Genomic DNA, 144,179 nt, shown 5'->3' with positions numbered 1-144,179 from the left:
GGCCTTCCTTTTGGCTTTCGATGATCCTAACCCTGAAGCCCCTGCTGAAGCTTCACTTCCCTGTATCCCGGAGCAGCCCCGACGGGTAATGTGCATAGGTAGCGCACAAGTTCTCCTGCCCGAAAAGACTGTTGCTTGCCCTGAATCCACTCAGGATGACTACACTCTCCGGAATACTGCTCCCAACCTCAAGAGGCAGTCCAGACGTGCTAGACGCAGAGGCAAGCCGTCACGCCAGGGTCTGTCCTCCCTGAGACCTCCTGACCCCAACCTTGAAGTCCCTACTGAAGCTTCATCTTCCTGTATCCCGGAGAAGCCCCAGCGGGTGATGTGCGTGGGTGGTGCACCAGTTCTCCAGCCAGAAGAGACTGCTACCCATCCAGAGTCCACACAGGAGAGCTTCCTGCACCTGGCATCAGATTCTACACCCACTTTAACCAGTGTGCATGTCCAAGGATGCTCCGAAGCTGTGTTTACCTCCGAGTCTGTACACCTCTACTACCTGGCGGAGGACCCCTTGTTGCCTCCTGAATCCTCCGGGATACCACTCGATGACAATTGGAGAGAGACTTCCCTACACCCGGTACCCGATACTTCGTCCGCTCAGTCCTGTGGGCCTGACAATGGGTGCCTCAAAGTGGTAGTTACTCCCGAGTCTCTACACCCCTCTGACCAGGCAGAGGACCTCCAGTTGTCTCCAGAACCCTTCGGGGTGCTACCTGGTAGCGAAAGGACAGAGACTCTCCTATTCTCTGTACCTGATACCTCGCCCGCTTCTTCCAGTGAGTCCGACCTAGTGTACTCCGAAGCAGAGGTTACCCCCGAGTCTCTACACCCCTCCGACCAGGCGGAGGACCTCCAGTCGTCTCCTGAACCCTTCGGGGTGCTACCTGATAGCGAATGGACTGAGACTCTCCTTTACTCGGTACCTGATACCTCGCCCGCTTCTTCCAGTGAGTCCGACCTAGTGTACTCCGAAGCAGAGGTTACCCCCGAGTTTCTACATCCCTCCGACCAGGCGGAGGACCTCCAGTCGTCTCCTGAACCCTCTGGGATGCTACCTGATAGCGAATGGACAGAGACTCTCCTTTACTCGGTACCTGATACCTCGCCCGCTTCTTCCAGTGAGTCTGACCTTGTGTACTCCGAAGCAGAGGTTACCCTCGAGTCTCGGTATCCCTCCAACCTGGCGGAGGACCCCCAGTTGTTTCCTGAATCCTCCGGGGTACCACCACATAACAAAGAGGCTGTGTCTTCTCTACACCTTGTACCTGATACTTTGCCCATTTCATCCTGTGAGCTTGACACGATGTACCCCGAAGCAGAGGCTACCCCCGAGTCTCTGCACCCCTCCAACCCGGCAGAGGACCTCTTTGTGTGCTGTTTCTGGTACTTCACCCGTTTCATCTGTTGCTGAAGATGGCTGGATGGGAAGTCGCATCCTAGCCATCCAGATTATAAGACCAGTTTTGTCTCCTCCTGTGGACAATAGAAGTATTCTCCTTGAAGAGAGGGATTGGCCCCCAAATTCCCTGCGGAAGATCCTTGCAGGCCTGAAGAAGAGGGGGCGTAAGGGGGGGGGGGTACTGTAGCATACCTGGCGGCGTTCTTGCATGGTGTTCCATCTCTCATCATGCAAGATCGCAAACTTCATCTCCCGCCCAGCTTCCTGGTCTGGCTTCTTTCCTTGTGCTCTGCTCTGCTCCAATGTCACGCTGTCTCAGTATACTGGAGGTAGGGGGCCTAACCTGACCCTAAGCTGGGGCCCTGACTAATCCCTCAACCTGGAGGTACTGTTAAAGGTACAGAGGTCCAGGCCGCCAGCGTAACCCCTACCTCCTGAAGATCCCTGCACCTCAGTAATCTAGTCCTGAGAAGGACCCCGATCACAACCAAAGGGAACAAGAAATAATATGCCCAAACACAGTATTTAGACGAACGAGACAGTACAAGGGAAAAACCAAAACCACCTTGCATACAAACAACTTCTCAACTACAACAGAGGGAAAACCAACGGGAAAGGAGATAAATGATAAAGCGAGGAAAGGGAAAAAACACTTCCAAATACACTTATCTCAGCAACTCCAAACACCACGATCCGCTCTGTCAGTCTGAATGAAATGCTTTCACCGACACCTCCCAAACAGACCAGCAGGTATATGAAGGAGTCTCACTACAGAAGTATTGATTGCAGCTGGGCGAGGCTGGACCTCATCTAGCCCAGAGAGAGAGAGAGAGAATTAACTCCCTCACTGCCGAGAAACACAAAGCACCAACAAGTCAGCTGCGAGAAGTCAGGCTGTGTACTCGTGACAATCTTCGTGGCAACACACCCGTGACAGTACCCCCCCTTCTACGAGGGGCCTCCGGACCCTCAGGGCCAGGTTTATCCGGGTGAGTCGTGTGGAAGGCCCGAACTAATCGGTCTGCGTTAATATCCGACGCAGGAACCCACATCCTCTCCTCAGGACCATACCCCTTCCAATGAACCAGGTACTGAAGGGACCGGCGATTAAAGCGTGAATCAATGACCCTCGATACCTGGAACTCCAAGTTACCATTGACAACCACTGGAGGGGGAGGTAAAAGTGACGGTACCACCGGTGCCACATACCTCTTAAGCAATGATCTGTGAAACACGTTGTGAATTTTAAACGTAGGGGGGAGGTCAAGACGGAATGCCACCGGATTAATAATAGAACTGATTCTGTGCGGCCCGATGAACCTGGGACCCAGTTTCCAGGAGGGAACCTTAAGTTTTATATTCCTGGTAGACAACCATACCCGATCGTTCACACTTAGGTCCGGACCAGACACTCTCCTCCTATCAGCCATACGTTTGTATCGGTTCCCCATAGTATTCAGATTCTTCAGCACCCCTCTCCATACTGAAGCGAGTGATGAGGAAAATCGTTCCTCCTCAGGAACCCCCGAAGAGCCCCCCCCACTGAAAGTACAAAACTGGGGGTGAAAACCATATGCCCCAAAAAACGGGGACTTACCAGTGGACTCGCTCCGCCTATTATTAAGAGCAAACTCTGCCAGAGGTAAGAAAGAAGCCCAGTCCTCCTGGTTCTCTGACACAAAACACCGGAGATATGTCTCCAAGCTCTGGTTCATACGTTCCGTCTGACCATTGGTCTGAGGATGAAAAGCCGATGAGAATGACAACTGCATCCCCCGCCGTGCACAAAACGCCTTCCAGAACTTAGACACAAACTGAGACCCCCGATCAGACACCACCTCGGAGGGTACCCCGTGAAGCCTCACAATCTCCCCAATGAACACCTGCGCAAGAGTTTTAGCATTAGGGAGAGCCGGAAGAGCGATAAAATGTGCCATCTTGCTGAACCTGTCCACTACAACGAGTATGACCGTTTTACCCGAAGACGGAGGGAGGTCCGTAATAAAGTCCATAGACAGATGAGTCCAAGGACGCTCCGGGATCTTCAAAGGTAAGAGGGCCCCAGACGGACGGGTATGTGAGGTCTTAGAGCGCGCACAAACCCCACAGGACGCGACAAAAGTTACCACCTCCTTATGTAAATTAGGCCACCAAAACCGACGCGAGAGGAGATCCACAGTAGCTTTACTCCCCGGGTGTCCTGCAAAAACTGAGTTATGGTGTGCCTCGATCACCTTTTGTCGCAACTGATCTGGAACAAACAATCTCCCTGGAGGTCCAACAGGGGCGTCCCCCTGAGCCTCCAATACCTCCTCCTCCAGCTCAGAGCATACTGCCGAAACCACCACCCCCTCCTGAAGGATAGGAATCGGGTCGTCCGTATTCCCGGCCCCCGGGAAACTACGAGATAAGGCATCCGCCTTTACATTTTTTGACCCAGGACGATATGTAACGACAAAATTAAACCTGGTAAAAAACAATGACCACCTAGCTTGTCTGGGATTCAGACGTTTCGCGGACTCCAGATATAGCAGGTTCTTGTGATCGGTGATGACGGTGACCGGATGAACAGCCCCCTCCAGAAAATGGCGCCACTCCTCAAAAGCTAACTTAATGGCCAAGAGTTCCCTATTGCCGACATCGTAATTCCTCTCAGCGGACGACAATTTTTTAGAGAAAAAGGCGCACGGATGCCACTTACCAGGGGACGAACCCTGTGACAATACTGCTCCCACCCCTACCTCGGAAGCGTCTACCTCTACAATGAATGGCTGAGACGCATCAGGTTGAATGAGTATGGGCGCCGAGGCAAAACATTTTTTCAAAGAGGAGAATGCTTGACAAGCCTTGTCAGACCACCTAGAAAAATCCGTCCCCTTTTTAGTCATGTCAGTGAGAGGCTTAACCATGGACGAGAAATTACGAATGAACTTCCGGTAATAATTAGCAAACCCCAGGAAACGTTGTAGTGCCTTAAGATTCTCTGGCCGATCCCACTCAAGAACTGCCCGCACTTTCCCAGGGTCCATACGAAAACCGGACGCTGAAACCAGGAAGCCTAAAAACTGGAGTTCCTGTACGGCGAACACACACTTTTCCCACTTGGCATACAGTTTATTATCCCGCAAGATCTGTAACACCTGCCTAACGTGCTCCTGATGAGACACCAGATCCGGCGAGTAAATTAGGATATCATCCAGATATACGACAACAAACTGTCCCACCAAGCGGCGAAAAATGTCATTAACAAAGTGTTGGAACACCGCCGGGGCATTAGTCAGACCGAATGGCATGACAAGGTTCTCATAATGCCCCTCCGGAGTGTTAAACGCCATCTTCCACTCATCCCCCTCCTTCATCCTAATCAGATTGTACGCCCCCCTGAGATCCAACTTAGAAAACCATTTGGCGCCCACGATCTGATTAAAGAGATCGGGAATAAGTGGGAGCGGATACGGATCTCGGACCGTAATCCGATTAAGTTCACGGAAATCCAGGCAAGGGCGTAGGCCTCCATCTTTCTTCTTAACAAAGAAGAACCCCGCAGCCACCGGTGAAGATGAAGGTCTAATATGCCCCTTAGCCAGACTTTCTGAGATATAATCCTTCATGGCCTGCCTCTCAGGACCAGAAAGGTTATACAACCTAGCTTTAGGTAACTTGGCCTCAGGGAGCAGTTTTACAGAACAGTCATACACGCGATGAGGAGGTAGTTCCTGACACCCTTTCTCCGAGAATACATCCTCAAAGTCCACCAGAAATGGAGGTAAGACCCAAGGAGTAACCGCACCAATGACCGTGTTCATGCAGTTTTTATTACAGAATTTACTCCATTGGCTTATCTCCCTGGTTTGCCAATTAATAACCGGGTTATGCTTAGCTAACCAAGGAAGGCCCAACACAATAGGAGTGGGAAGACCCTCCAACACGTAGCAAGACAACAGTTCTTTATGTATTGCCCCCACTTGAAGTTTTACGTCATGCACAACTTGCAAAAAACTTCCCTGCCCGAGAGGCCTGGCATCGATCGAGAATATGGGGATGGGTTTAGCCAACTCACTCAACCGCATACCTTGAACCCGGGCAAACCGAGCATCAACCAGATTAGCCCCGGCCCCACTATCCAGAAGAACAGATATCCTCTCAGTTCTCGTACCCACCACCACCTCCGCCGGTACGAGAAACTGAGACGAACCTAGGGACGAAATACCTACTCCCAGATTGCCGTCCACCACACAACCTGGGATCAACAGTTTTCCGACGACTCTTCACTCTGCAAGGGACGGGATGGACACCCCCCAATAAAATGTCCCTTTCTCCCGCAGAAGAAACACCTTCCTGCCATATGGCGCACCACCGGTCCCCTCCCCCGAAATGATGTCCCTCCTAATTGCATAGGCTCCTCTGGACTGACCAGGGGAACCACCATATGAGGGGACCTTGTAGGAGGTGGAGTCATCACAGGGGGTAGAGTTATCCCGCACCTCTCCCGAAGCCGTCTGTCCACGCGAATAGCGAGGGCCATAGCGGCTTCCAGAGACACGGGAGAGTCATACTGTGCCAACACATCCTGTAATTTGTCAGATAAACCATGACAAAACTGGCTCCTAAGAGCCGGGTCATTCCACTGGGTGTCCGTGGCCCACCTACGGAACTCCGAACAGAATTCCTCCGCCGGACGATCTCCCTGCTGGATCCTACGTAACTTAGACTCAGCAAGGGAGATCCGATCTGGGTCATCATATACGAGTCCCAGGGCAGCGAAAAACCTATCCACTGACTGGAGAGCCGGGGAACCCGGGGGAAGAGAGAACGCCCAAGATTGTGGGTCCCCTTGTAGGAGCGAGATGACAATTCCCACCCTTTGTTCTTCACTCCCCGATGACCGAGGCCGCAGCCGAAAGTACAATTTACATGCCTCCCGGAAAACAAAAAACTTGTCCCGCCCCCCAGTGAACCTATCAGGGAGAGCTACTTTAGGTTCTGGTCCGGCTTGCTCCTGAGGATGCCAAACCTTGGACCTAACGTCCGCCAGCTCCATGGACAAACTCTGCAATTGCCGAGCTAGACCGGCTACTGGATCCATAGTAGCTGGAGAAAAACTAAGTGGGTCGGTGAAAATGTCACGCTGTCTCAGTATACTGGAGGTAGGGGGCCTAAGCTGACCCTAAGCTGGGGCCCTGACTAATCCCTCAACCTGGAGGTACTGTTAAAGGTACAGAGGTCCAGGCCGCCAGCGTAACCCCTACCTCCTGAAGATCCCTGCACCTCAGTAATCTAGTCCTGAGAAGGACCCCGATCACAACCAAAGGGAACAAGAAATAATATGCCCAAACACAGTATTTAGACGAACGAGACAGTACAAGGGAAAAACCAAAACCACCTTGCATACAAACAACTTCTCAACTACAACAGAGGGAAAACCAACGGGAAAGGAGATAAATGATAAAGCGAGGAAAGGGAAAAAACACTTCCAAATACACTTATCTCAGCAACTCCAAACACCACGATCCGCTCTGTCAGTCTGAATGAAATGCTTTCACCGACACCTCCCAAACAGACCAGCAGGTATATGAAGGAGTCTCACTACAGAAGTATTGATTGCAGCTGGGCGAGGCTGGACCTCATCTAGCCCAGAGAGAGAGAGAGAGAATTAACTCCCTCACTGCCGAGAAACACAAAGCACCAACAAGTCAGCTGCGAGAAGTCAGGCTGTGTACTCGTGACGATCTTCGTGGCAACACACCCGTGACATCCACTTTGGCTGCATAGGGCGACGCCCGCTGAACTTCCTGTTTCTTGTACCTGCTGCGGACACGCCCCTGTTGCACCTTCAGCCTATTGCTGTCCATCTTTGGGTATTTATACCACCTTCTTCCTCAAGATGGCGCCTGAGCATTGTTTCTTGTCAGTTGGCTTTTTGTCTCTGACATGCCAGGTCCTATCCTGTTTTCCTGCCTGTTTTCCAGTTCTGTGTCTGAACTGTGGTCTGTTCTTGTGAACACGCCTCTTGCCTGTTCTTTCGCCTTCTAGGGGCCGTATTCCTAGATCTGCCTGTCTGTGCCTTGCGGTATCTGTTCCCGTCTGAACAGAGTCCTGTTTGTGTCTCTGCTTTGCGGTATCTGTTCCCGTCTGAACAGAGTGCTGTTTGTGTCCCTGCCTTGCGGTATCTGTTCCCGTCTGAACAGAGTCCTGTTTGTGTTCCTGCCTTGCGGTATCTGTTCCCGTCTGAACAGAGTCCTGTTTGTGTTCCTGCCTTGCTGTCTCTGTTCCCGTTCCTCTGTTCCCTGTTGTCTGTGCCTCGTTTCTACTTTAACCTTGTCTCCCTTTTCCCTCTATGTCTGTTTTCTGCGTCTTTCTGCAGAGTCTGAACCCGCTCCTAAATTCCTTCTCGTCGTCTCTGTACCTCTGTTGTGAATTTAGTGTACGCTCGCTACTTCTATGTAAGTACTGTGCGTGCTTCTGGTTCTGCCTTTCCTTCCCCGTCTGTTCTTTGTGAACAGAGTCCTATCCCCTTGCCTTGTTTACCGCTCTGCGGTGTCCGCTCTGCTCCTGCTTAGCTTGCCGCTCTTGCGGTTTCTGCTCTGCTCCTGCCTTGTTTACCGCTCTGCGGTGTCCGCTCTGCTCCTGCTTAGCTTGCCGCTCTTGCGGTTTCTGCTCTGCTCCTGCCTTGTTTACCGCTCTGCGGTGTCCGCTCTGCTCCTGCTTAGCTTGCCGCTCTTGCGGTTTCTGCTCTGCTCCTGCCTTGTTTACCGCTCTGCGGTGTCCGCTCTGCTCCTGCTTAGCTTGCCGCTCTTGCGGTTTCTGCTCTGCTCCTGCCTTGTTTACCGCTCTGCGGTGTCCACTCTGCTCCTGCTTAGCTTGCCGCTCTTGCGGTTTCTGCTCTGCTCCTGCCTTGTTTACCGCTCTGCGGTGTCCGCTCTGCTCCTGCTTAGCTTGCCGCTCTTGCGGTTTCTACTCTGCTCCTGCCTTGTTTACCGCTCTGCGGTGTCCGCTCTGCTCCTGCTTAGCTTGCCGCTCTTGCGGTTTCTGCTCTGCTCCTGCCTTGTTTACCGCTCTGCGGTGTCCGCTCTGCTCCTGCTTAGCTTGCCGCTCTTGCGGTTTTCACTCTGCTCTTGCCTTGCTTGCCGCTCCTGCGGTTTCTGCTCTGCTCTTATCTTGCTTACTGCTTCTGCGGTTTCCGCCCTGCCCTGCTTCTGCCCGCTGCTCCGGCAGTCCTGTCCTGCCCTGCTTGTGCTCGCTGCTCCTGCAGCCCCGTCCTGCTCTGTTCTTGCCCACCGCTTCGGGCGTTCCCTCTCTGCTGTGGTTGTCTACCGCATCTGCGGTTCTGTGACCCAGTCTGTACTGGGTCTTAACCTCTCTGTGCTCCAGCCCGTCCTTTTGGCCAGTACCTCCCTGCCTGCATACTCGCCTGTATCCACCCATCTGCATACCTGCCGTGTTTGCTTACATCCACCAGTCTGTGCCAGCCTAACCTGCCTGTTCCAGTAATCCTAGTGTGGGTCAACCCCCGTGTCCGGAGTTTGACCTGGAGTAGCACCTGGTCCCTCTGCCCGGTTTCTCCCTGGTGCACTGGCGTCGTATGCCGTCGTGCCACCTTGGTCGGATCGGCCAGATACTTAGTCACGCCCATCCAGGCACTCTCCGGTCCATGGTCCAGTGGAACCACAACACCCGCACACGCCAGTCAGTCCGGGCGTGTGCATAACAATTCCATAGAGTCTCCTGGCACGCCATATATTATTCTCTTAAAAAGCTTGGGGTAGGGGTCTAGGGGACCCTTTTATAGCCAAAATCACGGCCCTGTATCGCAATACGTCACCTAGGCTGAAGATAAATGGAACTGTAGCACCCTGAGGGCTCGTTTGCTACAGAGGTATTGCACCTCACCCAGAGGTGTGATATCTCACTCTCAGGTAAGGATGGAGTGTGGATCAGGACCCGACACCTGCATGCATTACACCACATTGCCGTGGGGCAGGGCGACCAATATGCCCCTGAGATGGGCACGACAGTCCCTGTCCCTGGCTGGAGTGGGGGGAGGGAACACTGAGGAAGGGGAACCCTGTAGTGCAGGAGCAGGGAGGAAGCAGTTCCTGGGTGCATTGAGAAGGGAGTATAAAAGGTGGGCACCATCTTAGTTCAGTGCAGAGAAGTCTGAGCAGAAGTGACAGGGAGCAGGGGCTCTGCATGAGCTCTGCTCCAGAGGCGGGCCTAGTAACAGAGGCCCAGGCCTGGAAGAGGGAGAAGGAAGGAAGAGGAGCGGAGAAGGCTCCAGGAACGAGGAACGAAGGGATCCCAGGGGTGCGGATGGGCGAATCGCCACCGCACGCCCGAATCCACCTGCGTGGAGGGGTCAGGCCAAAGGGGGAGACCGGTCCCCGAAACTAGTGGAGGCGGGAAACGACCCTCAGCTAGAAACCGGAGGCTGTGACATTTTATGTGGCGCAGCCCCTCGCTACACCCGCAAGGAAGGCACCACATAGGGTCAGGGAAACTGGCGCCAAGTTTACCAAGAGGAGGCCCGAAGCAGCCGGACAGAAGGGTTGGTAAGAAAGGCCAGACAAAGGACACACAAAGGGGGTCCTGTGAAGCGCTCCAAAGTTATGTGGGAGTTGTCTGAGCCCCTCACCTGGTGAGCACAGTACGACGTGGGCAGCCGTTACCTGCAGAAGTGGTCTGGATAATAAGAACTGTGAGTAAAGGCCCTGGACTGCATCACTGACTCCGTGTCGTTACTGTTGCTGCCCTGCACCATCATTCCCATCATCCGCATACACTGCCCTGAGGCTATACTCCTCCCGTGGGGAGTTATGCTACGCTCTGCTGCACCCACAACACCAGCCTCAGCGGTCTGCCCTGCAGCGGCGGTTCACTCTGACCGCAATCCACGGGTGGCGTAGTCGGACATTTAAACATCAAAACCACATAAATAGTTCCGCCACTGGTTTGACCGCCCTGAGCCACGGAACCGGGTTGCCGCCACGGAGACTACAACCACCAGCATCCACCAAAAAGGGTCCGGCTCCGGGTGTCCCAAGGCCCAGGGGGCACGTCAGAACATTTCCATCACCTCTCATAATCACCAATGGGAAAAGGCAGGGATGTCCTCTGTCCCCTCTCTTATACATCCTAGTGACGGAGCACCTGCTCTCATCAATTCGCCATAACCCCAATATTAGGTGGATTGAGGTGGGAGGCACCGAGTACAAGTGCTCTCTATTTGCTGATGATGTCCTAGTATATATCACTCAATCACATATATCCATCCCTGCTGTTATGGCTGAAATAGATCACTTTGTTACATGGTCAAATTTTAAAATCAATGCAGCGAAGTCTGAGGCCCTCGATGTCTCCATCCCCAAATCCATACAGGATTCCATCCAGTCCAACTTTCCCTTTGCCTGGCCCTCACAGGGTATCAAATACTTAGGAATTCCTATTCATAGAGACCTCTCCCGTCTATGCTATCTTAATTTTGGGCCCTTTATTGAACAACTCCATACAGACCACGGTTGGCAAGTTAGAACTGTAAGATTCACTACGTGAACCACTGGTGTTTTGTGGAAAAGCACATGTACACTGTGTTCCAAATTATTATGCAAAAAGTGTTTAGGAGTGATAAGGGAAGAATTTGTTTGTTTGTCAGTTAAACTCATTGATGGTGATGTGTGTCAGGGCTCTTTATATCACTGTAAGCAATTGCAGACACCTGTGCTAATTAGTTTGGCAGGTGTGTCCAATGAAAGGCAAGACTACTTAAGAAGGCTGTCCCACATTATTAAGCAGCCTACATTTTCTGCCAAAATGGGAAAGAAAAAGGATGTGTCGGCTGCTGAGAAGCAACAAATTGTGGAGTGTTTAGGTCAAGGCAGGACTACAATCAACATTGTGCGATAATCAGGATGAAGTGTCTTGGCAATCAAGAAGTATGTAGCTGATTCACAGTACACACGTGTGCGTGCTGATAAGGGCAAATTGAGGACTCTTTCCTACAGGAAATTACGTCAGGTTAAAAGAGCAGCGGCAAAAAAACCTTATCATAGCAGCAGACAAGTTTTTGAAGCTGCTGGTGCCTCCAACGTCCCCCGAACAACAAGATGCAGGGTCCTTCAGAGGTTAGCAGCTGTGCGTACGCCATCCTGTCGACCTCCTCTATCCACTGTACACAAGCAGAAACGGCTCCAGTGGGCCAAACATTACATGAAGACTGATTTCAAAACTGTTTTGTTCACGGATGAGTGCCGTGCAACGCTCGATGGACCAGATGGATGGAGTGGAGGATGGCTGGTTGATGGACACCCCACGCAAACACGGCTACAGCGCCAACAAGGAGGAGGTGGAGTAATGTTTTGGGCTGGAATCATGGGGAGAGAGATTGTTGGCCCCTTTAGGATCCCTGAAGGGGTAAAGATGAACTCCATAATGTATGTGTAGTTTCTCAAACAGCACTTCCTGCCATGGTTCAAGAAGAAGAACCGTGTATTCCACAGCAAGATCATTTTTATGCATGATAATGCACCGTCTCATGCTGCACATAACACATCTGCATCTCTGGCTGCTATGGGCATAAAAGGGGACAAATTTATGGTGTGACCCCCATGCTCCCCTGACCTCTACCCCATTCAGAACATCTGGAGCATCATCAAAAGGAGTGTCTATGATGGCGGGAGGCAGTTCACATCTAAGCAACAGCTCTGGGAGGGTATTCTGTCCTCATGCAAAACAATTGAAGCAGAAACCATCCAAAACCTGACAAATTCAATGGACGAGAGAGTTCAGAAGCTCCTTTCGGACAAGGGGTCCTATGTGCAAATGTGACATCACCTAGAATCAAGCTTTGTGTTGAAAACTGTTTGATTTCAGTTTCTAATAACCTGCTAATGCTTATAATTTCAAAAATGACCATTTTTTTGGTCTTTATTAAAATGAAAAGGTTGATCGAAGAGTGTGGGGGATCTAAGAGTGTGGCAACCCAGTAGTCAGGATTACTTAGAATTCTGACAATCTGAGGGTCATGTTGCAGGTAGTGCAGCAAGAAGGCACTTATGTGTCTTGCTCATCTCAGAGCCCCAAAATTATTTTCCGGGCTAGATGCAGCTAAAAATAATTATTCATTTTAAATCTGGTGGAGCTTAGTATAGATGGCCTAATAGAACCAGTACTGCACACTGCTACAAAGCCCAAATTATTTTCCAGCCAAGATACAGATAAACATGATTAGTAATTTTAAATCTGGTGGAGCTTAGTATAGATGGCCTAATAGAATCAGTACTGCACACTGCTACAAAGCCCAAATTATTTTCCAGCCAAGATACAGATAAACATGATTAGTAATTTTAAATCTGGTGGAGCTTAGTATAGATGGCCTAATAGAATCAGTACTGCACACTGCTACAAAGCCCAAATTATTTTCCAGCCAAGATACAGATAAACATGATTAGTAATTTTAAATCTGGTGGAGCTTAGTATAGATGGCCTATTAGAATCAGTGCTGCACACTGCTACAAAGCCCAAATTATTTTCCAGCCAACATACAGATTAACATGATTAGTAATTTGAAAGCTTAAAACGGTTGGTGAGGTGATTTTAACCAATCATCAAGCTTTTACTCTCCCCAGGATGACACAGGGGTAGAAAAGTCATTTCGGATCCATGATTTGTTCATCTTTATGAACGTGAGTCTGTCTACATTATCAGTGGAGAGCCACGTGCGCTTATCTGTCAGCACACCACCAGCAGCGCTGAACACACGTTCAGAGAGAACGCTGGCTGCGGGGCATGACAAGATCTCCATGGCGTAAGTGGCTAGCTCCAGCCATTTATCCAGATTGAAAGCCTAAAAAGAGCAAGGGTCCAGTGACACAGTCATGGCTTCAATGTGTACTTGGAGATACTCCTGTACCATCGTCTCTAGGCGTTGACTATGTGTCAGACTTCTTGTCTCCTGTGGCCTTGCAAAGGATGAGCTAAAAAAGTGGTGAAATGATTCCGCAAAATTGATGTTACCAGCAGATACTGTGTTTCTGTTACGGTTTGAGTGCTGAACACTCGACGGTCCCACGGTTGGCAAGTTGGAACTGTGAGATTCACTACGTGCACCACTGGTGTTTTGTGGAAAAGCACATGTAAGATTCTGCAACAGTCTCTGCTGATACTCCTGCATGCGTGCATCCCTTTCTATGGCAGGAATAATTTCTGCAAATTTACTTTTGTACCGGGGATCTAACAGTGTGGCAACCCAGTAGTCAGGATTATTTCTAATTCTCACAATTCGAGGGTCATGTTGCAGGTAGTGCAGCAAGAAGGCACTCATGTGTCTTGCGCATCCAGGAGCACCAAGTCCCTGTTGTGTTGGTGGCGAGGTAACAATCATGCTTCCTTCCTCTGTCCTCTCCCCCCAACCTCGCACAACAGAAATGTGATCAAGGTCTCCCTCATCTGATGTGTCTTCCATCAGTTCGTCCTCCACTTCTTCCTGGGCTCATGCACCTTCTTCGCTAGTTTGGCTGCTACCATGCGCCCTGGTAAAACCATCTCCCCCACCCTCACATGCCTGCCGCCTTGGTGCTGCCGACCGTCAGGACCTTGCAGATGTTAGCCCTTCCACATACAACTCCTCCTCCTCTACTTCCTCCACCTCCTCTTGTGCCACCACCTGACTCCGAATTCTGTTTAACATGTGCTCCAGCATGTAAATCACCGGAATAGTCATGCTGATAATGGCATCGTCAGCACTAAACATCTTTGTCGCCATTTCAAAACTGTGCAGAAGGGTGCATAGGTCCCTGATCTAAGACCACTCCTCCAGCGTGATTTGCCCCACCTCTGGATCTCGTTGGCCCAGGCTATACGTCAGAACGTATTGCACCAGGGCTTGTCGGTGCTGCCACAGTCGCTGCAACATGTGCAGAGTTGAATTCCACCGGGTAGGCACATCGCATTTTAGCCGGTGAAGTGGCAGGCCCAACGACTTCTGTAGAGATGTAAGTCGCTGAGCTGCAGGATGCGAATGGCGGAAGTGAGCACACAGCTACCGTGCCCTCTACAGAAGGCCATCTAGTCCGGGATAGTGGGCTAAAAATTGCTGGACAACCAGGTTCAACACATGAGCCATACAAGGCACGTGTGTGACATTGCCCCAGCGAAGGGCCGCACCCAGGTTTGCAGCATTGTCGCACACGGTCTTCCCTGGTTTCAGGTCCAGTGGAGACAACCATTCATGAAATTGGTTCTCCAGAGCTGACCACAACTCCTCAGCTGTGTGACTCACATTTCCCAGACATTTCAAAGTAAAAACCGCCTGATGACGTTGAGCCCTACTGCCAGCATAGTAAGTAGGTGTGCAGGATCCCTTCTGCGCAGTTAGAAAGCTTGTGGCATGACCAGACAGGCTTTGGGTGCAGGTGGAGGACCGAGAGGAGGTTGAGGAGGCAGAAGCAGTGGAGGAACTTTGAGATAAAGAGGATTGACGCACAACTCGTGGGGACGGCAAGACTTGGACAGCAGCCCCTTGTCCTGCTGTCACCATAGTTACCCAGTGCCCAGTCAGCGACATGTAACGCCCCTGTCCATGCCTACTCGTCCAAGTGTCTGTGGTGAAAAGCACCCTGTCACACAGAGTCTCTCAAAGAAGCGGTGATGTTGTGTGCGACATGCTGGTGGAGCGCAGGCACACCTTTCTTTGAGAAGTAGTGCCGACTGGGCATCTGGTACTGGGGCACTGCGATGGACATAAGGTCTCGAAAATCCTCTGTGTCCACCAGGCAGAAAGGCAGCATTTCTGTAGCCAAGAGCTTGCAGATGGTGAAATTCAACCTCTTAGCTTTCTCATGGCTAGGAGGAAATGGTCTTTTACTTGTCCACATCTGAGGGACCGAGGGCTGGCTATTGTGCTTAGACCGGGTTGATAAGGGTGTCCCCGGCAAACTGTCGGTCTGTGAGGAAGATGCAGGCGGACATGCTAGGTTGCCTTGATCCAAAGGTGGTGCTATCGATGTCGGACAGTGCTCAACACCAGCTGGTGTTACCACCTCCAAAGAAAATGATGACCTGCCAATCACGCTGGATGTTGCGGGTAAAGAGGTGGCAGGTCTGCGCCCCAAAACAGGTGTGACTGCTGTCCCCCCAGTCACAGAGGATGAAGAGGCCGCGGATGCACAAGATATGGCAGACGGTGGTTGGCCCGGCCGGCTAGGCCGCATTGTAGCACAGTGATCTTCCCACTGCAACTTATGCTTCATGTCCATGTGCCGGTTCATGCATGAAGTACTCAAACTATGTATTTTTTGGCCTCTACTTAGCTTTTGCTGACAAATGTTACAGATAACACGAGTTGGGTCATCTTTATCGATCTGAAAAAATGCCCAGGCTATGCAAGGCTTAGCACCCATGCGACCTGAAGAGCCACCACTACTTGTGGTGAGAGGCAGAGTTGTGTTTGAGGATGCAGTTGTTGACGTGCTTCCAGTACTACGTCTCTGTCCAGGAAGGCGCAACCTGACCTCGTCGTCACTAGCATTCTCCTCCACCTCCTCTGCTGATCTCATCTCTTGGCTGACTGTGGGTTGACAGTAAGTGGGATCTCCAACCTCATCATCATCACCCTGTGCATTATCACACCCGTCGTCCTCAGAGCCAACCTGTTCCAGCCCTGACAAAAAACTAAAGTTGTCGCTCCAATCAGGTATTTGAGTCTCATCATCGTCTTCCTCATTGTCTCCACCAACAGGAGTTACAGTTTGGGAATGAGGGTCTACATTATGGTCAGAACCTTCAGCGTCTGGTCCTGGATCCGACTCATAAAGATTCTGGGCATCAGTGCAGATCATTTCCTCGTCTGGATTCACAGAAGCGCTGGAGCCGACCTCTGATTCCCAGGCTATAGTATGAGTAAACAGCTCTGCAGACTCAACCATCTGTTCTACCTCATACTCAGACGGGCAGCTGGAGATTTGGGAGCTGTGAGGGAGCAAGTGCGATTGGGGTGACAACTTTGAGGACTGGAATATTTGTGATGTTGAAGTTGATGTGGAGGAGAGCCCACTTAAAGGAGCACTTGATATCCGTTGAAGCACCTGCTGTTTTTGTGCCTCATCTGGAATTTGTAGCGATTGGCGTGGCTGGAAGAAAGGGATCTTATCACATTGTCCGCTAAAAGAAGTAGACATTTTAGTTTGGCGGGAAGATGGTCTTTCTTCTGCAGATGTTACTGTTGCTTTAACAGCTACCCCACGGACACAACCTTTTTTCCCCTTCCCAACACGCCTATTCCCCTTTCCACCAGCAGCAGGCCTTTTTCCACTCATTTTGGTGGTTAACTAATTCACAACTCTGGAGTTGTGCGCACAAAAAAACAATGGATGGGAACCGAGCAGAGCTGAGTGGCCAAACTGTGGTATTAGGCCAAAACTATTGGCTGGGTTAGATGCAGAAAAAATTATATTCAATTTTCAACCTGATGGAGGTCAGTATAGATGGACTAATAGACCAAGTCCCACACACTGCTAGAAGCCCAAATATTTTTTCAGAGCTAGAGGCAGAAAAAAAATATTTTTAATTTGCAACCTGATGGAGGTCAGTATAGATGGACTAATAGACTAAGTCCCACACACTGCTAGAAGCCCAAATATTTTTTCAGAGCTAGATGCAGAAAAAAATTATATTCAATTTGCAACCTGATGGAGGTCAGTATAGATGGACTAATAGAACAAGTCCCACACACTGCTAGAAGCCCAAATATTTTTTCAGAGCTAGATGCAGAAAAAAATTATATTCAATTTGCAACCTGATGGCGGTCAGTATAGATGGACTAATAGACCAAGTCCCACACACTGCTAGAAGCCCAAATATTTTTTCAGAGCTAGATGCAGAAAAAAATTATATTCAATTTGCAACCTGATGGAGGTCAGTATAGATGGACTAATAGAACAAGTCCCACACACTGCTAGAAGCCCAAATATTTTTTCAGAGCTAGATGCAGAAAAAAATTATTTTTAATTTGCAACCTGATGGAGGTCAGTATAGATGGACTAATAGACCAAGTCCCATACACTGCTAGAAGCCAAAATATTTTTTCAGAGCTAGATGCAGAAAAAAATTATATTCAATTTGCAACCTGATGGAGGTCAGTATAGATGGACTAATAGAATGATGCTATGCCCAAAAGGTTTTACTTCACTAGGTGCAGTAAAAAAATTGGTATTCTATACACAGGTGGTATAGCTTGCAACACAGATAGGCTACTCCACTTACTAACACACTCTGCAATAGGCCAAAAAGGATTAACTTTGCTAGATTTAGCCAAATGCTGTGAAAAAAACTTGCACAGCACTGGCACAGACCTGCCTGGCAAAAACTGATAGGAACTGATGTAACTTAGTCCTGAAAAGGACTGCAATTACAATTAGTCTTTACTCCCAACCTATCTATTTAAGAGCACAGACCTGCCTGATAAAAGTCGTAGGAAATGCTGTAACCTAGTCCCTAAAAGGACTGCAATCACAACTATTCCCTACTCCCAAGCTATCTGTAGATTTGTGCGAAATTTGGCTTGAAATTAACAAGGTATAGCGCACACAGCAACAGCGGTGCCGTCTAACACGCAGCTGCAGCAGTGAGAAAATGGTGGCGACGGGGAAAATGGCTGGGTCTTATAGGGCAAGGACATGTGACATACACTGCCAATGACACATGCCCTTGCTTGTGTGAAAAAAAGCACTTCGCTCCGTGTGTGCGCTGCTGATAGGCTGACAGATTGCACCTTCCCACTGTAAATGCGGGAAAGAGAAAAAAAAATGGAGATCTTCATTATTCCTGCAGAGATCCATCCCCTGCCCCTCCCCCCGCCCCGCTGTACACTCAAACTGCGTATTAACATTAATTTTCAGCATTACTGTGAAAAAATCCAGTTATGATTTTGGTGCACGAACAGTTATCGAACATAACCTCGAACAGCCGAATTTTTTTCAAATCGTTCGTGTTCGCCGAACGGCTCGAACACTGCCCAAAACAGCTCGAATTTGAGATTGGCGAACAGTTCGAGTCGAACAACACTCATCTCTAATACTACCCAGCCCAGCCAATATTTTGAGACAACATTGGGTGATGAGAAGGAAGATGAGGAGGATGAGGAGGGAGAGGACTTGCTTTTCTGTTCTACCGAGGGGACTCGTAATGCTACAGAGGAGACACCCAATCCAAGCTTCATGTCTGTCCAGCCTGGATGGGCTGGAGAGGAGGAGGTGGAGGAGGAGGAGGCAAGTCAGCGTGAGGAGAGGATGGGTACGGTTTCTACTGTTGGGGACACAGAACATTTACCTTTTTGCAGCTTGGCCCACATGCCACAGTTCATGTGTAAGTGTCTGTGGCAAGACCCTCGCATGATACACATTTTATCCAAGAATAATAATAATTTTAATTTATGGCGCCAACATATTCCGCAGAACTTTACAATTAAGTGGGGACATGTACATACAATGCAATACAAGGTAAGACAGTTTAAACAGTTACATTAGGAGTGAGGTACCTGCTCACAAGCTTACAATCTACAAGGAAATGGGTGGACACAATAGGTGAAAAGTGCTTGTTATTTCAGGTCTGGCAATTATAATAAGTAGGGATTTTCATATAAAGCTGCATGATCCGGTCATCAGCCAGTATGCTTAAGTGCAATAATCAAGTATTGAATGCAGTTATCGCGTGAATGAAGGGTGTGGAGACAGATGAATAGCAGGGTGCAGATTCTGAATAATCTTTAGAAGGAGGGAACAGGGGAAAGTTAGTTTACTGAGTAGTTGAGGTGGTAGGCTTGTTTAAAAAGATGTTTTTTTAAAGCGTGCTTGAAGACGTGGTGGCTAGGCATCAGCCGGATCGTCTGGAGTAGAGCATTCCAGAGAACTGGTGCAGCACGAGAGAAGTCTGGAGATGGAGGTGCGAGGTTCGGATTATGGGGGATGTTAGTCTTGAGTCATTTGTAGAATGGAGGGCACGTGTAGGGCGATAGACAAAGATGAGAGAGGAGATATAAGGCGGTGCAGAACTGTGGAGAGCCTTGTGGGTGAGAGTGATGAGTTTATATTGGACCCTGTAGCGAATGGGCAACCAGTGTAATTACTGGCACAAGATGGAGGCATCAGTGAAGCGGCTGGAGAGAAATATGACCCTGGCTGCGGCATTCAGGACTGATTGGAGAGGAGAAAGTTTGGTAAGAGGGAGACCAATCAGAAGAGAGTTGCAGTAGTCCAGACAACAGTGAATAAGAGAGACAGTAAGAGTTTTAGCAGTTTCAAAGGTGAGAAAAGGTTGGATTCTGGAGATGTTTTTAAGGTGCAGGTGACAAGAGCGACTTATACTGGTTGGCCACCTTTCTTGATCGACAGTACCAGGAGAAATTTCCTTCTCTCCTTTTGGAGTCACCAAAGAGTTTTACAATGGAATCGTTCAAGAGGGCCGTTGTAGATCAGTTGCTGAAAACATCACCCTCAGTCAATGCTGGTGGCAGAGGTACCGGCTCTTTTCAAAACCAAGGGATAATGGGGAGAGACACGAACACCAGCTCCAACAGAGGTAGGGGGAAAATGTCCACAAATTGGGCAATTTTCAATAAACCAGCACAACAGCAAGGACTGTCTGTGCCTGTAGCAGTGCCAAGGAGGGATAAGTTGCAGAACATGGTCAAGGCGTACTTAAGTGACTATACGTGTGTACTTTCTGACGCTTCAGTTCCCTTTAATTATTGGGAGTCTAAGCTGAACACTTGGCCTGACCTCTCCTTATATGCCTTGGAGGTGCTGGCCTGCCAGGCTGCTAGTGTGGTGTCAGAGCGTGTTTTCAATTCCACTGGGGCAATCATCACTGATAGGCGCACACGCCTCTCCACGGAAAATGCAGACAGACTTACTCTGATTAAATTCAACAAGGACTGGATATCTCCACAGTTTGTAATTCCTCCAGATGACAGCAAGCCAACCTAAATTCACCAAAAATGAAGATTCATGCTACTGCTGTTAATGTCACCCACTTCCCATAAAAACCTGTTTCCGTCCTTCGTCAACCATGACTCAGCCCATAGGGCTAATTTTTACAAACCCTATGCACATTGTGCAGTGGACAAACCAGGACAGTATTCCTACTCCAGCCTAACTACTATTTGTGATTGGAGGCGCTTGGGATGGTGGCTTCCTGCGTCAACCATGACTCAGCCCATAGAGCTAATTTTTACAAACCCTATTCACATTGTGCAGTGGACAAACCAGGACAGTATTCCTACTCCAGCCTAACTACTATTTGTGATTCGTGGCCTTTGGGATGGTGGCTTCTAAAATAGTGGGTAAAATGGCCTGGTGCGTGCTTGGTAGTAGGCAGTAGGAAATGTTTGAACTATTGCTTTGCATAGGGCACTAAACACCTTTTTAAGTGGACTAATGTGGACAGCAGAAGGCAGGCTGTAACCCTAAAAACAGCGGGAAAAATGGGCTGGTGCATGCTTGGTAGCAGGCAGTAGGAAATGTTTGGACTACTGCTTTGCATAGGGCACTAAACGCCTTTTTAAGTGGACTAATGTGGACAGCAGAAGGCAGGCTGTCACCCCAAAAACAGCGGGGAAAATGGGCTGGTGTGTGCTTTGTAGCAGGCAGTAGGAAATGTTTGGACTACTGCTTTGCTTAGCACACTAAACGATTTCTTAAGTGGACTAATGTGGACAGAAGGCAGGCTGTCACCTCAAATACTGGGGGGAAAATGGCCTAGTGTGTTCTTGGTAGCAGGCAGTAGGAAATGTTTGGACTACTGCTTTGTGTAGGACACTAAACGCTTTTTACATGGACTAATGTGGACAGAAGGCAGGCTGTCAACCCAAAAACAGCGGGGGAAATTGCCTGGTACGTGCTTGGCAGCAGGCAGTAGGAAATGTTTTGACTACTGCTTTGTGTAGGACACTAAACGCTTTTTAAGTTGACTAATGTGGACAGAAGTCGGGCTGTCAACCCAAAAACAGTGGGGGAAATTGCCTGGTAAATGCTTGGCAGCAGGCAGTAGGAAATGTTTGGACTACTGCTTTGTGTTGGGCACTACCCGCCTTTTTAAGTGGACTAATGTGGACAGCAGAAGGCAGGCTCTGACCCCAACAACAGCAGGGAAAATAGACCGATGCTTTTAAAAAAAAAAGGCAGCACAAAATGCTACTACTCTGTGTGCTGGAAAAATATTGCTTTACCTCTGACAAGAGCAGTTTTAAGATGGACACTGGAAGAACACTTTAACCTCTCCCTACCTAATACACAATCTCTCCCTCCCTGTACTCTGACTTTGTTGTGAGTCTTCAGCTCTAAAAAGTGCTATTTTTTGGTGGTATTATAGAGCTAGTGAGCGGCTCCTTTAAACAGTCCCTGCTCGAGTATCTCTCCCTCCCTACTCTACACTGAACTAGTATACACTGCAGGTAGCCCTGAAAAAGGGCTTTTGTTTCATCAAGAGGCCTAAACACTCTCCCTAGCAGCTCAGCGATTTCTCCCTATGCTTGTAGGGTTTGGCTCCGGACGCAAAGTGCACAAAATGGCAGCGGCAGGGCTCAAATAGACCCTATGACGCTGGGTGGCCAGCCAATCACAGTAATTCCACAACCAAGATGCCTGCGGCATTACTGTGATTGGTTAAGAAGCCCAACATGTTTAGTGGCTGCAAAGAAGGCGGCAAAACTGCAGGGTGGGTCATCCGAATATAGCGAGGCGAGTACACAAATACTCGCAAAACAACGAGTAACCCGAATACCGTACTATGCATGCGAATAGCGAATAGTAACGAATACACTTGCTCATCACTATGTGGATTACATGCATTTTTTTGCTGCGGATTTTCCACATCTGAGGAAAATCTGCACAGAAAAATCAGTTATTATACGCAAGAAAAATTAACATGCATTTGGATTTGAAAAATGTACCACAGATGAGTATACGCAGCGTTAAAAAGAAGCACAATGACGATAAGATTTCTATAAATCTCATCCACTTTGCTGGAACTGTCAGACTTTGCATTTTATTTTTGAAGCAGCAAAAACACACAGCGTCAAAAAACACCAAAAGCTCATCATGGTAACGTAGCCTAAAGCTGTCTAAACTTATTCACAAACATGGCAGTTGTTTCACAAATACAGTACAGACCAAAAGTTTGGACACACCTTCTCATTTAAAGATTTTTCTGTATTTTCATGACTTTGAAAATTGTACATTCACACTAAAGGCATCAAAACTATGAATTAACACATGTAGAATTATATACTTAACAAAAAAGTGTGAAACAACTGAAAATATGTCTTATATTCTAGGTTCTTCAAAGTAGCCACCTTTTGCTTTGATGACTGCTTTGCATACTCTTGGCATTCTCTTGATGAGCTTCAAGAGGTAGTCACCGGAAATGGTTTTCACTTCACAGGTGTGCCCTGTCAGGTTTAATAAGTGGGATTTCTTGCCTTATAAATTGGGTTGGGACCATCAGTTGTGTTGTGCAGAAGTCTGGTGGATACACAGCTGATAGTCCTACTGAATAGACTGTTAGAATTTGTATTATGGCAAGAAAAAAGCAGCTAAGTAAAGAAAAACGAGTGGCCATCATTACTTTAAGAAATGAAAGGTCAGTCAGTGCGAAAAATTGGGCAGACTTTGAAAGTGTCCCCAAGTGCAGTTGCAAAAACCATCAAGCGCTACAAAGAAACTGGCTCACATGAGGACCACCTCAGGAAAGGAAGACCAAGAGTCACCTCTGCTTCTGAGGATAAGTTTATCCTAGTCACCAGCCTCAGAAATCGCAGGTTAACAGCAGCTCAGATTAGAGACTTTGTGCAGCAGGCCTTCATGGTAAAATAGCTGTTAGGAAACCACTGCTAAGGACAGGCAACAAGCAGAAGAGACTTGTTTGGGCTAAAGAACACAAGGAATAGACATTAGACCAGTGGAAATCTGTGCTTTGGTCTGATGAGTCCAAATTTGAGATCTTTGGTTCCAACCACCGTGTCTTTGTGCGACGCAGAAAAGGTGAACGGATGGACTCTACATGCCTGGTTCCCACCATGAAGCAAGGAGGAGGAGGTGTGATGGTGTGGGGGTGCTTTGCTGGTGACACTGTTGGAGATTTATTCAAAATTGAAGGCATACCTAACCAGCATGGCTACCACAGTATCTTGCAGCGGCATGCTATTCCACCCGGTTTGCGTTTAGTTGGACCATCATTTATTTTTCAACAGGACAATGACCCCAAACACACCTCCAGGCTGTGTAAGGGCTATTTGACCAAGAGGGAGAGTGATGGGGTGCTACGCCAGATGACCTGGCCTCTACAGTCACCAGACCTGAACCCAATCGAGATGGTTTGGGGGCGAGCTGGACCGCAGAGTGAAGGCTAAAGGGCCAACAAGTGCTAAGCATCTCTGAGAACTCCTTCAAGATTGTTGGAAGACCATTTCCGGTGACTACCTCTTGAAGCTCATCAAGAGAATGCCAAGAGTCTGTAACGCAGTCATCAAAGCAAAAGGTGGCTACTTTGAAGAACCTAGAATATAAGACATATTTTCAGTTGTTTCACAGTTTTTTGTTAAGTATATAATTCCACATGTGTTAATTCATAGTTTTGATGCTTTCAGTGTGAATGTACAATTTTCAAAGTCATGAAAATACAGAAAAATCTTTAAATGAGAAGGTGTGTCCAAACTTTTGGTCTGTACTGTAGATCCCAGCAAGCAAATTACCAGTGAAACAGAAATCCGGCAAAATTTTTCCTCTCTTTCAACCACAAGAGAGACTTTTACTTATTAATGACTATTGTTATATATCAGAGATATAATATGATGCCCCTGTGTATTATGCCAACAAGTTAAATTAAGAGGACATAGCTACTTCTAATTGGTTAATCTGCAAGAAGAGAACATAGCTGTTGCTAAATGGTTACCCTTAGTGGTTAAATGTTTGGGTGTCTTTTTGGAGTTCCAAAGTCCCCTAAATGAAGAGCCAGAAGTCTGAGGGAGGAAGGTTCTATAAGGATTTACGTGGATGACAATAATAACCTTTAGGCGGGTGGTGCAATTAATTCTCTACTGAAGAAATCATATGATTCAGCAAACAGTGTTGCAAAGCAACTAGTTCAACCTGTTCTCCTTTCACATGGGGCAGGTATTCAGGCAGTGATCCAGTTCTGTGTCCTGACTGTAGTTTGCAGTGACTCCCTATAATATCCTCTGTACTGCACTAACTTTCTAAACTAAATAGAACACCTTTTTTGAAGCATTCCACTGCTCTGTCTATGTGTCCAGGGCCCACATATGGCTCTTTAACTCACATGGTAAATGTCGTATGGAAAGAAAAATTAAAAAATCGAAATCTCAAAATTGCCGTTTTTTGTCACAGCGCCTCCCACAATTATTGAATCAAAATGTAGTATTTACTCCAATGATATAATTAAAAATGTCAGCTTCCCCTGCAAAGCACAAACCCATGCACAGCTCCACCGATGAAAAAATAAAAAAGTTCTTGGAAAATGCAGACACAAAATATTTTTTTTTTCTACAAAGTTTGGAATATTTTTTCAAGCAACTAAAATAGTTAAAAAACTATACATGTTTAATATCATCAGAATCATAATGTTGTAAAAAAAAATTTAAAAACTATGGCAAAATTCTGGGATTTTCTCACAATTTCACCGAACTTGGATTATTATTTCCCATTTTCTTAGCTACAATAAGGGAAAATGAATGGTGTCTTTCAAAAACATAACCTATCCCATAAAAAGACAAGCCCTCATAAAGCCATGTAAATGAAAAAAATATAAATGTAATCGCTCTTTGAAAAAGGGGAGGAAAAACAATGAGAAGGCAAAAATTGTCTGCATCCATAAGGAGAACGCAGCCAATTTAAAATTATATTACAGTCCAAAACCTAACAGTGGGGCTCATGTAAAGTTGTGAATTTTTGTATTAAAAGAAGAAAAAATTGTACTGTACCACTACCACCTTGTTGTCAATTTATTCATAATTTTCTAAACCCACTTTTTTGGCAAGGGAAGGCAGAAAATGTCAGAAGATCCACACAGAGAAGGTCTTTTTGCACTTGAATATTTGGCAACTTCAATGTAAATATCATTATTATTATTATGATTCAGTTGTAAAGCTCCTGTGGGCGGCACTTCTCCTGTAAGAACTTGTAAAACTCTGCTACCCTGTAATTACTACATGGCCATTAGTATTAAAGGAGACCAAGAAGTGAAAGAAAGCCAGAAAGGACAGAAGCCGCAAGAATGCTCGGAGTAATCGTCATTTCTCTTGTCTTGTGCCTTCTGATATTTTTGGGGGTCACCTGGTATGAATCCTCGAAAGCGGAGTACCCACCAGGGATTGCAAATCCTAAATTTCTTCAGACAAGTCATACATTTTTTGTAGGCTCATTCATCCTGGTGAGTGCATAGCCTAAATCTGAAGAATTTTTCCTTTCCTTTGTTTTCCTACTTGTTCTCTCTCCAGTCTCAGAATTCTAGTTATGGGCACTTTTTATTTTTAATTCTTGCTGCAGTTTTACAATGATTTATCCTATAAGCTTTGGCAGATAGAACCTAATTGAAAATGTAAAATCTATAGATATACAATAATATATATATATGTACAGTGCCTTGTGAAAGTATTTGGCCCCCTTGAACTTTTCTACCTTTTGCCACATTTCTTTCTTCAAATATAATATGCTCAATGTGGTACACACAAGGACACAGGACAGAAGGTTGAGTCAACTTTAATCCATGTTAACTGGCTGCAAGTGTGATTTAGTTTGCCAACACCTGTTAGCCACAGGTAAGTTACAGGTGCTGTTAATTACACGAATTAGAGAAACATCACATGATTTTTCAAACAGTGCCAATACTTTTGTCCACCCCCTTTTTTAGGTTTGGTGTGGAATTATATCCAATTTGGCTTTAGGACAATTCTTTTTGTGTTTTTTAATTGAAGGCAAATTAAATGAAGATAATAAGACCAAAGAATTTGTGATTGCAATCATTTTCAGGAAGAAACTGAGTATTATCTGACAGAATTGCAGGGGTGCCAATACTTTTGGCCACCACTGTATATATATGTATATATATATATATATATATATATATATATATATATATATATATATATATACTAGATGGTGGCCCGATTCTAATGCATCGGGTATTCTAGAATATGTATGCGGCCGACTGGGCGCGACTAAGCAGCGAAGCAGTGTTTAAATGGGTTGTGCACTACTTTAAATTAACCTCACAATGTATCCCCCCAGGGCCCCTAATGAATTTTGTCATTACGTCATGTTGTCAATACTGTGTAACGGGTCTGGGAGGCGGAACCTCTGAGCAACTTATACAAGGGGGCAGTCCTTGTAAGGAAGCAGGTGGCGACCAGGGAAGACAGGCAGGCAGTCACAGCAGGTGACCGGGATAGTCTCTGGGTAAACGGGCAGGAGGTCACGGCAAGTGACCGGGACAGTCTCTGGGTAAACGGGCAGGAGGTCACAGCAAGTGACCGGGACAGTCTCTGGGTAAACGGGCAGGAGGTCACAGCAAGTGACCGGGACAGTCTCTGGGTAAACGGGCAGGAGGTCACAGCAAGTGACCGGGACAGTCTCTGGGTAAACGGGCAGGAGGTCACAGCAAGTGACCGGGGCAGTCTCTGGGTAAACGGACAGGTACGACCTGTGACGGCTGAGCCTCCAGGTAGTCTAGCAGGCAGATGGCAGATGAGTGCTCCCAGGTGAGCAGGCAATGGTCTCTGGACTGGCAGGTGGTCACAGCACGTGACGGCGGAGCCTCCAGGTAGGCTAACAGGCAGCATATATAAGAAAGAAGCTGGCCAAATATATACTATGATACAAAACATGGTGCTATGACATATTGTCCGGCACCAGGTTCAAATTGCCTACTCACATCCAATATTAAAAAACCGGAGAAAACAAGAGTAGTATAGCAAAAGGATAGAATCTTTATTTATAATTCATCATCACAGAGGTAAAAGGTAATACAGAAAGTAATAGTAACGAGGCAAGGGGATCAGGAAAAGCAGTGCCAGAAACAAGGCAACTCCTGGCAATAAGACTGCTGGGCAATCCAAGAAGAGAGGGTATAATCCAATATACAAACAAAGGGACACTCTATAAATGTATAACCACAAATGGTAGCAGTACATTAATATAAAGATTCACCCATTATAAGACACCAGTCATTTAAATAGACATAATAGACAATATCATGTGCAAAAATCGCAAAATGTTAAATAGTAACAAAAAGGGGGAAATGCAGAGCCGGAATAAGAGGTACTAACTACCCTGTGCCCATGATATTAAATGAATAAATGTATAAAGAGTACCCAAGAAGTGGATAAAAGCACTCACCCAGTTGCAAAAGACCGGGGTGACAGGAAGCCCGCAGGATGCCAGGGGTGCCACAGAAGGTGCTACAAGTAAAAGCGCGCCTCTTGAAAAAGAAGAGCGAAACGCGCGTCGGGGCGCGCTTTTACTTGTAGCACCTTCTGTGGCTCCCCCTTTTTGTTACTATTTAACATTTTGCGATTTTTGCACATGATATTGTCTATTATGTCTATTTAAATGACTGGTGTCTTATAATGGGTGAATCTTTATATTAATGTACTGCTACCATTTGTGGTTATACATTTATAGAGTGTCCCTTTGTTTGTATATTGGATTATACCCTCTCTTCTTGGATTGCCCAGCAGTCTTATTGCCAGGAGTTGCCTTGTTTCTGGCACTGCTTTTCCTGATCCCCTTGCCTCATTACTATTACTTTCTGTATTACCTTTTACCTCTGTGATGATGAATTATAAATAAAGATTCTATCCTTTTGCTATACTACTCTTGTTTTCTCCGGTTTTTTAAGGCTAACAGGCAGGTAGCAGATGAGCGCTCCCAGGTAAGCAGGCAAGAGTCTCTGGACTGGCAGGTGGTCACAGCACGTGACGGCGGAGCCTCTAGGTAGGCTAACAGGCAGGTAGCAGATGAGCGCTCCCAGGTGAGCGGGCAAGCTGGTCCATAGACAGACTGACAGGCGTCGGAAGGCAGACCGTCGGACCTCAGGCTAGCAAGCAGGAAAGCGGATGACAGGCAGCAAACTGGCAGGAAACTGGCAGGCAACTGGCAGGTAACAGGCAGGTAACAGGCAGGTAACAGGCAGATAACTGGCAACGGGACCTGAGGGCTGAAGCAGAGTAGTGAACAGTGCAACAACATTGCTCGGGCACCTCCATTTTGGAGGAGGTGGCTTATATATTGAGGGATCCTCCGGCCATTGGCCGGGGACTCCTTAGGGCGACGCGCGCGGCCCCTTTAAGAGAGGGTGAGCGCGCGCCCTAAGCACAGTGACCGGGGGAGAGCAGGCGCTGCAGGCAGAGTGGGAGGAAGCCGCCGGGCACGGAGCAGAGAGGTGAGGGGAACAGCGTCCCTGCCTAGCAGGAGGCAGGGACGCCGACGCTACAGTACCCCCCCCTTTAGGCCCCCCCTTTTTTAGGCCAGACAGAAATTTAGCAAGGATGAGAGGGGCATGGATGTTCTCCCGGGGCTCCCATGTTCTCTCCTCAGGACCAAACCCCTTCCAATCCACTAGAAAAAAGGTCTTTCCTCTTACCCTTTTGGTGGCCAGAATGTTCTCTACCTCAAACTCGTCTTCAGCAGAAACCGGAGCAGGAGGCGTACCTGTAGACTTGGAAAAGGAGTTAAGTACCACGGGTTTGAGAAGAGATACATGGAAGGAGTTAGGGATCCGTAAGTTGGCCGGGAGTTTCAATTTATAGGCCACCGGGTTGATCTGTTTGATAACCTCCAGTGGGCCGATGAACCGAGGCCCTAACTTATAGGAAGGAATCTTGAGCCGGACATATTTGGATGAGAGCCAGACTTTATCTCCGGGACGAAATTGTGGGGAATCCAGGCGTTTTTTGTCGGCGTGTCTCTTCATCCGCTCGGATGACTGAAGGAGTGCGGATCGGGTGCTCTCCCAAATGGAGGAAAATTTGCTAACGAGAGATTCCGCGGCCGGGTTGTCCACAGAGGTGGAGACAGGAAAAGGGATCCGAGGATGCTGACCGAAGACTACAAAAAACGGGGATTTAGAAGAAGATTCGCTCTCGTGATTGTTGTAAGAGAACTCGGCCCATGGTAGGAGATCCACCCAGTCTGAATGGTGGGCATTAACGAAGTGCCGGAGGTAACTGGTCAAATTCTGATTGATCCGCTCCACTTGACCATTGGACTGTGGGTGGTAAGCGGAGGAGAAGTCCAGGGTGACTTCGAGCAGTTTACATGTGGCTCTCCAGAAGCGTGAGGTGAAATGAACCCCACGATCCGACACGATGTGGAGAGGCAGACCATGGAGACGGAAGATGTGGCGGATAAAGTCCTTAGCTAGCTCGGGAGCAGACGGGAGGCCTGGCAGGGGAATAAAATGAGCCATTTTGGAAAAGCGGTCAGCGACCACCCAAATGACCGTACAACCGGCAGAGATGGGGAGATCTGTTATGAAGTCCATAGCTATATGTTGCCACGGGGCAGCAGGCACAGGCAGAGGAAGAAGGCGGCCGGCAGGCAGGTGTCTCGGAACTTTGTTGCGGGCGCAGGACACACAGGCAGAAACAAAGTCAATTACATCCTTGTGCAGGGTAGGCCACCAGTAGTGCCGGGTAATAAGCTGGAGGGCGTGCCCAGCTAGCTTAGACGAGTGACCCCAGTGTAGAATCTTCTCCCGATCGGACTCCGTTATGAACGTCTTACCGGGAGGGAGACGATTTAGGCCCACGGGGGCTACCTGCATTACTCTGGCGGGATCGATGATGTGTTTAGGCTCCTCCTCAAGATCAGACACCAGAAAGGATCGGGACAGGGCGTCAGCTTTGATGTTTTTGTCAGCCGGACGAAAATGAAGAATGAAATCAAAGCGGGCAAAAAACAAAGACCACCGGGCTTGGCGCGGGTTAAGTCTCTGGGCGCTCTGGAGATATGCCAAGTTCTTGTGGTCAGTGTAAATTATTACCGGGTGGAGAGCCCCCTCGAGCAGGTAACGCCACTCCTCCAGTGCCATCTTAATGGCCAACAATTCTCGGTCTCCTATAGAATAATTGCGCTCAGAAGAGGAGAAAAGTTTGGAGAAAAAGCCGCAGGTTACCTTTCTTCCGGAAGAAGATTTTTGGGTAAGTACCGCCCCAGCTCCGGAGGAGGATGCGTCAACTTCTAGGAAGAATTGTTTGTTGCCGTCCAGACGATGCAGCACCGAGGCGGAGAGGAAGGCCTGTTTTAAGGAAAGAAATGCCTCCTCTGCTTCGGGCGGCCATTCTCTGGGGTTCGTACCTTTACGGGTGAGAGCAGAGATAGGGGCGGTCCGGGAAGAGAAGTGCGGTATGAACAGGCGGTAATAGTTGGCGAAGCCCAGGAACCGCTGAATAGCCTTCAACCCCTCTGGTCGGGGCCACTTCTGGATGGCAGACAGTTTCTCAGGATCCATTTGTAGACCAGTCTGAGAGATTATGTAGCCCAGAAATGGAAGAGAGGTCTGCTCAAAGATGCACTTCTCATATTTAGCGTAGAGGTGGTTCTGCCTGAGCCTGAGCAGGACCTGACGAACGTCCCTCCGGTGAGTAGGAAGATCCGGAGAGAAGACCAAGATATCGTCCAGGTACACCACCACGCAGGAGTAGAGAAGATCACGGAAGATGTCATTGACCAACTCTTGAAAGACGGCAGGAGCGTTACAGAGACCGAAGGGCATCACAAGGTACTCATAGTGGCCGTCCCGGGTATTGAATGCCGTCTTCCACTCACCTCCCTGACGGATACGGACCAGGTTATATGCCCCATGGAGATCCAGTTTGGTGAAGATTCTAGCCCCCCTCAGACGGTCAAATAATTCAGGAATAAGCGGAAGGGGGTATTTATTCTTCACAGTAATCTGGTTTAGGCCTCTATAGTCTATACATGGACGGAGTGAGCCGTCCTTCTTTTTGACAAAGAAGAAGCCTGCTCCCGCCGGGGAGGTAGATTTCCGGATAAATCCCCGGGCCAGGTTCTCCTCAATATATTCAGACATGGACCGGGTTTCAGCAGCGGACAAAGGGTCGATTCGCCCACGGGGAGGAGTAGAGCCGGGCATCAGGTCGATTGGGCAGTCGTATGGTCTATGAGGAGGTAAAGTCTCTGCCTCTTTTTTATTGAAGACATCCGCATAAGACCAATAGGGAACCGGAAGACCGGGCAGATTGGCTGGGGTAGGAGAAGGACGGACAGGATGAACGGGAACTAGACAAGTCTTATGGCAGTCCTGTCCCCAGCGAAGGACCTCTCCGGTCTGCCAGTCAAGCACGGGTGCATGTTTCTGGAGCCAAGGCAGGCCAAGCAATAGTGCGTGAGAGAGTCCAGGCAGAACATGAAAGGAGATGCTCTCGGAATGCAGCATTCCCACCTGTAGAGTCAGAGATTCGGTGATGAGTTGGATGGGATGTGGTAAGAGGCCCCCATCCACGGCGGCAACAGATATAGGTACGGCCAGAGGTTTGGTGGGAATGTGGTATTTTTCTACCAGGGATTGAGAGATGAGATTTCCCGCAGCTCCAGAGTCAAGTTGAGCCAGTTCAAAATAGCGGTTCTCTCCGCAGAGGATAGAAACAGACAGCATCAGGGATGGAGAGGGTTTACTTTTGTCTAGGGCGACCTCTCTGAGCGATCCTAGACACAGGCGTTTCCGACCTCTCAGGGCAGGAACGGATCCGGTGCTCCTTACTGCCACAGTAGAAACAGCGCCCCTCGGCACGACGTAAGTCTTGACGGGTCTTGACCATCTTGGTCTGGTCGACTTTCATAGGCTCAGGTGAGTGTGCCTGGGGAGTAACAGGGGGAGTGACGGGTCTCTGGAAGGTAGGGACTAGACGTGGAATCCTCCTCTCACGGGTGACCTCCCTAGCGCGCTCCTGGAACCGGATGTCAATCCGGGTGGCAAGTGTAATCAAGTCGTCGAGAGTGGTAGGAATGTCCCGACCGGCGAGTTCATCTTTAATACGGCCGGACAGACCCTCCCAGAAGATGGACACCAGGGCGTCGTTATCCCAGGCCAGTTCCGAAGCAAGGGTACGGAACCGTATGGCATATTGGCCCACGGTGAGACTCCCTTGACGGAGGCGTAGCAGAGATGAGGCGGATGAGGTCTTCCGTCCGGGTTCGTCGAAGACCTTCCGGAAAGCCGTGAGAAAGGCTGGCAGGTCGGACACCAGAGGGTCTCCTCTCTCCCATAGAGGATTTAGCCAAGCCAGTGAGATGGGACATGATGAAGGCTACTTTGGCCCGGTCGGAATTAAACTGGTGGGACTGGTGTTCAAAGTGCAGGGTGCACTGGTTAATGAAGCCCCGAGCTTGAGCGGAGTCGCCTCCGAAGCGAGGAGGTGCAGAAAGCCGGATTCCAGAGCAGGATACTATGGTATTGGTGGGCAGCGGAGCAGCCGGGCTGCGAGTCATGACACTAGCGGTGGTTGCTGGTGGGGCAGTCAAAGTGTCCAGGCGAGTATTGACATTCCGCAGGTGACCCAGGATGGAATCCTGTTGGGACCTCTGTCGGGACAGTTCATGACAAAGGTCCGAGAGCGAAGGAGCTTGGGTGCCACCGGGTTCCATGGCCCGAGCAAACTGTAACGGGTCTGGAAGGCGGAACCTCTGAGCAACTTATACAAGGGGGCGGTCCTTGTAAGGAAGCGGGTGGCGACCAGGGAAGACAGGCAGGCAGTCACAGCAGGTGACCGGGATAGTCTCTGGGTAAACGGGCAGGAGGTCACGGCAAGTGACCGGGACAGTCTCTGGGTAAACGGGCAGGAGGTCACAGCAAGTGACCGGGACAGTCTCTGGGTAAACGGGCAGGAGGTCACAGCAAGTGACCGGGGCAGTCTCTGGGTAAACGGACAGGTACGACCTGTGACGGCTGAGCCTCCAGGTAGGCTAGCAGGCAGATGGCAGATGAGTGCTCCCAGGTGAGCAGGCAAGGGTCTCTGGACTGGCAGGTGGTCACAGCACGTGATGGCGGAGCCTCCAGGTAGGCTAACAGGCAGGTAGCAGATGAGCGCTCCCAGGTAAGCAGGCAAGAGTCTCTGGACTGGCAGGTGGTCACAGCACGTGACGGCGGAGCCTCTAGGTAGGCTAACAGGCAGGTAGCAGATGAGCGCTCCCAGGTGAGCGGGCAAGCTGGTCCATAGACAGACTGACAGGCGTCGGAAGGCAGACCGTCGGACCTCAGGCTAGCAAGCAGGAAAGCGGATGACAGGCAGCAAACTGGCAGGAAACTGGCAGGCAACTGGCAGGTAACAGGAAGGTAACAGGCAGGTAACAGGCAGGTAACAGGCAGATAACTGGCAACGGGACCTGAGAACGCGGAACAGGAGACTCCTTGGCTGCAGCTGCAAATAGTCGTGACATAAGCGGAAGCAAGAGCCAGCTGCAGGCGGGGGTACATGTTGCCTGTGCGCGTTGACCCGAGTATAAGCCGAGACCCATAATTTTTGAACAAAAAAAAGGGACAATTTATTGACTTGAGTATAAGCCTAGGGTGGGAAATGCAGCACATACTGTTAAATTTCCATATGCTGGTATGTATGGCTCCCTCATTCTGTAATTGTGGTTTGTATGGCTCCGTCATTCCCCTAATCCTGGATTGTATGGCCCCCTCATCCTGGTTTTGTATGACCTACTCATTCCCCCATGCCCCCAGCACAGTTAAAAAACTAAACACTAATACCTTGTTTCCTTCTGTCTGCTCTAGCGCTGTCTGTTCTGTTTTCAGCAGCTCCTCGCAGGATGTGAGGCACAGCACTCGCTCTCAGTAGATTCGCTCCTTTCCACGCCGGGACTAAGTGCGTGGAAAGGCACAAATCTGCATTCACTTTAGTAGCACATGCTGCAGATGCCGCTATGAAGATTTAAGAATAATACAATGAATACACAGAATTTTCTGGGTAAAATAATACTTTATTATTAAATATTATTGCTTATAGAACTTAATACAGCTGAACAAAATTATTAAACAGATGATCCAAATATATAAACTATTCCATGAATATCTAACTATATTTTTAAATAAATCATCGGACAAAAGATGTACGACCCTAGAATATATTTCTTAACAATATCAACCCAAAATATTTTTGTACACTACATTTTTGGTGAATACTTTTGGACTATCTCTAAGCAACTTTCCTTGTAAATGGGTGTCCAAAACTTGCACCTTGACATTGGATCTCATTTTAACTCTTGAAAATGCAACATAGAGTTGTCCATAACCAAAAACGGGCTCCGGTAAATATATGCCAACACAGTGTAGAGTTTGACCTTGTGACTTGTTTATTGTCATGGCAAATGCTGGTTTTACTGGAAACTGTCGACGCCGAAGCCTAAATGGAAGACTGGTGTCTGAAGGACATAAATCAATGCGTGGAATGAACACTTCGTCTCCTTTTGCAGATCCAGTGATCACTCTTGATTGAATTATGTGGGAATGGAGTCCAGTAACAATAAGGCAAGTTCCATTACATAGACCATTTCTTGTATTTAGATTCCGCAGCAACATTACGATTGCTCCAACTTTAAGTTGTAGTCTGTGGGATGGCATTCCTGATGGCGTAACACTATTTAAAAATTCAACTGGATAATGCTCTCGTTCATCTTCATTGTCTACATCCACCGAATCATCACTTTTGTACAATTTACACTCTCCAGGCATTCTATCCATCACACAGGAATTTAGCAGAGCTACGTCATTGTTCTTGGGACAGAGAATTGCATAGGAAGAGGCCCTCTCAACATCGTTCTTGGGACAGAGAATTGCATAGGAAGAGGCCTTCTCAACACTGCTTTGGTCGTTCACATCAATTTCAACACGTTGCCCAAAAACATCACTTACGATGCAGTCAGTGCACAACATGTCTTCTGGTATTTCAATAATGTCTTCTCCAAGGTTATATTCATTGCTAAGTTCACCATTACCAAGTTTAAGAAGCCAGTTGCTGTACTCTGGGTCAGAAGATCGTATGTTGTTAATTAGTTGGAGCTTATTAAACTCTTCCAAAGGTCAGACATTTTTAAGGTGGACTCGATAATATTTGTTCTTGTTCCATTTGGTAAAACTGGAAGGCATTGCCTAAAATCTCCGCCAATGACAAAAACTTTACCTCCAAAAGGAATTTCATTTTTTTCAGCAACATTTGTAGTCATAACTTCACGCAGAAGTCTGTCAATTAAGCTCAAAGCATATTTGGGTGCCATGGTGCACTCATCAAGTATCAAAAGATTTGCACTGTTTAACTGTTTTCCTGCAAATGTGTCTTGTTTGATTCTGGAAACAGAGATTTCATTGACTGGAACTGGTATCCCAAAGAGTGAATGCATAGTGCGACCTCCTCGTAAAAGGTTTGCTGCAATACCTGTTGTAGCCGATGGCAATACGACTTTTCCCAACCCTCTAACGTGATGCATTAAAACTTCATAGAGGTATGTTTTACCGCTGCCTCCAGGACCGTCAATAAATAAACATTTTGGCGTTGGATCGGCTTGGTTTTCTACAGCGCTCACAATAGTGTCATATGCAATCCGTTGTTGTTCATTTAAGGAGTTTTTCTTCTCTGTTGCCAACAATAATTCATAAGCTTCGTCATACTCTTGAATTTGTGGAACTTGACTTGCAGGCTGTGGCAAATTAAAGTCTGAAAACGTTTTTCTATGCAGTATTAGGACATTTTGGACATCTTGCATGGCATAAGATTCGCAATTTTGACAATTTCCACTTCTGTTGTGAAGACGTAAGTAGTAATCTTCAATTATATGTTCTTTGAAATTTGTCCAAAGTTGAGCCGGATTTGTAGGCGGTCCAAAGACCCAAATGTAGGCAAACAATTCGCGAAGTTTCATAGGCGTCTTCTAAAGTAAGTGTCCACACAGTATCATCCAATAGAAGTCCTAAAGCCAAAGCTGCAGCTTTAAATGTATCGTGCAATACTCCGTTAACTGTTTTCAAATCGTCGTAACTTCTAGTTCCTTTGACATGCAGTAGTAACAGCCGAAGGCAATATTTTTCTTGATCCTTGACACTAACAGTATACATGCGTCCAATTATTCTGCTAAGTCCTCGTTGTCTGGATTCCAAGTTTTATTCCAAACGTAATGCTCTGGAATCTCTCGATACAAATACTGCCTTGCGTTTTCGTCACGTTGGTTCAGCAAAAACCATTCCATTAATGTTGACGTTGTGCTTAAAGTTTTTGAGACATCTTCAACTTGAGCATTTTCAAAGAAATAAAGCTGCTGTTGATTTGGTAAATGAATAGCTAAACGTAAAATGGCATTGGACTGTGAATGCATTGAAAACGCAAATATCCTCCAAGCAGCTTCTGGAGCACTCACATATCTTGAGTCAACAAAACTTGATGATTCATCGTGATTGACTGTTTTCTGTTGTATTTCAACGTTAGCTTTGTCATGCCCCTTGTAGATGCACTTGAAAAGATATTTTACACTTTTTATTGAAGCGCAGATTTCAACGTTGATGTGACAGTTGTAGCGTTTTAATAAGTACGGGTTGTATGGAACTATCCATGAGTTATTTATAATCTTTTTGTTGTGCACAATGTTATCAATCAGTTGTCGCCGGTAGGATGGGTAGCCATCCAAATCTTTAACAGTGTGCTGTTTCAACTGCTTTGGAAACCCTTTTGTACACTTTCCATTTTGCATGCATGGACTTTTTGGATTTGCTACACCGCATGGGCCATGAACCATATTACAGATTACAATATTATACAATTCAGGATACTGTTCTTGGTTAGGAATTTCAGCCCACACTATGTTGTCAATTTCGTCCTCCGTGCTAAACTTGCAATCCGCGTCTAAGATAATTAGTATATGCGCATGTGGGAGACCTCGTTTCTGAAACTCTATGACTTGTACCATTGCTACGACTGTTCCAAAAAGCCCATTTTTGATGTCTTTAAAAAGGCTGCTGAGTTTTAGTCGAAATACGCATGCAACTAAGTCCGGCCTGTGTTCAACTTGCTGCCAGGGTTGTAGATTTTCGGTAATCTCCGGCCATTTAGGATTACAGGTCATTGTTAAAAAAATGTCAGGTCTTCCATACTTTCTTACTATTGTCATTGCATCTTGATAACGCTGTTGCATGTTACGGGGGCTACGTTCAAACGATGACGGGAGAATTACTGTTTTTCCAATTGGAATTCCTTTTTTAATGGATTGTTTTTGCAAATGTTCTTGAAGAACGCAGTAGTCTTCAACTTTAAGTTGTTTTTGGTTCATTCGTATGAAATTGAGACAATTAGCTTCAATTTTAATGTATGCGTCAACTAAGTACTGTTGTGTCAGTTTCCCACCTTTTAAAATAGGATTGAAGTAATTTCGGACAGACAGAAGAAAACTGTAGTACTGTAGTTGTGTAATTCTTCTTAAAGTTCCTTGCTGGTGTAGGTTTTCATGCCACCCTTGATCACCGCTTGGAAAGAATAGCGGATACAGAAGAGCATCAAGGTTGCTGTGCAAAATGCTAATTCATTGTGTTTTAGGAACGAAAGGGTTGTTTTGCTCTGGCTTAAGATGGACTAATATATCCCTTTGAAAAGGAGGCTCTCCATCATAATTTTGAAAAACAACTGCGATCTCACTTACACGTAGTTTGTTGTAACATCGGGGATCTTGTTTACGTTTTTTTTTAATGGCCATGATAATAGAAGGCATTTCGGTCCCATTTTGTATAGCTCTCTGTTCCTCCTCAGCTTCAACGTCTTTTAACATGCGATATGTGGCAGCAAATGGGCTGATTGTTTGTAAATGTACGGCAATTAGGTTCATCAGTTCTGCATTACACTTTTCATTTTCTTTCAGGTTCATCCTTTGTTCTGTAGCCTCATTTGGATCAAAGATGTATAATTGTGCAAATTTTGGTGGTTGTCCTAGTTCTGGGTGAAGTGTTCCAGTGCGGTGGTAGATGTGGCCATGAATTTTAAAACAATACGGTCCGAATCCAGGGGGCGGTGCAATGTTGGCACCAAATGAAGCAAACAAATGAGAACTGTTGATACTATTGATATTTTCCATAAAATTTCTACTGTGTTCATGCGTTCCTTTCATCAACTGCTCAAACAGATCTGAGTAGTGACGTCTTGGTAGCATAACTTTTCCTTTTTGGCAGCATTGAGTAAACTGATTTTCAGATGGTTTTTCCTCGATGAAATTCAGAGAGTTGCATTTAGAACAAACTACATTCATATTCTCACAGTAGTGTTGAATAATTATAGTTTCATTGTCTGTTACGTAAAGTGCAAGTTGTTGAATGTTTCTGCTGGGTTTGCCTTAGTTAGTAGAGCATTCGTTTTTGATAAATTTGGTGATCGTGTTGTTCTCTGTTTGTCCTGGATTCTGGAGATTCATTCAGCCGACATTGTCTATGGGATTCCGCATCGCGTTCCTGTCTAGCCGCAGTGTGTTGTGATGTTTTCCGTTCCCGACGTTGTCTGTGAGATTCCGCATCCTGGGCTTGTCTGGGGGCAGTGTGTTGTGGTGTCTCCTGTTTCCGACCTTGTCTGTGAGATTCCGCATCCTGGACTTGTCTGGCGGCAGTGTGTTGTGGTGTCTCTTGTTCCCGAAGTTGTCTGTGAGATTCTGCATCCTGGGCTTATCTGGCGGCCGTGTGGTGTGGTGTCTCCTGTTCCCGACGTTTTCTGTGAGATTCCGCATCCTGGGCTTGACTGCCGGCAGTGTGTTGTGGTGTGTCCTGTTTCCGAAGTTTTCTGTGAGCTTCCGCATCCTGGGCTTGTCTGCCGGCAGTGTGTTGTGGTGTCTCCTGTTCCCGAAGTTTTCTGTGAGCTTCCGCATCCTGGGCTTGTCTGGAGGCAGTGTGTCGTGGTGTCTCCTGTTCCCGAAGGTTTCTGTGAGCTTCCGCTTCCTGGGCTTGTCTGCCGGCAGTGTGTTGTGGTGTCTCCTGTTCCCGAAGTTTTCTGTGAGCTTCCGCATCCTGGGCTTGTCTGGCGGCAGTGTGTTGTGGTGTCTCCTGTTCCCAAAGTTTTTTGTGAGCTTCCGCATCCTGGGCTTGTCTGGTGGCAGTGTGTTGTGGTGTCTCCTGTTTCCGAAGTTTTCTGTGAGCTTCCGCATCCTGGGCTTGTCTGGCGTCAGTGTGTTGTGGTATCTCTTGTTGCCGACGTTTTCTGTGAGCTTCCGCATCCTGGGCTTGTCTGCCGGCAGTGTGTTGTGGTGTCTCCTGTTCCCGGCGTTTTTGGTGAGATTCCGCATTCTGGACTTGTCTGGCGGCAGTGTGTTGCGGTGTCTCCCGTTTCCAACGTTGTCTGTGAGCTTCCGCATCCTTGGCTTGTCTGGCGGTAGTGTGTTGTGGTGTCTGTTGCTCTCGACGTTGTTGTTTTCTTGCTGCTTCTGCTGCTTTTCTGTCATCCTCAGTGGCGTATTTTCGCTTACGACCCATTATAAACCAGGAAGCGTAAAGAAGTATCTGTTCAGCGCGCTGTCACTGGCAGAACGAGTTCAGTAAACGTGACAGAAGTCCCTCACACAGTGTGACTGACAAAACATGCTCAGTACGTTATGGGCAGTTGGTGAGTCACATGACCACATGGGCGGAGTCAGCCCTGCTATCTCCCGAAGGTGGCGTACTTATTTGAAATCCTACGCCAATTGGCCGGAGAGCGTGTTTAAATTTGGCTCCAAAATCGCTGATTGCTCGTGGGCGGCGGCCGCGACCAATCAACAGAGCGGTGTTTAAATTTGGCGCCGATATCGCTGATTGGTCGCGGCCGGCGGCTGCGACCAATCAGTGAACCATGTTAGTGAGGACGGGGAGTGGCGTTGCTTGTGCGGGTACTTCTGGTGTGATCAGCCGGGAGATGAACGGCTAGCTCTGGTCATCTCCCGGCTGCATCGGCGCTGACGTCCATGCGGCTACCGCCGCTGATCTCCCGACGGCAAGTGTGAAGAGAGGACCGGGGAGCGAAGCCGCTAGTTGGGGTACTTCTGCTGTGAGCAGCCGGGAGATGAGCGGCTAGCACCGCTCATCGCCCGGCTGCATCGCTGCTGATCTCCCGACGGTGGCCTGAGTGTTTAAAATCCGGCGCCAATTGGCGGGCGTGCTGCGGCAGTCACTGATTGATCGTGGCGATCAATCAGCGAGCCGTGTTAGTGAGGACCGGACAGCGTGTTTAAATTTGTCGCCAAAATCGCTGATTGGTCGTGGGCAGCGGCCGCGACCAATCAGCACAGCGGTGTTTAAATTTGGCACCAAGATTGCTGATTGGTGGCGGCCGCTGTTTAAATTTGGCGCCAATATCGCTGACTGGTCGCGGACGGCGGCTGCGACCAATCAGCGAGCCGTGTTAGTGAGGACCAGACAGCGTGTTTAAATTTGTTGCCAAAATCGCTGATTGGTCGCGGGCAGCGGTCGCGACCAATCAGCACAGCGGTGTTTCAATTTGGCACCAAGATGGCTGATTGGTCGCGGCCGCTGTTTAAATTTGGCGCCAATATCGCTGATTGGTCGCGGACGGCGCTGCCTGTGCGGGTACTTCAGCTGTGAGCAGCCGGGATATGAACGGCTAGCGCCGGTCATTTCCCGGCTGCATCGACGCTGACCTCCATGCGGCTAGCACCGCTCATCTCCCGGCTGCATCGCTGATGATCTCCCGACGGTGGCCTGCGTGTTTAAAATCCGGTGCCAATTCGCGGCCGTGCTGCGGCTGTCGCTGATTGGTCTCGGTCGGCTGGGCGCGACCAATCAGAGAAGCGGGGTTTTAAATTTCGTGGCAATTTCGCTGATTAGTCGCGGCCGCGACCAATCAGCAGAGTGATGTTTAAATTTGGCGCTACTATCGCTGATTTGTCGCGGCCACGACCAATCAGCAGAGCAGTGTTTAAAATTTTACGCCAATATCGCTGATTGGTCTGGCAGTGGCTGCGACCAATCAGCACAGCGGTGTTTAAATTTGGCGCCAAGATCACTGAATGGTCACGGCCGCCGGCCGCGACCAATCAGCGAATCGTATTAGTGAGCAGCGGGGAGCGGAGCTGCCTGTACAGCAACTTCCGCTGCGAGAAGCTGGGAGATGAGCGGCTGCTCGCAACAGAAGTATCCCGACCGGCAGCGCCGCTCCCCAATCCTCCCTTCACACTTGCCGTCGGGAGATCAGCGGCCCTAGCCGCTGATCTCCCGACGGTAGCCGCATGGAGGTCAGCGGCGCCGCTGGTCGGGGTCCTTTTGCTTCAAGCAGCCGGGAGATGAGCGTCTCGCGCCGCACATCTCCCGGCTGCATCGCCGCTGACCTCCGTCCTCCAGATGAGCCGCTAACGGCCGCCATCTTTTTCTGAAATCCCGCGTCGCTGATTGGCCGCGGCCGGACCAATCAGCGACGCGAGATTTCCTGGACAGTCGGACAGACAGACAGACAGACGGGATAAGACAATTATATACACTGTGTTCCAAATTATTATGCAAGTAATATTTTCTCAGATTTTCCCAAATTACCTATATGAATTGCAGTCATTGTAATTTTCCAGTCAAATAACTATTAGAGTACAATTGAAAGATTTTTGTACAAACTGCCTATGATAACAGTATATTTTAAAAAAAATAAAATACTCAAACTGCACTCAAAATGCATGTTCCAAATTATTATGCACAGCAGAGTTTTCAACCTTTTCATTTTAATAAAGAACAAAAAAATGGTAATTTTTGCAATTATAAGCATTAGCAGGTTATTACAAACTGAAATCAAACAGTTTTCACCTCAAAACTTGATTTTAGATGATGTTACATTTGCACATAGGACCCCTTGTTCGAAAGGAGCTTCTGAACTCTCTCGTCCATTGAATTTGTCAGGTTTTGGATGGTTTCTGCTTCAATTGTTTTGCATGAGGACAGAATACCCTCCCAGAGCTGTTGCTTAGATGTGAACTGCCTCCCGCCATCATAGACACTCCTTTTGATGATGCTCCAGAGGTTCTCAATGGGGTTAGGGTCAGGGGAGCATGGGGGCCACACCATAAGTTTGTCCCCTTTTATGCCCATAGCAGGCAGAGATGCAGATGTGTTATGTGCAGCATGAGACGGGGCATTATCATGCATGAAAATGATCTTGCTGCGGAATGCATGGTTCTTCTTCTTGAACCATGGCAGGAAGTGCTGTTTGAGAAATTTAACATACATTATGGAGTTCATCTTTACCCCTTCAGGGATCCTAAAGGGGCCGACAATCTCTCTCCCCATGATTCCAGCCCAAAACATTACTCCACCTCCTCCTTGTTGGCGCCGTAGCCGTGTTTGCATGGGGTGTCCATCAACCAGCCATCCTCCACTCCATCCATCTGGACCATCGAGCGTTGCACGGCACTCATCGGTGAACAAAACAGTTTGATGGTCCAGATGGATGGAGTGGGCATAAAAGGGGACAAACTTATGGAGTGGCCCCCATGCCCCCCTGACCTCAACCCCATTGAGAACCTCTGGAGCATCATCAAAAGGAGTGTCTATGATGGCGGGAGGTAGTTCATATCTAAGCAACAGCTCTGGGAGGGTATTTTGTCCTCATGCAAAACAATTGAAGCAGAAACCATCCAAAACCTGACAAATTCAATGGATGAGAGAGTTCAGAAGCTCCTTTCGAACAAGGGGTCCTATGGGCAAATGTAACATCACCTAGAATCAAGTTTTGAGGTGAAAACTGTTTGATTTCAGTTTCTAATAACCTGCTAATGCTTATAATTAGTGTTGAGCCACCCCCGTAGTGTTCGAGTTCGGTTCAGTTCGTCGAACACCCGTATGTTCGCCGAACTGTTCGTCGAACTGTTCGTCGAACACCGTCGAACACCGTTAAAATCAATGGCAGGCAAGCAAAAACACATAGAAACACATAGAAAACACCTTCAAAGGTGTCCAAAAGCTGACAAACTGCTCAGAAGACACAACTAACACATGGAAAAGTGACAAGTACATATAGTCATGCGAAAAGAAAGGAGGGGGAGACACAGATATAGGCATGTCATGTCCTTCTAAAACCAAAAAAGTGCGAAGCCGACACGGCCAGTCCGTTCCTGCCCGTGCGACCGCCGTGTCGACGGGTTTGTGCCAGAGCCACGGTGGACCCTGACGGCCAGCCCCCCTCTCCCAATACTGGTGCCTGTCTGCTGGTGGGTCGAGCGAGCCCCCCTGCGGTGGAGGCAGGTCTAATCTTTTTAATTTAAATTGTCTCTCTAATTTGAATGAGTACACTTTAAATCCTCTTACAAGGGTCTATTGAAGGGCAAGTCTCATGCCAGCAGCCGCGGTAATTCCAGCTCCAGTAGAGTCCACTAAAGCTGCTGCAGTTAAAAAGCTTTTATAAGGATCGAGCTTGGCGGTCCACCGCAAGGCGTCCTACCGCCAGTCCCAGCCCCTGTGCCTTGGGGTACCTCCCCGATGCTCTTCACTGAGTGTCCCGGGGGCCCGAACGATTTCCTTTGAAAAAATTAAGTGTCCAAACTACAGGTGGTGTAGCTTGCTTAACAGCTGGGATAATCCACTGACTAGCAGACACTGCTACTAGGCACAAAGTATTTCCTGGGCTAGATGCAGTTAAAAATTTGTAATTGGATACTCTCGTTGGATGCTGAGAAAGCATTCCATAGAGTCTCCTGGCACGCCATATATTATTCTCTTAAAAAGCTAGGGGTAGGGGTCTAGGGGACCCTTTTATAGGCAAAATCACGGCCCTGTATCGCAATACGTCACGTAGGCTGAAGATAAATGGAACATTTTCATCATCTTTCATAATCACCAATGGGACAAGGCAGGGATGTCCTCTGTCCCCTCTCTTATACATCCTAGTGACAGAGCACCTGCTCTCATCAATTCGCCTTAACCCCAATATTAGGTGGATTGAGGGGGGAGGCACCGAGTACAAGTGCTATGCATTTGCTGATGATGTCCTAGTATATATCACTCAATCACATATATCCATCCCTGCTGTTATGGCTGAAATAGATCACTTTGTTACATGGTCAAATTTTAAAATCAATGCAGCGAAGTCTGAGGCCCTCGATGTCTCCCTCCCCAAATCCATACAGGATTCCATCCAGTCCAACTTTCCCTTTGCCTGGCCCTCACAGGGTATCAAATACTTAGGAATTCGTATTCATAGAGACCTCTCCCGTCTATGTTATCTTAATTTTGGGCCCTTTATTGAACAACTCCATACAGACCACGGTTGGCATGTAAGAACTGTAAGATTCACTACGTGAACCACTGGTGTTTTGTGGAAAAGCACATGTACACTGTGTTCCAAATTATTATGCAAAAAGTGTTTAGGAGTGATAAGGTAAGATTTTTTTTGTTTGTATGTTAAACTCATTGATGGTGATGTGTGTCAGGGCTCTTTATATCACTGTAAGCAATTGCAGACACCTGTGCTAATAAGTTTGGCAGGTGTGTCCAATGAAAGGCAAGACTACTTAAGAAGGCTGTCCCACATTATTAAGCAGCCTACATTTTCTGCCAAAATGGGAAAGAAAAAGGATGTGTCGGCTGCTGAGAAGCAACAAATTGTGGAGTGTTTAGGTCAAGGCATGACTACAATCAACATTGCCAACACACTTCATCCTGATCATCGCACAATCAAGAAGTATGTAGCTGATTCACAGTACACACGTGTGCGTGCTGATAAGGGAAAATTGAGGACTCTTTCCTACAGGCAATTACATCAGATTAAAAGAGCAGCGGCAAAAAAGCCTTGTCATAGCAGCAGACAAGTTTTTGAAGCTGCTGGTGCCTCCAACGTCCCCCGAACAACAAATGCAGGGTCCTTCATAGGTTTGCAGCTGTGCGCAAGCCATCCTGTCGACCTCCTCTATCCACTGTACACAAGCAGAAACGGCTCCAGTGGGCCAAACAATACATGAAGACTGACTTCAAAACTGTTTTGTTCACCGATGAGTGCCGTGCAACGCTCGATGGTCCAGATGGATGGAGTGGAGGATGGCTGGTTGATGGACACCCCATGCAAACACGGCTACGGCGCCAACAAGGGGGAGGCGGAGTAATGTTTTGGGCTGGAATCATGGGGAGAGAGATTGTCGGCCCCTTTAGGATCCCTAAAGGGGTAAAGATGAACTCCATAATGTATGTGGAGTTTCTCAAACAGCACTTCCTGCCATGGTTCCAGAAGAAGAACCGTGTATTCCGCAGCAAGATCATTTTCATGCATGATAATGCACCGTCTCATGCTGCACATAACACTGCATCTCTGGCTGATATGGGCATAAAAGGGGACAAACTTATGGTGTGACCCCCATGCTCCCCTGACCTCAACCCCATTGAGAACCTCTGGAGCATCATCAAAAGGAGTGTCTATGATGGCAGGAGGCAGTTCACATCTAAGCAACAGCTCTGGGAGGGTATTCTGTCCTCATGCAAAACAATTGAAGCAGAAAACATCCAAAACCTGACAAATTCAATGGACGAGAGAGTTCAGAAGCTCCTTTCGAACAAGGGGTCCTATGTGCAAATGTAACATCACCTAGAATAAAGTTTTGAGTTGAAAACTGTTTGATTTCATTTTCTAATAACCTGCTAATGCTCATAATTTCAAAAATGACCATTTTTTGTTCTTTATTAAAATGAAAAGGTTGATCGAAGAGTGTGGGGGATCTAAAAGTGTGGCAACCCAGGAGTCAGGATTATTTTGAATTCTGACAATCTGAGGGTCATGTTGCAGGTAGTGCAGCAAGAAGGCACTCATGTGTCTTGCGCATCTAGGAGCCCAAAAATTATTTTCCGGGCTAGATGCAGCTAAAAATTATTATTAATTTTAAAGCTGGTGGAGCTTAGTATAGATGGCCTAATAGAATCAGTACTGCAAACTGCTACAAGGCCCAAATTATTTTCCAGCCAAGATACAGATAAACATGATTAGTAATTTTAAATCTGGTGGAGTTTAGTATAGATGGCCTAATAGAATCATTACTGCACACTGCTACAAGGCCCAAATTATTTTCCAGCCAAGATACAGATAAACATGATTAGTAATTTGAAAGCTTAAAATGGTTGGTGAGGTGATTTTAACCAATCATCAAGCTTTTACTCTCCCCAGGATGACACAGGGGTAGAAAAGTCGTTTCGGATCCATGATTTGTTCATCTTTATGAACATGAGTCTGTCTACATTATCAGTGGAGAGCCGCGTGCGCTTATCTGTCAGCAGACCACCAGCAGCGCTGAACACACGTTCAGACAGAACGCTGGCTGCGGGGCATGACAAGATCTCCAAGGCGTAAGTGGCGAGCTCCGGCCATTTATCCAGATTGGAAGCCCAAAAAGAGCAAGGGTCCAGTGACACAGTCATGGCTTCAATGTTTACTTGGAGATACTCCTGTACCATCGTCTCTAGGCGTTGACTATGTGCCAGACTTCTTGTCTCCTGTGGCCTTGCAAAGGATGGGCTAAAAAAGTGGTGAAATGATTCCGCAAAATTGATGTTACCAGCAGATACTGTGTTTCTGTTACGTTTTGAGTGCTGAACACTCGACGGTCCCACGGTTGGCAAGTTGGAACTGTGAGATTCACTACGTGCACCACTAGTGTTTTGTGGAAAAGCACATGTAAGATTCTGCAACAGTCTCTGCTGATACTCCTGCATGCGTGCATCTCTTTCTATGGCAGGAATAATTTCTGCAAATTTCCTTTTCTACCAGGGATCTAACAGTGTGGCAACCCAGTAGTCAGGATTATTTCAAATTCTCACAATTCGAGGGTCATGTTGCAGGTAGTGCAGCAAGAAGGCACTCATGTGTCTTGCGCATCCAGGAGCACCAAGTCCCTTTTGTGTTGGTGGCGAGGTAACAATCATGCTTCCTTCCTCTGCCCTCTCCCCCCAACCTCGCACAACAGAAATGTGATCAAGGTCTCCCTCATCTGATGAGTCTTCCATCAGTTCGTCCTCCACTTCTTCCTGGGCTCCTGCACCTTCCTCACTAGTTTGGCTGCTACCATGCGCCCTGGTAAAACCATCTCCCCCACCCTCACATGCCTGCCACCTTGGTGCTGGCAACCGTCTGGACCTTGCAGATGTTAGCCCTTCCGCATACAACTCCTCCTCCTCTACTTCCTCCACCTCCTCTTGTGCCACCACCTGACTCCGAATTCTGTTTAGCATGTGCTCCAGCATGTAAGTCACCGGAATAGTCATGCTGATAATGGCATCGTCAGCACTAAACATCTTCGTTGCCATTTCAAAACTGTGCAGAAGGGTGCATAGGTCCCTGATCTAAGACCACTCCTCCAGAGTGATTTGCCCCACCTCTGGATCTCGTTGGCCCAGGCTATACGTCAGAACGTATTGCACCAGGGCTTGTCGGTGCTGCCACAGTCGCTGCAACATGTGCAGAGTTAAATTCCACCGGGTAGGCACATCGCATTTTAGCCAGTGTAGTGGCAGGCCCAACGACTTCTGTAGAGATGTAAGTCGCTGAGCTGCGGGATGCGAACGGCGGAAGTGAGCACACAGCGACCGTGCCCTCTGCAGAAGGCCATCTAGTCCGGGATAGTGGGCTAAAAATTGCTGGACAACCAGGTTCAACACGTGAGCCATACAAGGCACGTGTGTGACATTGCCCCGGCGAAGGGCCGCACCCAGGTTTGCAGCATTGTCGCACATGGCCTTCCCTGGTTTCAGGTCCATTGGAGACAACCATTCATGAAACTGGTTCTCCAGAGCTGATCACAACTCCTCAGCTGTGTGACTCACATTTCCCAGACATTTCAAAGTAAAAACCGCCTGATGACGTTGAGCGCTGCTGCCAGCATAGTAAGGAGGTGTGCAGGATCCCTTCTGCGCAGTTAGAAAGCTTGTGGCATGACCAGACAGGCTTTGGGTGCAGGTGGAGGACCGAGAGGAGGTTGAGGAGGCAGAAGCAGTGGAGGAACTTCGAGATAAAGAGGATTGACGCACAACTCGTGGGGACGGCAAGACTTGGACAGCAGCAACTTGTCCTGCTGTCACCATAGTTACCCAGTGCCCAGTCAGCGACATGTAACACCCCTGTCCATGCCTATTCGTCCAAGTGTCTGTGGTGAAATGCACCCTGTCACACACACAGTTTCTCAAAGAAGCGGTGATGTTGTGTGCGACATGCTGGTGGAGCGCAGGCACACCTTTCTTTGAGAAGTAGTGCCGACTGGGCATCTGGTACTGGGGCACTGCGACAGACATAAGGTCTCAAAAATCCTGCGGAAAGGCAGCATTTCTGTAGCCAAGAGCTTGCAGATGGTGAAATTCAACCTCTTAGCTTTCTCATGGCTAGGAGGAAATGGTCTTTTACTTGTCCACATTTGAGGGACCGAGGGCTGGCTGTTGTGCTTAGACGGGGTTGAGAAGGGTGTCCCCAGCAAACTGATGGTCTGTGAAGAAGATGCAAGCGGACATGTTAGTTTGCCTTGATCCAAAGGTGGTGCTATCGATGTCGGACAGCGCTGAACACCAGCTGGTGTTTCCACCTCCAAAGAAAATGATGACCTGCCAATCATGCTGGCTGTTGCGGGTAAAGAGGTGGCAGGTCTGTGTCCCAAAACAGGTGTGACTGCTGTCCCCCCAGTCACAGAGGATGAAGAGGCCGCGGATGCACAAGATGTGGCAGACGGTGGTTGGCCCGGCTGGCTAGTCCGCATTGTAGCACAGTGAGCTTCCCACTGCAACTTATGCTTCATATCCATGTGCAGGTTCATGCATGAAGTACTCAAACTATGTATTTTTTGGCCTCTACTTAGCTTTTGCTGACAAATGTTACAGATAACACGAGTTGGGTCATCTTTATCGATCTGAAAAAATGCCCAGGCTATGCAAGGCTGAGCCACTACGACTTGGGGTCAGAGGCAGAGTTGTGTTTGAGGATGCAGTTGTTGACGTGCTTCCAGTACTACATCTCTGTCCAGGAAGGCCCAACCTGACTTCGACGTCACTAGCATCCTCCTCCATCTCCTCTGCTGACCTCATCGACTGGCTGACTGTGGGTTGACAGTAAGTGGGATCTCCAACCTCGTCAGCATCACCCTGTGTGTTATCACACCCATCGTCCTCAGAGCCAACCTCTTCCTGCCCTGACAAAAAACTAAAGTTGTCGCTCCAATCAGGCATTTGAGTCTCATCATCGTCTTCCTCATTGTCTCCACCAACAGGAGTTACAGTTTGGGAATGAGGGTCTACATTATGGTCAGAACCTTCTGCGTCTGGTCCTGGATCCGACTCATAAAGATTCTGGGCATCAGTGCAGATCATTTCCTCATCTGGATTCACAGAAGCTCTGGAGCCGGCCTCTGATTCCCAGGCTATAGTATGAGTAAACAGCTCTGCAGACTCAACCATCTGTTCTACCTCATACTCAGACGGGCAGCTGGAGACTTGGGAGCTGTGAGGAAGCAAGTGCGATTGGGGTGACACCTCTGAGGACTGGAGTATTTGTGATGTTGAAGTTGAGGTGGAGGAGAGCCCACTTAAAGGAGCACTTGATATCCGTTGAAGCACCTGCTGTTTTTGTGCCTCATCTGGAATTTGTAGCGATTGGCGTGGCCGTAAGAAAGGGATCTAATCACATTGTCCGCTAAAAGAAGTAGACATCTTAGTTTGGCTGGAAGATGGTCTTTCTTCTGCAGATGTTACTGTTACTTTAACACCTACCCCACGGACACAACCTTTTTTTCTCTTCCCAACATGCCTATTCCCCTTTCCACCAGCAGCAGGCCTTTTTCCACTCATTTTGGTGGTTAACTAGTTCATAACTCTGGAGTTGTTTGCACAAAAAACAGTGGATGGGAAGCAAGCAGAGCTGAGTGGCCAAACTGTGGTATTAGCCCAAAAGTATTGGCTGGGTTAGATGCAGATAAAAATTATTTTGAATTTGCAACCTGGTGGAGGTTAGTATAGATGGACTAATAGAACAAGTCCCACACACTGCTACAAGCCAAAATATTTTTTCAGAGCTAGATGCAGAAAAAAATTATATTGAATTTTCAACCTGGTGGAGGTTAGTATAGATGGACTAATAGAACAAGTCCCACACAATGCTACAAGCCGAAATATTTTTTCAGAGCTAGATGCAGAAAAAAATTATATTGAATTTGCAACCTGGTGGAGGTTAGTATAGATGGACTAATAGAACAAGTCCCACACACTGCTACAATCCCAAATATTTTTTCAGAGCTAGATGCAGAAAAAAATTATAATGAATTTGCAACCTGGTGGAGGTTAGTATAGATGGACTAATAGAACAAGTTCCACACACTGCTACAAGCCCAAATATTTTTTCAGAGCTAGATGCAGAAAAAAATTATATTGAATTTGCAACCTGGTGGAGGTTAGTATAGATGGACTAATAGAACAAGTCCCACACACTGCTACAAGCCGAAATATTTTTTCAGAGCTAGATGCAGAAAAAAATTATATTGAATTTGCAACCTGGTGGAGGTTAGTATAGATGGACTAATAGAACAAGTCCCACACACTGCTACAATCCCAAATATTTTTTCAGAGCTAGATGCAGAAAAAAATTATAATGAATTTGCAACCTGGTGGAGGTTAGTATACATGGACTAATAGAACAAGTTCCACACACTGCTACAAGCCCAAATATTTTTTCAGAGCTAGATGCAGAAAAAAATTATATTGAATTTGCAACCTGGTGGAGGTTAGTATAGATGGACTAATAGAACAAGTCCCACACACTGCTACAAGCCGAAATATTTTTTCAGAGCTAGATGCAGAAAAAAATTATATTGAATTTGCAACCTGGTGGAGGTTAGTATAGATGGACTAATAGAACAAGTCCCACACACTGCTACAAGCCGAAATATTTTTTCAGAGCTAGATGCAGAAAAAAATTATATTGAATTTGCAACCTGGTGGAGGTTAGTATAGATGGACTAATAGAACAAGTCCCACACACTGCTACAAGCCGAAATATTTTTTCAGAGCTAGATGCAGAAAAAAATTATATTGAATTTGCAACCTGGTGGAGGTTAGTATAGATGGACTAATAGAACAAGTCTCAGACACTACTACAAGCCGAAATATTTTTTCAGAGCTAGATGCATAAAAAAATTATTTTGAATTTGCAACCTGGTGGAGGTTAGTATAGATGGACTAATAGAATGATGCTATGCCCAAAAGGTTTTACTTCACTAGGTGCAGTAAAAAAAATTGTATTCTATACACAGGTGGTGTAGCTTGCAACACAGATAGGCTACTCCACTGACTAACACACACTGCAAGAAGCCAAAAAGGATTTGCTTTGCTAGATTTATCCAAATGCTGTGAAAAAAACTTGCACAGCACTAAAACAGACCTGCCTGGCAAAAAGTGATAGGAACTGATGTAACCTAGCCCTCAAAAGGACTGCAATTACAATTAGTCTTTACTCCCAACCTATCTATTTAAGAGCACAGACCTGCCTGATAAAAGTGATAGGAACTGATGCAACCTAGCCCTGAAAAGGACTGCAATTACAATTGGTCTTTACTCCCAACCTATCTATTTAAGAGCACAGACCTGCCTGATAAAAGTCGTAAGAATTTATGTAACCTAGTCCTCAAAAGGACTGCAATCACAACTATTCCCTACTCCCAAGCTATCTGTAGATTTGTGCGAAAATTGGCTTGAAATTAACAAAGTATAGCGCACACAGCAACAGCGGTGCCGTCTAACACGCAGCTGCAGCAGTGAGAAAATGGTGGCGACGGGGAAAATGGCTGGGTCTTATAGGGCAAGGACATGTGACATACACTGCCAATGACACATGCCCTTGCTTGTGTGAAAAAAAGCACTTCGCTCCATGTGTGCGCTGCTGATAGGCTGACAGATTGCACCCCCCCACTGTAAATGCGGGAAAGAGAAAAAAAAATGGAGATCTTCATTATTTCTGCAGAGATCCATCCCCTGCCCCTCCCCCCGCCCCGCTGTACACTCAAACTGTGTATTAACATTCATTTTCAGCATTACTGAGAAAAAATCCAGTTATGATTTTGGTGCACGAACAGTTATTGAACATAACCTCGAACAGCCGAATTTTTTTCAAATTGTTCGTGTTCGCCGAACGGCTCGAACACCGCCCAAAACAGCTCGAATTTGAGATTGGCGAACAGTTCGAGTCGAACACCGCTCATCTCTACTTATAATTGCAAAAATTACCATTTTTTTGTTCTTTATTAAAATGAAAAGGTTGAAAACTCTGCTGTGCATAATAATTTGGAACATGCATTTTGAGTGCAGTTTGAGTTTTTTATTTTTTTAAAAATATGCTGTTATCATAGGCAGTTTGTACAAAAACCTTTCAATTGTACTCTAATAGTTATTTGACTGGAAAATTACAATGACTGCAATTCATATAGGTAATTTGGGAAAATCTGAGAAAATATTATTTGCATAATAATTTGGAACACAGTGTATATTAGATATATACCCACAGTTGAAACCAGAAGTTTACATACACGATATAAAAAGACAAATATGCATGTTTTTCTCAATATCTCACATGAAATCAGAATAAACTTTTCCCGTTTTAGGTCAGTTAGAATTACCATCTTTTTTAATATTTGCCAAATGCCAGAATAATGAGAGAGAGAGAATGTTTTAAGGCATTTTTATTACTTACTGCAAAGTCAAAAGTTTACATACATTTCATTAGAATTTGATACCATTGCCCTTAAACTGAATGACTTGGATCTAACATTTGGGATATCCTTCCACAAGCTTCTCACAATAGTTAGTCGGAATTTGGGCCCATTCTTCATGATAAAACTGGTGTAACTGATCCAAGTTTGTAGGTCGCCTTGCTCGCACCTGCTATTTCAGCTTTGCCCATAAATTTTCAATAGGATTGAGATCAGGGACTTTAATTTTTTTCACCCAGATCGCTTGCACAGCATAGAAATGCTGCACCAGCATCTCTATGCTATGCAGGCTGCAGCCCTGTGCACACAAGTCAGGTAGACCGCACACTGAGCATGGTCTACCTAACTTAACTTCCTGCTGTCTGGTGACAACATCGGGTCACCATGACAACCACCTGGACCCCGCACAGACAGTGCGGGACGCCGGTGAGGAGGTAAGTATCGGCGCTTACCTCCCCTTGCCACCGGAATGCTGCGATCAACTTCGATCGCAGCATTTCGGGGATTAATGTGCCGGGAGCGGTGCGGGACCACTCCTGGCACATAGTACCGGTGTCAGCTGTATCAATTAGCTGACACCTGACGGAGATCGCCCCACACCACTTGTGTGAGGGCGTGATTGCCTTTTGCGTAATAGTACGTCCTTCCACAAGCTTCTCATAATACTTGGTCGGAATTTGGACCCATTCCTAATGACAAAACTGGTGTAGCTGATCCAGGTTTGTAGGTCACCTTGCTCGCACCTGCCTTTTCAGCTTTGTCCACAAATTTTCAATAGGATTGAGATCAGGGCTTTGTGATGGCCACTCCACAACTTTGACTTTGTTATCCTTAAGCCACTTTGTTACCATTTTGGCAGTATGCTTTGGGCTATTGTCCTTTTGGAAGACCCATTTCCGCTCAAGCTTTAACTTCCTGGCTGATGTCTTGAGATGTTGCTTCAGTATTGCCACATAATCTTCTTTTCTCATGATGCCATATATTTTGTGAAGTGCACCAGTCCCTCCTGCAGCGAAACAACCCCACAACATAATGCTGCCACCCCCGTGTTTCACAGTTGGAATGGTGTTCTTAGGCTTCCAAACTTCTCCCTTTTTCCTCCAAACATAACAATGGTCATTATGCCCAAAAGTTCAATTTTAGTTTCATCAGACCACAGGACATGTCTCCAAAAAATTAAGGTCTTTGTTCCTGTGTGCATTTGCAAACATTAATCTGTTTTTTTTATGTTTCTTTTGGAGTAATTGCTTCTTTCTGGCAGAGTGGCCTTTCAGCCCATGTTGATACAGTACTAATTTCACTGTGGATATTGACACAATCTCACTAGCTTCCGCTATCATCTTCACAACGTCTTTTGCTTTTGTCCTTGGGTTGATATGCACATGTCGGACCAAAGCACGTTCATCTCTGGGACACAGAACCCGTCTCCTTCCTGAGCAGTATGATGGCTGGACGTTTCCATCTTGTTTGTACTTGCATATAATTGTTTGTACAGATGAAGGAGGCACCTTCAGGTATCTTGTAATTGTACCCAAGGATGACTCAGACTTCTGTAAGTCAACAATTTTCTTCCTGATATCTTGGCTGATTTCTTTAGACTTTCCCATGATGCTACACAAAGAAGCAGTGTGTTTCAGGTGTGCATTAAAATACATCCACAGGTGTGTCTCTAATTAACTCAGATGTTGCCAAAAAACCTATCCGAAGCTTCCAAATACATGACATCATCATATGTGCAGTCCGGAATTGTTTAAACGCATAATAATCTTAGTGACTGTAAAGTTTTGACTTTGCAGTAAGTAATAAAAATACCTAAAAACATTATCTCTCTCTCATTATTCTGGCATTTGTTAAATATTAAACATTATGGTAATCCTAATTGACCTAACGGGAAAGGTTTATTCTGATCATATGTCAGATATTGAGAAAAACATGGATATGTGTCTTTTTATATAGTGTATGTAAACTTCTGGTTTCAACTGCATTGTCTATTTTGATCCGACACTTGGATCAACATCAGACGCATTTCGGCAATTTTTCACTTTTTCTTTTCTTTGCTTTACAGGGGAAGATTCTTGATAAACTTGGATTATGGAACGTTGCAGCAACTATAAATTTTATACAAAAAATATTAAGGCCTAAGCCGAAGGAGGATCCAGAGATCTTCACAAAAGATCTACAATTTAGAGGAGTGCCGGTGAGAGTCTACCAACACCGATCTCCTTCAGCTGGTGGCAGAAAAGGAATCATGTTCTTTCATGGCGGAGGATTCATGTTGGGGAGTATTGGTAAGCAAATCAAACTCTGTGGTTCAAAGATTGATCCATTGTGTGAAGGCATGTACTTACTTATTCATTTGTCTAGTGGTTCATTCATTCATCTGTATAAAGGTATATGCACATGATGTCTTTTTGAGGTGGGTTTGGAGCATGTCTGTTTTGAAACCTGCCTAAAAAAATCCCCCAGAAACACCAAAAAGAATGAAGATATGTATTTCCATATAAAAACGACATTTTCGTTCATATGTTGAGGCTTTTGTGCGTTTTTTAACCACTTCAGGTTTCCTAAGACAGCAAGTGGTTGAAAGAAGTGACCTGATCATTCTTCAGGCATTTTCCTCTTTCAAAATGCTCCATACTTTATAATACAAGTAAATGGGAAAGCTCAAATGATGCCTGGGTATATTTTTAAAAATTTTGTCAGTGGTTTTGCTTGAATAACCACTTCATTCTTGAATTATAAAAAGTGTGTTAAAGACGCTGGGCAAATGCTGAAAAATCTCCATACTGTTGCAAAAGACGCTTTAGGAAAAAAAAATGCTGGCATTTCTGAAACGATTTACTGAAATTTGGGCTCAATATTCAATAGAGTATTGCGGGTGCTCGAGTGCCATGTTCAAGTCACCGGCCCGCATGTTTCGCGGCTGTTAGACAGCCAATAAACATCTGGGGATTGTCTACCATACATGGTAATGCCGTAGCCATGTTGGCTATTGGAATTACTGTGATTGGCATCATCGGGTCTCATAGAAGACCAGGTGATGAGATGCTCGGCACACTGTCCTCTGTAAGCATTTGAGGGAGAGTTGATCTAGGAGAGAGAGCTTAGATTAATGTCTGCCCCTCCCCCTCCAAATATTATAAAGTTGTACCCTTTAGTGCCTTTCATGTGGCACTAAAGGGTTTTTTTTTAACCTTTTTTAAACCTATTAAATAATTAGTTTTAAAACAATGACTTCCCAACCTAAAAATACCAGCCTGCAGCTGTCCCAAAATTGAGATGCCAATTCTGGCACTTTACCCGGCTCTACCCGATTGCCCTGGTGTGGTGGAAAATCAAGGTAATATTTTTGAGGGTTGATGTCAGTTGTGTAATGTTAGCTGGCATCAAGCACAGGGGTTAGTAAGGAAGAGGTGTCTATCAGATACCCCCATTACTAAACCAATAATAAAAAAAAATACACAGAAAAAAAATGCTTTATTTGGCTTTATTTGAATGAAGACTTCCCCACACTATCCCTCGTTCATCAATTTATTAAAAAAATGTTCCCACGAACCTCCTCCGTCATAGTCCACATTCCTTGCATCCGGCTTAGTGTTACATGCACGCTGCTAGGTTCAGATAAGGCGAGACGGGTTTCATGAATTCTTTGGAATCCTGGGGAAATCGTTACTCAGGGCGACCATAGGCTGCAGCTTCTCTCAGGTACATGATACATTCAATTGCTGACCAGACACATCTGGCAAGAGTCTTTTTCAACAGTTTAACAGTGGAATTTAATCTGAAGCACGGACAGTGCAATTCAGGGATATTACAGCAACAATCTTCATTACGGTACGGTCTGAGTTTCTTGAGCAACCGGCTCCAGTAACAATACAGTAGTTTCTTCACAAGGCACAGTATTACAGTCTCTTCTGTAGCATAATTCAGCATAGATTAGATCTCTTAGCAGCACACTTCTATGCATACACAATCATAGGCTTTTCCTTCATTCCGAACACAATAGTACACAGCGTTCTTTATCCCGCATGGAGATGAAGGGGGGGAGGGTTTGATGAGGGAGATGATCCCTGTAAAAAAAATCCTTCCAGTCCTTATCTTCCTGCCCGATAATACTCTGCACTGTTATTTCAGGAAGTTTATCTGACCTGTGTTTAGTTTCTCTCCTGATCTGAATCCTGTTCAGTTGCCTTCTGTCAGATACAGATAACACACTACCTTTCTCTTCGGCTTCAGCCGGACTACAATAACAAGTTCCCCACAACCCCCCTGGGGCTCTGCTAAAACACTCCCTGTCTACTGTGACTGTGTTAACCCCTCTAGTTTCTGGATGCTTCTGAAGCACAACACTTCCTGTCTCCTGTGCTTGTGTTATTTGTAATAGTTGCTGGATGCTTTTGAAGCAACAGCACTACTTCTGCATGTCACACTCTTCCCTCCTTTTTGAATGTCGTCCTCGACATTCATCTTAATTGGTCAATCTGACCAATTCTGAGACACTAGTGAAAGTTGAGTAACTTTATATACAAATTGGCATAATATTTATAAACATTTATAGCAACCTATTCTACAACCTTTTTCTTGTAGTACTCCTGTAAGAAATAAACAATTAACACAATTAACACAATCAGCGTCTCTTTAGCTGGAGCTTTTCGTACATCTTCAACCAGCTCTCTCTCTCACTAGGCCTTAACAGTTCTTTGTTTCTACAAAGTCTTTTAAGGAAAATCAAAGCATGAAAACAAGTCTTCCACCAGGCAATATCTTCCATACTGCCTCTCGGTAGTGGATACTAGTGTTGAGCGAGCATGCTTGACACTGCTCGTTACTCGCCCGAGCATCACGCTACTCGGGATGTTTGGCGAGCACCGAGCATTTCCGGGTTACTCGGGCGGGAGCTCGGGTCTCCGCCCTGCACGTTTGGCTCTCTTTACAGAGCCAATGAACATGCAGGGATTGCCAGCCAGTCATTGTCATGCCGCAGCCATGTTGTTTGTGGGCATTACAGTGATTGGCTGGCCGCACAGCGTCACCTCGAGTATTTAAAACCGGGCGCCGCCATCTTGGACACAGTCGCTCCGGATCAGACGGTGTAGGGAGAGTGCTGCTGAGTTAGGGAGAGATATATAGTGCGAAATAGGTAGTGTAGGGACTCTAAAACCTGCCAAATCAAACAAAGAGTCCTTCTCAGGACTAATAGCCATCCCAGATATCAGGCAGGCAGGCTGTATAGGAGACGCAGTGGTTATATCAGCAAACGCGGTATTACAGTCCTGTGTGCTCCTGTTGGTCAAATTGCTAGACTAATCACCCCGGTCTCAGGGGCCAGGAAATTTTTTTTTTTTTTCATCTAACTCCTGTATTTTTTTTTTCATCAGTCAGACTGTCCAAATACGCGTCTTATTAACCTTTTTGGTATTCCCCCCCCCCCCAAAAAAAAAAATTGAGTGTGTCCGTGACTGTTCAGACACCAATATATCTGTTTAAAAGAGTCTGGTGTAGGCCAGAAAAATAGAACTGTGGTTTTGCAGTTCCACAGGTCAAATCTCTGTATTATCCTGTTTTTGGCATTTTTTGCCGTAAAAAAAAACTGTAATAGTGTCTCCCTGACTGGTCAGACACCAATATATCTGTTTAAAAGATTCTGGTGTACGCCACATAGCTATAACTGTGGTTTTGCAGTTCCACGGGTCAAATCTCTGTATTATCCTGCTTTTGCCATTTTTTGCCATAAAAAAAACCTGAAATAGTGTCTCCCTGACTGGTCAGACACCAATATATCTGTTTAAAAGAGTCTGGTGAACCCCACATAACTATAACTGTGGCTTTGCAGTTCCATCGGTGAAATCTCTGTATTATCCTGCTTTTGGCATTTTTTGCCGTAAAAAAAACTGTAATAGTGTCTCCCTGATTGTTCAGACACCAATATATCTGTTTAAAAGAGTCTGGTGTAGGCCAGAAAAATATAACTGTGGTTTTGCAGTTCCACGGGTCAAATCTCTGTATTATCCTGTTTTTGGCATTTTTTGCCATAATAAAAAACAGTAATAGTGCCTCACTGACTGTTCAGACACCAATATATCTGTTTAAAAGAGTCTGGTGTAGGCCAGAAAAATATAACTGTGGTTTTGCAGTTCCACGGGTCAAATCTCTGTATTATCCTGTTTTTGGCATTTTTTGCCGTAAAAAAACTGTAATAGTGTCTCCCTGACTGGTCAGACACCGATATATCTGTTTAAAACAGTCTGGTGTAGGCCAGAAAAATATAACTGTGGTTTTGCAGTTCCACGGGTAAAATCTCTGTATTATCCTGTTTTTGGCATTTTTTGCCATAAAAAAAACTGCAATAGGGTCTCCCTGACTGGTCAGACACCAATATATCTGTTTAAAAGATTCTGGTGTACGCCACATAACTATAACTGTGTTTTGCAGTTCCACGGGTCAAATCTCTGTATTATCCTGCTTTTTTGCATTTTTTGCCGTAAAAAAAACTGTAATAGTGTCTCCCTGACTGGTCAGACACCAATATATCTGTTTAAAAGACTCTGGTGTACGCCACATAACTATAACTGTGGTTTTGCAGTTCCACCGGTCAAATCTCTGTATTATCCTGTTTTTGGCATTTTTTGACGTAAAAAAAACAGTAATATTGTCTCCCTGACTGGTCAGACACCAATATATCTGTTTAAAAGAGTCTGGTGTACGCCAGAAAAATATAACTGTGGTTTTGCAGTTCCACGGGTCAAATCTCTTTATTATCCTGTTTTTGGCATTTTTTGACGTAAAAAAAAACAGTAATATTGTCTCCCTGACTGGTCAGACACCAATATATCTGTTTAAAAGAGTCTGGTGTAGGCTAGAAAAATATAACTGTGGTTTTGCAGTTCCACGGGTCAAATCTCTTTATTATTCTGTTTTTGGCATTTTTTGCCGTAAAAAAAACAGTAATAGTGTCTCCCTGAGTGGTCACACCAATATATCTGTTTAAAAGAGTATGGTGTACGCCACATAACTATAACCTTGGTTTTGCAGTTCCACGGGTCAAATCTCTGTATTATCCTGTTTTTGCCATTTTTTGCCGTAAAACAAAACTGTAATAGTGTCTCCCTGACTGGTCAGACACCAATATATCTGTGTAAAAGAGTCTGGTGTACGCCACATAACTATAACTGTGGTTTTGCAGTTCCACAGGTCAAATCTCTGTATTATCCTGCTTTTTGCATTTTTTGCCGTAAAAAAAAACAGTAATAGTGTCTCCCTGACTGTTCAGACACCAATATATCTGTTTTAAAGAGTGTGGTGTAGGCCAGAAAAATATAACTGTGGTTTTGCAGTTCCACGGGTCAAATCTCTGTATTATCCTATTTTTGCCATTTTTTGCCGTAAAAGCTGTAATAGTGTCTCCCTGACTGGTCAGACAGCAATATATCTGTTTAAAAGAGTCTGGTGTACGCCACATAACTATAACTGTGGTTTTGCAGTCCCACAGGTCAAATCTCTGTATTATCCAGCTTTTTGCATTTTTTGCCATAAAAAAAACAGTAATAGTGTCTCCCTGACTGTTCAGACTCCAATATATCTGTTTAAAAGAGTCTGGTGTACGCCACATAACTATAACTGTTGTTTTGCTGTTCAACGGGTCAAATCTCTGTATTATCCACTTTTGGGTCTTTTTTACATAAAAAAAACAGTTTGAGTGTGTCGCTGACTATTCAGCCCCAAATATATCTATTTAAAAAAGTCTGGTATACGCCAGTAAATTAGATTTGTGGTTTAGCAGTTCCACGGTTCAAATCTCTGTATTATCCAGCTTTTGGCCACATCCTCCACATATCGAGGATTGCGGGCCCTATGTCAGTCAGAGTTGCCCCCACAGTGTACAGCTCCTGCGCATCATCCTCCTCCTCCTTCTCATGTTCAGCCTCCATCTCAGATATCACCACATCAGTTACAAGCTGGAATCACTGCAGTACTGCCTCCGCCAAGCGGCAACAGGCTGTGCTGAAACTCATAACCTTAGGTGATAAACCTCACACTGCTTGTGAGTTGTGGAAAGCTGTGAAAGAGCAGGCAGATCTGTGGCTGAGACCGCTGAACCTACATCCAGGCATGGTCGTGTGTGACAATGGCCGTAACCTGGTAGCGGCTCTGAGGCGTGGCGAGATCACACACGTACCATGCCTGGCTCATGTGCTTAACCTCGTGGTTCAGCGGTTTCTTAAATCGTACCCCAAGTTGCCAGATCTGCTCGTCAAAGTACGCCGCCTGTCAGCTAATTTTCGCAAGTCGGCTACAGTTTCCGCCGCCCTTGCTGTGTTGCAGCAGCATTTGCAGCTTCCGGCACACCGACTGGTGTGTGATGTCCCCACACGTTGGAACTCTACCCTCCACATGTTGCAAAGGATTTGTGAGCAGAAGAGAGCAGTTGTGGAGTACCAGCTGCAACAAGGCCGTCGATATTCAAGTCAGACTCCACACATAAGACCTCAGGAGTGGACCTGGATGTCTGACATATGTACCATCCTGACAAACTTTGAGGAGTCCACCAAGATGGTGAGTGGCGATGACGCCATCATTAGCATCAGCATCCCACTTGTCTGTCTTTTGCAATGCTCTCTGCAGAGAATTAAAGAGGAGGCATTGCAGCCAGAGTATGATGAGATGGATCAAGAACCCGTAATGGGTGATTACACACAGCCCAGCCTCATCTCATCCCAACGTGCATTGGGGGACAATGAGGGAGAGGAGGAGGAAGAACAGGAGCTGGTATCATGCGCTGTAGACGGTAGTACCTGTACAACTGTCATACAGTCGGTTCAGCGTGGGTGGCCTGAGGACAGGGGGGAGGAGGAGGAGGAGAGCATGGTCAGTTGTCATCTTGGTGAGGACACGGAAGTCTTGACCGTTACCAGTCTGGCACGCATGGCTGACTTTATTTTACGCTGCCTTAACCGTGACTCTCGCGTTGTCAAAATGTTGGGTGACAGTCATTACTGGTTGGTGACACTTTTAGACCCCCGCTACAAGGAGAACTTTCACTCTCTTATTCCTGAGGTGGAGAGGTCTACAAAAATGGGGCAGTACCAGAAGGCCCTTGCTGCAGAACTCTTAAAAAAATTCCCCTCTGAACACACTAGCGGCAGAGGTCACAGTTCGTTGCCCAACCAAGGCGTACAGGCGAGAGAGACGCAACTCCAATCCAGCAGAGGCAGGGGAACACTGTCAACGTTCTGGGACAGTTTTCTGAGACCCGCCCTGCTTACAGGCCCTGAGGCGTGGGGTACTCTCATAAGGAGTGTAAAGTTTCAAAAGTTGGTGAGGGAGTACCTTGCCGACCTTACCAGCGTCCTCCGTGATTCCTCTGTGCCTTTTAATTTTTGGGTATCCAAGCTGGACACTTGGAATGAACTCACTCTGTATGCCTTGGAGGTCCTGACCTGCCCTGCCGCTAGCTTGTTTTTAGTGCCGCTGGGGGAATTATAACAGATAAGCGCACTCGCCTGTCAACTGACAATGCTGACAAGCTGACCCTTATCAAAAAGAACAAGGGCTGGATTGGGCCAGACTTCTCATCATCACCAAATGACAGCAGAGTAACATAAAGTCAAATCCACTGTGTTATTTCGAGAGGTGTATTCCCATGCACCGCTTCACACCCACACATGGGTATACGCTTCCTCATTTCGGCTGTATTTTTCTCTTCGCCTTATCCTCAGCCTCCACCACCACTATACCACCAGGGTGACCTTGGTCCGTGTTGCCAGCATTGCAAGTTCCTCCATCCTAATTTTTGGCAGCTTTTGCTTGGAAGGCATAGGCAAAGACTATGGGAGACCCACTCCCCAATAATAGGAATAATGTTTTTAAGATGCTGTACTGCATCGCTCTTCCAAGGGGCACTTAAACCGCCTTGTTAAGCTACTACAACCTCCAATTTTCTTCCAAGGGGCATTAAAACCGTCTTGTTAAGCTACTGCAACCTCCACGTCTCTTCCAAGGGGCATTAAAACCATCTTGTTAAGCTACTGCGACCTCCACGTCTCTTCCAAGGGGCATTAGAACCATCTTGTTAAGCTACTGCGACCTCCACACTTTTCCCAGGGGCATTGATATTGTCTTTTTATTCCACTGCGACCTCCACGTCTCTTCCAAGGGGCATTAAAACCGTCTTGTTAAGCTACTGCGACATCCACGTCTCTTCCAAGGGGCATTAAAACCATCTTGTTAAGCTACTGCAACCTCCACCACTTTTCCAAGGGGCATTAAAACCGTCTTGTTAAGCTACTGCGACCTCCACCATTCTTCCAAGGGGCATTAAAACCATCTTGTTAAGCTACTGCAACCTCCATGTCTCTTCCAAGGGGCATTAAAACCATCTTGTTAAGCTACTGTGACCTCCACGTCTCTTCCAAGGGGCATTAAAACCGTCTTGTTAAGCTACTGCGACCTCCACCACTTTTCCAAGGGCCATTGATATTGTCTTTTTATTCCACTGCGATCTCCACCATTCTTCCAACGGGCATTGCATGTCCTCCTAATTTTAGTCAGCTTTTGCTTTTCAATGCATAGGCGAACACTAAGGGAGACCCACTACCCAATAATGGGTAGAAGGTTTTTAGTATGCTGTAATCCACGTCTGTTTCAAGGGGCATTGCAGTTCCTCATAATTTTTGGAAAGCCTTCCATTCACTGCTTAGGCCAACAGTGCACAGGAGACCCAGTTGCTATAAATGGAAAAAAAGGTTTAGTTAAGGCCTTCAGACCTCCATGTCACTTCCAAGGGGCATTGGAGTGCCTCGAAATTTTTGTTAGGCATTGCACTCACTGCATGTCCTATAACTGTGTAGCCGAACCACTCCTTTTGGTACAGAAACATATCCTACAAGACATGTGTGGTTGACTGGCCTGATATTGATGTGAATGGTCCCTGTTCCTCCTGCTCTTTCTCCTTTGCCACCACCTCATCCATCATTCATCACCTGAAGCTTTGTTTTAACGGAAGTCATAGAACTGGGATAGTAGCAGGAAAACATCCAGCTATCCTCGGAGGAGGTAGGATATGCACCAAAACGCTGACCACCTCAGGCCTAGCCGCTACTACATACATGTTCTTGCATTCCAAGAAAACAAAGCAGACGCTAACTTCTATCATCTTCATCATGCTCCTCACCTTGGCACTCTCAACTCCCCTGATGGAGAAGCCAGGGCCCACCGAAGGAGTCTGGTTCTCTGGTGGGCTCGTCCAATGCTGCCCTAAAGCAGGCCAGGCTAAGAAAAGTGTGGGGTAACTTTCAAGGAGAAATAGAGGCGGCTGGGGACCGTTTATGGACACCCAGCCGCCCCCTGGCGGCTGGGGACCGAGCGTGGACACCCGGCCGCCGGGCGGCTGGGGACTGAGTATGGATACCTCGCTGCCGAAGCAGCCATGAGGTAGTGGCCAGCTTCAGCCTCCTCCAAACTAAAAGGCCCCATTTCAAGTGCAAGCAAGCTAGCATTATGGTATTGCAGCCTGGGGGTGGGTGGGTGGCAGGCTGCATACTTGCGCTTGCATTGCAAGGAATGGGGGATGTACAATTGAACACTGCCCTGGGACAAGGACTTGCACGGGGATAGTTGCAAGTCTGAATCTTCTGATCCGGAAAGGATCACTTCTGATGGGCACACTTTTAGGCAGCGACCTGGGTGTCAGAGATGCTTCCAGGGTTCTTCCCCATGCTGTTCCCATGTCTTTTCAGCACTGTATGGATGTGTCACACAGCACGTGGCCAGATAAGATTGTAAAATGTTAAAATGACATTTCCCGGTGAATGCATTTGTCACGGTTGAAAGCAATACAAAAGTGCAAAAACGCATAAAAAATGCTACTTGTGAACATAGCCCAAGGTGTGGAGGAGTATTTTTGCTTTTAGTTATTTATTTTACCTTATACACAAGTCTTTACCCTGGAAAGGAAGTTCCTTAACATATTTCACAGGAAAACCGTTTCAGTTTCGTTTTTGAACGTTTTATTGTGAGCCCGTTAAAGTGGCTTAATACCTCTGACCACGTTGTTGACAGCAGTGACCTAGGGGTCATAAATGCTTCCTGGGGCGATGCCCATGCTGTCCCCATGTCTTTTGAGCACTGTCACTATCGTTTTGGGCACTTTTTAGGCTTTCTACAGACTGCCGGGGGTGCCGCCGCAAAAATGCTCGGGTCTCCCATAGACTAACATTGGGCTCGTTGCTCGGGTTGAGCACCCGAGTATCACGGTGAGCTCGGCCCGAGCTTCGAGCACCCGAGCATTTTAGTGCTCGCTCAACACTAGTGAATACCACTCCAGTGGGCTTACCTGGTCCGTAGGCAGAGATACCTGTTTCCAGTCGACAGTCCTTGGCACTTGACTCAGTTCACCAAGTGTCTGATACGTCAGCATCACGGGCCTCCTCACTTCTCGAGTCAACATCCTCCTGGTGGGTTGTTCCTCAGATACCACGGGTTCTTCGGTCACAGGAGTTTCTTCCGCCGCACTCATTTCTCGTGCTTCCTCAGATGCTCCTGGAACTGCCTCTGTAAGTTCCTGTACTTCTTCGGAATAGCCTGGTTCCACATGGTCTGGTAATTCCGCTTCTCTTGAGTGTCAATCGGTCTCTCCAGTGACCGGTGTTCGATCATCAGATCTGAATTGGACTTCATCTGTACTCCTTGGTACAATCTCTAGAGCCTCGGGACTTAGTTCAGTCTCCTGAAAATAGTACATCCCTCTCCTTGCCAGTCCGAGAAAAAAAATGGTGTGCTCTTCTTTATCGGAACTTTCAAGGTCACTATCCACCTCTGGAGCTTCAATCTGTGGTGGTCTCTTAGTCAATCTCGGTCGATGTCGGTCTGCTTCTGGCAACTCTTGTTGTGATGGGAGATAATCACGGGGTAGTAATAAATTCCGATGGACTATTCTGGTTTTCTTGTCCCCTCTTTCCAATCGGATTTCATACACTGGACTGTCATCAGCTTTCCTCTTTACGACCACATACACCTTGTCTTCCTAGTACGAATGAAGTTTTCTTGGACCACCTTTCTCACGTATGTTTTTGACTAGCACCCGGCTTCCCAGTGCCAATTTCGCTCCATAACATTTTTGATCCTAGTACTCCTTACTCTTGCTCTGTCCTTGCATAACCACTTTGGACGCTATATTGTATGCCTCTGCCATTCGTTCCTTCCATTTCCGAGCATACTCTGGATACGTTCTTTAAGTCTCTGACACCAGAATTTTCCAATAGGAAAAAGGGTGAGCGACCCGTTGCATCGCTCTTTGTACAGTTATAGGCATGTACCACTTTTGACAGAGAACTCTTCCAGTCTTTCTTCTCATCTGCTGTTAAAGTGCACAACATCAACAATAATGTCTGGTTAAAACGTTCCACTTGTCCATTACCCTCTGGGTGATAGGGCGTTGTGTGGGATCTCTGAATTCTACAGTACTTTCCAAGCTTGGCAAAGAGCTGGTTCTCAAATTCTTTTCCTTGGTTGTGGTGTAACCTCATAGGGAACCCAAACCTCAAAGCAAAATCATTGAAGATCTTCTCTGCCGTTGTTTGACCAGCTTTATTGGTGGTGGCATATGCTTGGGCAAATCGAGTAAAATGGTCCATCACCACCAATATGTATTCGTAACCACCCTTGTACGTCTCGAGATGTAGAAAGTCTATTGAGACCATCTCAAACAGATATGTAGTTTGAATGTTGCCCATAGGTGCCCGGATTGATGTGTTGGGACGTTTATCTTTCAGACACCCACACTCCCTGGTCACGTACCTCTCATTATCTCTCTAAATGTACAGCCAGAAGAAACATTCACGGATCAAGTTGGTTGTCCTTTCCACTCCCAGGTGTCCCATGTTTTCATGGAGTTCTTTGAAGACCAACCTACGGAATACTCTGGGTAGTACCAACTGCCGGTTTTGTCCTCCTTTACGATACAGGATACCGTCTTCACTGAGGTAGAGCTTCGTCCATTCTTTAACTAAAACAGATACTGCTGGTGACTCATTATCTCTTTCCCGTTTGCTTGGAAACCGATTTTGGTCCACATAAAATAGTATTCTACCAATTATCTGATCTTCCCGTTGTGCTCTATGGATTTTTCCTTTTGGTAGTTGTTGAATGGACAGGGGGTGATCTTGTTCTCTCGTTTTTATGGTGGTTTCTACCGTCAACGGACACCACAATGTTGTGTCTTCCTCTTGATAAGCTTGCACTGCTTGGGTAGTGCTGTCTATTGCTTCCAGACTGACTCCCTCCGAGCATTCTTGCATGAACTCCTCAGGTTCTAGTGGCATTCTCGACAATCTGTCAGCTTCCGCATTGAATTTTCCTGGCCTGTACTTGATGCTGAAATTGAAGTCAGCTAGTTCAGAGACCCATCTCTGACCCGTTACATTCAGTTTGGCTGTAGTGAGGACATAGGTCAAAGGGTTGTTGTCAGTGTATACCTCAAACTCTTTGCTGTAGTAGAGATAATCTCTAAATCGCTCACAGATAGCCCATTTCAATGCCAGGAACTCCAATTTTCCGTAATGTAGATGGTAATTCTTCTCGGTGTCTGTCAACGTTCTAGAACCGTAACCGATGACTCTCAATTTTCCATCTTGATGCTGATACAGGGCAGCTCTCAGTCCAACTTGAGAAGCGTCACAATGAAGAACAAATGGTAAGTTGAAATCAGGATATCCCAAGTTGGTTGGTTTTACCAGGTAGTCTACTAGTTCTTCCAATACCTCCTGGTGGTCTGTTGTCCAGAGAATGGGCTGTTGGGACAAAACAGTGTTGTTTCTTTTAAGCCCGGTCCTACCCGGTTCTTCTTTTTCTCCATGGGTGTTGTTGACTCTGTCGTCACCCCCAAGAGGAGGTATAGCGGGGCGGCAATCCTGAAGAAGTTCTGAACGTAAGTACGATAGTAGGAGAGGAAACCTAAGATCTGCCTCAACTCCCCGACAGTAGAGGGCCGCTTGTCTTTTAAGGCCAGTACCAGAGCGATTTCTGCTGGGTCCATGGTATATCCTTCTCCGGACACAATTTTCCCTAAAAATCAGACTTCCTTTTTGAACAATTCACACTTCTTTGGGGTCTACTGGACTTTTGGACCCAACCTCTGTTGATTAGATCTTGTAAATACTCTTTCACTTCATGGTGTAATGGTTTCGGCACAGACATGTAACTTCTGGTTACTGGCGTCGTGTCTTTCAAGTTGATTTTCAGTTGCAACAAAGGGATACAGCCTATATCAGAGTCATTTTTAGAGAATGCATGACACTCTTCTCTCAGCATCTGTTTTGCTATCGCTATATCTTCAGAACACAAGTGTTCCAGGGATACTGGGGGATCCTAGGACCCTGAAGTGGGTCATGAAATCTCCTGTTCCTTGGTGGGGAGACAGAATTCACGGTAGACCCCTGGGCAGGTCTCACACTGGCTGGATATACCATTTTAACGGTTTCAATGTGACCTAATACAGTCTTTGGATCCAGTCTAATTTGATGTTTCGTAGTATTGATCACCGGTACTGTCACTCAAGCAAACCCACCAGTAGGAATCGTAAGCACAGTCTCACCTTGAACTAGGCCTTACGGAAGTTCTGATTAGTCTTTTGGCACGAACAGTCTTTTCTGGACTTTTCTTCCCGGTTCTACCCGGACTTCACACCTCACCCCCACCATTTGGTTTGCATTATGGTTGGGCGCCAGCCTACCTTGACTTGTTTTAGGTCCATTGTATTCTGTGCTTTCTTTACTCTATGAATCACATTTTCCCCCACGGCGTTGGGTATGGCAAGTGATGTTGCAATTGTATCCACCACCAGCGTTCCTGACTTGTGTTTCGTGATGACCTCACTGATTACATTATATAACCCAGGATAGGATCCTCTGCCACGTTCTGATCACTGGTCACGAGAAAAGGTACCAAAAGTTCAATGGTGTTGCTGTTCTTTGTGGCCCTCAGTTGGAAAGTCACTTCCACCCAGCCTATGAAAGGGATTTCGGTCTGGTTGACAGCTTTGCCATGGAGTTCCACTGGTCCTAAGAGTTCTTTTAGTGACCAAAGGCAGGTATGTGGCAGGTAGCGCCTTCTCCATTCTTCATTTAAAAGGCTCGCTTGGGCAACCTCCTGTCTTTCAACCCAAACAACCTTGACCATTGGCATTCCTTGGCATAATGTCCTTCCTCACCACATCTTAGACATTGGACACCCACCGTACTCTGATTTGATGAACGGCACGCTTCACAAGCCGGGTATCTTCTGTTTTGGAACCCACTCCTGGGTCTGAGAGATACAGGTTATGGCCTGGAACGAATCATCTTTTTCACCTCAATCAACTCGGCTCGCAGTTCTCCTATTACTTCCTCCCAGTCAGCACTGGCGGTCCTCTCTATTGTTGGTGATTTAAGGTTCCATCTCGGAAGTGGCACTTGAGGGTCTCTTGATGATCTTTGTACTGGCCACCAGGGGTCTCCAACTTCAGTTGATTGATTTTGGTGATTTTAGGAGCAGAGCCTTTCTTTAAATTCTGTTCGCTCTGTGACTCCAAACTAGCGGCCTCATTCATTTTTTCAATTAGGACTTCGTGCAGAATGCCAGGATCTTCTAGTTATTGTTTCAGCTGCAACTTGATTTCTTTGCTGATTCCCAATGATCTCAAGAACCTCTTCTGGACTAGTCGAGCATCAAACTTCTCCTCCGCTTCTACATCTTTGGATGCAAACAACAGTCTATCCTTCAGTTCAATTGCTCTGAACAAGAAACTTTGGAGTGATTCATTATTTTTCTGTGAGAGGTTAATGAGTCGGTGGAACAATTCTGAAGTACTCTCTTCTTTATAGTGCCCTTTTAAAATCATCTTCAGCAATTGCAAGGTCAATTGACTCTTCATTTCCAGCATACTACGGAGGTTTATTCCTGGGCTGATCGCTTTCACCACCCCCTCAATAATCTCATCTGGCTGGTAGCCTTTCTGTAAGCCTGCATCGATCTGGTGCAACAAGTTCATATAAGACAGTTTCTCTTTCAGTTCACACTCTCCAATCTATCCCAGGATCTTGAATTCTTTACTTATGGTGATTTGTGGTGTTAGAGAGGACTGTCTTCCTGATTTATCTAACTAGAGCAGGTTAAAGGTTCTGTCTGAGTCTGTCACCCGTTCAGAAGTTTTGGTCGATTCCTGCAGGGCTGTTGTTAGGGCTTTGAATTGTTCTTTCAATTCCTGTAGTTCTGTCTGTGGACGGAGATTCCCGCTTTTGGTAATTGGTGTTGCCCCTCCATCGTCCAACTTCATCCTGGTTGGAAACTGTGTTAGCTCCTGGAGGAACGTCCCCATGACATCTTCATCTTCTTTCTTCCCCAGCTCATCCATTTTTGCATTAATGGTAGCTAACAGTTACCTGTGGTTGTGTTCTTTAGAAATCTGTTCTTCTGACATCTTTATATGTTCTGCTACTGTTCTCAATTCTTCACAGGTTAACTGAAGAAGCAGCTCACTAATTCTGTCCATTTGTATTTCCACATCCATAGCTGTTAGTGAGTTTTCTTTATGGCTGGTCCCCTTTAACTGGTGTAGCAGAGTTGAATTGAGGTGCTGTGCTTCTGTGTTTTTCCAGACATTTTTCCTCTTCTCCCTCTACACGCTAATTCCCGCTCAGGATTCCCCGTACGGGCCACCAATGTTACACGCACACCGCTAGGTTCTGATAGGGCGAGACGGGTTTCATGAATTCTTTGGAATCCTGGGGGAATCGTTACTCAGGGCGACCATAGGCTGCAGCTTCTCTCAGGCACATGATAGATTCAATTGCTGACCAGACACATCTGACAAGAGTCTTTTTCAACAGTTTAACAGTGGAATTTAATCTGAAGCACAGCCAGTGCAATTCAGGGATATTACAGCAACAATCTTCATTACAGTACGGTTTGAGTTTCTTGAGCAACCGGCTCCAGTAACAATACAGTAGTTTCTTCACAAGGCACAGTATTACAGTCTCTTCAGTAGCATAATTCAGCATAGATTAGATCTCTTAGCAGCATACTTCTATGCATACACAACCACAGGCTTTTCCTTCACAAAGACACAATAGTACATATCATTCTTTATCCTGCATGGAGATGAAGGGGATGGGGGGGTTGATGAGGGAGATGATCCCTGTAAAAAAAAATCCTTCCAGTCCTTATCTTCCTGCCCGATAATACTCTGCACTGTTAGTACAGGAAGTTTATCTGACCTGTGTTCAGTTTCTCTCCTGATCTGAATCCTGTTCAGTTGCCTTCTGTCAGATACAGATAACACACTACCTTTCTCTTCGGCTTCAGCCGGACTACAATAACAAGTTCCCCACAATCCCCCTGGGGCTCTGCTAAAACACTCCCTGTCTCCTGTGACTGTGTTAACCCCTCTAGTAGCTGGATGCTTCTGAAGCACAACACTTCCTGTCTCCTGTGCTTGTGATATTTGTAATAGTTGCTGGATGCTTTTGAAGCAACAACACTACTTCTGCTTGTCACATTAGGCGTCTGTGAATAGCAGTAAAGTGACCGCTATTCACAGGAGCCAGGTAGTGACAACAACTCTCATCAGAGCTGGTGGGTCAACGATGCACTCTGCGAGAGCCAGCACATTTGATGAGAGTTGTTGTCACTACCCGGCGCCTGTGAATCACGGTCACTTTACTGCTATTCCCAGACGCCGCAGTCAGATGCGAGGAATTTGAACTATGTCAGAGGAGCTTTGTGGGAACATTTTTTTTAATGAATTGGTGAACGAGGGATATTATGGGGGAGTCTCCATTCAAATAAAGTATTTTGTGTGCGTATTTTTTTTTTATTACTGGGTTAGTAATCGGTTGTCTGATAGATGCCTCTCCATTACTAATCCCTGGGCTTGAAGCCAGCTGACATTACACAGCTGACATCAACCCCCAAAAATATTACCCTGATTGCCACCGCACCAGTGCCAGAATTATCACATCTAATGTGATGCGCCAATTTTGGGGCAGCTGCGGGCTGGTATTTTTAGGCTGGGAAGGACCCAATAACCATGAACCTTCCCAGCCTAATAATATCAACCCCCAGCTGTCTGCTTTACCTTGTTTGGTTATCAAATATGAGGGGATCCCACATCATTTTTTTAAATTATTTATTTATTTAGTTCACAGCAGCAACTTGAGAGTCAGAGATGCGTCTAGGCATCTTCCCCATGCTGTTCCCATTCCATTTGAGTGTTGTTTCCATCCACTTCAGCGATTTTCCTGCCCTCTCTTCCAGTCCTCCTGTTAGGATCTTCCGGAAAAATGCTCGAGTTTCCCATTGACTTCCGTTATACTCATTACTCGAATCAAGCCTGTCCGAGCATCCAACCTACTCTAGTACCGAGTATTCGAGCATTTTAGTGCTCAATCATCCCTACTAAGCACTAGCCGGTTTATGCTGTGGAATTTCTCTGCAGCACGTGGATGAGATTTCATAACATCTTATCCCTAATGTTGCTGCTGTTGTACAAAACAGATTTGGATTTTTTTTTCTGCTAGTTTCTGACATAAAACCAATCATTGCAAATCCCAACAGATGATGTATGTATAGAGGTGTTGCTTCTAGATGACAATATCAGTTTTCACATTATGTCCGTTAGAGACTCTGCGCACTACTGTACAGGCCCTGTGCATGAACTCTAACTCTAAAAATGTTAAATCCAACCATGCATATGTGGCGCCCCTGAGGGTTCAGTCGTCACAGAGGTACTACACCTCACCCAGAGGTATGGTGTCTCCCTTCTCTCAGGTAAGGAGGGAGTGCTGCCCGGAACCCCAACACCTGCATCCAATACTACACTGCTCCAGGCCGGCTGGAAGGGCAAGACGCAATGTATGTTTCTGCTGAGCCCTGACCCTGGCTGGAGTGGGGGGAACCCAGAGGTAGGGGGAACCAGTAGTGGGTGTGGGTGGAGGAAGTAGTTAGGGGGAGCACTTGTAGTAGGAGGTATATAAAGGGAAGCCATCTTAGGGTGGCAGGTCTGTTCAGAAGAACAGTTGAGGAGGACAGTCAGGGAGCAGAGTAGGAGCTCTGCTCCACAAGTAGGGCCGAGTCTGGAGGCCCAGGAGGGGAGCAGGGAGTAGGCTCCGTTCTATAGAAGGGATCCTAGGGGGTACAGCGAGTGCGAGACGGCACCTGTACGCCCCGAATCTGTCAGAAGACAGAGGGATCGTAGGCCGCAAGAAGAGGACCAGCCCCTGGCCCAGTCGTGTACTCCAGGTCTCGGCTGGAAAAACCGGAGGCTTCTGGCTTATATAGTCAGTTGCCGAAGCCCTTCTCTAATCCCAGTAAGGGTCAAGTAGGTCTGTGAACTCCGACGGACAGGAGGGACTTCAGAGCACCCGAGCAGGATTGAGAGTGGGGAAGCGCAGGGCAGGAGGGAGAAAGACCCAGCGTGAAGACAGTCTAGCTAGGAACACGAGAAAGTGGGGTTCTGTCAGGCATTCCTAAATCATCTGAGGAAGAACTGAACCCCTGCCTGGTGAACGCAGCGCGACGTGGGAGGCCGATAACTGTACAGTGCACCAGTGGAACCGTCATAATAACTGTGATTAAAGACTCGGATGACTGCCCCATGCGGCCTCTGTCCATTCTTTGATCTGCGCCATCTCTCCCCCTGCACTACAACGCCCAGCGCAACCACCAACTACATCTACACTGCCCTGGAGCTTGCTCTACCTGTGGAGAGCCACACCATCCCTGCTGCCGTATCACCAGCTCCAGAGGACTGCTCCGCAGCGGCGGCTCCCTTTAGCCGTAATCCACAGGTGGCATCACGAACACTTATAATCCCCTATAAAATCTATCCCCCTTTTTACTGACCGCCCTGGGTCACGGACCGGGCCAGCTACTGTGATACTCCCCCCCACCGGCATACACAGAGGCCCGGACACCGAGCACCCCACGGCCCTGGGGGCGCATCACATATAAGATAGATGTTGGGTGATGACTTTTTCAACCAATAGATGTTTTTCCCAACTTCTCCATAAGCATGCACTCTTTTACGCACTGGTCTCGTCTTGAGGGGAGTGCTCCAAAATTCTTCTGTGACATCATCTACCAAGGCCTTTCAAGGCCCTCTTGTATACACTCTGTCTCTAGAATTGAGACAGTAAAATGTTCAGTTTTCGTTTGTTGCATTATGTTGGATCCTGCTGTGGATTCTTTTACCTACATCTGAATGCTTCTTCAGAGCTACCATTGTCCTCTTCTTCTGCTCTCCTGGTTCTGTGGTTTCCTGCATGTCCTGCCTTGCTTGTTTGTCTGCCTTTCATCATAGCCTGGTTTCAAAGTCCTCCCTATTTCACATGCTATACAGCCAACTGTGTAAATGTTATGGGTCTGTAAGTACACCTGGACTAATGGCTCATGAATCCACCTCTCCAGGTGAGCATAACATTTCACTTTTTTAGCCATTTACAGTTGAAACCAGAAGTTTACATACAGTACATAAAAAGACATATTTTTCTCAATATCTGACATAGGTCAATTTGGATTACCATCATTTTTAATATTTGTCAAATGCCAGAATAATGAGAGAAAGAGAATGTTTTAAGGCATTTTTATTACATACTGCAAAGTCAAAAGTTTACATACATTTCATTAGTATTTTGTACCATTGGCCTTAACCCCTTTACCCCAGAGGGTGGTTTGCACATTAATGACCATGCCAATTTTTACAATTTTGACCACTGTCACTTTATGAGGTAATTACTCTGGAACGCTTCAACGGATCCCACTGAATCTGAGATTTTTTTTTCGTGACATATTGTACTTCATGATAGTGGTAAAATGTCTTCGATATCACTTGCGTTTATTTGTGAAAAAATCAGAAATTTGGCAAAAATTGTGAAAATTTTGCAATTTTCAAACTTTGAATTTTCATACCCATAAATCAGAGAGATATATCACACAGAATAGATAATAAATAACATTTTCCACATGCCTACTTTACGTCAGCACAATTTTGGAACCAACATTTTTTTTTGTCAGGAAATTATAAGGGTTAAAAGTTGACCAGCGATTTCTCATTTTTCCAACAAAATTTACAAAACCATTTTTTTAGGGACCACATCACATTTGAAGTGATTCTGAGGGACCTTTATGACAGAAAATACCTAAAAGTGACACCATTCTAAAAACTGCACCCCTCAAGGTGCTCAAAACCACATTCAAGAAGTTTATTAACCCTTCACGTGCTTCACAGGAATTTTTGGAATGTGGAAGAAAAAAATGAATTTTTTTTTTCACAAAAATGTTATTTTAGACCACAATTTTTTATATTTTTGCAAGGGTAACAGGAAAAAATGGACCCCGAAATTTGTTGTGCAATTTCTCCTGAGTACGCCAATACCCCTTATGTTGGGGAAAAACACTGTTTAGGCGCACGGCAGGGTTTGGAAGGGAAGGAGCGCCATTTGACTTTTTGAATGTAAAATTTGCTTGAATTATTAGCGGATGCCATGTCGCTTTTGGAGAGCCCCTGATGTGCCTAAACAGTGGAAACCCCCCACAAGTGACCCCATTTTGGAAACTAGACTCCTCAAGGATTTTATCAAGGGGTATAGTGAACATTTTGAAGCCAGAGGTATGACACAGAATTTGATAACATTAGGTCATCATATTGAATAAGTTGTCATTAGTCTTGAGTGCAAATTCTCGCTACTTGAGTTTGCATCGGGTGCTCAGGTATGCACCATGTATCACGGATGCTCGAGTCCTGCATGTTTCACGGTTGTTAGACACCCAAAAAAACATGCGGGGATCGCTCGTGCATGGCAGGCAATCCCTGCTAGGTTTTTTTGGCCGCAAAGCATATGGGGTGGAGACTCGAGCATGTCACTCATGCATACCCGAGCACCTGATGCTAACTCAAGTAGCGAGTACTTGCGCTCAACACAAGTCGCCATATCGTCATCATTTTTTTTCTTTACTTTTGAAAAAATCCTAACCCTAACTCTAGCACAACCCTAACCTTAGCACAACCCTAACCCTAACCCTAGTACAACCCTAACCCTAGCACAACCCTAACCCTAGCATAAATTCTTCGGGTCGGTGCGATTATAGCGATGCCAGATTCATATCGGGTTTTTATGATTGCCAGCTGTCACACACTAAAAGACTATTTTTTGCATTGCCATATTTTGAGAGCTATAATTTTTCCATATTTCGGCCGACAGAATGATGTGACGGCCTGTTTTTTGCAGGACGAGTTGATGTTTTTATTGGTACCATTCTCGGGCACGTGACATTTTCTGATCGCTATCTATTCCGATTTTTGGGAGGCAGAATAAACAAAAACCAACAATTCTGGAATTGTTTTTTTGTTTTTGCTTTTTTATGCCGCGGTGCATGTGTTAAGTTTGATAAGGCAGCTTTATTCTTTGGGTCAGTAAGTTTATAGCGGTATCACATTTATACAATTTTTTTATTTTTGGTGCTTTTACATAAAAAAGCTATTTTATAGAAAAAAAAATTTTGCATCGCTTTATTCTGAGAGCTTTAACTTTTTTATTTTTTGGCTGATGGAGTTGTATGGTGGTTTGTTTTTTTGCGGGACAAGGCGACGTTTTTAGCGGTACCATTTTTATTTACATTTGTCTTTTTGATCACGTTTTATTCCATTTTTTATTTTGCGGTATGATAATAAAGCATCGGTTTTTACTTGTTTTTTTTGTTTTTTTTTTACCATGTTCACTAAAGTAGTTAGCTAGTGGGACAGTTTTATAGGTCAGGTTGTTCCGGATGTGGCGATACCAAATGTTTGTACTTTTCTGGTTTATTTGCTTTTTTTTCAGAATAATATTTATTCATGGGTAAAATATATTTTAATTTTTGGGGGATTATTTTTTTCATTTTTTTTTTTTTTTTATATTTTTACAATTTTTTTTTTACTTTCTGATACTTTTTGAACTTTTACACATTGTCCCACTAGTGGGACTTTAATTTTTTTTCACCCAGATCGCTTGCACAGCATAGAAATGCTGCAGCAGCATCTCTATGCTATGCAGGCTGCAGCCCTGTGCACACAAGTTAGGTACACCGCGCACTGAGCATGGTCTACCTAACTTAACTTCCTGCTGTCTGGTGACGACATCGGATCACCATGACAACCACCGGGAACCCACACAGACAGTGCGGGACGCCGGTGAGGAGGTAATTATCGGCGCTAACCTCCCCCTGCCACCGGAATGCTGCGATCAACTTCGATCGCAGCATTTCGGGTGTTAATGTGCCGGGAGCGGTGCGGGACCACTCCTGGCACATAGTACCGGGTGTCAGCTGTAACAATTAGCTGACAACCGGCGGCGATCGCCCCACACGACTTGTGTGAGGGTGTGATTGCTTTTTGCGTAATAGTACGTCCTTCCACAAGCTTCTCATAATACTTGGTCAGAATTTGGACCCATTCCTAATGACAAAACTAGTGTAGCTGATCCAGGTTTGTAGGTTGCCTTGCTCGCACCTGCCTTTTCTGCTTTGCCCACAAATGTTCAATAGGATTGAGATCAGGGCTTTGTGATGGCCACTCCAAAACATTGACTTTGTTATCCTTAAGCCACTTTGTTACCACTTTGGCAATATGCTTTGGGTCATTATACATTTTGAAGACCCATTTCCGTCCGAGCTTTGACTGTCTTGAGATGTTGCTTCAGTATTGCCACATAAACTTCTTTTCTCATGATGCCATTTATTTTGTGAAGTGCACAAGTCCCTCCTGCCGCAAAACAACCCCATAACATGATGCTGCTAACCCCATGTTTCACAGTTGGGATGGTGTTTTTAGGCTTCCAAGCTTCTCCCTTTTTCCTCCAAACGTAACGATGGTCATTATGCCCAAAAAGTTCAATTTTAGTTTCATCAGACCACAGGACATGTCTCCAAAAATTAAGGTCTTTGTTTCTGTGTGCATTTGTGTAGCATCGACGTCTCTGCCTCCTACCGGGCAGAGACGTCGCTCCTCTCACCGCCGCCTGGTCCGGCGTCTTCCGACCTCCCTGCTGCTGCTGCTGGTGCACGCAGCTTCCCGGGCACTGTGCTTAGGGCCATCCTAAAGAGTCCCCAGCCAATGGCCGGAGGACTTCCTCTATATAAGGCACCTCCTCCAAAATGGAGGTGCCTGTGCAAGGTTGTTGCTCCTTGTGCTAACATTTGCTTCAGCCCTCAGGTCCTGCTGCCAGTCAGTCCAGCCCACCAGTCTGTGCTACAGTCTTGACCGCCAGTCTGCCTATTAGTCCAGTCTGCCAGCCTGACTGCTATCCAGCCCGACAGTCTGTCTACAGTCCAGCCCGCCACTCTGTCTATGGGCTCTGCCCACCTGTCTGCCAGTAACCAGTCACGCCAGCCTGCTTACCTGGAAGGACCTGCCAGTTACCTGCTGTGCCCGCCAGCCTGCTTACCTGGAGCACCTGCCTGTTACCTGTCATGCCTGCTAGCTTGCCTACCCGGAGCACCCATCTGGCTATCTGCCGAACCAGCCTGCTTATCTACCCGGACCACCCATCTGCCTTCCAGCTGTGCTCATCTGCTGTACCGGTCAGTTCCTGCCATCTGACCCGTGGGAGTCACTTGCTCTCACACAAGGTCGGTCCCAGAGTGGCACCTGGTCCCCCTGCTCGGTCCCTCCCTGGTTCACGGAGTCGATTGAGCCGCCGTGAGACCTTGGGTCAGGCCGAGTAAGTACTTAGTCACGCCCCTCTGGTCCCTCCTTGCCCCGAAGCATAGAGGTTCCACCACCGAGACCCGTAACAGTTTGCACAGGCCATGGAACCCGGTGGCCCCCAGGCTTCTTCGCTCTCTGACCTGTACCAGGAGGTCTCACGTCAGAGGTCGCAACAGGAGACTATCCTGTCCTATCTGCGGACTGTCAACTCCCGCCTGTGCCCGTCTCTAGTCGAGCGGCACCCGCTCCGGCGGCACCTCAACCCAGTGGCGCTGTGGCACCCAGCTCTGGACCCCGGCTCTCTGCGCCTCCACGTTTTGGTGGTGACCCCGTCTTATGTCGGGGCTTTATAAATCAGTGCACGCTGCACTTTGAACTCCTTGCATATCAGTTCCCCTCCAATCGGGCCAAGGGGGCGTTCATTATGTCTCACCTCACCGGGGAGGCATTGGCATGGCTAAACCCTCTGTGGGAGAGAGGGGATCCCCTGGTGTCCGATCTTCTGGCTTTCCTCGCTGCCTTCCGGAGGGTCTTCGATGAGCCCGGACGTAAATCTTCTACTGCCTCCTCACTTCTCCGTCTCCGCCAAGGGAGTCTCACCTTGGGCCAGTATGACATACGTTTCTGAACCCTCACATCCGAGCTTGCCTGGAACAACGAGGCCCTGGTGTCCGCCTTCTGGGAGGGTCTTTCCGGACCGAACAAGGATGAACTAGCCGGTCGTGACATCCCTTCCTCCCTGGACGACCTGGTGTCTTTAGCTACCCGGATTGACATCCGTTTTCTGGAACATGCTAAGGAGACTACCCGAGAGAGGAAATTTCCGCGTCTCGCTCCTGTATTCCAAAAGCCTGCCTCACAATCAGCAATTCCCCGGGCATGCTCGCCCGAGCCCATGCAAATTGACCAAACCAAGATGGTCAAGTCCCGCCAGGAGACGCGCCGGGCCGAGGGGAGTTGCTTCTACTGTGGCAGTAAAGAGCATCTGATCCTTTCCTGCCCGGTGAAGCTGGGAAACTCCAGTGTCTAGGACCACTCGGAGAGGTCGTCCTAGGCAAGAGTAAATCCTCTCCGTCTTTGACTCTGTCTGTTTCTATTTCCAGTGGTGAGACCCGCTTCTTCGAGATTGCCCACCTGGATTCCGGAGCCGCTGGGAATCTCATTCAACAGGCTGTTGAGGAGCGGTATCAGATTCCTACTGTACGTCTGGCTGAACCGATGGCAGTTGCCTCCGTGGATGGGAGGCTTCTTCCGGAGACCATCTTGCTCGTCACAGAGCCTGTAACCTTTCAGGTGGGAATGCTGCACTTGGAGAAGATCTCCTTTCATGTGCTGTCTGGTCTCTCACTCCCTCTTGCTTGGTCTACCCTGGTTACAAAGACATGGGCCCGTCCTGAATTGGAGATCTGGTGAAGTGCTCCGTTTAGGTCAAGAATGCCATAAATCCTGTCTGGTTCCGGTTCGTCCTGCTCGACACCCGTCTACCCCGGCTAATCTACCTGGACTGCCGGCACCCTACTGGTCCTATGCAGACGTTTTCAAAAAGAAGGAAGCGGAGACACTACCACCTCATAGGCCGTATAACTGCCCCATCGACCTGGTACCTGGTGCTTCTCCTCCCCGCGGGCGTATCTACCCCTTGTAGCTGGCTGAGACCCAGGCCATGTCTGAGTATATAGAGGAGAATCTGGCTAGGGGATTTAACCAGAAATCCTCCTCTCCGGCTGGAACAGGATTCTTCTTCGTTAAGAAGAAAGACGGCTCTCTGTGTCCCTGTATCAGTTACAGGGGTCTTAACCAGATTACCATCAAAAATAACTATCCCCTGCCTCTCATCTCGGAGCTGTTCGACCGCCTCAAAAGCGAGAAGATATTCACCAAGCTCGATCTTCGTGGGGCGTACAATTTGGTCCGGATCCGCCAGGGAGACGAGTGGAAGACGGCATTCAACACCCGGGACGGTCGCTATGAATACCGAGTTATGCCTTTTGGTCTCTGTAATGCTCCAGCCATCTTCCAGGAGCTGGTCAACGACATCTTTCGTGATCTCCTGTATTCTTGCGTGGTGGTATACCTGGATGACATCTTGGTCTTCTCTCTGGATCTACCCTCACACCGGAGGGATGTTTGTCAGGTTCTGCTAAGGCTCCGGCAGAACCGCCTATACGCTAAATTCGAGAAATGTATCTTTGAGCAGACCTCTCTACCGTTCCTGGGCTATATTATCTCCAAGACTGGTCTGCGGATGGATCCCGAAAATGACTCTGCCGTCTTAAAGTCGCCCCGACCGGAGGGGTTGAAGGCGATTCAGCAATTCCTGGGCTTCGTAAATTATTACCTCCTCTTCTTTCCTCATTTCTCCTTCCAGACTGCTCCCATCTCCGCGCTCACCCGTAAAGGAGCAAATCCCAGGGAATGGACTTCCGAAGCGGAAGAGGCCTTTGTCTCCCTTAAACAAGCTTTCTGCTCCTCTCCTGTGCTACACCGTCCGGATTGCAACAAGCAGTTCTTCCTGGAGGTTGATGCATCCTCCTCCGGAGCCAGAGCGGTGCTCACCCAGAAATCCTCGTCCGGGAGAAAGGTAACCTGCGGCTTCTTCTCCAAGCTCTTCTCCTCGTCCTAGCACAACTGCTCCATAGGAGATCGTGAGCTGCTGGCCATCAAATTAGCGCTGGAGGAGTGGCGTTACTTGCTGGAGGGGGCTCTGCACCCAGTGGTCATCTACACTGACCACAAAATCCTGGCTTATTTGCAGAACTCCCAAAGATTAAATCCACGTCAGGCCAGGTGGTCTCTATTCTTCACCCGATTCTGCTTCACTCTGCACTACCGCCCGGCGGACAAGAACGTTAAAGCTGACGCTCTATCCCGCTCATTCCTGTCTTCTGACCAAGAGGAGGAGCCTCTACATATCATCGACCCCTCCAAAGTAATGACTGTGGCTCCGTTTGACCTGTCTCACCTTCCACCCGGTAAGACCTTTGTAGCGGTTCTGGATCGCAAGAAGATTCTACTCTGGGGCCTCTCATCCAAACTAGCCGGTCATGCTGGCCAGAGGAAGACCTTTCTGCTCATCGCCCGACATTACTGGTGGCCTTCCCTATGCAAGGATGTGGCAGACTTCGTCGCGGCTTGTTCCTCCTGTGCCCATAACAAGGTTCCCAGACACCTTGCATCCGTCCGTCTTCTTCCTCTTCCCGTGCCTTCCGCTCCATGGCAACACATTGCAATGGACTTCATTACGGATCTCCCTGTTTCTGCCGGTTGTACGGTCATTTGGGTGGTCGCTGATCGCTTTTCTAAAATGGCTCACTTCATCCCTCTGCCTGGTCTTCCGTCTGCATCTGTGCTGACTAAGGATTTCATCCATCACGTCTTCAGTCTTCACGGCCTACCTCTCCACATTGAGTCTGATCGCGGGGTTCAGTTCACTTCGCACTTCTGGAGAGCTACGTGCAAGCTGCTGGATGTCTCTTTGGATTTCTTTTCTGCTTATCATCCTCAGTCTAATGGTCAAGTGGAACGTATCGACCAGATCCTTACCAGCTTTCTTCAGCACTTTGTCAACGCTCACCATGACGATTGGGTTGAGCTCCTGCCCTGGGCTGAGTTCTCCTATAACAACCATGAGAGCGAGTCTTCCACCAAATCTCCGTTTTTTGTGGTGTACGGTCGACACCCCCGGATTCCAATTCCCGTCTCCTCTTCAGTGGACAATCCTGCCGCGGAGTCTCTCGTCAGCAAATTTTCTGCAATTTGGGAAGACACCAGATCTGCGCTTCTTCAGTCCTCCGAGCGGATGAAGAGACATGCTGATAAGAGATGTCTGGGTCTGCCTCAATTCCCTCCGGGAGACAAGGTCTGGCTTTCCTCCAAATATATTTGTCTCAAGATACCATCTTATAAGTTGGGTCCGCGGTTCATCGGTCCGTTCGAGGTTTTGAACCAAATTAATCCTGTGGCTTACAAGCTGAAACTCCCGGCCACCTTACGGATTCCCACCTCCTTCCACGTATCTCTCCTCAAACCAGTTGTCCTTAATTCTTTTTCTGATGATCCAGGTACCACTCCAGCTCCGGTATCCTCTGAGGACGTCTATGAGGTAGAGAACATTTTGGCCACCAAGAGGGTAAGAGGAAAAACCTTCTTTCTTGTGGATTGGAATGGGTTCGGCCCAGAGGAGAGGTCCTGGGAACCCAGGGAGAACATTCAGGCCCCTCATCTTCTTAAAAAAATTTTTGCAGGCCTAAAGAAGAGGGGGCGCAAAGGGGGGGGTACTGTAGCATCGGCGTCTCTGCCTCCTGGCGGGCAGAGACACCGCTCCCCTCATCGCCGCGGTCCTGGTCCAGCGTCTTCCGGCCTCCCTGCTGCTGCTGCTGGTGCACGCAGATTCCCGGGCACTGTGCTTAGGGCGCGCACGCTCCCTCCCTCTTAAAGGGGCTGCGCGCGCCATCCTAAAGAGTCCCCGGCCAATGGCCGGAGGACTTCCTCTATATAAGGCACCTCCTCCAAAATGGAGGTGCCTGTGCAAGGTTGTTGCTCCTTGTGTTAACATTTGCTTCAGCCCTCAGGTCCTGCTGTCAGTCAGTCCAGCCCGCCAGTCTGTGCTACAGTCTTGCCCGCCAGTCTGCCTATCAGTCCCATCCGCCAGCCTGACTGCTATCCAGCCCGACAGTCTGTCTACAGTCCAGCCCGCCAGTCTGTCTATGGGCTCTGCCCGCCTGTCTGCAAGTAACCAGTTGCGCCAGCCTGCTTACCTGGAAGCACCTGCCAGTTACCTGCCGTGCCCGCCAGCCTGCTTACCTGCAAGCACCTGCCAGTTACTAGTTGTGCCCACCAGCCTGCCTACCTGGAGCACCTGCCTGTTACCTGTCGTGCCCGCTAGCTTGCCTACCTGGAGCACCCGTCTGGCTATCTGCCGAACCAGCCTGCTTATCTACCCGGACCACCCGTCTGCCTTCCAGCCGTGCTCATCCGCTGTACCGGTCAGTCCCTGCCATCTGACCCGTGGGTGTCACCTGCTCTCACACAAGGTCGGTCCCAGAGTGGCACCTGGTCCCCCTGCTCGATCCCTCCCTGGTTCACGGAGTCGATTGAGCCGCCATGCGACCTTAGTCAGGCCGGGTAGGTACTTAGTCACACCCCTCTGGTCCCTCCTTGCACCGAAGCACAGAGGTTCCACCACCCGGACCCGTAACAATTTGCATTTTTATTACATACTGCAAAGTCAAAAGTTTACATACACTAAGATTACTATGCCTTTAAACAATTCTGGATAGGTTTTTTGGCAAGATCTGAGTTAATTAGAGACACACCTGTGGATATATTGTACACCTGAAACACACTGCTTCTTTGTGTAGCATCATGGGAAAGTCTAAAGAAATCAGCCAAAATATTAGGAAGAGAATAGTGGACTTGCACAAGTCTTGCTCATCTTTGGAAATTTGAACCATGGGACCTTGTGAAGTGTGTCTGACGCGCCCCCTGGGCCGTGGGGTACTCGGTGCCGGGTTGGTCGTCGTTTGGGAAGATGTCACAGTGGCGGTGGCCCGGTCCGTGACCCAGGGCGGTCATTCAACATGGGAATATTTACAGGGGATTTATGTACAAAGTTTGTGATGCCACCTGTGGTATGCGGCTAAAGGGAGCCGCTGCTGCGGAGCAGGTCCTCTGGAGCTGATGTTAGTGCAGCAAAGCTGGTGTGGCTCTCCGCAGGTAGAGCTTAGCTCCAGGGCAGTGTAGATGTTATAGGTGGTATAGGTGATGCTGGGCGTTGTAGTGCAGGGGGTGATGGCGCAGACAATAATCACAGAGGCAGTGGGGTGCAGTCTTCCGAGTTTACTCACAGTTGTTAAGTTCCTCAGGTTACAGGTTCCGGACTACAATCTCCCACGTCGTGCTGCATTCACCAGGCAGGGGTTCAGCAATCCCTCAGGTAATTCAAGAGTGCCTGACAGGACCCCTTTCTATGTGCCTTCCTCAGTCGTCTTCCTGCACTGGCTCTCACCCTCCTGCCCTGCGCCTTGCAACCAGTGTCCCAATCCGATAGCCTCAGGTCTTGTCGGGCGACCTGTAGTCCCCTGGACCCTATGTGGCCACCTTCTCGGCGATATAGTTGCGGATGTGGCCACTGCACCTTGCAAGTACAGCAGCCTCCGGTTCCTAGCTGAGCCTTGTAGTTCTCCACTAGTTTAGGGGCCGGTCCACTCTGCGGCTCGATCCCTCTACCTTCTGGCAGATTCGGGCGTACGGGTGGCCTCCAGTACTGCCCGTACCCCTGGGATCCCTTCTGTTCCTGGAGCCTTTCTCCTGCTCCCTCTCCCCTCTCAGTCCTGGGCCTCTCACTAGGCCCGCCTCCGGAGCAGAGCTCGTGCAGAGCCTCCGCTCCCCTCACTTTCCTCCTCTGACTGGCTTGTCTTTCTAAGATGGTTCCCTCTTTTATATCACTTCCTCACAAGTGCTCCCCTGATCTACGTCCTCCACCCACACCCACTACATGGTTCCCCCTCACTAGGTTCCCCTCCACTCCAGCCAGGGACCAGGGACTGTGCTCTCCCGTAGGAGCAATCTCGCCCTGCCCTACTGAAGTGGACGTGTTGGATGCAGGTGTTAGGGTCCCGGGCAGCACTCTATCCTTACCTGAGAGTGGGATACCACACCTCTGGGTGAGATGCAGTACCTCTGTGGCGACTGAACCCGCAGGGGTGCCACATGTCAATAACTGCCTTCTGGACATCTGTCGTCAGCAGTCTTCCCCATGATTGTGGAGCCTACTGAAACAGACTAAAGGACCTTTTTAAACACTTAAGAAGCCTTTGCAGGTGTTTTTTGTTAATTATTCTAATTTCCACCAAAGCCCCCTGTACAGTGTGATTAGCCCACAGCTCCCATATAGTATGATGTCCCCCATAACCATCCTATACACTATAATAATCACCACAGTCCCCAACATAGTATAATGTACCCCATAGACCTCCAAACAGTATAATGTCCACCACAGCCATCCTACACAGTAAGATGGTCCCCCACAGCCACCCCACACAGTATGATAGATCCCCCATTCACTATGAAGATCCCCATAATACCCATACTGTATGACGGTCCTCATACAGCCCCCCATATAGTATGATGGTCCCTCCAACAGCCCCCTATATAATATGATGGTCCATCCCACAGTTCCTTATATATTATGATGGTACACCTCACAGCCACTATATGGTATGATGGTACCCCCCAACAGGCCGCAGATACAAGGGAAACCCACGGCCTGCTGGGGTAAGTGACGGAGCCAGTGACTTTGTGCTCCGTCACAACTGTTAACAGTATGAGCGATTTGAGGATGTCGATTCTGTTAACAACGTAGCAGATAAGGCAGCCCGCAACCAGACAGGCTCTTATGGCATTTGCCAGAATTGTCAGATGGCCAGTCTGGCCCTGATGATGATAGAGGCCACCATTTCCTTAGCTTGCTGGTTGTCACGAATAATTTGGAGATTTGTGGCAGCTCTGGTTATGCTGTAATTTAAATGCATATTTTCCTTTTGGTCCAGCAAGGGTTAATGTTAGTCTCTTGCTGGCAGCCTTTTATTAGAGGTCAGCTGATGTTGGTTGGTGCCACTCCCAGCTCTCTTTAAATAGCCACATGATCCATCAGCTGACTGCCGGTTATAGTTCATTCTATTCTGACCTCTTTGAAGAAGCCAGTCTCTGGAGAAGCTGTGGTGTTCGTTGCTATTGCAACAGTGAAGTTTTCTGTTGGAGAGATAAAAGTATTTTATGTAGTTATCTTCCATTGGTTGTCTTCCCTTCCTTGTGTTCTCCATTGTAGTGGTGAGATTAGTGTCTCGATGGCCTGCGCACTAGCCAGGGCCAGCGAGGGCTTAGGCACGTGATCACGCACGGGGTATGGGACCCTTCTAGGGACGATAGGTAGCTATGGGACAGGCACAGGTTGATGTCAGGAGGTGTCCCTTCCCTTGTTCCCTACCGCTAGGGCCCTCCTTTCCCCTCTATCTCCCATTGCATCCGTGTGTTGTGCTGTCCGCCGGACACCCCCTTGTTGTTCCGTGACACTAGTACTTTTCTGTGGGGATGAGCTTGTCTCCAGCCAGCCAGGAATATCCAGTGAATTATGGCACGCCATGGTATGGTAATGGCAACTAGTACCAGAAGCGAAGCCATCCACAATTTCCATCTCAGAAGACTGGCTGCCCAAACATTAGTTTCTCACAAAGGAGCTGAAGACACTGAGTGGTAGTAGGTGCAAATTTCTCCAGCATGACCTGTTTGTTAGATATCTGAGGAAGAACAGAATTAGGCTTTGCCAAGGTGTCAGATTGCAGATCTTAAGTCTTATAGATTGCTGGAGCCAGTCCACAGTAAAAATAAAGCAGCCATAGAGTGTCCGGGAACCTTCACACAGACTTTTCTTAACCAGGGCTGCTTCTAGGCAGGGTTGCACGGGCCCACCAGAGAACCAGAGAATCCTCCGGTAGGCCCAGGCTTCTCCTTCAGGAGAGTTCATAGTGCAAACCTTGGGGCTATGGGGCTCTTGAGTGGGGGAGAAAGGTGGGCCCTCAGAGTCAAATCCTCTGGTGGGTCAAATGTTCTTCAGTCTGACACTACTTCTCGTTGAGAGTTGTATTTCACCACAGCCAAAATTCTTTAGGTTGGTGAAAGGACTGGCATAGAGGGAAACCGTATTTCCTACGGCTGTCATTTCTCCCAGAAAGTCCTCTAATGCAGCTTGTTCTATAAGCAATGGCAGCCCGTCCAATATCAGCTCACACTTCTCGGTGCTTCGACACACAAAGATCTTTCTTTGCGCCTTGAGTTTCATGACTACAGAGTTGGGCAATGGCCTGATCTGCAATGCATTTTGAGGAAAAATGTGCAGAAGCAAAGCCACTGTTTAGGCCACTGAAGGTCATCATTAAGTGAACCTAATACAGCTTTCCCACAGACTGAAAGAGGGATATCAAGACTTCCAAGACAGCCAAGACTTCCCTGTCCTCACCAAGAGAACATGTAATAATTATAATGGATACCACAGGAGTCTCTTTGCGTGGAACAAATATACAACAGAACACAGTTTATAGGTGTCAAAGTTTATATTACAAACACACGGTGTTTTAAACAAGAGTAGACGAAAACTCAAAGTCCATAAACACTCTGGGGAAAATGCAATTAGCAGAGCAGTTTGTAAAGCACTGTTCACACTAGAGGATGCTAGAAAACAAGGAAGTCTTTATCAAGTCCATGCAAGGAAGTCCATACAATATATATATTAGATTAGCCAGGGAGGCCTGGGTCGGAAGTACCTGATAGTGCAGCATGTTACGCTCACGCCCGGACTGACTGGTGTGGGCATGATTAGTGATCCCACTGTACCATGAACCGGGGAGTGCCTGGAGGGGCGTAACTAAGTATCTACCCGATCCGACCAAAGTCGCACGGCGGCTAACGACTCCGTGAACCAAGGGGGAACCGAGCAGAGGGACCAGGTGTGACTCCAGGTCAGACCCCGGTCACAGTTGTTGACCCACACCGGGGAAAGCAGGAACAGGCAGGTAGGCTGGCACACAGGCAGGTGGGTATTGGCAAGTACGGCTGGTATGCTGGTAGGTGGGCACTGGCAAGCACAGCTGGTATGTAGGCAGGAGGGGGTACTGGCCGGCACGGCTGGGGTGCCGACAGGGAGGCACTAGCAGGTTGGAGCGCAGACTGGATAGGGTCCAGTACAGACTGAGATTCAGGAACAGAACCGCAGATGCGGTAGACAAGCGGAGCAGAGAAGAACTGCCATAGAGGTGGGTAAAGCAGAGCAGGAAGATACCGCCGGAGCGGTGAGCAAGGCAGAGCAGGGGAACCATCGGAGCGGGGAGCAAGGCAGAGCAGGAGGAACCGCCGGAGCGGTGAGCAAGGCAGAGTGGGAGGAACCGCCGGAGCGGTGAGCAAAGCAGAGCAGAGAGATACCACCGGAGAGGTGAGCAAGGGCAGAGCAGGTGGAACCGCTGGAGCGGTGGGTAAGTCAGAGCAGAGGGAAGCCGCCGGAGCGGTGGGCAAGTCAGAGCAGAGAGAATCCGCAGGAGCGGTGGGCAAGTCAGAGCAGAGAGAAACCGCCGGAGCGGTGGGCAAGTCAGAGCAGAGAGAAACCACAGGAGCAGTGGGCAAGTCAGAGCAGAGAGAAACCGCCGGAGCGGTGGACAAGTCAGAGCAGAGAGAAACCGCCGGAGCGGTGGGCAAGTCAGAGCAGAGAGAAACCGCAAGTGCGGTGGACAAGGCAGAGAGGACAGGGCTCTATTCACATGGAACAGACTGGAAAATACAGGAAGATACGGAGGAAGGGAAAAGGGACAAGCAGAACCAGATACACACAAGGTACTTGCTATGAAGTAGCGAGTGGACACAAAACTCACAAACAGAAGTACAAAGACAGCGAGTAGGAGTTAGGTGCAGGTTCAGACAATGCAGGAAAAGGGAAGGGACGGACATAGAGACAAAACAGGTAAAAGGCTAAGGTACAGTTCAGACAGGAACTGCTACTGCAGAGAAACAGGAGAGAGTCTGGGAATACAGCCCCCAGAATGGCAGACAAGCAGGCTAGGGTGCAGTTCAGACAGGAACCGCTACTGCAGAGATACTGGTGAGAGTCTGGGAATACGGCCTCCAGAATGGCGGACAAACAGGCTAGGGTGCAGTTCAGACAGGAACTGCTACTGCAGAGAAACAGGAGCAAGTCTGGGAGTACAGCCCCCAGAGTCGCGAACACAGACTAGAAGACAGAGGTAACAGAACAGGACCTGGCAAGACAGAATGCAAAGACAAACTGAGTGAAGGTGTTGCTCAGGCACCTCCTACTGGGTGGAGGGAGTTTAAATATCCAGGGACTCACAGCAATAGGCTGGAGACACATTAGGGGTGCGCCCACAGCAGCTATAAGAAGCAGGAAGTAACCGGGCCGCCGCCCTAAGCAGTCAGACCAGAGCATGAACACAGTAAGAACAGGAGCACGGCTTACAAACTGGACTGAAGGCTAAGATTGCGATCCTGCATAGTGGGAGATGGTGCACTATGCAAGTACGCCGCCAGGTATGTTACACAGCACAGTCCCATGCTCTAAATGCAATCAGCAAAGCAGTCTGTAAAGCACAGTTCACACTAGAGGATGCTAGAAAACAAGGAAGTCTTTATCAAGTCCATTCAAGGAAGTCCATACAATATATATATTAGATTATCCAGGGGGGCCTGGGTAGGAAGTCCCTGATAGTGCAGCACAGTCCCGTGCTCTGCAACTATCTAATGCAGGTGAGTCAGAGCAGAAACCAGCTTACTTGTTAGCAGAACGCAGGTGAAGACTGAGGCTCAGAGGTAGCAGCAGGAGCAGCCAGGAGAAGGAGGAATACTGGTAACAACTGAATGCAGCAGAGTCTCTGAGAGCAGGTAACAGAAGATCCACAACAGGTCTGCAGGGCAGAGCAAGAAACTAGGAAACGACCAGGAACAGGTCACAGGCAGAATACTCTAGCACTGATTAGAGGCTGGGGTGGAGTTATAAAGCAGGAAGACAAGGGGCACATGAGACAAAAGACACCATCTTGAAAGAGGGCAAAAATGGCCAAAATGTAATTAAAAATATTCGCAGTCCTGACAGAACGACTGTCCATGCTCTCCTCCTCATCCTGTTCCTCCTCATTATCACCCAATCCGCGTTGAGCTGAGTTGAGGCTGGGCTGTGTAGTATCACCCTGTATAGTTCCGTGCTCCGCCTGCAATGCCTCCTCTTTAATTGTGAGCAGCGAGCGTTTCAGTAGACAGAGAAGCAGGATGGTGCCGCTAATTATGGCATCATCGCCGCTCACCATCTTGGTGGAGTCCTCAAAGTTTTGGAGGATGGCACAGATGTCTGACATCTATGCCCACTCATCAGGTCTTATGTGCGGAGGCTGACCTGCATTCCAACGAGCATGTTGAAGCTGGTACTCAACAACTGCCCTCTGCTGCTCACAAATCCTTCCCAACATCTGCAACGTTGACTTCCAACGTGTGGTGACATCACACACCAGTCAGTGAGCTGGAAGCTGCAAACGCAGCTGAGCACTTCGAGGGTGGTGGAAGCTGTAGCTGACTTTCTGAAATGGGCACACATGCGGCATACTTTCACAAGCACCTCTGGAAGATCTGGGTAGGTTTTGAGAAACCGCTGAACCACTAAGTTGAGCACATTTAGTGCTTGCTAGTGATGAGCGAGTACCGTAATATTCGTAATCGCTATACTCGTAACGAGTACTTTGTAATAATCAAGTATTCGTTCCGAATAGCAAGTACAATGTAAGTCAATGGGAAATGCGAGTAATTTTCTGCTTGACCCTACAAAAAGGTCTGGGGGCCTGAAGAAAAGGCTGAAATGGATGGGAAAGTGATGAAACTGAATGGGAAGAGCCTGGAAAATGTGCCTACATGCATTACTGACTCACATATGGTTTCTGGTAATAAGTTTGTTGCAGTATTATGCCACTTGTACAGACACAAAGAACACCTACCAAACCTTACCTAAATTGCATTTAACAGGCCAAAAAGGTTAAGAAACAGTTTTTCCTGCATAATCACTTGTTTATAAGGCTAAATAAACCAGAGAAACAAAAAAAATATCCCTTTCAGCCTTTGTTCACACATGCTGTTGTGGCTTTTTTACAATCGCCTTTTACAATTGGGAGGGCCCTGACTTATACATTTTGTAGATCCTTCTGTCATACATCATTTTTAGTTCGCTATTCCCCAGCACTTTACAAGCATAGCTAGAACGCACCAGTAGGTATGTTGATCTTTGACCTGAGAGGCCTCAGGTGGCTCTGTAACATGCATTTTGGAGGGACAGCTGTTACTTAGACATTTAGGCGGTCCCTCCATCATTGTAGCGTTGGGCTTGACCCTCCTCCTCCTCCACCACCATGTGATACTGCGGCCCTAAATTCAAATGTCCAGAGGGCCTGCAGTAAGGCAGGAAAGCTGAGTTTTGTGAGAGCCCGTGTGTGGCCCTGTAACATACATTTTGAAGTGCCCTCCTCTAGAAATTTTGGAGGTGCCTCTTGTGTGCATTTGAGAGTGCCCTCACTTATTCATATTGTAGGGCCCTCACTATAATTTATTTTCTCTGCCAAGCTGGGACCTGTGCAGAAGCGTATCGGCAAAGTGGCAAGACGCTCTGCTGAAGCTGATCTGTTTAGATCAGAAAGCACACACAACAGTAGAACTGTGGCAAGCTTTAAAACAACAGACCAATCAGTGGCTCTCCCCGCTGCACCTCCAACCCGGTCTGGTCATCTGCGATAATGGGCATAATCTGGTGGCGGCTTTAAAGATTGGCAAGCTGGTACACGTGCTGAACCTAGTTGTTTAGAAATTTCTGAAAACTTTCCGTGACTTGCCGTACCTACTTGAGAAGGTGCGCCGTATTAGCGCCCATTTCCACCATTCCTCTACTGCTTTTGCTGCTTTTACAGCGCTGCAAAAGCGCTTGAATTTGCCAAGTCACTGACTCATTTGCGACCTGCCCATGAGGGGGAACTCCACCTATCATATGTTGGCGAGGATTAGTGAACAGCAGAGTGCAGTAGCTGAATACCAGCTTCAGTATGCCGGTCAGACTGAGAGTCAGCCACCATACATAACAACTGTCGAGTGGGTGTGGATCGCTGACATTTGTGAGGTTCTTGAGGACTTTGAGTACTGCACCAACCTTGTGAGCGGTGATCAGGCTATTATCAGCGTAACCATCCCGCTGCTGTGTCTCTTGAAACAATCACTGCATAATCTCAAAGAGGAAGCTTTGAGTGCCCAGCATGTTGGTATGGAGCCAGATTTCCCAATGGATGATACTACCCAGCCCAGCCAATATTCTGAGGCAACATTGGGTGATGAGGAGGAAGATGAGGAGGATGAGGAGGGAGAGGACTTGTTTTTCTGTGCTACCGAGGGGACTCGTAATGCTACAGAGGGGACACCCAACCCAAGCTTCATGTCTGTCCAGCCTGGATGGGCTGGAGAGGAGGAGGTGGAGGAGGAGGCGAGTCAGCGTGAGGAGAGGATGGGTACTGTTTCTACTGTTGGGGACACAGAACATTTGCCTTTTTGCAGCTTGGCCCACATGGCACCGTTCATGTGTAAGTGTCTGTGGCAAGACCCTCGCGTGATACACATTTTATCCAACAGTAATAATAATAATAATTTTTATTTATATAGTGCCAACATATTCCGCAGCACTTTACAATTAAGCGGAGACATGTACATACAGTAAATTGAGTTTAAACAGTTACATTAGGAGTGAGGTCCCTGCTCACAAGCTTTCAACAAGGCAATGGGTGTACACAATAGGTGAAAAATGCTTTTTATTTCAGGTCAGGCAATTATAATAAGTAGGGATTTTCATATAAAGCTGCATGATCCGGTCATCAGCCAGTATGTTTAACTGCAATAATCAAGTATCAAGGGTAGTTATCGTGTGCATGGAGAGTGTGGAGACTGATGAATAGTAGGGTGCAGATTCAGAACAATATTTAGAAGGAGGGAAGAGGGGAAAGTTATTTTACTGAGTAGTTGAGGTGGTAGGCTTGTTTAAAGAGATGGGTTTTTAAAGCGTGCTTGAAGACGTGGGGGCTAGGCATCAGTCGGATCATCTGGGGTAGAGCATTCCAGAGAACTTGTGCAGCACGAGAGAAGTCTTGGAGACGGAGGTGCGAGGTTCGGATTATGGGGGATGTTAGTCTTAGGTCATTTGTAGAACGGAGGGCACGCGTAGGGCAATAGACAGAGATGAGAGAGGAGATATAAGGTGGTGCAGAACTGTGGAGAGCTTTGTGGGTGAGAGTGATGAGTTTACATTGCATCCTGTAGTAAATGGGCAACCAGTGTAATGACTGCCACAAGATGGAGGCATCGGTGAAGCGGCTGGACAGACATACGACCCTGGCTGCCGCATTCAGGACGGATTGAAGTGAAGAAAGTTTGGTAAGAGGGAGACCGATCAGAAGAGAGTTGCAGTAGCCCAGACGAGAGTGAATAAGACTGACAGTAAGAGTTTTAGCAGTTTCAAAGGTGAGAAAAGGTCGGATTCTGGAGATGTTTTTAAGGTGCAGGTGACAAGAGCGACCTATACTGGTTGGCCACCTTTCTCGAACCACGGTACAAGGAGAAATTTCCAATTTTGCAATTGAATTGTTCAAGAGGGCCGTTGTAGATCAGTTGCTGAAAACATCACCCTCTGACAATGCTGGTGGCAGAGGTACCGGCTCTTTTCAACACCAGGGGATAATGGGGAGAGACAAGAACACCAGCTCCAACAGAGGTGGGGGGAAAATGTACACAAATTGGGCAATTTTCAATAGACCAGCACAACAGTAAAGGCTATCTGTGCCTGTAACAATGCCAAGGAGGGATAAGTTGCAGAACATGGTCAAGGGGTAGTTAAGTGACCATACGTGCGTCCTTTCTGATGCTTAAGTTCCCTTTAATTATTGGGTGTCTAAGCTGAACACTTGGCCTGACCTCTCCTTATATGCCTTGGAGGTGCTGGCCTGCCCGGCTGCTTGTGTGGTGTCTGAGAGTGTTTTCAGTTCCGCTGGGGCAATCATCACTGATAGGCGCACACGCCTCTTCATGGAAAATGCAGACAGACTTACTCTGATTAAATTCAACAAGGACTGGATATCTCCACAGTTTGTAATCCCTCCAGATGAGAGCAAGCCTACCTAAATTCACCAAAAATGCAGATTCATGCTAATGCTGTTAATGTCACACTCTTCCCATAAGAACCCATTTCCTTCCTGCGTCAACCATGACTCAGCCCATAGGGCTAATTTTTACAAACCCTATGCACATTGTGCAGTGGACAAACCAGGACAGTATTCCTACTCCAGCCAAACTACTATTTGTGATTGGAGGCCCTTGGGATGGTGGCTTCCAGCATCAACCATGACTCAGCCCATAGGGCTAATTTTTACAAACCCTATGCAGATTGTGCAGTGGACAAACCAGGACAGTATTCCTACTCCAGCCTAACTACTATTTGTGATTGGTGGCCCTTGGGTTGGTGACTTCCAAAATAGTGGTTAAAATGGGCTGGTGCTTGCTTTGTAGCAGGCAGTAGGAAATGTTTGGACTACTGCTTTGTGCAGGGCAATCAGAGATTTTTTACGTAGACTAATACAGACAGAAGGCAGGCTGACACCCCAAAATAGTGGTTAAAATGGGCTGGTGCTTGCTTTGTAGCAGGCAGTAGAAAATGTTTGGACTACTGCTTTGTGCAGGGCCATCAAAGATTTTTTACGTACACTAATACGGACAGAAGGCAGGCTCTGACCCCTAAAACAGCAGGGAAAATAGATCAGTGCTAAAACAAAAAAAAAAAAGGCAGCACACAACACTAATTCTGTGTGTGCAGGAAAAATATTGCTTTGCCTCTGACAAGAGCTGTTTTAAGATGGACACTAGAAGAATATTCTTTCCTCTCCCTAGCTAATACACAAGCTCTCCCCTGTACTCTGACTTTGTTGTGAGTCTTCAGCTCTGAAAAGAGCTATTTTTTGGTGGTATTATGGAGCTAGTGAGTGGCTCCTTTAAACACAGAACTAGTACACACTGCAGGTAGCCCTTACAAGGGCTTTTGTTTGATCAAGAGGCCTAAACACTCTCCCTAGCAGCTCAGCAATCTCTCCCTATGCTTATAGAACACAGGCTCCAGACGCAATGTGCACAAAATGGCGGCGGCAGGGCTTAAATAGACCCTATGACGCTGGGCGGCCAGCTAATCATAGTAATCCCACAATCAAGATGTCTGCGGCATTACTGTGATTGGTTAAGAAGCTCAGCATGTTTAGTGGCTGCAAAGGAGGCGCCAAAACTGCAGGACGGGACTTCCAAATATAGCGAGGCGAGTATACAAATACTCGCCGAATAACGATTAACCCGAATACCGTACTATTCGTGCGAATAGTAATGAATACACTCGCTCATCACTAGTGCTCGCTCATCACTAATGTGTACCCCTGTATGGAGAACAATATCAGCACCAAAGAGTTACAATATGAAATGTAGCCTGCTTTATATAAAACGGTAGTAAGAAAAACAATTTTGATTTTATCATGTGTACCCTTGTGTGGAGAACAATATGTGCACCAAAGATTTTAAAGCTGAAATGTAGCCTGCTATATATACCACGGTAGTAAGAAAACCAATTTTGATTTCACCATGTGAACTCCTTTGTGGAGAACAATATCTGCACCCAAAAATTTGAAACTGACATCTGGCCTGCTGTATGACATTAGTAACAGAAGAAAATATTTTTTTAGTGTGAATGAGGCCTGTCTAACATGGAAGATATGCTCCAAACAATTTCAAATTGAGATGTACCCTACTGTATCATGTTAATAACAGAAGAAAGTATTTTTTAGTGTGGATGAGGCCTGTATAACATGGGAGATATGCTTCAAACAACTTCAAATTGATATCTCCCCTACTGTAAGAGAAGAAAGTATTTTTTCCCCTGTATGGAGAACAATCTTTGCACCAAAGAATTAAAAGATGAAATATAGCCTGCTTTATATACCATGGTAGTAAGAAAACCAATTTTGATTTTATCATGTGTACCCCTGTGAGAACAATATCTGCACCAAAGAATTAAAAGATGAAATATAGCCTGCTTTACATACCACAACAGTAAGAAAACCTATTTCGATTTTATCATGTGTAGCCCTGTGTGGAGAACAATATCAGCACCCCAAAATTTGAAACTGACATCTGGCCTGCTGTATGACGTTAGTAACAGAAGAAAGTATTTTTTTAGTGTGGATAAGGCCTGTATAGCAGAAAAGATATGCTCCAAACAATTTCAAACTCAGATCTAGCCTGCTGTATCACATTTGTCACAGAAAAAAATAGATTTTTTTACTCTGCATGAAAAGTGCATACAGCTAAATTTCACCGCCACAAAATGACAAGGTGAGTTATGGCTTGCTGTATCACATTAGCAACTGAAAAAAATATTTTTTTACTCTGCAACAGCTCTGCACACCGCTGAATTTCAGTGGCACTAAATGACAAGGTGAGATATGGCTTGGTGTATCACGTTAGCAACTGTAAAAAATAGAGTTTTTTACTCTGCATACAGTTGAATTTCACCACCACAAAATGACAAGGTGGGATACTATGGCTTGTTGTATCACGTTAGCAACTGAAAAAAATAGATTTTTAAAGTTGTACTCGTGCATGGAGCACAATAGAAGCAGTGCACAACAAATTTCCATGAAATGTGCCTTGCTGTCTTTGTATGGACCTCAGTAATGGCACAAGGAAAAAAATCTGCCGGAAGGTCGATTTCACAGCCACACAGGACACTAGCTGCCTAAACTTTCTGACTTAAAAGCAACTGCCTATCTAGCTAAAATCTCTAATGAATCCAGGAGCAGCATCAGCAGCAGCCTCTGTGATCTATTATAATGACAAAATGGTGATAAAACAACATTTCTACTCTTTATATAGCAAGGAACATGTGATTTCAGCAGCCAATGGCACAAGCCTCAGTGTCTGGACATTGTGGATGGTGCCTGCGTCCTGATTGGCTAGCCGCGATTTGCACATTTAAAGTTAGGAAAAAAAAGATAACAAGCATGCCCTCCTCTGAGCTCCTCTGAGCTCTCCCCAGCCCCTCACCTCAGCAAACACATCCCCCCCGCTCATCATACACACCACTTTCCTAGCCAAAGTGCTAAAAATACTTTAGAAGCAATACAATTTCCCGCACTTTTACCGAATTTTACTGATTTTTGCCAATTTTAAGAAAAAATGCTTGTGTTTCCGATCACGAATCAGAATGTGCCTTATTTGTGCCGAATTTAAAATTAGAGATCGTTTTTTGAATATATTCGCTCATCACTAATAACTAGCAGCATCAAGTATCATCTACTTAAGTAAATATGATAGATTATTATGGCCATTTTTTAACGGGTCTTGATAGAATGGCTCCTGAGAATTTCTATGATACTGATAGTAGAATGGATCCTAATAACTAATCTCTTCTTCCTTTGGCTTAGACGCCTATGAAACCTTATGCCGATACCTAACGAAGAATTCCGGAGCCGTGGTTGTCTCTGTTGGGTAAGGTGACAACATTCCACTAACATTTCCTGATGTTTTAATTATTTGTAATGATGTAGTGATGATGATGATGATGATGATGATATGGGATTTTCAGCACTTTAATTTACAGGTATGGTGACAATCAGTGTGGATAAAAGTGAGCTTTCTAAAGCAACCAATCCAATTAAAGCTGATTATAGATGAAATCTGATTGTTTTTTTGGTGGAACTACTGCAACTGTATTCATTTTCATACAAAATGCCTGGAGGGGAGATTGATTAAAAAGCAAAAAAATACTGAAATTGTCCAAGGCAATAACTCAAATTTCACCTCCCATTTTTGAAAAACGAAGGCTGTATTTCCATGTAGTTTAACTAAAATAGTGTAATGAAGGAGCTGTGCTGCCTGCTTCAGACAACTTCTGTCCTTGTACAGAGGATTCCTAGCTATGGACCACTATCACTTAGCGCCGAAAGTAGCCACAAAAAATGTTTCTCGATCTGAGGGACTTAGCTTAACCATTGCTCATTTTCATTGGGAATAGTGATGAGCGAGTATGTTCTGTTAACTCTTTCGGCGAGCATGCTTGGGCGAGCACCGAGTATCTTCAGCGTGCTCGGCTGTTACGTTTCAGTCTCTCTGTGTGCATGATTTGCGACTGTTTGACTGCTTTAATACATGTGAGGAATGTCTGTTTCTTAGGCATTCCTCACATGTGTCAAAGCTGTCAAACAGTCGCAAATCATGCACACAGAGAGACTGAAACATAACACCCGAGCGCGCTGAAGATACTCGATGCTCGCCCGAGCATGCTTCCCGAAATGGTTAACAGAACATACTCGCTCATCACTAATTGGGAATAATTAATAATACCTTATGTAAAGTGACTACAAACTACATGGAATGGGTAGTTGTGGGAAATAATGCATATAGTGGCCTTTATTATCCAGATATTGACCCTTGTTTAAAAAACCACAAAGGTCCAATATTAAAAAAAATTCTATATTTTAGGTACCGCCTGGCCCCAGAACACAGATGCCCGGCTGCTTTTGATGACTGTGTCTTGGCTACAGTTCACTTTCTGAAGACGTCGCAAGATTATGGAGTCGATCCGTCTTCTGTTATAATATGTGGAGACAGTGCCGGGGGCAATCTTACAGCTGCCGTTTGTCAAGCTCTTGTGGGTAGATCAGATGTTCCAAAGCCTCTGGCCCAGGTGATGATATACCCAGTGGTCCAGATGGCGGACCTCAATTTATCATCGTACCAACAAAACAAGATGGTCCCTTTCTTATCCCAAGAAGATTTTCCATACTACGTGATGACCTATATAGGTGGCGATCTTTCTTTATCAAAAGCAATGATAAAGGGCAGCCATGTTCCTCCTGAAATAAGAGAAAAATTGAGTAAATGGTTGAGTTCTGAGGAATTTAAGGTCAAAGGCTACAAACCTCACATTATGGCGCCCTTTAATAAAGAGATTTATGAGAAAGTTAAGATAAGTCTTGACCTTCAATGTTCTCCATTGTTGTCGAATGATGCTGTGATCAATCAATTACCACAGGCCTACATACTAACATGTGAGTTTGATGTTCTTCGTGATGATGGGATACTCTACAAGAATCGGCTGGAGGACAATGGAGTCCCAGTCACATGGTATCATGTTAAAGATGGCTTCCATGGAATTGTACCATCCTTTAATGAACCTGATGGGATGTCTGGAAAGCTGGCTTTGGATAATGTTATTACTTACATTAAAAACCTTTGAAACCTTGTGTGGTGAAAATCTTTGAGATCTTCCATTTTTCGGCTTTACACTGTGTTCCAAATTATTATGCAAATAATATTTTCTCAGATTTTCCCAAATTACCTATATGAATTGCGGTCATTGTAATTTTCCAGTCAAATAACTATTAGAGTACAATTGAAAGGTTTTTGTACAAACTGCCTATGATAACAGTATATTTAAAAAAAAATAAAACACTCAAACTGCACTCAAAATGCATGTTCCAAATTATTATGCACAGCAGAGTTTTCAACCTTTTCATTTTAATAAAGAACAAAAAAATGGTCGTTTTTGAAATTATAAGCATTAGCAGGTTATTACAAACTGAAATCAAACAGTTTTCAACACAAAACTTGATTCTAGGTGATGTCACATTTGCACATAGGACCCCTTGTCCGAAAGGAGCTTCTGAACTCTCTCGTCCATTGAATTTGTCAGGTTTTGGATGGTTTCTGCTTCAATTGTTTTGCATGAGGACAGAATACCCTCCCAGAGCTGTTGCTTAGATGTGAACTGCCTCCCGCCATCATAGACACTCCTTTTGATGATGCTCCAGAGGTTCTCAATGGGGTTGAGGTCAGGGGAGCATGGGGGCCACACCATAAGTTTGTCCCCTTTTATGCCCATAGCAGCCAGAGATGCAGATGTGTTATGTGCAGCATGAGACGGTGCATTATCATGCATGAAAATGATCTTGCTGCGGAATGCACGGTTCTTCTTCTTGAACCATGGCAGGAAGTTCTGTTTGAGAAACTCAACATACATTATGGAGTTCATCTTTACCCCTTCAGGGATCCTAAAGGGGCCGACAATCTCTCTCCCCATGATTCCAGCCCAAAACATTATTCCACCTCCTCCTTGTTGGCGCTGTAGCCGTGTTTGCATGGGGTGTCCATCAACCAGCCATCCTCCACTCCATCCATCTGGACCATCGAGCGTTGCACGGCACTCATCGGTGAACAAAACAGTTCGATGGTCCAGATGGATGGAGTGGGCATAAAAGGGGACAAACTTATGGTGTGGCCCCCATGCTCCCCAGACCTCAACCCCATTGAGAACCTCTGGAGCATCATCAAAAGAAGTGTCTATGATGGCGGGAGGCAGTTCACATCTAAGCAACAGCTCTGGGAGGGTATTCTGTCCTCATGCAAAACAATTGAACCAGAAACCATCCAAAACCTGACAAATTCAATGGACGAGAGAGTTCGGAAGCTCCTTTCGGACAAGGGGTCCTATATGCAAATGTGACATCACCTAGAATCAAATTTTGAGTTGAAAACTGTATGATTTCAGTTTGTAATAACCTGCTAATGCTTATAATTTCAAAAATGACCATTTTTTTGTTCTTTATTAAAATGAAAAGGTTGAAAACTCTGCTGTGCATAATAATTTGGAACATGCATTTTGAGTGCAGTTTTATTTATTTATTTTTTTTAAATATACTGTTATCATAGGCAGTTTGTACAAAAAACCTTTCAATTGTACTCTAATAGTTATTTGACTGGAAAATTACAATGACTGCAATTCATATAGGTAATTTGGGAAAATCTGAGAAAATATTATTTGCATAATAATTTGGAACACAGTGTATGTTACGAGTAAAGATGAGTGGATGGAAACATGGAAGATCAAGTTTGAGTTGAATTTCCTGAAATTAGCCGTTTCATACGAATTTGAGATACGATTTACTATTCAGAAAAAAAAAATTAAAAAACATACCTGGTACTATTTACCACACTACTAATACATCAGAGAGCAAGATAATGTAATTTATATTGCTGCACGGACCTCCCCATAATGACCTGCAACTATGACATCTAGTGGATGATCATACCTTATACAATGGTGGTTCGGTACCTGGGCCATCACACATCAGTGATTCTCAAGGTAGCATAGTTTGTATGACAGAGTCATTTTCTATCTCCGAGTCTCTTTCTTCTGTAGAGTGTAAGCCCTTATAGTCAGCGCAGTCCTGTAGAGTCGAGAGGAGGGACTTCCTGATAGAATCTGGTAATATCCTGTGCGGTGAGTGAGTACACTGGACAGCAGCGTAAGATGTTACCAGTGCAGCTGCTGATTGGCTGACTGCGCTAGCAACATCTAAATGCTACCAACCAGCTGTCAACTAATAGACAGGAGAGATGAGAGAGATGCAGACAGCTAAGCGTGCTTCCTACATACCAAACTGTATCTGTATCCTCCAACTTTGCCGAACCGTATGTCGGGTTTCGGCACCACTCCAGCAGCAGAACACATATACTGTTTGATGTGTAGTCTTACACCTAATGGTTCTTTGCTATATTTACCACTTTGCTTACTTCTAGTTCTCTCTTTAGCACGGACATAGATTTCTTGTTTCCGAATGATTGTGGAGTGTTTGTTACTACTTGATAAACTGTAAATCATTTATAGCCAAGCAACTTCTCAATTTTTATTTGATTATACTCTTTGTGGGCTAATGATTTTAATAATTTGTTTGTGGTGCTTTTGTATTATTTTAGTGGTTTAATAGTATATTTAATTTCTAGATATGTTTATTTTGCGCTAATGTTGTACTGTCTCCTCCTGCTTGGTATTGTGCACCTTCTAATGTTATTAACATTTTTGTCTACTTGCATATATGTCAATCAATAAATGAATGAATTTATATTTTTTATCTGTCTATCCTGTATTCATGTAGGATGCACAGTATATACAAACAAGACTAAGCCTCACTGCTCCATTCTGCGGTGGCATTCCATGCCCTTGGAATGGGCTTCTCTCTGCACTGGAGCTGGTTTCTTCAATATGGAACAAAGGTCACATGATTGCAATTCAAGCTGAAGTTTGAGGCTGCGTGCCCACTATGCGTTTTTCAAGCGTTTTTGCCGCGGAATTTCCGCAGCAAAAACGCTTGGTAATACGTGCCCCATGGTCCCCAATGATAATCCACATGTGCTGTGCACATGCTGCGGAAATTTCCACTGCGGATTATCATTGTGGAAAAATCCACAGCATGTCCATTAATTTTGCGGACACGCAGCGTAATTGCCGCCATTGACTTGCATTGAATCGCTTAATATCCGCATGACTACATGTGCACATGCGGATATTAAGCGATTCAATGTGCGGATGGTACCCGGGTTTGAAGAAGAGGAGACTCTCATCCAGACCCGGGTACCATAGTACCTGTAATAAAAAGAATTTAAAATAAAAAATAAACATTATACTCATCTTTCGATGTCCCCCCGGTCTCCTGTATGATGCGTCCTGGCTCCCCGGCAGCTCGCGATGGTGTAAAAGGACCTTCCATGACGTCATTTAGTCATGTGACAGGTCACGCGAGCGTTGACGTCGGCGGTCGCGTGACCTGTCACGACTAAATGACGTCATGAAAGTTCCTTTTACACCACTGCGAGCAGTACAAGAGACCGGACGCACCAGAGAGAAGACCGGGGGCCATCAGAAGGTGAGTATAATGGTTTTTTTTTCTTTTTTACCATTTTTCTTTTTTTTTTTTTTTTACTATTAATTTGGTCACGCCATATAAATCCATACCGGTTGCATGGATTTATATAGTGTGACCAAGTTGTCAAGCACTTTCCTAGTGATGCTAAAATCGCCTGGAAAGCGCTTGATAACCCGCATGCAGAAATGTATGCAAAAACGCTTGACAAACCCTTCTACCTGGCAGGAAAAACGCATGTAAAATCCGCATGCGTTTTTCCTGCCAGGGAGATGCGGAAAAAATCTGCAGCATTTCTGCATCGTGGGCACTTAGCCTTATAGCGCCTCGGTGTCCCCATCTAAGCCCTAGGGTGATGCACGTTAAAAGCCAGTGATTACTAATTCCCACTGCTAGCTAGCTATGGTGCAGGCATTCTCTTAACACAACCTCATTCTCTATCTGTCTGTGCCATCTGTGAGTCTGACCCCTACTGGCAGAAAAGTTCTTTTCGTTTATGCTCCTTCAGACACTACAGGGGACATTAGGATGAATGCAATGTTAACCCCTTGCTGACCCATGACCAGCCATCTCATTTGCAGCCTAATGTTCTTCTAACTATTTTGACTTAGCGCAAAATACTCATCCGTTACTGGCAGTACTTCAAACCCTTGACCCATTATCCAGCACTACCCTGCAAAGGAGACTCTTAGGGTGTATTTCACTTGCAACTTCTAGTTATGATGTCATCATTCACCCACATAACTCAAAGAGGATTAACATATTTCAGTATCAAATCTGTTGCGTCATAATGAAAATAAAGTTTTAACAGAACATTATTATTTTATTAAAACTTTATAAAAGTCTTACATCAACATAGAGTTGCTGTAATGTACATATCTACAGGTGGCACGCAGGGTGGTAGGGGTGGCTTGCAGTATAAGATAGCCTAGGTAACATTACATGACATAGCATCATCATGACATAGATACGTTAATGATATAACTTTGATAACGAGGTGGTATTTAAATCACAACAAAGTCAATGATGACAAGGTTTGCGCCCGACTGGTAAATTATTGGCACAACTGGTATTTCTACTTAGAGACCTGTAAAATAATTACAAATATTTTGTATTATGAAATGGTGTGTGGCAGTAACGACACTTTCTGTGCTGACGTTTATAAGACTTTGCAAATGGCAAAAGAGTTATAATTCACAGTGTCCGGAGTAGGTAAAATGTGGAATTGGTACCAGGAATTGTAATGGACATGTCAGCGGCGAGCCAGCGACAGCACACTGTATGCAGCCCTGTGCATAGAAGGCAGAGTTTACTCACTTTCACAATGCACCTTGCAGTGTCTGTGTGCTGTATACATTTTGTGTGCTGTAAAACTTGAATTTTTTAATTTTTAATTTCTAAGCAGTGAATTTTTGTCTGTGTGCTGTATACATCCTTTTGGCTGCGTCAGCTTTGTAAACTTTTTTTGTGGTGTAAAATAGGGGAAAAAAATCACATCATGTCAACATGTGTGAATCACTAAGAGCGAATTCAGAAGTCCATGAAATATGGCGCGTGTACACACCATGATAGAAGGACTGGAAAAGGGTCTCCTGACCCCAATTTGACAGCTTCATAGAAATATTGTATATGAGGCTGTTGAGTTCAGGTCGGAGGCCCGCGGCCAGTCCATGTATCTCGGTCTGTTCACATGCCGTATTTCATGGACTTCTGAATTTGTCCTTAAACTGGACAAATGTTTTAGGAGGAATCGAAGGCAACCCAATATGTAAAGCATCAAAATTATCTTGACAATAATTTATTTACAGATTGAAGTGTAAACACATAATGTGTGATAAACTACGACCCCAAAATCAGGCCCCTTTTTTATTCTTGGGTCAGTATTTTGGGTCAAAAAAGAAGGCACCCCAATGGAAACCAACAGCAACCAATAAAGACTATCAAAGTCCAAAACATAGGAGTAGCATCCATGTAATGTCCAAGTGCATTTGACTTTTTTGTAGGAGGTAAGACATAATTCAGACATACGAGAAAAATGGACTGATTTTTTGGATCACACTTTGATCAGAGTTTGGTCCAAGTGTCATCAGTTTTTCTTATACCTGGAGAAAAAAGTTTCTCCACTTTCTTCATACTGACAGTCCGTGAATGTCGGACCGCACTCATATGGCATCCGAGTGCTGCCCTATTTTTTCACGGACCCATAGATTTGCACTGCCAATTTTAATTCGACCCTCCGATCAAAATAGGACATGTCTCCTGGATTTTCCATCGATTGTACAGTCCTGCGGCAGGAAATGTTATTTGGAGGTTCCATACAGAAAAGTTGTTTTTGGATTTCAAAATGTTATAATTTGGACAGAAATATTATTATTATATTGCTATAAATATCTAATGTTACTTCTCCTTTAAGAGCCTGGTCCGCTATCTTGCAATTACTATTGAGATGATCCAGAAAGTGAGGACACAAGGAGCAACAGCTGCAAGAATGCTCGGAGTCTTGGGTGCTCCGCTCTGTGCCATATGTATTTTTCTGGTCTTGTGTCTTCTGACATTTTGGGGGTAACCTGGTATGAATCCTCAAAAGCAGAGTACCCCTCGGGGATTGCAAATCCGAAAATACTGAAGACAATTCATGTATTCTTCACTGGCACATTCATCCTGGTGAGCCCATAGCCTGAAGCTAAGAATTTCCTTATTGTTGTTGCTAGTTTTACCTTCAGTCCGTGCTATCTTACAATTATTATTTTTTTTTATTAAACCGTTACTATACTATAAGGGAGGCAAAACTGCGTTGAGTTTTATTTATTTATTTTGCTGCTTTTTTTCATGTGGAAATGATTGGTGGTTTTCCTTTACACTGTACTTACAGGAGTCCACAGCTAATTCTTTTCAGTTCATGTGTTTTGCTGCAGGTCACTTGCACTCACTTGAGGGCTTTTGAGGAATTGGCTAAAATTCTTCAGGAACGCTGTCAGAACCTAATGTCTGGCTATGCATCATGTTTGTAGCAGGTGATAACAGCCAGAGAGGATCTGCTAAGTACTAAAGACGCTGTTAGGCCGGTACGCAGGAGAAGGGCTTTCTCGCGGCGTCCGGCCAGGCCCTTTCCTGCTGGTCAGTAATTGTCAGCATTTAGGTTCCGTTCTAGGGATTCTAAGTGTGGTTTCTGCTCATGTGCCACTAAGCCACACCCCTTGCGGTCATGTGCCGCTAAGCCACACCCCTTGTGGTCATGTGCCGCTATGCCACACCCCCTGCTGTCTGGTACAGCGTGGTTGGTTGTCCTAGGGCTGTCTCTAGTGTACTTAAGGGCTCCGCCCCGGTGCCTAGTCTATCTCTTTCTAACCTGGGGTGAGGTCTCTGGCAGTAAATGCAGTGTGTGAGTCGTTGTCAAGGGTTCCTGCTGTGTGCTCCCTAGTCATCCTAGCCATCAATTAGGGCGAGGGGAAGGCTGTGAGCAGCACGCTTTACCGTGTCGGTTCACCGGTTGCTGTCCACGCCACGGAGGCGTCCTCGCTACCGATCCAGCATTCCAGGTCTCCACCATTGTATGTGTGGTCACACTGCCGCTTTTACACCCATGTGTTGGGTGCTGCATAGATCCTCCTCCTCTTTAGGAACTTAGGTTCCAGGCCTTTCCTGGCCTGCAGCTATCTGCAGCTCTATATGCCGTCATCTAGTGCTCAGGCGTTTCTTGTTGCCAAATCCTTCCTGCTCTCCACAGCGGTGTCTTGCAGAAGTTTATTAGTTTCGTTTCTGGAGTATTGCTAACTCCCAGCATAGTACCATGTTTAGTTACTGCTTGTGTGTGCACTTAGCACACTAGTTTATTTCTTTCTCTGTGCTTAGCTGAACATTCCTCTGGGACTCAGCTGCTGCAGCTCCTCTGCAGTCCGGTGGATTCCGACGTGTCCTTTAGGTTTTATTTTATTTTATTAACCCCTTTACACCCAAGGTGCTTTGCACGTTAATGACCAGGCCAATTTTTACAATTCTGACCACTGTCACTTTATGAGGTAATTACTCTGGAACGCGTCAACGTATTCCCCCGATTCTGAGATTGTTTTTTCGTCACATATTGTACTTCATGATAGTGGTAAAATTTCTTCGATATCACTTGCATTTATTTGTGAAAAAAATGGAAATTTAACGAAAATTTAGCAATTTTCAAAATTTGAATTTTCATGCCCTTAAATCAGAGAGATATGTCACACAAAATAATTAATAAATAATATTTCCCACATGTCTACTTTACATCAGCACAATTTTGGAACCAAAATTTTTTTTATTGGGGAGCTATAAGGGTTAAAAGTTGACCAGCGATTTCTCATTTTTCCAACAAAATTTACAAAACCATTTTTTTAGGGACCACATCATATTTAAAGTCACTTTGAGGGGTCTTTATGACAGAAAATACCCAAAATTGACACCATTCTAAAAACTGCACCCCTCAAGGTGCTCAAAACCACATTCAAGAACTTTATTAACCCTTCAGGTGCTTCACAGGAATTTTTGGAATGTGGAAGAAAAAATTAACATTTAACTTTTTTCACAAAAATGTTACTTTAGACCTAATTTTTTTTATTTTTGCAGGAGTAACAGGAAAACATGGACCCCAAAATTTGTTGTGCAGTTTCTCCTGAGTAAGCAGGTACCCCATATGTGGGGGAAAACCACTGTTTGGGCGCACGGCAGGGATCGGAAGGGAAGGAGCGCCATTTGACTTTTTGAATGTAAAATTTGCTTGAATAATTAGCGGACGCCATGTTGCATTTGGGGAGCCCCTGATGTGGCTAAACAGTGGAAACCCCCCACAAGTGACACCATTTTGGAAACTAGACCCCTCAGGGAACTTATCTAGATGTGTGGTGAGCACCTTGAAAAGCCAGGTGCTTCACAGAAGTTTATAACGTAGAGCTGTGAAATTAAGAAATCAATTTTTTTTCCACAAAAATTTACTTTTAGCCCCAATTTTTGTATTTTCACACCGGTAAGAGGAGAAAATGCAACACAAAATTTGTTGTGCAATTGCTCCTGAGTACGGACATACCCTATATGTATGGGAAAACTATTGTTTGGGCGCACAGCAGGGCTTGGAAAGGAAGCAATGACGTTTGGAACACAGACTTTGATGGAATGGTCTGCGGGTGTCATGTCGCGTTTGGAGAGCCCCTGATGTGCCTAAACAGTGGAAAACCCCAAGTTGCCCCATTTTGGAAATTACACCCCTCAAGGATTTTATCCAGGGGTATAGTAAGCATTTTGAACCCACAGGTACTACACAGAATTTGATAACATTAGGTGGCCATACTGAAAATTTTATTTTTTTTCACAAAAATGTAGATTTAGCCCCAAATTTCTACTTTTTGCAAAGGATAATAGAAGAAAACGGACCCCATAATGTGCTATTCTATTTCTCCTGAACGCGATGATGCCCCATATGTCATCAGAAATTACTGTTAGGCCACACGTCAAGGCTGTGAAGGAAGGAGCACTCTGGCTTTTGGAGGATAGATTTTGGTAGAATAGTTTGTGGGCGACATTTGCGGAGCCCCTAAGGTGCCAGAAAACCCCCAAAAGTGACCCTATTGTAGAAATTGCACAACTCAATGAATTCATCTACTGCTGCAGTTTCTATTATGTAACATCCATGCCAGACTTTATTCTCATGCCAGTTTAGTGCCCATACATTGTGCCCCCATAAAGTGTACCACCCCCATACATTTCTCCTGGTGACACACACCCTGTGAATTAAGTGTTCCCCGGCAACAATAATGCCAAACATGTGGCCTTTTACTGCGGTTTAGGCACAGTGGGGCTCAGAAGGTGGGGACATTTGGATTTGGGAGCGCAAAATTCACTCGATTTTATTTGAGCGGGCGGGAGACATGTCACTTTTCCAGAGTCTTTGTTCTACCTGTAATGTGGGACCCCCTATATTTCCAGTGACAGATGACGGATCTGGGATGGGGGGCTGGTTTTATGTGGGATAAATTAGGGGTTTTAGTGGTAACATTTTGGGGTACACAATTTTCGATTGCTTTCAGAATAAGGCTGGATCACATACTTGTGTTCTACTCTGAGCACTTATGTTGGGGCTACCGTGTAAATCCCACAAAAATGTGATTCAGACAAAACCCCAAGAGAACCACCCACAATAAAGAGGCAGATGGAGATGTTTTGGAGTCAGTTTGACGTCTGCTCCGGTGGTCTCCATCTTTTTAGGCGCACACAGATCTGTGGTCGTCCACACTTGTGCGATAAAAAGATGCCTAAAATTATGGAACGCTGCCGGAACAGAGACCAGTCCAAAGGGACTCCACCAGCCTCATAAGTGAGTGGCTCCATCTGGGGTTTTTGTCTGAATTGCAGTTTTGCTGAATTTACATGGAAACCCCAATGTAAGCGCTCATCGGAGAGCGCAGGATAAACGTGAGCCGAGCCTTATTCCGATTTTTTTGGAGGCAGAATGAAGAAATAGACAGCAGTGCCAGAATAGTTCTTATTTTTATTTTTTCGCTGTTCATTGTGCGGTATAAGTGATAAGGCAAATTTATTCTTCGGGTCGGTGCGATAACAGCAATACCAGATTTATATGGGGTTTTTTATGTTTTGCTGCTATCACACAGTAAAAATGCTTTTTTTTATAAAAAGTAGTTATTTTCGTCGCCATATTCTGAGAGCTGTATGTTTTTTATTTTTTAGCGAATATAGCTGTATGATAGCTTATTTTTTGCGGGAGGAGTTGCACATTTTTTTGGTACCATTTTGGGGCACATGGTAATTTTTGATCGCTGTTTATTCAGATTTTCAGACACAGAATGAACAAAAAGCAGCAATTCAGTTATTGTTTTTATTTTTTGCGCCATTCGCCGTACGGTAAAAGTGATAAGACCAGTTTGTTCATCGGGTCGGTACGATTACAGCGATACCAGATTTATATATTTTTTTATGCTTTGATATTTTTACACACTAAAAACAGTGTTTTACAAAAAAGAACTTTATTTTGCATCGTCGCATTCTGACAGCTGTATCTTTTTTATTTTTTTGCCGAATGAGCCATATTATGGCTTTTTTTTTTGCGGGACGGTTTGGCGTTTTTATTTACATCTTTTTTTTTATGTGCGACTTTTTGATCGCTTTTTATTCACTTTTTCGTGAGTCAGTATGATAAAAAGTGTCATTTTCGGCGTGTTTTTCATTTTTTACGGCGTTTGCTAAACCGACTAAATAACGAGACAGTTTTATAGAGCGTTCAAGACGCGGCGATACCAATTATGTGTACTTTTTTGTTTATTTTTGTTTTATCACAATCACTGCGTTTTGAGCGGTGACACGGATTTTAGTAATTTGTGTGCACTTTTTGTGTGTTTTTTTTACTTTTTTACATATTTTATTTAACTTGTTTTACTTTTTCACTGACTCATTGTGGGACATGTGTGATTTTCACTTTGTTCGCTGATCTCATACTCTGCAGTACCACTGCACTGCAGTGTATGAAACCTGGTAGTGAGTCATGTATGACTCACTGACTCTGCCTGTGAGAGCCAGCTTATTGCTGGATCTCACAGGCCACCCTACCGTGGGATCATCACATGGCAGTACTCCGAAAAACAGTGTCTGAAAATTGAGTTTCTGGTCTTGGCTTTTATCCTAAGTCATATGACAAGGCTCCTTTTAGGATTCCTATTTCCAATAGGTGGCACTAGAGTTCTAGTTTTCTTCCTCTCTGAAGAGACAATTTGCATATTTCCCAGAGGAGCATTGCGGCACGAAAAGTCTCCTCACCTTGACGTGCTTAGCATGTTGCTCTCCACAAGGAGAAACATTACTTCTTAGATCTGGAAAGAAAAAAACATATAAAACGTATGGGGATTGTGCTCAGCTGTTCCATAGACAATTAATGGAGAGGAGGCCGAGCCTGCACACCTCTCTGCTTCATTCAGGATGGGGCTGCATTGATTATTTGGGAATAAGCCTTTAATATGTTTTACTTTGTTAATTAGTACCCTTAGTCCTATAGTATTGCATTATTTTGTGAAATTGACAATGGCTGGTCTTTATAGGAGATCTTAAATACTTGGCTACAGTGGTGACCAAAAGTATTGGCACCCCTGCAATTCTGTCAGATAATACTCAGTTTCTTCCTGAAAATGATTGCAATCACAAATTCTTTGGTATTATCTTCATTTAATTTGTCTTCAATGAAAAAAACACAAAAAGAATTGTCCTAAAGCCAAATTGGATATAATTCCACACCAAACCTAAAAAAGGGGGTGGACAAAAGTATTGGCACTGTTTGAAAAATCATGTGATGATTCTCTAATTCGTGTAATTAACAGCACCTGTAACTTACCTGTGGCACCTAACAGGTGTTGGCAATAACTAAATCACACTTGCAGCCAGTTAACATGGATTAAAGTTGACTCAACCTCTGTCCTGTGTCCTTGTGTGTACCACATTGAGCATGGAGAAAAGAAAGAAGACCAAAGAACTGTCTGAGGACTTGAGAAACCAAATTGTGAGGAAGCATGAGCAATCTCAAGGCTACAAGTCCATCTCCAAAGACCTGAATGTTCCTGTGTCTTCCGTGCGCAGTGTCATCAAGAAGTTTAAAGCCCATGGCACTGTGGCTAACCTCCCTAGATGTGGATGGAAAAGAAAAATTGCCGAGAGATTTCAACGCAAGATTGTGCGGATGGTGGATAAAGAACCTCGACTAGCATCCAAACAAGTTCAAGCTGCCCTGCAGTCCGAGGGTACAACAGTGTAAACCCGTACTATCCGTCGGCGTCTGAATGAAAAGGGACTGTATGGTAGGATACCCAGGAAGACCCCACTTCTTACCCCGAGACATAAAAAAGCCAGGCTGGAGTTTGCCAAAACTTACCTGAGAAAGCCTAAAACGTTTTGGAAGAATGTTTTCTGGTCAGATGAGACAAAAGTAGAGCTTTTTGGGAAAAAGCATCAACATAGAGTGTACAGGAAAAAAAAAGAGCCATTCAAAGAAAAGAACACGGTCCCTACAGTCAAACATGGCGGAGGTTCCCTGATGCTTTGGGGTTGCTTTGCTGCCTCTGGCACTGGACTGCTTGACCGTGTGCATGGCATTATGAAGTCTGAAGACTATCAACAAATTTTGCAGCATAATGTAGGGCCCAGTGTGAGAAAGCTGGGTCTCCCTCAGAGGTCATGGGTCTTCCAGCAGGACAATGACCCAAAACACACTTCCAAAAGCACTATAAAATGGTTTGAGAGAAAGCACTGGAGACTTCTAAGGTGGCCAGCAATGAGTCCAGACCTGAATCCCATAGAACACCTGTGGAGAGATCTCAAATGGCAGTTTGGAGAAGGCACCCTTCAAATATCAGGGACCTGGAGCAGTTTCCCAAAGAAGAATGGTCTACAATTCCAGCAGAGCATTGTAAGAAACTCATTGATGGTTACCGGAAGCGGTTGTTCGCAGTTATTTTGGCTAAAGGTTGTGCAACCAAGTATTAGGCTGAGGGTGCCAATACTTTTGTCTGGCCCATTTTTGGAGTTTTGTGTGAAATGATCAATGATTTGATTTTTGCTTCATTCTCTTTTGTGTTTTTTCATTGCAAGCAAATTAAATGAAGATAATCAGACCAAAGAATTTGTGATTGCAATCATTTTCAGGAAGAAACTGAGTATTATCTGACAGAATTGCAGGGGTGCCAATACTTTTGGTCACCACTGTATAATGATAATATATGGCATTATACTGCATATTAAGCTTACTTTCAAAAAACCTATTATTTACCACACTCAATAAACAGGACATACGCAGATTTGGTTGGAAAAATTTATGGCCACGGCCTTTATTAAAAATTCTTATACTTAAAAAACCATAACTTTAATAAAACTCTTATAACACCGCAGCTTAGCCATAAGCTCAAGCCCGTTTACCTTTCCAACCTGCTGTCCATTCAGTCTCCTGAACAACTAACCCCAAACAGCCAGCGTGACTAAAAAAGACACGCATGGCCCCGTCCCACCAAGGGCCAACTCAACCATTGCTTGTAAATTTAGGTTGAAAATGTCAAGACCTACATCAGATAGGTGAACACAATCAACCTGAAAAAGGCCTGGCAATCCTCCTTCCAAATCCATGAGTCTAAATGAAAACCCACCATTTAGTGGCATGAATTTACTCAAAGACCTGTTTAACCTTTTACGTATTTTCTCACAAAACTTCAGCTCCGCTGACCTAAACCACAAAAGCCTGGAAATAACCTCAGAAAATATAATCTTAACATTATAAAATGACTTTTTTAACTCTAACAAACTCTTCTTCATCTGGAATAACAGGTCAATAGTGCCCAACTTTCCAATGTCGTTTCCTCCTACGTGTACGATAATGATGTCAGGGGTCGGAGCTCGAATACCCATTAGGGTCACTTGATCCAAAAGACCGTCCCATCTTTGTCCACTAATTCCAAACCAAAAAATTCTCACTTTATCTGAAGACAATGATAAATTTGGCCCGTAGCAGCGCTGTTGCGCCCTCCATTCAGCCCATCGGATAAATGAATGGCCCAAAATCCAGACTGTGACACCTAGAAAAACAGAAAAAAAAGAAAAAACACAATAGTGTTAATTATCTCCTAATGTACAACTTATAACATTTCGAATCCCACCTCTTAATGACTTCCTCACTCAATCCCAATCTGGCGGCCTCTGTCGCTGCACCAATCCTAAAGGAATGGGTAGAAAAATAGCTATCTCCCAACTGCATCACCGACAAACACTTTTTAAGAATACTCCTAAACTGGAATTGCATCAGAGGCTCACCAGACCGATGAAGCAGGAACTTCTCTCCATTTGCCGAGCGAATATCCAAGTAGCTCTTCACCCTGCAGACTGGACAGATAGCTGCATCAGAAAAACATTTTAAATGAATACCACAACCTTTACCGGACTGATCTGTCTTTGACCTAGCTATAAAAAGCATTAATGATTTTTTTTTTCCAACTTCATGTGCTGCCATGACAATCCTTCTGTGCCCGTCTTACTTCTGGGTAACAGCTCACCTATACAAAGAGCTCCAAAAAACATTAAAACGGCTGCTGTGGAAAACAAAATAGCCTCAAATTCATTATAACAACAAGTAAATGCCACTTCACACAGATTTCTTAGCATAGTTGGGCAAATCGGGCACCTTCCATCACGAACAAAATGCTTCCTCTTGTACCCCTTCAATACCTGCTTAATTAAAAATTAATTATTAATTGGACGCTGACCCAGAATTTTAAGAAAGAAAGAAATACCGGATAAATTTTTTGCTATTGTTGAATATGCAAGCCCTTTATCAATACATGTCAACACAAAAGTTAAAGCAGCCTGCTCCGAACACCTGTCAGCTCTCAACCTGCCACCCGCACAGAATTCTGACCACCGCTCCCAAGCCGCTAGGTAACCCTTCCAGGTTGAACCCGCTAGTGACCTTTGCAACAATTCCATTATTAGGCCCAGATTATTCCCCACAAATATCCTGGACAATCCTCTCCTATCCGTTGAGCGCAGGGTGCGAGCCTGAAGAAATCCGAGAACTGTAAATGAGAAAGTGATTCAGCAACTGCACTATATTTATTATCAACTTCTACCGCCTGAAGCCAATTGTTCCTTTTGAGACACAACAGAACTAAATGCCTGAGCAGTCTAACTACTAATTTACATTTACTTGACAAGCAATTCACAGCAAGAACTACTCCTTTCCTACTGGAATGAATGAGAATATTCCTATTAGACAACTGCTCTCCCCAAATCGCTATTGACACCAAAATGGGAAAAACTTCTAACAAAATTATATTATTTAAAACGCCATTTTTTAACCAGGCAGGGTGCCATTTCTCTGCACACCACTTCCCACCCAGATAGACACCAAAACCCAAGGAAGAATTTACATCCATATACCACTCCAATTCAACCTCAGCAACAAAGGCAGACCGCCAAATTGATAGGCCATTAAAATACTGCAAAAACTCTAACCAGACTTCTTAATCCTCCTTGACCTCCTTGGTTATGCGCACATGAAACTGCGGGTTCCCAACTCCTGCATTGTGAGCGGACAAGCGTCTACTGAAAACTCTACCCATAGGCATAACTCTAGACGCGAAGGCTAGCAAACCCAAATTGCTTTCTTCTTACTGAATAATGCTAGCAATGCATTCCTACATTTGTCAATCTTAACTAAAGGTAATCGACACTCGCCCCTAACTGTATATACTACAATACCTAAATATTCAATACAACTAACCGGATGAATAGATTTCCCTCTAGCTAGCGGGATACCTACTCCACACAAATTGATTGAAAGATAGCTAACAGCTCACTACAAACATCAGAATCAGATGGGCCTACAAGTAGTGAGCTATACCGCCCTTCATGGACTTGACTGCTGTCACCCACTCCATAAATGAAGCAAACGCCTCAAAATAAAAAACACGATACTGAACAACACATAGGCAGGCATTTATCTACATAGAAAGAACCATTAAACTGAAAACCAAGAGAATTAAACCCACTAGGGTGTATAGGCAGCAGCCTAAAGGCAGATTCTATGTCGGCCTTGGCCATTAAAGCCCCAGGCCCAAAACTTTTAACGATCTCCACTGCCGTATCAAATGATGTACAGTCATGGCCAAAAGTTTTGAGAATGACACCAAAATTATATTTTCACATGATCTGCTGGCCTCTGGTTTTTATTAGTGTTTGTTTGATGTTTATATCACATACAGAAATATAATTGCAATTATATTATGAGTACCAATAGGTTATATTGACAGTTAGAATGAGTTAATGCAGCAAGTCAATATTTGCAGTGTTGCCCCTTCTTCTTCAAGACCTCTGTAATTCTCCCTGGCATGCTCTCAATCAACTTTTGGACCAAATCCTGACTGATAGCAGTCCATTCTTGCATAATCAATGCTTGCATTTTGCCAGAATTTGTTGGTTTTTGTTTGTCCACCCGTCTCTTGATGATTGACCACAAGTTCTCAATGGGATTAAGATCTGGGGAGTTTCCAGGCCATGGACCCAAAATCTCTATGTTTTGTTCCATGAGCCATTTAGTTATCACCTTTGCTTTATGGCAAGGTGCTCCATCATGCTGGAAAAGTCATTGTTGGACGGCAAACTGCTCTTGGACGGTTGGGAGAAGTTGCTCTTGGAGGACATTCTGGTACCATTCTTTATTCATGGCTGTGTTTTTAGGCAAGACTGTGAGTGAGCCGATTCCCTTGGCTGAGAAGCAACCCCACACATGAATGGTTTCAGGATGCTTTACAGTTGGCATGAGACAAGACTGGTGGTAGCGCTCACCTCTTCTTCTCCGAATAAGCTGTTTTCCAGATGTCCCAAACAATCGAAAAGGGGATTCATCAGAGAAAATGACTTTGCCCCAGTCCTCAGCAGTCCACTTCCTGTACCTTTTGCAGAATATCAGTCGGTCCCTGATGTTTTTTCTGGAGAGAAGTGGCTTCTTTGCTGCCCTCCTTGAAACCAGCCCTTGCTCAAAGAGTCTCCGCCTCACAGTGCGTGCAGAAGCACTCACACCAGCCTGCTGCCATTCCTGAGCAAGCTCGGCACTGCTGGTAGTCCGATCCCGCAGCTGAAACAGTTTTAAGATACGGTCCTGGCGCTTGCTGGTCTTTCTTGGGCGCCCTGGAACCTTTTTGACAACAATGGAAGCTCTCTCCTTGAAGTTCTTGATGATGCGATAGATTGTTGACTGAGGTGCAATCTTTGTAGCTGCGATACTCTTCCCTGTTAGGCCATTTTTGTGCAGTGCAATGATGGCTGCACGTGTTTCTTTAGAGATAACCATGGTTAACTGAAGAGAAACAATGATACCAAGAACCAGCCTCCTTTTAAAGTGTCCAGTGATGTCATTCTTACTTAATCATGACTGATTGATCGCCAGCCCTGTCCTCATCAACACCCACACCTGTGTTAATGGATCAATCACTAAAACGATGTTAGCTGCTCCTTTTAAGGCAGGACTGCAATGATGTTGAAATGTGTTTTGGAGGTTAAAGTTCATTTTCTGGGCAAATATTGACTTTGCAAGTACAGTAATTGCTGTTAAGCTGATCACTCTTTGACATTCAGGAGTATATGCAAATTGCCATTACAAAAAATGAAGCAGTAAACTTTGGAAAAACTACTATTTGTCTCATTCTCAATACTTTTGGCCATGACTGTATAGCTAACAGAAATAACGCTATTGTCAATGCTGTCATTTAAAGAAGACCCGTATGGATATAAGTGATGAATAAGCCTAAACGAATTTGGCTCCTTCTTAGGGACTACACCCAGAGGTGATAAACGAAAATTCTTAAACGGACGCACCCTAAAGAGGCCCGCTATTCTCCCTGCCACTATTTCTTTACTTAATTTCGTCTCTACCACCTCTGGGTGTAGATCCACAGATTTTAAATTATTCACCTATATGCAGCCTTCCCCCAGGAATTGGGGAATATAGAAACCCTCCGTAAAACCACTAGTTAGTAGGCTGGCTCTCTTGCGGTCTGGCTACCGCTCTAACCAGGGGCACATTTTCTCCAAATTTACTGGAGTCAATGCCCTTGTTAAGGTGCTCCTTTGTGGAGGGCTGTCCTGACAGGCTCGCTTTTTTAAAACACCTGGACATAGGATGTGACCCTCCACAAAAGGAGCACTCGTGTTTGTATTTGCATGTGTTGGGCCATTTACACTGTGTTTCATTGAAAGTGAATCAAGTACCTTTCCTCATTGTAGTTTCAGCCGGTATTTGGCGCTGAACATTAGCAGGTTTGGAGGGCAACATAAGGTTCAGCCACAAACCCACATCCTTAACCCCCCATCTAAGGGATGGGTATACCGATAGTTTCTGTCTAAAATTCTCATAATAGAAATACCAGCTCAAATTACCAAAGTGTTTGTATGCTTCCAATACTATTTCCACATGTTGGAAAAGCCCTGAACACTTGCTGGGAAACCTCTCACCCATAACACTGGCGTAAATACAAAAGGCTTGCAGCCAATTATTAAAAGAGCGTGGAATTGGTCAGCGTCTATCATCGTCTTTCTCCAGCCGGGACAAAAAGTCCTTAGAAGATGGCAGCAAAGACAAGATATCCAAATATTCATCACGCCAAATTTTTTCTTTCACTGTTATGGGTAAGTGATAACCCAGAGCGGAGACAGTGCATACTAACGCTTCCTTATAACAGTCCTCCCCCACCCCTTTAACTCCTGAAGCTACAGGAGTTAACATGGATTCCTGCTCCCCCCCCCCCTCTCGCCCCCCAGGCCCTGGTCTAAGTGCTTCCATACCTCAGCTACACCCGGGGCCCTGGAGGACAGACTAGCTGGCCTAGAAGGCACAGCAGGGGGCTGTAATAAGTCCCTCAATGAGGACAAAACATGTGACAACTGTTCCAGAGTGTAGTGTGTATCATGATGGCTATACTCACCGCCCTCAAGCGACCCGTCCTGACTGTCCTCACGCCTGAAGACCTCGTTCTCTGCGGGCTCTCCAGCTTGCGGACCGTCAGCCTCAGGACCAACAACGGCTTCCTCCAGCCGGTGGTCAACTGAGGCCAGCTTGGTCCTTGTGTGTGGGGTGACATCAGCGGCACCCCTGGGTCCTTGCCTCCTCCCTGGTGTCCCGTGCGCCCTCACTGGGGATGGAGAGTATACCACTCTCCTCCTCTTGCTCCTGGCTCTGGCGCGCAGGACTGCGCATCCGGATGACATCATCAGGGCTTCCGGCTCAGCGTCGGTGATGCGCTCCTCCAGTGCTTCCTGTTCTCCTTTCAGTCTGCGGGCGGCACTCGGTCCGGGCACATCTCCCTCATCCTGGTCCAGGCATCGACGGATCCACGACAGGGCACCTTCCTCTCCCATCTTGCAGCGCAGCTCCTCCATCAGGGCGTCAATGGTGACACAGGCACGGCGGCGGCAGCAGCACTAGATGAGCAGCGTCTGAGGACTGACACTCTCCTCAGGCGCTGCCATCTTTAATACCCTGCACCACCAATGTTTAATAAATATTAGGACCCTATCAGCATCTCTCACATAGGGAAGAAGTAGTTTTCCCCCTGCGACACCTCACTGACAGGCTGGCTACCTGAACCAATCCCCAGCATGGCGGGAAACCATTCCAGCCACATTAACCCTTTCAGGAGAGGAAAACAATGCATAATAATGCCATGCATTCCTCTCCTGAAGGTCCGGTTCTTAACAATATAATATAATATAATAATATAGCGATCAGCTGCTATCACTGCTTACCTGCGGTGCTTGACCATCAAGTTATAGTGGCCTGCGCTTGTTACTGCACATCCGCCTCCTATTCAATTCAATAGGAGGTGGATGTGTAGTACAGATGGACAGCCGAGCTCCGCAGGCAAGGACTTCCGGCCGGCGGCCGCCGGCGGCGGCACCTACAGTCATGACCAAAAGTATTGAGAATGAGACAAATAGTAATTTTTCCAAAGTTTACTGCTTCATTTTTTGTAATGGCAATTTGCATATACTCCTGAATGTCAAAGAGTGATCAGCTTAACAGCAATTACTGTACTTGCAAAGTCAATATTTGACCAGAAAATGAACTTTAACCCCCAAAACACATTTCAACATCATTGCAGTCCTGCCTTAAAAGGAGCAGCTAACATCGTTTTAGTGATTGATCCATTAACACAGGTGTGGGTGTTGATGAGGACAGGGCTGGCGATCAATCAGTCATGATTAAGTAAGAATGACATCACTGGACACTTTAAAAGGAGGCTGGTTCTTGGTATCATTGTTTCTCTTCAGTTAACCATGGTTATCTCTAAAGAAACACGTGCAGCCATCATTGCACTGCACAAAAATGGCCTAACAGGGAAGAGTATCGCAGCTACAAAGATTGCACCTCAGTCAACAATCTATTGCACCATCAAGAACTTCAAGGAGAGAGCTTCCATTGTTGTCAAAAAGGGTCCAGGGCGCCCAAGAAAGACCAGCAAGCGCCAGGACCGTATCTTAAAACTGTTTCAGCTGCGGGATCGGACTACCAGCAGTGCCGAGCTTGCTCAGGAATGGCAGCAGGCTGGTGTGAGTGCTTCTGCACGCACTGTGAGGCGGAGACTCTTTGAGCAAGGGCTGGTTTCAAGGAGGGCAGCAAAGAAGCCATTTCTCTCCAGAAAAAACATCAGGGACCGACTGATATTCTGCAAAAGGTACAGGGAGTGGACTGCTGAGGACTGGGGCAAAGTCATTTTCTCTGATGAATCCCCTTTTCGATTGTTTGGGACATCTGGAAAACAGCTTATTCGGAGAAGAAGAGGTGAGCGCTACCACCAGTCTTGTCTCATGCCAACTGTAAAGCATCCTGAAACCATTCATGTGTGGGGTTGCTGCTCAGCCAAGGGAATCGGCTCACTCACAGTCTTGCCTAAAAACACAGCCATGAATAAAGAATGGTACCAGAATGTCCTCCAAGAGCAACTTCTCCCAACCGTCCAAGAGCAGTTTGGCGCCCAACAATGCCTTTTCCAGCATGATGAAGCACCTTGCCATAAAGCAAACGTGATAACTAAATGGCTCATGGAACAAAACATAGAGATTTTGGGTCCATGGCCTGGAAACTCCCCAGATCTTAATCCCATTGAGAACTTGTGGTCAATCATCAAGAGACGGGTGGACAAACAAAAACCAACAAATTCTGGCAAAATGCAAGCATTGATTATGCAAGAATGGACTGCTATCAGTCAGGATTTGGTCCAAAAGTTGATTGAGAGCATGCCAGGGAGAATTACAGAGGTCTTGAAGAAGAAGGGGCAACACTGCAAATATTGACTTGCTGCATTAACTCATTCTAACTGTCAATATAACCTATTGGTACTCATAATATGATTGCAATTATAATTCTGTATGTGATATAAACATCAGACAAACACTAATAAAAACCAAAGGCTAGCAGATCATGTGAAAATATAATTTTGGTGTCATTCTCAAAACTTTTGGCCATGACTGTGTGGCACCCCAGGGGTCTGGTTTCCCACAGTAATGTAATGTTATGTCTGAGAGCAGGTGGGAGGTCCTTTGGTCAGGGATCCTGTGCATGCCACACCTCCTGCCCAGTCTTGGGAGGGGAAGAACTTCCCCTATATAAACCCGGGGCTGAGGCAGGGTGAGGAGTAGAGAAGAAGTACAGACGAGAAACAGTCATAGGAAGAAACAGGAGAAGCTCAGTGGGAGCAATACTACTACGAGTCAGGGGCTGGCAGCTGCAGAGCTCGCCCTGACTGAGAAGCTTTCTTACCGGACCCGGCGTCCGAGGCTGTGGGGACTAACTCTTACCCAGCAGCAGAAGCCGACCGGCAGGGGATTTCAGGTCCTCAGGCCCAGAAACCCGAAGGCACGGTCACACGCGTGGGACCAGCACCGCCATCGTGGAGCGGAAGCCATTAGAAGGCCCCGAGTCACCGGCCATACGGGTGAGCACCACATGGTACACTCAGGGACGTGGGCTACTTATATCCGCTTCTAGCAAGGTAGCCAGAAGAGTACAGTCAGTTTGGGAGGCCTACAACTCTGCCTGGCCAGGGGAGATCCCATCTACTCAAGGACTGACCAGGCCCCGTTCGCTAGCAAGTACTCCGGGAGGGTCTATCGTTGTTACCAGTAAAGACCCTGAATTACACCGCACCGTCTCTGAGTGGTTCCTGCTACCCCCATCTTCCACGTCGGCTGCCCTGAGGCCATACCCCTCCCGTTGGGGGTTATACTATCACGCTGCACAATTCTACACCGGCCTCAGCGGTCTGCCCTGCAGCGGCAGCTCCATAGCTGCAAATCAACGGGTGGCGTAGTCGACACTCAAATAACATCTATCAAGACTGCCACACACTGAGTTTGACTCCCTGGGCACGGACCGGGTCCCCGCCACTCGGAGACTACAACCCTCATCTGATCCGGTTCCGGGTAAGCCCCCGTGCGCGAGACGCTGCGCGACACAGCAGGCCCAGGGGCGCGTCAACTTTGGCGTAGTCGGCAGGATTTCGTGCCCGCAACCACCGGGTACTGCGTGCCTGAAAAAGAGATTTTTAAAACTTACCATCCGTGAAGTTTTCCCGCCATCGGTGAAGATTCCCGCCATCCGGCGCCATTTTCAGCCTTCTTCCCGCCATCTGTGAAGATTCCCGCCATCCGGCGCCATCTTCAGCCTTCTTCCCGCCATCCGTGGAGTTTTCCCGCCGTTGGACGCCATCTTGAGGATGCCGCGCGGGAAGAAGAGGGGCGTGGACTCCGAAAAGCCCGCGAGAACTGAAGCCCCGCCTCACGTCCGGACGTTGCGTAAGGTCCTGGAAGGAGCCCAGCAGACGCCGACGTCACCGGAGCGCGACGGAAGGTCCTCAACCCTGACGATCCACTGCGGAGCCGCGGCCTACGGAAGAGGATCATCGCAAGGTAGGCCACGGTCCACTAGGGGGGAGAAGGATGTCGGATACGGAGGAGAGCTTCACCGCTTCAACCCCCGCCAGCGCCACCGCTGTCGCGGTCATGCCTTTCACCGTGCCCTATATCCCGGGGGCAGTCTGGCTACCCCAGTACTCAGGGGAGTCACATACCCTGCAGGACTTTAGAGAAAGGCTCGATAGCCTCTTCCAGGTGTACCCCCTCACAGAAGAGCAAAAAGTGAGCATCCTGGTGGCCCAATTAACCGGAGCAGCCCGAAGGGAGGTAAAGTCCTGGCCACCTGGGGGGAGGACTGTCGCAGGGATACTAACCCGGCTGAGGGACACCTTTGATACCCGCACCTCAGCCGAGATCAAGCTTAGATTCTACGGGTGCAAACAGCGGGCCCATGAGAGTATAAGGGACTATGCCCTGAACCTACAAGAGGCCCTGAGAGCCGTTAAGCAGACCGACCCTGACGGCGTGGGAGATGAGGACAGGCTGTTGACTGAACAATTTATAGAGGGTTTATATTGCAATGCCCACCGAACCCAGTTGCGGGCAATGGCCCTACAGGACCCTCATCTGGGATTTGCACAGTTCAAGGACAGAGCCATCCGGGTGCTCCGAGAACCGGCACCGGATGGCGTTGTGACCCACAGGCGCCCAGCTATCACTTACCACCAGGAGGCGGCGCCCTTGTCGGCAGGGCCTGTAGGGGCTGATGCGCAGGCTTTGAACAATGACCCGGCTCCAGACCTGCACCATCAGGTCCAAGAGCTAGCTAAAAGCGTTGCTGCGTTAACCCGAACTGTGCAGTCTTTACAGGCTTCCACTCCAGGGAAGATCCAGCTGGCATCCGGACCGGAGAACATCCCGTGGCGTCGACCAAGGAGGACCCCACCGGCCAGAGGAAGACCCAGTGACCGGTACAACGAGGACGGACGACCCATCTGCCGCCGCTGCAATCAACCCGGACATATGGCAAGGTACTGTCCTTTAAACTGGCACAACCTGGGGGTAGAGGGCCAACCCCCAGGAAAAAGATCACCAGGCCCATCGAACTGGCGCGACAAATATGTCGGAGGACGTCCAGTCTTGCCTGTGGTACTGGATGGCATCCCTATGAGTGCCCTACTGGACACCGGGTCACAGGTCACCACCATCCCGTACGTGCTCTTCAAGCAGTACTGGAATGACTCGGATATAACCCGCTACCCTGACGACGACTTGAGTATCATCGCCAGCAATGGTCAGCCCGTGCCACAGATCGGATTTAAAGAGGCGACCATTAAAATTGGTAGAGTCGAACTAGCAGCACAGGGACTGATTGTCAATGTCTACAATAAACACGAGAGTCACCCAAAGATAACGCTAGGAACTAATGTAATTGAAAATTGTCTTGCAGAGGTGATTTTCCTTTTACAACAGGTTGCCAAGAACGCCAGCTCCAGCGAGCAGCGGGTGCTCCAGAAAGAGATCCGGGCACTGATGCGACGGCAACAGGTGGAACTCTCCGGTGGTGAGATTGGTAGCGTAAGAATGTGTGACCCTTTTCCTATTGCCATGCCCCCAAAAAGTGAAATGATGATTTGGTGCCGGGCAGCTATTGGTCTGAGAGGTAGAGATTACCAGGCAATGGTAGAACCAGTTTACTCAGACAGTAGGCCCACCATCTTGACAGCACGGGGGGTGGTTAATGTACGCCATGGGAGGGTGCCCGTTCGCATAATCAATATCGGGAAGAGGGAAGCGTACCTGCCCCGGTATGCCACGCTAGCCAAATTATATACCATTAACCAAAATGCTATACAATCTGTAGAACCCTTGCCTCCATCTCACCCGGAGGAAGGTAACGGCTCTAAGAAAACAATGGAGGACTGGTGTCAGCAACTACATTTGGGTACTGACTCCACTCCCTCACATCAGAAACAGGGAGTCTATCGGGTGGTTCAAGAGTACGAGAGAGTGTTTAGTAAACACCCGTTAGACTTCGGGCGAGTCAAGGGGGTAGAACACCACATCCCCACGGGAGACCATCCTCCCATAAAAGAGAGGTATCGACCCGTACCCCCTGCACACTACCAACACGCCAAGGGGATGCTTAGAGACATGAAGGAGGCTGGGGTGATCAGGGATAGCTGTAGCCCCTGGGCAGCTCCACTAGTCTTAGTCAGAAAAAAAGACAACACCATGAGGATGTGTGTAGATTACCGGAAAATCAACCGTATCACACACAAGGATGCGTACCCCTTACCAAGGATAGAGGAGTCATTGGCTGCTTTAAGATCTGCTAACTTCTTCTCTACCTTGGATCTCACTAGCGGGTACTGGCAGGTTCCTGTAGCAGAGGCGGACCGGGAGAAGACTGCATTCACCACCCCGATGGGACTTAGCGAGTTCACCTGCATGCCGTTCGGACTCTGCAACGCACCAGGAACCTTCCAACGACTAATGGAGTGTTGTCTGGGCCACAGAAACTTCGAGACGGTCCTGTTGTACCTGGACGATGTCATCGTATATTCCAAGACGTATGAGGACCACCTGAAACACCTGGCGGAAGTGTTCGAAGCTCTGGCGAGTTACGGCCTAAAGGTGAAACCCTCCAAGTGTCACCTCCTGAAACCAAAGGTGCAGTACCTGGGACACGTGGTGAGCGCTGACGGAGTGGCTTCCGACCCTGATAAGATCACCGCAATTAAGGAATGGCCAAGCCCCTCCAGCGTAAAAGAAGTGCGGCAGTTCCTCGGGTTGGTAGGCTACTACCGAAGGTTTATTCCCGGTTTCACCAAAAAGGCAGCACCTATGCAGGACCTCCTGATAGGCCAGTCCCGGAAGGCCAAGAACCAGAAACCGCCCTTCAAATGGGAGGAGCTGGAAGAAGAGTCCTTCCGCCAGCTGAAGATGGCCCTCACGGGGGACGAAATCCTGGCGTACCCGGATTATAGCCAGCCCTTTATCCTCTACACCGACGCCAGTAACATCGGGCTAGGAGCCGTACTGTCCCAGATCCAGCAGGGGAAGGAACGAGTAATCGCCTACGCCAGCCGAAAGCTGCGACCCACCGAAAGGAACCCCGAGAATTACAGCTCATTTAAGCTGGAGTTCCTGGCCGTAGTATGGGCAGTCACCGAGCGCTTTAAGCATTACCTCGCTTCTTCCCGGTTCACCGTGTACACGGATAACAACCCGTTGACACACCTGGACACGGCAAGACTCGGTGCCCTGGAACAGAGGTGGATGGCCCGTCTGTCCAACTACGAGTTCACAATCAAATACCGGGCCGGACGCTCCAATACCAACGCGGACGCCCTGTCCAGGATGCCCAACCTGCCGGACGAAGGAGAAGATCCGGAGGGACTGGAAGAAGTTGAACTCCCTGCGTTCCACCGTCATGGGACTATCCAGTATTCCCACCGGGTAAGGAGGAAGCAGGCTGCTACGTTGAACCCCTTACCTCACTACAACTGGGCGGAAACGCAAGACAGCGACCCTGCCGTCCGACTGGTGAAGGAGATGCTGACTCGCCCGGAGGCTTGCCTTGAACCAGATGCTCCGGAGGAAGCCAAACAACTATGGGCAGAGAAGAGTCGACTGTTCCTTTACAAGGGGAAGTTGTGCCGCAGAATGGTTAACTCCCGGACGCATGAACTACTCTGGCAAGTAGTGGTGCCACGAAGAGACGCAGCCATGGTGATGGAGGCATACCACGACGGAGCTGGACACTTCGGGTGGAAGAAGCTGGAGTTCCTGCTGCGCGAGCGATTCCACTGGGTAGGCAGGAGGGGAACCATTGAGAAGTGGTGCAGAGACTGTGGCCCGTGCAACCTGAGAAGGAAGGACCGTGCCAGCCAGAAGACTCCCCTGCAGTCCATCGTCACCCGGCAACCGTTGGAACTGGTAGCCTTGGATCATGTAAAACTGACCCCAAGCAGAAATGGCTACGTCTACGCGTTAACCATCGTGGATCATTACTCCCGGTTCTTGGTTGTCGTCCCCGTCAAGGACTTAACAGCTCGGACAGCAGCGAGAGCCTTCCAGCAGCATTTCTGCCGTCCACACGGGTACCCGGACCAAGTGTTGACAGACCAGGGACCTGCCTTTGAAGCGGAGGTCTTCCAAGAATTCTGCACTCTGTATGGCTGCCGGAAGATAAGGACGACACCCTATCATCCGCAAACTAATGGACTTTGTGAGAAAATGAACCAGGTGGTAATGGATCTTCTGAAAACGTTGCCCCTGGAAGAACGCAGTCTGTGGCCTGAGAAGCTGCCCGATCTGGTGGACCTATACAACCACATCCCGGTAGGTTCCACCAACTGTACCCCGGCTTACCTAATGAGGGCAAGACCTGGTAAGTTACCTGTTGACCTGGAAATGGGAGTCCTGACACCCGAGGACACTTCACCAGAAGCAGACTGGGACACAGAGAGGCAGCAGCAGTACCGGAGAGTACAGGAGAGCGTGGAGCGAAGTCTCTGTCAGGCTAGGGAAAGACAAGAGAAAACTTACAACCAGTATGCTCCCGCTGTTCCCCTGGTACCCGGAGAGCAGGTCTTGAAGAGGAAGAGACGGCTCCACAAGTTGGACGACCAGTGGGAGAAGGACCCGTACACCGTACTGCCCTCAAGCCACGAGAACCCGAAGGTTTGTACCATCAGTAAAGACGGAGGGGAAACCACAGCCATTGTATCCCGGGACCACCTGAAGAAGTGTCCCGAACAACTGAGGAACCCTGAAGAGGAACCAGAAGACCATCGACCCGTAGAGGAAAGGGAAGATATGGTTAGTACTGTGCTCGGGGACTTCCCTCGGTCTTGGACTCAAGTCAATGGTGCAGTTGTGGTACCCGTACTCACCTTCCTCCAACCAGCATCCCAAGCACCTACGGAGCAACAGGTAGAGCTGGAAGAACAGCCGGTCCAGGAGGCAGAAGACCCCACACCCGCAGACCAGGAGGATCAACCCTCTGCTTGCAGTGAGCCTGCCATATCCCTAGTGAGCCAAAGAGCCGGTAGACAGCTGCCCAGTTTACCCTTGACAGCTCCTACACCCTGTAGTTCAGGGCTAGACAGTCAGCTCCGTAGGTCCACTAGGGCCACTAGAGGCCAGTTACCCGCACGTTGGAGGATTTGAAGTGTATAAATTGTTTTATTTATGTTTACCTGTGTATTGTTGCTTGTGTATAATTTTGTGTTTCTAGTTATTTGTAGGAGTCCTTGGTGGATTTACCGGGAATCCTTTGTACATAGTTGGAGCGTAACCCAGGACGGACTAAAGACTGTTAAGGACTCGGGGCAGGACAAACCCCTACCTGGTTACGTCTCCCTGTTTTGGTGAAATGGACACCTTGCTTTTCTTCAAAGACTACACCCGGTTACGGACATGCCGTGACCACCTTTATGTGTTTCTTCTTATTGTACTATTATTGTTGTTATATCTTGTTATGTTTTTCTAAGATATGTTTAGTCCCGGAGTACTAAATTTCACTAGGGGGGAATGTGGCACCCCAGGGGTCTGGTTTCCCACAGTAATGTAATGTTATGTCTGAGAGCAGGTGGGAGGTCCTTTGGTCAGGGATCCTGTGCATGCCACACCTCCTGCCCAGTCTTGGGAGGGGAAGAACTTCCCCTATATAAACCCGGGGCTGAGGCAGGGTGAGGAGTAGAGAAGAAGTAGAGACGAGAAACAGTCATAGGAAGAAACAGCAGAAGCTCAGTGGGAGCAATACTACTACGAGTCAGGGGCTGGCAGCTGCAGAGCTCGCCCTGACTGAGAAGCTTTCTTACCGGACCCGGCGTCCGAGGCTGTGGGGACTAACTCTTACCCAGCAGCAGAAGCCGACCGGCAGGGGATTTCAGGTCCTCAGGCCCAGAAACCCGAAGGCACGGTCACACGCGTGGGACCAGCACCGCCATCGTGGAGCGGAAGCCATTAGAAGGCCCCGAGTCACCGGCCATACGGGTGAGCACCACACGGTACACTCAGGGACGTGGGCTACTTATATCCGCTTCTAGCAAGGTAGCCAGAAGAGTACAGTCAGTTTGGGAGGCCTACAACTCTGCCTGGCCAGGGGAGATCCCATCTGCTCAAGGACTGACCAGGCCCCGTTCGCTAGCAAGTACTCCGGGAGGGTCTATCGTTGTTACCAGTAAAGACCCTGAATTACACCGCACCGTCTCTGAGTGGTTCCTGCTACCCCCATCTTCCACGTCGGCTGCCCTGAGGCCATACCCCTCCCGTTGGGGGTTATACTATCACGCTGCACAATTCTACACCGGCCTCAGCGGTCTGCCCTGCAGCGGCAGCTCCATAGCTGCAAATCAACGGGTGGCGTAGTCGACACTCAAATAACATCTATCAAGACTGCCACACACTGAGTTTGACTCCCTGGGCACGGACCGGGTCCCCGCCACTCGGAGACTACAACCCTCATCTGATCCGGTTCCGGGTAAGCCCCCGTGCGCGAGACGCTGCGCGACACAGCAGGCCCAGGGGCGCGTCAACTGTATAACAGCTGCCTGCGGCGGCGAGGCATCAATGAAAAAGTAGTGGACAACTCCTTTAAGATTATTTTTTGAATTTTTCATTTCTTTGCTCTATAGGGGAAAGCTCTTGAAAAACTCAGAGCATGGAACATTGCAGGGCTTATTAATTCTGTAGCAAAAATATCAATACCTAAGGTGAAGGAGGATGCAGAGATCTTCACAAAAGACCTACAATTTGGAGGAGTGCCAGTGAGGATCTACCAGCCCCGATCTCCTTCAGCTGGTGGCAGAAAAGGAGTCATGTTCTTTCATGGAGGAGGATTCATGTTGGGGAGTATTGGTAAGAAAATTAAACTCTGCGGTTCAAAGATTGATCCATTGTGTGAAGGGGTGTACTTACTTATTCATTTGTCTAATGGCTCATGCACTCAGCTGTAGTAGGGTACATTCACGCAGGATGTTGGGAAAATCTACACATGCAAATTTGCAAAGAAAATCTTAACGTTTTCACTCCAAAAATGCATTGTACAGGGTGAACATCTGAATTTCGAATCCTAAACACTGTGGAATTTCTCTGCAGCCCGTAGATGAGATCTCATTTACAATGCAGCCACTGGAGCAGATTTTGGTCATTTTGGACATCTTCTGTTTGAATCTGACATATAACCAATAACCAATCATAGATTGTTTCATTAGATGTTGTTTGCATAGAGATATAAAAATGTGCTGCTTCTAAGTGACAGCATCTCTGTACACACTATGTCTTTCAGAAACTGTGCACCACAGTACGCTGTGCACAGAGCTCTATAGACAGCATGAACTCTAATTCTGAAAATGCTAAATCCAGCCATACATTTAGGATAGATGTTGACCAATGACCTGTTCAACCAAGAGATGTTCTTCTCAGCTCTACAATAAACAAACACGTTCATTTCAGGTGGGGATCCAAGGGGAAATTTTTCTCCTTGTGGAGAGTGACAAGCCAAGACTGGCGTGCCAAGGTGAGGAGACTTTTTAAGCCTTGCAATGCTCCTCTGGGAAATTAAATATGCAAATTGTCTTTTCAGAGAGGACGAGGACTAGAACTCTAATGCCACCTATTGGAAGTAGCAATCCTAAAAGTCAATATCGACTCTTAAACGAGCCTTATCACATGACTTAGGATAAAAGCCAAACCAGAATCTCAATTTGCAGACACAATGTTTCGGGGTACTTCCCCTCGTCAGTCCAAAGTGTGGAGAGTGACAAGCCAAGCCTGGCGTAACCTGAAAAACAGTTTCTGCATTGCCTCTTCAGAGAGGAAGAGGACTACTTGAACTCTAGTGCTACCTAATAGGTAGCACTAGAGTTCAAGACCTCTTCCTCTCTGAAGAAACAATTTGCATATTTAATTTCCCAGAGGAGCATTGCAAGGCTTAAAAGTGTCCTCACCTTGGCACACCAGGCTTGGCTTGTCACTCTCCACAAGGAGAAACGTTACCCCTTGGATCTCGGTCAGGTTTTTTTTTATCCTAAGTCATGTGGAGAGGCTCGTTAAAGGGTTGATACTGACTTTTAAGATTTCTACTTCCTATAGGTGGCGCTAGAGTTCTAGTCCTCTTCCTCTCTGAAGAGACAATTTGCATTTCAGGTGAAGCATACATGTTCATTTCTGTGGAGAGAATACGCCACTGGTATTTTACAGTGTCCGTAGTAGAGACATATTATGAGCGTGTCACTGTGTGCAATCTGTTTTGAGTCCATTTATTTGTAAGCAGACAACCTTACTTGGAAAAAGAGTGACCCCCATTGAGCAGTAAAGACTAAGCAACATTCTCAAAAGGAAAGGAGAAGCAGAAGACAACCTCATGCACACATACAATAACTGACTTTTTTTCTTGAAGCCAACAGCATCGAATATGATCTATATAAATATGATTGAATTTTTATTATGTCCTGATATTGGAGAGTTCCTATGACATCGATAGGAGGATGGATCCCAATAACTAATGTCTTATATATTTGGTTTAGACTTGAATGACACTTTCTGCCTATATCTAACGAAGAATTCTGGAGCTGTGGTTGTCTCTGTTGGGTAAGGTCACAACATTAATTAAAACATGAGGAAATGTTAATGTAAAGAGTATCTATCACCAGGTCAAAAGTGACCATATTGTGCTATAATTTTATTCCTTCTGCTCCCCTGAGCATTCGATATTTTGTTGTTTTTTTAAATCTGCCAAACGGTTCTGGAGATATGGACCTTTTGATTTGGTATTAATCTTCATGATCTTTATCAAAGAGGCGTGGTGTTTGGGGTAATTATGTAGATCAGCCTAAAGATACGCCCCAGAGGATCCTGTAAGTTACACTCCCTTGGAAAAAACATAAGAATTAGCATTAAATAAAAAAGCCCTTATGTCTGGAGCCATATGGTGGATTTTAAAAATAGAAAAAATGGAATAATCAGGGGAGCAGTGGAAATAAAATAAGAGCAAAAAAGTGTCACTTTTGAACTTGTGACAGGTCCTCTTTAAAATAATTAAGTGTGGATAAAACTGAGTTGCCTAAAGCAACCAATCTGAATACAGTTGGAAATTAAAGTTGAAATCGGATTGGTTGTTTTGGAAACTGCCGCAACTGTATTCGTTTTCATATAAAGTGGCTGATGTGGAGATAAAAAAATACATTTTCCATGGAAATAACTCATATTTTAGCTCTCATTTTTGGAAAACAATGGCTGGCATGTGATTGGTTGCCATAATCAGCTCCCTCTTTATTTCCAACTAAAATAATGTAATAAAGGTGCTGTCTGCTTCAAACAACTTCTGTCTATGTACGGTGGATTCCCAACTCGGGACCAATTAGGGCAAAGAGTAGCTCTATAAAATATTTCTTCATCTGAGGGACCAAGCTTAACCATGACTCATTTTCATTGGGTCATACTTCTGAAGTAATTAATTATACTGTATGCAAAGTGCCTCCAAACTATATGACCTGGGTAGAGGTGGTAAACAATGCATATGGTGGTCTTTTTTATCCAGATAGTGACCCAACCCTAACCATAACAGTTCAATATAAAATATTTTTACTTATATATATATTTTAGGTACCGCCTGGCCTCAGAACACAGATGCCCGGCTGCTTTTGATGACTGTGTCTTGGCTACAGTTCATTTTCTGAAGACGTCGCAAGATTATGGAGTCGATCCGTCTTCTGTTATAATATGTGGAGACAGTGCCGGGAGCAATCTTACAGCTGGCGTTTGTCAAGCTCTTGTGGGTAGATCACATGTTCCAAAGCCTCTTGCCCAGGTGATGATGTACCCAGTGGTCCAGATGGTGGACTTCAATTTACTCTCGTACCAACAAAACAAGATGGTCCCATTGTTACTCCAAGAAACTGCTAAACTGCTCTATACTACTTAGTTACCTATATAGGTGGTGATTCTTCTTTGTCGAAAGAAATGATAAAGGGAAGCCATGTTCCTCCTGAAATAAGACAAAAATTAAGTAAGTTTTTGAATTTTGAGGAATTTAAGGTCAAAGACTACAAACCTCACATCATGGCGCCCTTTAATAAAGAGATTTATGAGAAAGTTAAGAAAGCTTTTGACCTTCCATGTTCTCCTTTGCACTCCGATGATGCTGTGATCCGACAATTACCACAGGCCTACATACTAACTTGTGAGTTTGATGTTCTTCGTGATGATGGGATACTATACGAGAAAAGGCTGGAGGACAATGGAGTCCCGGTCACATGGTATCATGTTAAAGATGGCTTCCATGGAATTGCTAGCTTCTTCCATCATAGTGATGTGGTGTCCGGAAAGCTGGCTTTAGATAATACTATAGCTTATATTAAAAACGTTTGAGACCTCGTGCAAGAGAAAAATTATGCATTGGTGTTTGAGATAATGCCAGAAACTGGAGATGTCAAATTATGTTGTGAGGTTTATTACAAAATTGCAACTTTTAATAAAAAAATTATATTACGAAGGTTTCCTTAGCAATAACATTTTTTTCATCAGTTTTTATTTAATTTTGTGAGAGCAGTGAATTTGTTTACATTCTTTTTTGGGTGGCTTTTTTGTGCAATTTTGGTCAGTCCTGTGACCATACATGACTCGCCCCCTGGGCCGCGTGGGGAACCCGGAACCGGGCCTCTGGTGGGATGCTGGGGGTTTGGTAGTCTCAGTGTGGCGGCGACCCGGTCCGTGCCCAGGGTGGTCAAACCAGTGGCAGTCTATTTGTATTGTAATTGTCTGACTACGCCACCCGTGGATTGCGGTCAGTGGGGACCGCCGCTGCAAGGCAGACCGCTGGGGCTGATGGTATACGCAGCTTAGGTAGTGTGACTCCCCACGGGAAGAGTGCAGCCCCAGGGCAGTTAGTGTGAGAGATGATGGGAGTGATGGTGCGAGCGTCCCAGTACTAATGGTGCTGGTGCGGCGATGAAATACAGAGACGTGTGGTTGCAGTTTTCAATGCTTTACTCACAGTTCTTTATCAGGTCACTTGTGCGCAGGTAGGACTGCCCGAGTCATGCTGCGTCCACCAGGTGAGGGACTCTGTCAACTCCCAGGAAATTCCAGAGTGTGGCACAGAACTCCCTTCTCTTCCCTTCTCTGGCCGTACCCACCAGTGACCCACCTTTGTCCAGCTTCCTCGGGCCTTCTGTTGGCGAAACCTCTCTCCGGTTTCCCTGACCCTATGAGGTATGCTTTCCTGGTGGATGTAGTGAGGGGTCGCACCAAGATGTGGTCACAACCTCCGGTTTTGGCTGAGGATTAGTCGCCTCCACCAATTTGGGATCCGGTACCCTGCTCTGCCAACCCTTCACCCTGTATCTCCTGGGCATATAGGGTTCCTTCTGTCCTCGTGTCTCTGGGTCTTTCTCTGTGTTCCTTGCTTCCTTTCTCCTCTGTTCCAGTTCCTTTCTTACTTTCCTTTCCGTTCCTTCTCCTCTCTCTTTCTGCTGTTTCTGGCCTCCACTCCAGGCCTGCCTCTGGAGCTGGGCCCGGACTGAGCCACAGCTCCCTGTCAGCCCTCTCTGGCTGAGCTCCTCTCCTCTTCTCCTCCTGACTGAAAATACCGTATATTTTAAATAAACCGACCCGACTATAAGTCGAGGCCCCTAATTTTACCACAAAAAAACTGGGAAAACGTATTGACTAAAGTATAAGCCTAGGGTGGGAAATGCAGCAGCTACTGGTAAATTTCCCCATCCTGGTATGTATGGCAGTCCTTATCCCCCAATCCTGGTATGTATGACTTCCTCATCCCCCAAACCTGGTATGTATGGCACCCCTCATCCCCCAATCCTGGTATGTGTGGCACCCCTCATTCCCCAATCCTGGTATGTGTGGCACCCCTCATCCCCTAATCCTGGTATGTGTGGCACCCCTCATCCCCCAATCCTGGTATGTGTGGCCTCCTCAATCCCCCAATCCTGGTATGTGTGGCCTCAATCCTCCAATCCTGGTATGTGTGGCCTCAATCCCCCAATCCTGGTATGTGTGGCCTCCTCAATCTTCCAATCCTGCTATGTGTGGCCTCCTCAATCCCCCAATCCTGGTATGTGTGGCCAAAATCCCCCAATCTTGGTATGTGTGGCTCCCTTAATCCCCCAATTCTGGTATATGTGGCTCCCTCAATCCCCCAATCGTGATATGTATGGACCCCTCATCCCCTAGTCACTGCACACACAAAAAAATAAACACTTATACTCACCTTCCTTCCTCACCTCTGCTCCAGCGCTGCTGCGTTTTGTCTGCCAGCAGCTCATGTCGGCATCTGAGCAGCGCGCGCTCTCAGATGCCGAGGTTGGCTATTGATGGCACATTCACTCCTCTCCACACCGGGACTATAGGCTTGGAGAAGCGTGACTATGCATTCTCTTTAGTAGCGGGCACTGTCAGCAGGAGCCACGGCTCAGCGCTCCTCCGTGCCAGCTACTAAAGAGAATGAATATTCCCTCTTCTCCGCAAACCTCTCTCCACCACAATATACTCACCTATCCCTCACGCTGCTTGGGGCCCTCCCGGCTCACGGGCCCCCACCCCCAGTCACGGGCCCCATAGCAGTGGCGTGACCTGCCGCCATTGGCGGTACACAACTGCGACAGGTGTAGAAGCAAGAGGAGGCGGAGAATAGAGCTGGAGTGACAGAGGCTTCAGATCTACTATAGCTTTTAAACCTCATTTGCATATCAATTCAAACGCTCATTTCTCAATAATGGAGGAACGAACTGGCTGTGTAAAGACATTGCTGGACATGGACTTGTCTTTGAAAGAGCCACATGCCCATATAAATATTTTGGAGTGTGAAACCATGTTGACATACAGTACAGACCAAAAGTTTGGACACACCTTCTCATTTAAAGATTTTTCTGTATTTTCATGACTTTGAAAATTGTACATTCACACTGAAGGCATCAAATCTATGAATTAACACATGTGGAATTATATACTTAACAAAAAAGTGTGAAACAACTGAAAATATGTCTTATATTCTAGATTCTTCAAAGTAGCCACCTTTTGCTTTGATGACTGCTTTGCACACTCTTGGCATTCTCTTGATGAGCTTCAAGAGGTAGTCACCGGAAATGGTCTTCCAACAATCTTGAAGGAGTTCCCAGAGATGCTTAGCACTTGTTGGCCCTTTTGCCTTCACTCTGCGGTCCAGATCACCCCAAACCATCTTGATTGGGTTCAGGTCTGGTGACTGTGGAGGCCAGGTCATCCGGCGTAGCACCCCATCACTCTCCATCTTGGTCAAATAGCCCTTACACAGCCTGGCGGTGTGTTTGGGGTCATTATCCTGTTGAAAAAGAAATGATGGTCCAACTAAACGCAAACCGGATGGAATAGCATGCCGCTGCAAGATGCTGTGATAGCCATGTTGGTTCAGTATGCCTTCAATTTTGATTAAATCCCCAACAGTGTCACCAGCAAAGCACCCCCACACCATCACACTTCCTCCATGCTTCACGGTGGGAACCAGGCATGTAGAGTCCATCCGTTCACCTTTTCTGCGTCGCACAAAGACACGATGGTTGGAACCAAAGATCTCAAATTTGGACTCATCAGACCAAAGCACAGATTTCCACTGGTCTAATGTCCATTCCTTGTGTTCTTTAGCCCAAACAAGTCTCTTCTGCTTGTTGCCTGTCCTTAGCAGTGGTTTCCTAGCAGCTATTTTACCATGAAGGCCAGCTGCACAAAGTCTCCTCTTAACAGTTGTTGTAGAGATGTGTCTGCTTCTAGAACTCTGTGTGGCATAGACCTGGTCTCTAATCTGAGCAGCTGTTAACCTGCGATTTCTGAGGCTGGTAACTCGGATAAACTTATCCTCAGAAGTAGAGGTGACTCTTGGTCTTCCTTTCCTGGGGCAGTCCTCATGTGAGCCAGTTTCTTTGTAGCGCTTGATGGTTTTTGCAACTGCACTTGGAGACACATTCAAAGTTTGCCCAATTTTTCGGACTGACTGACCTTCATTTTTTAAAGTAATGATAGCTACTCGTTTTTCTTTACTTAGCTGCTTTTTTCTTGCCATAATACAAATTCTAACAGTCTATTCAGTAGGACTATCAGCTGTGTATCCACCAGACTTCTGCACAACACAACTGATGGTTCCAACCCCATTTATAAGGCAAGAAATCCCACTTATTAAACCTGACAGGGCACACCTGTGAAGTGAAAACATTTCCAGTGGCTACCTCTTGAAGCTCATCAAGAGAATGCCAAGAGTGTGCAAAGCAGTCATCAAAGCAAAAGGTGACTACTTTGAAGAACCTAGAATATAAGACATATTTTCAGTTGTTTCACACTTTTTTGTTAAGTATATAATTCCACATGTGTTAATTCATAGTTTTGATGCCTTCAGTGTGAATGTACAATTTTCAAAGTCATGAAAATACTGAAAAATCTTTAAATGAGAAGGTGTGTCCAAACTTTTGGTCTGTACTGTATATGTATATATATATATATATATATATATGCGTATGTACAGTGGGGAAAATAAGTGTTTGATACAGCGATGATTTTGCAGGTTTTCTAACCTACAAAGAATGGAGAGGTCCGCAATTTTTATAGTAGGTACACTGCAACTGTGAGAGACAGAATTTAAAAGCAATCCAGAAAATCACATTGTATGATTTTTGCATAATTAGTTTGCGTTTTATTGAATGAAATAAGTATTCAATAACAAAAAAACAGAACTTAATATTTGGTACAGAAACCTTTGTTTGCAATTACAGTGGTCAAACGTTTCCTTTAGTTCGTGACCAAATTTGCACACACTGCAGCAGGGATTTTGGCCCACTCCTCCATACAGATCTTCTCTAGATCTTTCAGGTGTCGGTGCTGTTGCTGGGCAATATTGAGTTTCAGCTTCCTCAAAAGATTTTCTATTGGTTTCAGGTCTGGAGACTGGCTAGACCACTCCAGGATCTTGAAATGCTTCTTACAGAGTCACTCCTTGGTTACCCTGACTGTGTGTTTCGGGTTATTGTCATGCTTGAAGACTCAGCCACGACCCATCTTCAATGCTCTTACTGAGGGAAGGAAGTTGTTGGCCAAAATCTTTCAATACATGACCCCATACATACTCCCTTCAATACGGTGCAGTCGTCCTGTCCCCTTTTGCAGATAAGCACCCACAAAGTATGATGTTTCCTCCACCATGCTTAACAGTTGGTATGGTGTTCTTGGGGTTGTACTCATTCTTCTTCTTTCTCCAAACATGGCGAGTGAAGTTGATACCAAAAAGTTCTATTTTGGTCTCATCTGACCACATGACCTTCTCCCATGCCTCCTCTGGATCATCCAGATGGTCATTGGCGAACTTCAAACAGGTCTGGACATGTGCTGGCGTGAGTAGGGGAACCTTGCGTGCCCTGCAGGATTTTAATTCATGACGGCGTAGTGTGTTACTAATGGTAATGTTTGAGATTGTGGTCCCAGCTCTCTTCAGGTCATTGACCAGGTCCTCCCGTGTAGTTCTGGGCTAATTCCTGACCTTTCTCAGAATCATCCTTAACCCACGAGACGAGATCTTGCATGGAGCCCTACACCAAGGAAGATTGACAGTCATCTTGTGTTTCTTCCATTTTCTAATAATTGTGCCAAAAATTGTTGCCTTCTCAGCAAACTAATTGCCTATTGTCCTGTAGCCCATCTCAGCCTTGGGCAGGTCTACAATTTTGTCCCTGGTGTCCTTAGACAGCTCTTTGGTCTTGGCCATAGTGGAGAGGTTGAAGTGTGATTGATTGAGTGTGTGAAAAGGTGTCTGTTATACAGGTAACCAGTTCAAAAAGGTGCAATTAATACAGGTAATGAGTGCAGAGTAGGAGAGCTTCTTAAAAAAAACCTAACAGGTCTGTGAGAGCCAGAATTCTTGCTGGTTGGTAGGTGATCAAATACTTATTCCATGCAATAAAATGAAATTAAGACCTCTCCATTCTTTGTAGGTGGGAAAACTTGCAAAATCAGCAGTGTATTAAATACTTATTTTACACTGGCAATGTACTGTATGTGAGGGGAGATATGTATCACAAAGATTGCTATCTTCCGTGAATTGAAACCCAGAGGTTTCTCTCCAGCATGTTATGTGCTGAGAGGGGTTAATCAGCCATGACAGGGTTGAGTTTTTTGTGAGTATCCGTAAGAGATGGGCGGGACGGTTACTCATCATATCTCCACCTCAAGGGTGTGGTACGGCAAGTTAAATGTCCTGGCACTGAGTTTTTTCTCTGTCTGTGTGTTTGGAGACAAGAAAGTCTCCAGTCTGGAGCTCAAGTGGGAGCTGAAGTTTGTTGTATCCAAATCGGGTGAATCCTCCAGGCATATGGACTGTGCTATAAGTTTTCCGTTGTTTTGCCATTATGCCAGAAAGGCCATGTTTATTTTGTTAAATCCTGCACGGGTTTATGCTGTCTTTAAATAAAACAGCAGAAGAAGCGTTCCTGTGTCTACCTCTGAGAGCAGCTGAGTGAGCCAATCGATCACTATATATATATATATATTGTATATATACACATATATATACAGTGGGGAAAAAAATTATTTAGCCAACCACCAATTGTGCAAGTTCTCCCACTTAAAAAGATGAGAGAGGCCTGTAATTGACATCATAGGTAGACCTCAACTATGAGAGACAAAATGAGAAAACAAATCCTGAAAATCATTGTCTGGTTTGGAAAGAATTTTTTTTCAAATTTTGGTGGAAAATAAGTATTTGGTCAATTACAAACAAGCAAGATTTCTGGCTCTCACAGACCTGTAACTTCTTCTTTAAAAGGCTTCTCTGTCTTCACTCATTAACTGTAGTACTGGCACCTGTTTGAACTTGTTATCAGTATAAAAGATACCTGTCCACAACCTCAAACAGTCACACTCCAAACTCCACTATGGTGAAGACCAAAGAGCTGTCGAAGAACACAAGAAACAAAATTGTAGCCCTGCACCAGGCTGGGAAGACAGAATCTGCAATAGACAAGCTGCTTGGGAGCAATAATTAGAAAATGGAAGACATACAAGACCACTGATAATCTCCCTCGATCTGGGGCTCCACACAAGATCTCACCCCTAGGGGTCAAAATGATCTCAAGAACGGTGAGCAAAAATCCCAGAACCACACGGGGGACCTAGTGAATGACCTGCCGAGAGCTGCGAACAACGTTACACAGGCTAACATCAGTAACACACTACACCGCCAGGGACTCAGATCCTACAGTACCAGATGTGTCCCCCTGCTTAAGCCATTACATGTCCGGGCCCATCTGAAGTTTGCTAGAGAGCATTTGGATGATCCAGAAGAGTATTGGGATAATGTCATATGCTTAGATGAAACCAAAGTAGAACTGTTTGGTAGAAACACAACTCGTCGGGTTTGGAGGAGAAAGAATGCTGAGTTGCATCCAAAGAACACCATACCTACTGTGAAGCATGGGGGTGGCAACATCAAGCTTTGGGGCTGTTTGTCTGCTAAGGGACCAGGACGACTGATCTGTGTACATGAAAGAATGAATGAGGCCATGTATCGTGAGATTTTGAGTGCAAACCTCCTTCCATCAGCAAGGGTATTGAAGATGAAACGTGGCTGGGTTTTTCAGCATGACAATGATCCCAAGCACACCACCAGGGCAATGAAGGAGTGGCTTCGTAAGAAGCATTTCAAGGTCCTGGAGTGGCCTAGCCAGTCTCCAGATCTAAACCCTATAGAAAACCTTTGGAGGGAGGTGAAAGTCCGCGTTGCCCAGCGACAGCCCCAAAACATCACTGCTCTAGAATTATCTGCATGGAGGAATGGGCCAACATACCAGCAACAGTGTGTGCCAACCTTGTGAAGACTTACAGAAAACGTTTGACCTCTGTCATTGCCAACAAAACATATATAACAAAGTATTGAGATGAACTTTTGTAATTGACCAAATCCTTATGTCTTTGTCTCTCATAGTTGAGGTCTACCTATGATGTCAATTACAGGCCTCTCTCATCTTTTTAAGTGGGAGAACTTGCACAATTGGTGGCTGACTAAATACTTTTTTCCCCATCGTATATGTATATGTATATATAAGAACGATAGTGCAGAGTCAAGAGCCAGAAGGAAACATCTGGATTGCGAAATGAGACAATGCTGATGAGGACTCTAGTCGTTATGATGATGACTGAACCAGCCTAAGGCTGTGTGCCCACTATGCTTTTTTAAGCATTTCCACAGCGGCAATTCCGCTGCATAAATGCTTAAAAAACACTTGGTAGAAGGTCTGCCATGTTCCCCAATGATAATCCGCATATGCTGTGCACATGCGGCGGAAATTTCCGCTGCGGATTATCATTGCGGAAAAATCCGCAGCACTACCAATTATTTTGTGGAATCGCTGCGTTTTCGCCGCCATTGACTTGCATTGGACCGCATGACATCCGCATCACTGCATCTTCAAATGCGGATACCATGCGTTTCAATCTGCGGATGGTACCCGGGTTTGGAGAAGAGGAGCCGGGTACCATAGTACCTGTAAAAAAAATAAAAAATATACATTATACTTACCTTCTGATGGCCCCCGGTGTCCTTAGCGATGCGTCCTGGCTCTCCGGCAGCTCGCGATGGTCTAAAAAGGACCTGCCATGACGTCATTTAGTCATGTGACAGGTCACGCGACCGCTGACGTCGGCGGTCGCGTGACCTGTCACATGACTAAATGACGTCATGGCAGGTCCTTTTAGTCCATCGCGAGCGGCCGGCAAGCCAAGACGCATCGGATAAGGACACCGGGGGCCATCAGAAGGTAAGTATAATATTTATTTTTTATTTTTTACCATTCTTTTACGGTCACACTATATAAATCCATGCCGGTTGCATGGATTTATATAGTGTGACCAAGTTGTCAAGCACTTTCCAAGTGATGCTAAAATCGCTTGGAAAGCGCTTGACAACCCGCATTCGGAAATGCATGCAAAAATGCTTCACGTCCGCTGGTCCCTGGCAGGAAAAACGCATGTAAAATCCGCATGCTTTTTTTCTGCCAGGGAGATGCAGAAACGCTCAGGAAAAATCCGGAGCATTTCTGCATCATGGGCACATAGCCTAAGAAAACAATTACTGATCACCAGAGGCATCCTGGGTAGATCTTTACTGATTTGGACCCAGTTATGAAAATAGATAACTTGGGGAATGTTGGTTAACTCTCGACTGACCTAGACCATCTTGGACAGGAAAGGAGCAAGGAACCTTGTATATGGAACAGCTTACCCTGACTTGAGCCACAACACGACAGATAATTTAATGAAGATCAAGAATGTTGTCAGCTGTAAAGGAGAACCAACAATGGCAATATGATCAGCGATGTCTGATCAATCGGAGGAGGGACCCCGAGAAACGCCTGCTGCAGGTAACTGGAGAGTAGAGACAGACTCACTGACCCAACCAGCTGGGCATAGGTGCTGATCCTGTGTACCGTAGGATCAGACTTAGCCATGGACTCCGCTATCCGAGAGAAAAGGTGTTGGACCTGAGTCATAAGGTAATCACCGAAAGGGAGAAAAAACAGAATTACGACTCTAAATACAGAGAAAGGATACAATTCTTGCTGAAGGACGGACTCGTTTTCGTGATGTTGGGAATTCAGATCCAGTGATGAAGAGGTTCCCGTATTCTTGACTGTGGCCTGCTAATACCAAGTGTTAACCGATCTCTGTAAGAAAAAGAGGGGTAAGTACCAACAAACCGACAAAAGGCTGATGTGATGAAAGGACTCTAGACCCCTTGGGCCACACTACGAACAACCATGGGGATCATGGCAGATGTAGGATTCTCCAGATGGTTCTGGCTTGCTGGATAATGGTGTAGGTCATACTGATCGTTGTTACAATGGGTTATGTAGCACAAGATACAAGGTGCGTGTGACTTACCAGACTAAGGACAAGGCACTTACACTGCTGCTGCAAATGTCCATGTGGTACATTGAGAATGGTATGTCGTAGATGGTGCGTCTGTCAGGAAACGTGATAGCTAGTGCATCTGACTCACTGGATAGTGGACAGAAAAACGCGGGCCACTGCTGCAATCAAATGCAGGGCACGTGGCTGATGGAGCGTCTGACTCACTGGAAAGTGGACAGAAAATGTGGGCCACTGCTGCCAACAACCATGTGTTAGATGGTGTCTCTGACTCACTTGATAGTGGACAGGAAATGTAGGCCACTGCTGTAATCAACCATGTTGTATGTGGTAAATGGTGCCGCTGACTCACTGGATAGTGGACAGGAAACGTGGACCGCTGCTGCAGTCAACCATGTGGTAGATGGTGCAACTGACTCACTGGATAGTGGACAGAAAAAAACGTGGGCCGCTGCTGCAATCAACCATGTGGTATGTGCTAGATGGTGCCTCTGACTCACTGGATAGTGGACAGGAAACATGGGCCGCTGCTGCAATCAACCATGTCGTATGTCGTAGATGGTGCTTCTGACTCCCTGGATAGTGGACAGGAAATGTGGGCCACTGCTGCAATCAACCATGTGGTATGTGGTAGATGGTGCTTCTGACTCACTGGAAAGTGGACAGGAAAGGTGGGCCACTGCTGCAATCAACCATGTGGTATGTGGTAGATGGTGCGTCTGACTCACTGGACAGTGGACAGGAAACGTGAACCGTAAGATGACTATCCTGCTACGTGATCCTTATGTGTGTGTGATTTCTCTTGTTTTTTAAAATAAAATCAGGTGAGGTTGTCCTGGAAGGGTGATGACAGGCTAGGGATAGTTGTGTGTGTGTGTATGTGTGTAGTTCCCAGCCTCAATACAGCTGGGAACCACACACAAGTGTAGAGCAGCTGTACTTCCCACCCTGTGCGGTGGGAAGCTGGTCTGGGGGGAAGAAGATGGCGCTGAGGAGGGGGCGGGATTCCCGCTCATCAAAAGGAGCGCGCAGGGTTGCCGCACGTCTGGGGAGCGCGTCACGTTGTGGTTGGCTGAGGACGGTGGGCGGGGAGTGCGGGAGAGCCTGCGTGAGTGATTGGAGGAAACGCTAGGGGGCATGTCCCAATCCAGAGCTGGCCCAGAATGGAACCGGGGACTAAATTTTGGAACCTGGCCACCGGGTAGAAGGCAGGTTTCACGCCAGGTGTGGGAAAGAGTTAGTGCATTACAGAGGGAAAAGGAAAGGGAGCCCAGACGCTAGGGAAAGGGGGAAGTGGAGACCTCCTAGTCTGATCTGGCGTCACCCTGTCTCAACTACAGTCCATATATTGCCTCCTCAGCAATCGCTGCATGTGTGCCTCGCCCTACTTTCCCTGGCGTATAACTATGGCTAGGGATGGAAGGAGATGAGCACTAGTCAACCTCCACTACACTCTATAGACAACAAGGGTAGACAAAACAGGGGAAATGGCTTAGCTTTAGATGAACTCCAAATATGCACATGGCCTCAAGCTCCAGAAAGGATGAAGTACTGCGCCTGCTGAGTCTCACAAGTAGAAATGGATATAGCCGGCGACTCCCTCTCAGACACACCAAGTATATATCACCCAGGCCAGAGAGCTAATTATC

General features: G+C 46.5%; 2 pseudogenes; both read left to right on the top strand.

Annotated features, from left to right (window-relative positions):
- The first annotated feature begins 25,619 nt into the window (after window positions 1-25,619).
- Window positions 25,620-99,851, top strand: LOC141172483 (arylacetamide deacetylase-like 4; annotated as a pseudogene).
- Window positions 99,852-105,643: 5,792 nt separating this feature from the next.
- LOC141171538 (arylacetamide deacetylase-like 4) lies at window positions 105,644-133,002 on the top strand (annotated as a pseudogene).
- Window positions 133,003-144,179: the final 11,177 nt, after the last annotated feature.

The sequence above is a fragment of the Phyllobates terribilis genome, unplaced genomic scaffold, assembly GCF_046119375.1.
Source record: "Phyllobates terribilis strain yellow unplaced genomic scaffold, ASM4611937v1 Scaffold_12__6_contigs__length_324123572, whole genome shotgun sequence".
NCBI lineage: Eukaryota > Metazoa > Chordata > Amphibia > Anura > Dendrobatidae > Phyllobates > Phyllobates terribilis.
Note: the sequence above shows the minus strand (reverse complement) of the source record. Positions and strands in the feature narration are given on the sequence as shown.